This window comes from Varanus komodoensis, unplaced genomic scaffold, assembly GCF_004798865.1.
Source record: "Varanus komodoensis strain SLA01 unplaced genomic scaffold, ASM479886v1 scaffold8, whole genome shotgun sequence".
Classification (NCBI taxonomy): domain Eukaryota; kingdom Metazoa; phylum Chordata; class Lepidosauria; order Squamata; family Varanidae; genus Varanus; species Varanus komodoensis.
In genome coordinates this window covers 37,882,067-38,026,245 of record NW_025336481.1, presented here as the reverse complement: position 1 = coordinate 38,026,245, position 144,179 = coordinate 37,882,067, and the positions used below count along the sequence as shown (strand labels likewise).

At 41.4% G+C, this 144,179-nt stretch overlaps 3 protein-coding genes across 6 annotated transcripts; 1 reads left to right on the top strand and 2 right to left on the bottom strand.

The window, feature by feature from the left end:
* Positions 1-20,961: 20,961 nt before the first annotated feature.
* On the bottom strand, positions 20,962-39,285 carry SSR1 (signal sequence receptor subunit 1). Of its 2 annotated transcripts, XM_044454928.1 has the most exons (9): positions 39,085-39,285; positions 31,404-31,522; positions 29,741-29,828; positions 29,332-29,594; positions 28,405-28,481; positions 27,818-27,896; positions 26,364-26,457; positions 26,016-26,030; positions 20,962-22,776 (listed from the first exon to the last, which is right to left on the bottom strand). In XM_044454928.1, exons 1-9 carry the CDS (start codon positions 39,170-39,172, stop codon positions 22,709-22,711), a joined length of 891 nt encoding a protein of 296 aa, XP_044310863.1. In that variant the 5' UTR covers positions 39,173-39,285; the 3' UTR covers positions 20,962-22,708. The 2 variants fall into 2 exon arrangements, with proteins under 2 accessions (XP_044310863.1, XP_044310864.1); XM_044454929.1 differs by lacking the exon at positions 26,016-26,030 and having other exon boundaries at positions 39,085-39,284.
* A 2,709-nt stretch (positions 39,286-41,994) lies between these two features.
* On the bottom strand, positions 41,995-78,981 carry CAGE1 (cancer antigen 1). Of its 2 annotated transcripts, XM_044455741.1 has the most exons (14): positions 78,889-78,981; positions 73,384-73,532; positions 70,570-70,666; positions 67,965-68,452; positions 66,070-66,264; positions 64,195-65,430; positions 62,112-62,261; positions 53,858-53,968; positions 52,157-52,237; positions 51,056-51,163; positions 48,082-48,186; positions 46,360-46,430; positions 42,764-42,806; positions 41,995-42,120 (listed from the first exon to the last, which is right to left on the bottom strand). In XM_044455741.1, coding segments are annotated over exons 2-13 (2,745 nt in total). In that variant the 5' UTR covers positions 73,486-73,532; positions 78,889-78,981; the 3' UTR covers positions 41,995-42,120; positions 42,764-42,805. The 2 variants fall into 2 exon arrangements, with proteins under 2 accessions (XP_044311676.1, XP_044311677.1); XM_044455742.1 differs by lacking the exons at positions 41,995-42,120; positions 42,764-42,806; positions 46,360-46,430; ... (2 more) ...; positions 52,157-52,237; positions 53,858-53,968 and adding an exon at positions 60,165-61,901.
* Positions 78,982-79,687: 706 nt separating this feature from the next.
* On the top strand, positions 79,688-108,749 carry RIOK1 (RIO kinase 1). Of its 2 annotated transcripts, XM_044455297.1 has the most exons (18): positions 79,688-79,782; positions 82,011-82,135; positions 84,116-84,311; positions 85,942-86,032; positions 90,523-90,592; positions 92,340-92,382; positions 93,777-93,869; positions 94,270-94,382; positions 94,491-94,571; positions 98,995-99,081; positions 99,729-99,866; positions 101,482-101,585; positions 102,769-102,875; positions 104,139-104,204; positions 105,038-105,157; positions 106,047-106,100; positions 106,334-106,483; positions 107,670-108,749. In XM_044455297.1, the coding sequence occupies exons 2-18, from the start codon at positions 82,065-82,067 to the stop codon at positions 107,778-107,780; spliced, it is 1,695 nt and encodes a 564-aa protein (XP_044311232.1). In that variant the 5' UTR covers positions 79,688-79,782; positions 82,011-82,064; the 3' UTR covers positions 107,781-108,749. The 2 variants fall into 2 exon arrangements, with proteins under 2 accessions (XP_044311232.1, XP_044311233.1); XM_044455298.1 differs by lacking the exon at positions 79,688-79,782 and having other exon boundaries at positions 82,031-82,135; positions 84,129-84,311.
* The last annotated feature ends 35,430 nt before the right edge of the window (positions 108,750-144,179 follow it).

The following is a 144,179-nucleotide window of genomic DNA, read 5'->3' as shown; positions in this document are numbered from 1 at the left end:
GCACTGTGTACTTCCCCAATTTGCTCCTTATGTTGGCAGGCTCAAGGGACATTTGAGAGTATTGAACTGGTATCAGTAAACACTATAGGTTCAGCAGCAGCCACGGAAGAGAGCTTAGCTGTGAATGATGTGTCAGCAGATGGTACATGACCAATGTTAGCTAGCAAAGCTGCCATAGATGGTGTTTGGAGGGTAGGAACTAGTGCTGCAGAGAGCTTGGTTTTGCCATAGCAGTTTTGCACTCATGGTTTTTTCATTCCGATACAACTGATTTACTGAAATTATACCTTAGTTCGCAAATATAGCCAAGGCATTAACTGAACATATGGGTTAAAAGAAAGCCAAATTACCATTTTCCCCTTTGACTAAACAGATAGACTTTGTGCTTGTCCTAGCCAGAAACCCTTTCCAAAGGCAGAGTGGTTTAAGTGAAATCTGGGCAGCATTCTAGGAAAGCAACCTCTGCTCTAACAAACCACCTTGGAGTCATAGAATGGAATGTACATCATAAAATACAATTAAATGGTTCTAAGCCCAGATTCTCAGCTAGGAGAAATTATTTGAAAGCAGACAGAGTTGATTATTTATGATATATATTAATTCCACTCCCTCTTAGGATTCTATTCTATTTTAGAGAGGACAGACATTTTTTCTAAGGCCTGTCAGTGGACACGTTTCTATTTGAAGGTGTCCTCCATCCATTTCAAATTCAGTTTAAAGATAAGGAATATTCAGGAAAAAAAAGCTGAGAGGGCTTCGAAGTTGCCTGTCTGCACTTAGCACCTGGACAACAGAATGTGGTGAGATCAGATGTATTATATTTCTAATGAAAACACACTAAGTATTTATTTATATCTATACCTATAAATCTACATGTGCCAATTTTCCACAGAACTCTCCCCTCCTTTGCCCTCACTTTCTGATCATGCTTCCCCTCTTTATCAGCACTGTGGAAATGGCCACACTATCCACAACTTTGATCCTAAAACTAGACCCTGCAGCAGCTTAGCAGAGAACATTTAATACCAAAGACACTAATAAGAACAACAAACAACAATTCGACAGTTGTATATCAGGGAAGAATATAAAGCAGCACAGCCACTGAAAAATAAGAAACTACTGTGAGAGAAAAAGTAGGCCTCAACAGGACAGTTTCTGCTTCTTGCGTCAATATTCACATTGAAGGGGTCTCCACAGACATCTTGAAGCAGCAGCTTTCATAATCCCAACTACAGAGAGGGCCCAGTCCACCCCTGCACCTCCTAAAGTGGTTGGACATAAAGTAGGGCCTCCCCAGTGACCTTCAGGCTCCTTGTTCCCAAGCCAGAAAGTGTTTTAAAGGTGGTTACCACACCCTTGAATTGCAATGGAATCCCTCCTGCACTGAATCCTGGAGTAATTGAAAGCAATGCGTGAGTCTTTAAGAGATTTCATAAAATCATAGAATAGCACAGTTGGAAGGGGCCATAAGGCCATCAGGTTTAACCCCCTGCTTAATACAGGACTCCAAATTAAACCATCCCTCTCAGATGGCTGTCCAGTTGCATCATGAATGCCTCCAGTATAGGAGAGCCCAAAACCTCTCTAGGTGTCTGGTCCCATTGTTTTACTGCTCTCATAGTCAGGAAATTTTTCCTGTTATCTAGCCAGAATCAGGCTTTCTCTAACTTGAGCCCATTATTCCATGTCCTGCATCCTGCAACCATCAAGAAGAGATACTATCCTACCTCTCTGTGGAAGCCTTTCATGTACTTGTGGAGTGCTAGTATATCTCTCCTCAGTCTTCTCTTCTTGTGGCTAGAATATGCCTAGTTCTTTCTTAGATTTGTATCCCACCCCTTTAGCCAGAAAGGCTCTCTTTGTCTGGTGCCCCCTAGACGTCTTGACTAGAACTCCCATCATCCCTAGGCAGCATGGGAGTGCTGATTGGGATTAATAGGATTTCTTGTCCAAAACATGTGAAAGGCACCAAGTTGGAGAAAACTATTTTTCTCACTTTTGTATGCTGCCCTGAAACTCACTTTTGTAGATAAAGGCAGTACAACATTAACTTTCTTTTAAAAACACCAATCTGCTCAAGTGATGTAATTTATACCAGCCTCACAATCCAACTTTTCTTGGAACAGCATTTGGTTAGCCTGCTTGCAGAACCTGAAATTTTTGTCACACAGACATGGTCCAGGCTATGGGCCTGTATTGTCTTCATCTCTAGATGCAGAAAGCAGCTGCTTTTAAGATCAAGAATTCATTAGCGTTTCATCTTTAGGGGGGAAAAGGGTCTTAATGAAAACAGAGTAAGAAACAGAGGGCCCTTGGAGTTTGCACTGGCATACAATACAGTTATTGTCCTGCTTCCTTCTCATCTAGAGTCCTTTCTCCATAAAGCAAACATGAATTGGTACATTGCTTGCTTCCTTCCTGTAACAGATTTAAAAGCCATCACATGTCTTTGTGTGCAATGCAAAGAGTTTTCTGTCCATTCAGCAGTTTGCTCTTGAATAGTATCTTTATGATGCATCAGATTGCTTATTAGCTTTAAATACTGACTGCCTCATCACTCAAATATGAAGAGTAAGGCTTCGTAGGGAATTAGTTGTCAACTGGCAAGAAAAGCAACAGCATTGTCTGCTTATGTCACTTTAAGAGGTATTTTATATTTATTTATTTATTTCATTTTTTATGCAGCCCAATAGCTGAATGTGTGCAATAACAGTATTCAAAAAAAGGAAGAAAGCTACAGTGTAAAGAATATGGTCTTCAATGTCTATGTACTAATGCCCAGAGAATGGGAAACAAACAACATGAACTTGAACTCTTATTAAAGGAAAGTGAATACAACCTGATACAATCATAGAATAGAAGAGCTGGAAGGGGCCATGAAGGCCATTGAGTCCAACCCCCTGCTGTTGCAGGATACCATGTTACACCATACCACTCAGATAGCTGTCCACTTTCTTTTTTAATTTCTACAGTGTGGAAGAGCCCATCACCTCTCTAGGCAGCTGGTTCCACTGTTGTATTGCTCTGACCATGAGGAAGCTTTTCCTGATGTCCAGCCTGAATCTGGGTTGCCACAAGTTGAATCGATTATTCCATGCCCTGCATCCTGGAATTAGCAAGAAGAGATCTTGACCTTTCTCTTTGTCACAGCCTTTGAGGTACTTATACCCTCTATAAGTGGGTATAAATATACTTATACCCATCCCACTGAAACTTGGTGGGATGACTCCCATGACTGGAATTCAAAAACCGAAGGATATAACTTGTTCAAGAACAGAAAGGGAAGCAACGTTGCACTCTGTGTAAAAAAAATACAGTGGTACCTCAGTTCACAAACTTAATTTGTTCCACAATTATGGTCATGAACGGAATTGGTCACGAACCGAGTCAAATTTCCCCATAAGGTTCAATGTAGATAAAGTTAATCCATTCTGAACCATAACTTTGTTATACATAAAGGGTGGCATATAATAAATAAATAAATATGTGTTTTTTTAAACCACAAAAATATGAGCCACGTCCCCAGGCTGCAGGCCAAGCTCTGGCTGCCTCGCCGAGCCCAGGGGCGGATGGGCCGAGGTGGAGCAGGGGCGGGGCCACAGCTCCCATGCCTCCGCCGCAACCTTTTCAGGGCAAACCACCACCACTCTCGAGCGGTCACCATGCTTCTTCCCCCCTTGCCTCCCCTCACCTTGCGGAAAGCAGCCCGTACCTCCCTCCTCATGGCCCTCTCCTGTCCGGCCCATCCCGCACTTGCCTCTCCGGCCTCCCGCTCCCCTTCCTGGAGCTGGGTGAGGACCTGCGAGGGGACCTTCCTCTGGCTTGGAAGTAGGGTGGCGGCGAGGCGCTGGGAAGGCCTCAACTGAGGCAAGTGCACCCTCATGGCTCCTCCTCATGTTGTGCTCCCCTGTTTGGTGGGCAGCATGGTGTCATCTTGGGCTTCTGCTGCAGCCCAAGTGAGTGGAAGATGGCCATGATTGTGGTCATTACCTGATGTGGAGTTCGCAAACAGAGGCAGAATTTTGCCAAACTTTCTGTTAATGAACCGATTCGTGAACCGAGCCACTTACACAAAATGAGAGGAAGGCTTTCAGGATGTCAGTTTCCAAAACAGATATTTGCTTCTTTGGTGTGTTTAGATTACTCACTATTATACATGGAATTTGTGCAGTTTGGTGGTGATAACTTAGATGAATTAGTTTCCTTTTTTAGCATGCTAGAGTTGTGATGGCAATAACTACTATGGTGCTAAAAACTGATTGTGAGAAATAGTAATTGTTCTCCTTGCTTGAGGGTGGATCCAGAATTGTAATGGAAACTGTCATTGTTGGGGATGTTTGTGCTTTCAATATTATGACTTGGTCACTATATATATAGTGTTCCTAGTGCAATCATCTCTTTTGCTTCCTCTTTCCGACAGCACAAGAACTCATACTCAAGGGCTGAGTATGCATTGTCATTGAACTTTAAGTTGTTGTTAAAGGGGTATCATGTTGTTTGAACCCAACCAAGATAACAAACCCTGGCAAACAACATATAGTTCACATCCCAGCATGTGAACTCTCTTCATGGATTCTCTCCCTTGGTTCTTTTCATGCATTGTTCATGGTAAACAAGCTATGGCTTGTTAGCAGAGACAGGTTCAAACAACATGATAACCCATGTTTCAACAACAACCCATGAGTCATGGACAACCCACACTTAACTCATACTTGACCCATGAGTGTCACTTATTGTGTTGCCTGAACCCAGTTTCTCTCTCACACACACACTTTGGGGAGCTGTTTTTGTTACCTGCCATCAAGCTGCTCTGAGCTATGGTGACCCTAGGAATGAAAGCCCTCCAAAATGTCCTCTCCTTGACAGTCTTGCTCAGCTTTTATACACTCAAGGCTGTGAATTCCTTTGTGGAAACGTTTGGTCTGATATTTGATCTTTCTCTTCTTGTTGTGCCTTAACTTTCCCTAGCATGATTGTCTTCTCTGGTGAGTCTTAACTTCCCATGATGTGCCTGCAGTATGGAAGCTTTGGTTTTGCCATGCTTGCTCACAGGAAAATATCTGGATTGATAGGACCCACTTGCTCATCTTTTTGCTGATACAGGGTATTCACAAAGTTGTCTTCCACCTCCATGTTTTGAACACATCAATTTTCTTCCTGTCAGCTTTTCTTCACTCATATATCCTGATTAAGAATGTAATAGTATGGATGATCCTGGTTTAGGTCTCCAGTAAAAAAATCCTTATATTTTATTATCTTTTCTACTTCCGTCATTGCTACTCATTCCAAGTCTCAGTTCTCTACTAAATTTCTTGGCGTCTATTTCAATTTGAATGAATGATTGACCTAAAGTATGCATAATCTTTCACAACTTCAATTTCTTCACTGTTGATTTCAAAGCTGTGTAATTCTTCTGAGGGCATGATTTTTTGTTTTCTTAATGTTCAGCTGTAGTCCTGCTTTTGCATTTTCTTTCACATTCATCAGGAGTCATTTCAATTCATTGCTACTTTTTGCCAGTAGTATGCTATCATCTGCATAATTTAATTTACTGATTTATCTTCTACCAATTTCTGCATCCTCTTCTTCTGATCTTTCCTTATGATATGTTCTCAGTACAGACTGAACAGATAGGGAGATAAAATGAACCCTTGTCTGATCGCTTTGCCTGTAGGAAACCGTACTATTTCTCCATATTATGTCCTAACAATAGATTTTTGTCCATGATATAGGTTACACATCAAGATGATCAAATGCTGCATCACCCCATTTCTTTGAAGATCATCCATAGTATCGCATGATCCACACAGTCAAAAGTTTTGCTGTAGTCTACAAATCATAAACTGATCTTTTTTTCTTCAAAATTTAGTTTGCTACAGTAATCAATATATATTTTAATTATGATTCTGAATGCCTCCTCTTTTTCAGAATATAGGACGAACACTGGGCATTTCTTGTTCCATATAGAGTAAAATTATTCACTGAAACACCTTCAGCATCACATTGTTCGCATGGGAACTTAGTGAAATAGTCCTAAGGTTGCCAAAATCCTTAGCATCTCCTTTCTTTGGTTTTTGAACACATATTGAATGTTTCCAATCTGTGGGCATTCTTTTGTTTTCCATATTTGTTAACACATTCTTCTTAGGAGTAATTCAGTCACTGGATTTTGGAATAGTCCTACTTGTATCCTATCTACTCCAAATGCTTTATTCCTTTCAAATGCTTACAGGCAACTTTCACTTCCTTATCTAATATTGCAGGTTCTTTCTCATAGTACTCCTCTTCAAAGAATTATCATCCTTTCATCTCTTCGGTTTAGTTTTTCCATATATTGTTTCCACTTTTTTCTTATTTTATCCTGATCAGATAGTATGTTCCCCTCTTCGTCTTTCAGCATTTCTAACCAATGTCTGAATTTCCCTTTTATTTCTTGGATCTTCTGGAACAGATCTTTGTTTTTCCTCTTTCATTGTTCTCTTCTGTTTCTTTGCACTGGTCCACTGATAGTCATAAAAAAAGGATTCTAATCCTCTCTGTTACCTTTTACTTCTCACCTGTCTCTAGCAATTGTGAAAGTTTCTTGTGTTGTTGATCTAAGTTTTTCCTTTTTGCTACAGAAAATGTCTTCTTGCATTCTTCCCTATTAATGGTTTTGGTTTCAGTCCACAGTTATGGTTCATGGTCAATTAGGTTTAGTAATGCAGTTTTCAGTAATGTGAACTTTAAATTCTTCAAGAATGTTATTTCAGTTGTATTTTGGCATTATGATTCTATTAGTGATTTTTTTCAGCTTTACTCTGATTTTTATATTAATGGTTCATGGTCCCTGCTACAATTGGCTTCTGAGCTTGTTTTGGCAGCAAGAATATAGATTCTCTATCTTCTGATTCTAATTATGTAACCTCTTTGTTTTCTGTATTGGCCTTCTCGTGATGGCCTTATGTATTATTAACTACATTTCTATACCGCCTATAGCCAAAGCTCTCTGGGTGGTTCACAACACTAAGTCACCCAATCCAGATTTTCACCAGGCCCAACCCTGCTTAGGTTCCATGATTAGGCAGATCAGGCACTTCAGGCTATACAGAAGCTATGAATAGCCATCTGATTGGATTGCCTGAAGGATGTATTTGCAATAAGCAGATGGTTGGCTTCACAGAATTCTATGAGTCATTCTTCTACTTTGTCTCTGACTCCTGGGCCAAAGTGTCCCACAACACTGGATTTAGCTTTGTATCCTATTTTTGCATTCCAGTCACTTATGATTACCAACATCTCTAGCTTTAGTATGTTATCCATTTCCTCTGGGGTGCTTGCACAGAAGTTTTTGATTTCTTCTTTTTTAGCATCTGTTGTTGAAGCATAGACTGAAATGATAGTTGGATAATCTTTCAAAGAATTCTGATTGATATTATTCAGCCAGACCTTGCATTATAGCACTTTACTGCTTGTGCTACTTTATGCCTAAGTATTGGAGCCATCCTATTCCTTCCCAATCTGTCATTTCCAGAGCAAAATGCAGAGTTTGTCTGAAAATGTCCCATCCCAGTCCACTTCAGTTCACTCATACCAAGTACTGCAATGTTTAACCATTTGATTTCTTGCTTTACAACTTTTCAAAGCAGGGCAATGCATTATGATGTAGGACTGAGCCTATGACAGTAGGCAACTTGTAGCTTCCACTGTTCCTCACCGTTGGCTTTATTGGCTAGGGCTGGGGAAAGTTGCAATCCAGTCACATCTAGAGGACTACAGGTTGCCCACTCCCAAGAGAATGCTTTATTGTGCATTACCACCATTACATTACAGCACCTCTTCAATTTTATCCTGTGTCCCTGGGGCCAAATCCTTTCATAGGACTAGAGAAAATAATTCTGACTCTACCAGCTCTAGTGGCTTGATTTCCATTGTGTGGAAATTAATGTTGTCTTTAAAGCAAGCTTTGATTGGCTTAGTCCAGCTGTAGGAAGGGGTGACCTCCACTGAATACAGTAGAGTTTACTTTTGAGTAAACATGCATAAGATTGTAATCTAAACAACTGCATGCATTCTAACAGTTGAGATTCAGATAGCTCCACAGCTTTTAACTTACTCAGCTGAAGCTTGGTATTTCCATTTGATCTCAGCTGAATGTCACACATGTGAAATATCACTACAGGTGGAATTTACTTGGGTGTGGGAGAGGAAGGAACCCTTCAACCACTCTTCTCTTTCCTTTTGCTTGTGGTGGGTTCTGTCTGTTTCATACCAGTGCAAGTCTTAGGAGACAGGCTGTTGGATCTGATTGTGCTTATCAGCCCCATGCATGAAATTGCTGTTGAAAGGAATGAGAATGAGGTGTGATAACTACACTGACAGATCCCAGGCTGGAAGGGGGATTTTTCTGTTCTTTTTTTTACCTTTACATGTTTACCTTTGGCTGAAGGCTTCCTGCCCCACTTCCCAACCCATCTGCAGCTGCTTTCCCTCTGGGCGCACAGTGGATTCACAGCTAAGGAGTTAGTCACTTTGTTTAATGAGCTGATTTGCTTGAACATTTTAAGCAACCTGGAAAGACCTTGGAGAGCATTGTTCTTTGTTTATTCTAGTTGAACCGATCCCAGGCAGAAGCTCTTTGAACTTTACTCTCCCATCTTTCAGCTTTTAAAGATCCTGCACAGTGTCCTGGTCCAGCAAAGGGAATTCAGCACGGGAAACAGCCCTTATAAAAATACCCAGCTGGCTGGCTGCATCTTTTGATAAATTTACTGTGTTTCCAGGGAGAGCCACTAGTTGTATGTGCTTAGAATTAATTTATTGATTCGTGAATATTTACTGCAGGAGTAAATAGATTTCAGGTTTGCCAGATCAACTCTTTTTTATTAGAACCCTGAGATTCAGCAACCATAACCAGCTGCATGTGAATTCAGAATTCTCTTTCGAATGTAGAATTTAGGCACTTAGTGACTGGGTGATATAGTGGTTAGTGCATTAGACTGGAACACAGGAGAACCTGTTTGGCCATGAAGCTCACTATTTTATTATTTATTTATTTAAAACATTTCTATGCCGCCCCATCACAACAAAGCCTCGGGGCAGCTCACAACACATAAATAAATACAGAAGTAATAAATAAATACTAAATTATACGATAAATAACACTAGGTGGTTTTGGTCCAATCCCTGACTCTCAGCCTAGCCTACCTCATAGGGCTGTTGTGAGGATAAAAATGGAAAGGAATATTACCTACACTGCCTTGGGCTTTTTTGAGGAAAGGTGGAATTTAAAGGAAAGAAACAAAGAGGGTGCCTCTGAACACATTCTGAGCCCAGGAATCAGGTTTCCATACCAGAACTATAATGAGTTCATAATCCTTTGGCATAGAATTCACTTTTGATTCCCTGAAGCTTTTTCATTATTAGCAACCTAATTTAGGTGGAAAAACACTGCTTGTTACACTGTTGTTAAACACATGGGAGTCAGAAAACCTCACTGCTTTCCTCCAAATGGCTCAGAGGTCTATCCCAGATCCAAACCCCTTTGGTCCACCCTGGTTTGCTGGATACTGGTAGATTAATTGCCTTCCTTATCCAAAAAGAAACCACTGCACATATCCTAATTCCCAAGGCAATACTGTCATTGCTATTAGAGAAATTATTCTAAATCCTAGCTAGTGTAAAGAAGTATACCTGGTATAAATATTAACGACACAATGTGGAACTTAAGAGAAGAATTTTGTTAAAGTTTTGTTATCTTCAAGCAGCCCTAGGAGGTGTTCATTGAATAAAAGAAACTTCAGCCAATTTTTGTAAAATTGACACAGTAGATTCTTGTTGCTGTAATTCCAATAGGTTTCATTCTCACAGCCTCTCACTAATAAAGCCTGAGAGGAGTGGCAGGAGCAAACCTGTCATTCTCACTTGGCAGTGATGTATTTATTCAAGTAACAGGAGAAGGCTGTGTGATGTTATGTCAAAGCATTGCTACCTTGAAAATAAGTCATTTGAGGATGAGAATTTGCTGAGGGACAACAGATTTGTGAAAAAGTCAAAGCCACTTGCTATGAGTTGTGCGGTGACTGTTTCCTACTCTACACAGGACCGTCCTCTCCTTGAAAAGCTTTCAGTCCATGTTCACTTTGAGCATAAAAAACCATAAAAAGCCATAGGTGACCATCAACTAACACCCAGATAGGAAATACTCAGCTAAGGTCTTCCACACAATGGCAAGTGGATGGACATCCATCCCCTTGCCTGCTTTTTGTGTTAACATGTAATTAGCCTGTTTCATTTTTATGAACATGTACATCCCCTTTTGGAAACCTGCATTTCCTCTTTTTTGATATCTAAGTGGTCATCTTAATATCTTGGTGCGTCCTCAGTTTTTTTTATTCTAGCAAAGCTGCACATATTCTGGGAGGGAGTTATATCTTAAAACATGCCTGAAAAGTGCAGTAACTTCATCTGCTATGTAGACACAACAAGGTTCTCCTGGTACATGTTGATGCACATGGCTCTTTCATTCTTTTACCTGGCAAAAAATGGTGCACTCGGCCTGCTATGGATACCAGCTCATATACAGACACTTCATATTATGTACAATCACTGGTCTATCTAAATCAGTACTGACTGAAGCAACCTTTCCCAGGCTGCTGGCCATTAAAGAATGTGGACTACGACTCCCAGCATTCCCAAAATTGTCCATGCCAGCTGGCAGTCAAACTGCAGGGGTTCCAGCACAGGGCTTTTGTCCTATCTGGGCATGCTTGAAATTTGACCTAGGATTTTTTCCATGTAAAGCATGGGTATGTTATCACCAAGATATAGTTCTTTATCCAAATCAGAGAATGAATACGAGATGTGCTTCTATATTACAGGAGCTTAAATTGTAACTTGTTTTATTATCCAGTGTAAGCAAAGAAAAACAATGACTTACCAATCACATTTGGAAATTTCAGATGTGACAGCCCTTCTGCTGGCCAACAGACCTGGTTATCCCCATGCAATAAATTAACTCTTGCTCCTAAAAAGCCAATGAAAACTCTCCTCCCTGCCCTGCCTTGGCCAGATGTCTATAAACCAACCCCCTTTCACTTCTCTGTATTGGCTCTTCACTTTTTTCACAGTTCTGCAGCTGCACCTGAAATGGACTTTCCAAACAATGCAAGATGAAGCTTGTGAAATTAGTGTTTGAAACAGAGCCCTTGCTCTCAAGAGATAACATGCAAGGCATGATTATAGCAAAGAAGGTGGAGTCTTAGAATGGCATCCAGAAACAGTCTGTACCATGATAACGGAGGGAGTCTAGCCCTTGTTCTTCTGTGCCTAGAAGCCTAGTACGCTTAGCTGTCTGCTCACAGATGTTTCTTTGTTGGAAGTTGTACCCAAGCAGTAAGACTGCAGTTTAAGTCTCCAATCTTATACACAATTACCTTAGAGTAAATCCCATTAAATAAAATTGAGTGACTACCCAGAGGACTGTTGCCTCCATTTCACAAGATCTTTATTTCACATGATTTGCTGCAGAGCAGAACAGATCCCAAACTCTCTAACTGCAGCCCCTTTTAATATTATAGCATGATGAGAAACCTGTTGGTTCCTATTTCTGTCCAATCCTATGACCCACCTCATCCTATAATTGCAGATAAGTGCGAGCTGTTTCCAGTTGCCTAACCCTGTCACAAAGAAGCATGTATGGGAATTCCATCCGCCTCTCCCCCTCCCCCAGTCACTCTTTTGAAACACTGGCCGTAGTTATTGGGGATTAGATGGAACAGATGCATGTAAGATGCTTAGAGCTTTGGTCCAGACACAAGGCCACTTTCCAATCAGCTCAGAGGAAACAAGGTAATTAGATGGAATCTTGAGTGGAAAGCAAAAAAACATGGAACTAGCTTGTTACTGAAGATTTCAGCTCTGCCCCTCACTCCTGCTTGTCCCCCCTTCTCCTCAGTGCATTTTTTGCTCTTGTACATGGCAGCTGATGGCAGCTAAGAGCTGCTAAGAGGTTTGGGTCTTTGCAGCCTGAAACGTTGTCTCTTAAGCAGGGCAACACACCAACATGTGCTTTCAAAAAAGTAATGCCAGTTGGATTGATTATAATTGATGCTGTATCCCTTTAGCGATTTCTGAGATGCCCCTGCAACCCTCGTTAGATACAATTTAAGCTTTGTGCCCATCATATCACATTAAATACACACATATATCTGCTAGTTTAGATCAGTGCTAGAAAAGCAGCCAAAATAAGGGGAGATGAGCCAAAATGACTAGAGTTCAGCTTATTTAAAAAGAAAAAAATAGTTATTTGGATTGATCATTAGCAAGAACAAATACTTAGGGGAGTTCAATTTACAACAGCAAATGAGACATGATGCTCTTTTGCTATCACAACCTTCCCGTTTTAAAAGTACAATATTATCTATGTTTATTCAAGTAAACATATGCAAGTTTTTGTAAAGTTCAATTTATATGTTTACACAAAGCTCAGTAAGGCTTATTTTTTAAAAAGTGCACAGAATTACAGCTTTTAAATCAATTTATAGCTTCTAACTGGTACCCATTTTGAGAGAGTATTATCCAAATTTGTTTCTCAGTGTTAGAAATCTAATAGTTTGACCCTGAAATAGACTTTCTTTGCTGAGAAAAAAACCAAGGGAGAGCTCCCATTTCTTTTCCCTTCCCAAGATTCTTGTTGGGGAGAAGAAAATAGTAAATCTAGATGATATGAGAAGACATCTAAAAGGCTAGAAATTGACTGGCTTTGCTGGTGCCCCCCAAACTTCCCTTCTTAATCTTTACACTTCATTGCTGTGCCACCTGAGGCTCAGAGATCACAGAGGGCAAAAAAGTCAACGCCACATCAAGCACCAGCTGCTGTTTAGTGTGCTGTGTGTCCCTGGTCTTTCCATGCATTGTAGAAGGTACATGTCTGCTGCATTGTTTGACCACTGTGAAAATCACATCAGGCCACAAGAAGACACACTTTGCATAGATGGAGGCTGAACTGCTTAGTATGTTCCTGCTCCTGTAGTAGCATGCAATCACCAAATAAATGTTCTTTTGACAATCAAGGAGTGGGGGGCAGCTGTGCGGGATATTAGTTGCACCACCAATCTTTGCAGCAAGTGTTTTGCACTCCAGACTACCAGTGCGTCCAATTCTCTCCCTTGCCCCATTATCACCAGGCCAACTTTATCACACTGTTGTATGAAATAACTTGAATTGCACCTGTTGGAGTCCTTTTTCAACTGCCATCTCAGTCAGAACAGCATGCTTTTAAAGCATGTGGGAGCCTGCACCCAGCTCCTGCACAACTGGCTGGTACTGTTTTCTGTGCTGCTTCAATGCTTCAGGCCACTTCTTCATTTTTAATTTAATATGATAACTGAGGCTATTAAACTGAAGTGCAGGGTTCAAGATTCAGGATTCCAGCCAGCCATACCCTCTTCCTCTCTGGCAAACAGATTTAGCCTTCGCCAGTCACTGGGCATGCACATCCTCATGCTGGTTCTGTAAGCTTGGCCATAGAGGAAGCAAGCATTGTAAACAGCATTTATGAATTACTTTCAAGTGTTTGAAGCACTTCGACATGCATTTATCCTGCTACAATTCCTGTAATTATGTAAAAAGTAAACATTAACCCTAGTGCAGATATGGGAGAGAAGTGAGAGTGGCTTCAGTTAGATCCAGATTCAGGCACATAGAAGTGAGTTTCCCTGCTCCCCCGTTCTCCACCACAGCCTCTCCAGCATCCAGGAAATACTAGACCCTGCTGAAAAGGGTGATCTGCACCGCAGAAGACTTTTTGTGAGTGGAAGCCTTTTAGCAACAACAAGCAGATCCTGAATTGGACTAAACCAGTTCATGGCAAGTACATTCGAGCCACTCTGTGATATGCAGTCATTACTTTACTCCTCTGTAGTCAATCATACTAAGAACTATTCCAATGTATTCCAATCTCTACGGCAGAGCAGAAAGCAGCCTTGGAAAGAGTTTCTGGTATTACATCTGAATTGAGCAGCTGTTGAAGAACTAGTATGCATGAATCTGTGGACACTTTCATTGAGGCCTGTGCGTGTCTTTTTTCAGTACTCTTCAGTTCCTGCCAAAATTTGCAACCAGCTGCTGTCTGGTAAATGCTGCTACTTGTAGAAGAAAATAATGTCTTCTTTTGAACCAAGAGATTCTTAATTATCAGGACTCAGCCTGGCAGCATGTCCCAAGATGCCACTTAGATAGTCTATAACAGTGGCTCTGTGTAGCAGTGTTTTGATGAACAGTTGCAGCAGTTCATCAAAACTCTGTGATGTTCTTGTTAGCATGCTGTTTTAGTGCTGGCACCAAGGATCTCTCCTGCTACAGCAGAGGAGAAATCTGTAAAGCAGAAAACTGAAACAAGGCCATGGTTTTCCCACTGAACTATCTTCACAGGTATCAATTACAGAAGTTTAAGAAAGCAGGGTAAGTTGGTCCTTTGCTGAATGAAAGTCCAGCATAGATGAATAGCAGTTATGTGTCTACGTATATACGTGAGCAATACCCAGCGCTTCCATCTCAGTCCATGTCATACATTTAAATTCTTACCTGTAAAACTGCATGCCAAAATAGACTGATTCATCAACGACTGGTGTCCAGAATCCCCACCCCAACCTGTTTCTAAGATCTACTTCTGCGACACTAGGGAGGTGCATAACATCCATAGAGCAGCTTTAATAGAAAGATTTGACTTAAGCCTTTCAAGTTCATGTTTTCTGATCAAGGTTCAGCATACAAATGAGTCTGACAAAGACCTCACAGTACCTGGATCAAGCCTTCTCAGGATAAGCCTGCTTTGAAGCGCAGCCCAATGTTAGGTACATCCCACCTACTAAATAGGCCAGTTACTTTTCAGGGTGGCAAAGGACTTATTTGTGCTACTGCTGGCAAATGCAGCTGTTCTCTCTGAACTTGCCCCTTTTGTGAAGTGCGATTTGCTTCTAGATAGCGCCACTGTGTGGCAGATTCCGATAGTTTACTGTTTCTATTGGAATCTGTTTACTGTTTCTGCTTCTGCCAAAGATGGTTAGTAATCCTTTCCGCCTCCTTCCCCAGCCTCTTTCAACACCTATAGAACCATTTCTGTTCTGCTTGTACAGAGATCCAGACCAGAACTCTCTGGAAAATACACCACCACCATTCCCACTGCCTGGCATTAATACATGAAGTGGACAAAACCACATGAACTTCATGGACACAGCAAGTGCAATATAAACCTTGCACACAGATTAGTAGCCCTTTTCATTAAGGCACCTTTCCCCTCCAGTTGGGTAGCCGTTGCAGTGGTGAGTTAACTTCATCACAAATATATTTCTGAACATAATAAAGGTTTGGGGTGTAGTCAGTCACAGGTTTAGCAGCTCAAACACTGCATGCTGGATATGAAGCCTCACAGGAAGTATCCACTCAGGCAATGAGTCTCCTTTTTGGCTCTTTCCACACAGCATCATCAACAAATGTGAGCTCAAAGAATCCTTGTTTGTACATCTGGAAGACAGGCAAGAGTCTAGAGCTCACAAACCTGATTCCAGGACGTCACTTGTTTTGAGGGTTCTGATACACGATTAAGACCTATCCTAATCAAGAGCCATTTATTGAGCAGTGCAGCAAAGCAACCAATTACCAAAGGCAGCCATGGTCTCTTCCACATTGGAGGCATTCAAGAGGCAGCTGGACATCCATCTGTCAGGACTACTTTATCTTGGAGTCCTAACTGAGCAGGGGTTGGACTCAATGGCCTTATAGGCCCCTTTCAACTCTACTATTCTACGATTTAATAGAACTAGCCCTATACCATTTCTGTCATTTGCACTAACATGACATTTATGTTCATGGCGAGTCCTTTTTCTCTAGTAGTAGTACAATCTGAGTTCTATTAATTCTGTCTAAACCACATTTTTCCCCTCAAGATAATTTCAATGGAAAAGACTAAGTCTTCCTTTAAGTCCAGAGCTGCTCTGGCATGTGCCCTAGCATTATCTTATTAAAATATTACAGTTTTAATATCAGTCAAACTAAGTTTGCCAGGCTCATTTTTTAAGATGATTTCTTCTAAGAGTTCCAGACATTTTTAGTTGAAAAAGTTTTTGAATGGGACAAAGTAACTGTTAGGTCAAATTCTATAGCTTATTACAAACAAAATTAAATACTTACTGTTTTGAGATCTTAAACATTACTAAAGATGCTCCAACTGTAAAAGTGTTTTAATATTGACCTTAAAGCTGGTATAGGTATATTCTTGTTACATAACTGCTACAGCTGATGATAAAGCTGCCGGCCTTTCCCTACCTGGCACACCCCAGATGCCTTGGACTACAACTTGCATCATAATGGTTAATTTTCAAGGATACTGGGAGCTGTAGTCCCAAAATCCATCTGGATCCCACCAAGTTGGAGAACGGTAATTTATGATTTCAAGGGAGAGCTAGTTCTAATCAAGTACCATCAGTATACTACGTCATCCCCCCCATAACCCTACTTTTGGTTAGGGCAAGAATGTGGTATTTTTATAAAAGACAGGGAAGAGGTTATTGTAGCCGAAAAACTACACATGACTCTTCAGGTAACTTTTTCTTAAAGGAAAAAAGACCCATGATAAACAACCACATTCTACAGAGCAGTACTACAACTAATGTGTTAGGTCAAACGAGGGAACAGTGACCAAATTGTAGTACTGTATTGGGAATGTTTGATTTCTTCTCAGAGACAATAAAAACACTGGAATTTATACTGTGTACCATTTGTGCAATTAAGGAAAGGGGAAGAATAACCCAGAGATCTCTATAAGGCCATTAGATTCCAAGTGTCAGTAGAGCAAAAGATCTGGGTGGCCAGTAACTTATATTCAACACTAGCCAGAAAAAGACTATCCCCCCCCCCCCAACACACACACACACAAGCATTACAGAGAACATGGGAGGTTTGCATCATTACAAACAAGTACTTGTGCTTCAGACTTAAATATGCTTACAGTATGGTTATTTACTCCCAAATTATCACCCACAGATTTCAAATTAATTTTGTTCATAATATACAATTTCAATTTAGGACATGAAATAGGTATCAACACTACTCAAATAAAAGCACATTCTTCCTTACAGCATAAAGCTGTAAAGATGATAGAAACTGCAATCTAAATTCTAGAAGGCTGCACATTCAGGTTCTTGTCTTATTCAAATCTTCCTGTGTTACTCTGTTTCCATGAAGTTGATGAAACAAGTTAGTCATATTTAACTCAATTCCAACTGATGTTAATGAGACTAAACCATGACTAAATTAGGCAGAATCAAACTGTACCGAGTTCACACAACAGAACAAGCAACAGTGATCTTTTATGCAAGTTGGTCTGTCCAAACCCCACTGGGGTATTTCTGCAAGGTGTGTTTGCTTTTGAGAAACCACAAACAGAAGCAACAGTTTGGTCTCTTGGTACAATTGCCTGTTGTGTCATCAGAATTAGAAAACGCAACATGTCATGGCACTGAGGCCAGAAACAGAGACTCCATGGCAGCTCTTGCCAAATAGCTAATGAGATGGTGCCAATGAGTTGCCATCTGGGACAACCGTCAGATGTCCCCTCTCCTCTTGCCCTGGTGATCTTGTTTGGGACACTGCTCAGCTGATTCCTGTGCTGTCGCTGCTGTACTTACAACAAAAATGGCAGTGCTGTGGTTTATCAAGTCCTATTGTACCTTCAGCCCTTGTATTAAAAAATCTAGCAATTCTAGTCTACAAATGTATTACAGAAAAAGACTGCTTTGAATTATCAGCGCTGGATGTTAGAATTACAAGCATTCTATAACAGTATTCTGTGCAATACATCATGTCACAATTCAGCTCTCAATAACTAAGTTTTTCTTATAACTATTCGGCTGGCTTTTCTACTAGCCTGATTCAGTTTGTACTATTTGTTCATCCAATTTGCTAACTATCTGCTTAGGGGGTAAAGAACTCCTGCTACACTCTAGTAAATCTACTAATGATTAAATCATCAAAATCTACTTTCTTGTATCTTTAAAAAGGAGATACTGAATTGTCTTCTGCTGAATCGTGCCTTTCTTCCTCATGAGTCACTATGAATTTACAGAAATTATTAGCTAAGAGATAAAGGCTAACTTCATATATAATTATGAACCATATTTTCCATTATAATACCATGATAAAAAGTTTATAACATGAAATAATTAATGTAATTTAGAAATATAATGTACATAGTAGCAGAACAAATCCTACACTGATGCTTTATTGCAAAAGTTGGGCTACAGAAACTTAAGGCATGATTTTCACAGGAATACTGGTCATATATAAATATGCAGATAAATTGCAGTTGAAACAAAATTCAAGTTATCAGATATCCAGGCAATCAACCACAGCTCTTTTTTGCCACTGAAGTTCTGAAACAATTTTCCACTCTTGGCAAATCCCTTGACCCACCCTACGAATTAGAACATTAAAAATAAGAGCTATAAGGTAGTTAAGTTACAAGGAAGCTGGAAAAATTGCTCATTGTGCCAAATTAATATCATTGGCATCCAGACTATAGTAGATTAACTTATTCAGCTTTATTGTGGTACACAATAATCTGTGTCAACAGAAAGCAGTTCTAATGGACAGTACACCATATTAGGACATTTGAATGTGGCTTCTCTTTGCAGCATGCAAGCCAGCCTGACAACAAATACTAGGCATGTTCTTAAAGAGCATTAGTTTACTCCAGCAGTAAATCCACTTCCCAATGGTCAGTACAGCTGGGTCTCTCTTGCGGTGATGGCAGTGTTGTTAATTTAGAAATTAAACATCTCTCTGCAAAATGATGGTTGTTTCACTATTATTAGCTTTCAAGGGCTACTCTAGTCAACCTTCAATAACTCATTCCAGCAACTGCAGAGCAAGAGAACTATTGAGAGATCTGCCACTTGCCCCCCCTGCTCAAATGTCACTTAGTAGCAGAAGACATTTCATCAGGCTGCCCAAACTGTTTCCATGCCAGCTAGGAACTAGTGCATGCACTTGTTTCCTCCTCCTTCCCATTCTTTATCTTTCCTTGGAGACAGCAAGCCTGAGGGCACGGAGTGTCATACTAGTCTCTGTAAGCTGCAGTGGGAGTCCTTTTGGCTAAAATAAAGGGTAAAATGCTTAAAATGTCTGTTAGTTACTAACATGACTGCTAGTAACTGAACCTACCCTCAGTTTCAGAACCCAATTTTTAATAGGTGATACTGTCTAGGAATCTTTTGTATTCTTCCTTCCTCAACCTGGTAGTCTCTAGTTATTTCAGACTGAGTCAGCAGGCTTCGTTAGGAACTATGTTGTAATCCTAAAAATCTGGAGGATAACAGGTTGGTAAAAGCTGTGATATATCCTTATAGTACCCCTTGGAAGTTCTTGTGCCCTCCAAAAATTGTAGTATATTGCGTATTTCATGTTAAAATATATTTGTATCTTGCCTTTTTTCCCCTATGAGGAACCCAAAGCAGCCTACATTGTTTTAATCTTATCCTCACAAAAATGTGAAGGCTGTGAAGACATTAAGAGTCATTGACTGGCCCAGAGTCACCCAGTGAGTTCCATGGCCAAGTGGAGACTAAAAGTTGGGTCTCCCAAGTCCTAGTCCAGCACTCTAATCACTGAACCCCACAGGCTTAGTCTTGGAAAAAAATGACATTATGTACAAAACTCCATGCTTTAGTTTACTTGGGGCCACCGCTGCCATACAGGTTTAAGATTAAAACTGGCTTCATTTTATTGCTGGTTTATCATCCTTATTCAGCATCTGTTGTCAAAGTTGTGGACATAAAGTAGGTCAGACTTCATTTTCACTTGGACAAATGTGTGTGAACAATGTGATCTTGGCATTCCTCCAAGCTTCTCAGATGTTTGTACTTATTATACCTTACAGACAAGAAGAAAATTAATGAGTGCAACACAAAACTGCCTACAAAGCTTAAGCAGTGTGGAAAACACTGAAGATCTTAGTTCTCACTTTACATCAAATTCTAGTTGGGGAGGCAGAAACTATTGTGGCATATTGTGGCAAATGATAGATAGAACTTCAGTTATCAGAAAGTTAAGGCAATCCATTACTTGCCTAAATAATTTTTATGCAAAATCTGCCCCTGCCACAAGAGATCTGGTACAGTTAAACAACTTAAGATTCTGTGTTGCATGCTTTCAAAAAAGAAACAATTGTATATGAAAATCTTAGAACATAGAAATGTTCTACATTTAAAATGTAGACCATCCAAGATCAATACTCAGAGGAAGCCGAATAGGGATTCAAACTATAACACAATCTATTTGAAACCAAGTTTAATTGTACTTTAAGTCATCTCTCATACTATTTTATGCCTTGCCCCCTCTACAAGAGTGAAAATCCTGAGTTAAGGTGCTGTAGCACTAGTGACAAGCAACTGTGTTACCTACCCACCACACACCAGGCATTGGAGTATTACAGTTAAAGGAGTGAATCCATAGAAAATTTACTGGCATCTTGTGTGATAAGTTTGGCTCATTCATGGATACTTTTAAGAATGTAAGTAGAGCCAAAACAAACAAACAACCCCTACAGCAGCAGTCAAAGTTTAAGGAAGTTTCAAAGCTCTAACATCCTTAGCTGCAACAAGTGAAGGTACTAAATGAGAACAAAGGTTTGAATACTTCAGAAACCATACTGCATTAGTCTTTTGTAACAGGAAGGAAAGATTGATAAAATCAATTACTCTTTGTTCAGAACATCAAGTTCAGATGAAACCCCCGATTTCTAAACCACAAAATAATGTGCCACTCATAACCCCAGTCATAATGCTAAAGTGTTGCTTAAGCACATTATAACCAGTGTTCTCCACTCTCCAAGTCCACAGACTGAGCTCAACTTAAACTTTCAATTATCATCCCTTGTTGGAGATGGCCACCAGGAATCCTTATTAGCAGATTGCTTGTCTCAGCTGTTTTAAAGAGTAACATTTTATTAACAGAATATGTAATTCACAAACAAGATGCAGATTGAGAGTACCATCTGAATTACCATACAGTCATTAAAATATGTAGTCTTGATCATCCCTTCATTTAATAATCTGCAACTAAGAAAAATGTCAAGTGTATATGCCACACATACCAAGTTAGCCCTTCTATAAAGACCATCACCAAAAGGGAATCAAAGTAATGCCAGCACAGGATTTAGACTTCAAATTTAGTGGCAAAATGGTTTGCAGGTATTCTAATTACTGGAATACCAGTAATGGATCCCAGGAGAACATACATTAAATAGCTTCTGATGCAAATAACAGAAAATGATGGCTGAATTTCACATCTTGAATTGTTTTTCTACCAATTTATAGTGAGGTTTAAAGGAACATGTTTTTCTTCAAAAGTGTTGGATTATCATTGTTTCCAGTCTTCTCTACTTTCAGTTGTTGAATTTTAGAATACAATAGTATCTGCATTAAGACAACCCATGTTAAGCTGAGACAGTCAATATTAAATGGTTTAAATTATGTAATCAATGCTGAAATCTTAGTGGGTTTAAACAGCAAGGAAATACTAAAATGGAATTAAGTTTCCAGTTGGGATGGCCTTTACAGCAAAATGCAGAGTCAATTCCACTGCTAGGCATAACTCTAAGAAGGCAAATTTAACTCTATATAGAAACCACCAAAGTTCAAGAGGAAAGACACTACAAAACTCAAAAATAAAACTTAATTTATGTTTTTACTGTAATTTTGGAACTTATATTGTATACAATCAAACATGGGAACAGAAGAGCACAGTTCTGCTTTACAGTTGGTAAATTGTTGCCCAAAGACACCTTCATGAAAGTCAAACCTAATATTCAGCTTTACTGAAGAAATTAAATGTATTTTTCTAGCCATGATTGGGTTTCCAAATAGTGGGAGAGTTCCTACAATTATATTGATGAGGCCCAATTTATATTAATTTGAACTAGCATTCAAAAGTTACTCATCTGGCTATGATTACCAGATCTGTTGACTAAAGCCAAACTACTAACAATTTATTACAGATGTACAGTTTATATTGCAATCAAAAAGTGGCTGACAAATGAGTAAGCACACAATCCATATTTCTCAAGTGCTGCTGTTGTAGAAATCCCTTATTAGACACATATGCAAGAATATTTGGGATCTCAGACTTGTGTGCGTTTTATGTCAATCAGCAGCAGCAATGTAAAAAAAAATACTGCTCAAAGCAGTTACACCTGCTTGTGCCTTTAGAATACTAGCTACACAAAAATGCGACTCAGTGCTTCATGAGAGTTTCAACATGCGTACTAAGAAGTACCTGCATACATGTAGCAAAGAATGAGATCAATGACTCTGGGTAACAGGAAAATGCAAAGACCTTATATGACAGGATACCATCAGAATAGGGTAGGAAACAACTTGTATTTCTGACCAGGAGCCAGAAAAAAGGCTTGCAGATGACACATCAGCATTATGAAGAGACTCTAAAGGCACATTTCAGATAGCACAATGATTCTTAATTAAAAGTTTCTTTAAAAAGAACAAGACGTGCATTTTTAGCAATGTTCTCTGAACACAACTAAATGCTTAGTCCAAATGTTTCATAGTATTCTCCTCAGTCAATATGGCTTCTCAGCACAACTCCCAATTCAAGCAAAAACGAGAGGGAGGGGTTGGATGGCTGGGTTAGTAAAGGCTGATAGTATTAACACTATTTACTCGTCGGATCCCACTGATCTCTTCTGTGACCTCTTGCGGGGCAACCGTCTTGGTGAAGCTTTGTCTGAAGGAAAAAAGAACATGAGTTAGTTAAGATGAGTTAACTGAAATTCGTGAGGAGGAAGATTGCTCTGTTTCAAGGAACCATCATGCAAGAGGTGGATTTGAAAGCATCGTATGTACTTTCTTTCGTTATGAGCGTGCAAAAAGTGGGCTAGTTCATACACAGCCCTGGAACAGAAGATCAAAGTCTTCTACTTGAGTAGTCCTTTGGAAACTAGATGGCCTTGAGCAAGATGCTTTTGCTCAATTTCTTTCCTAAATGTAAAATACGAGTGGCACCACACCAGAGTACATAACTATTATCAGGATGAAGGAAACATGTCCCATATCTCCTGGGTAGCTAGATCTAAAAATACTCATGTCCACATACTTGAAGTTTACTACCCATAGAATTATAATTTGTACTGAATAGGAAGGATATCAGGTATTAAGTTAGTAATTCCAAAAGGGTAGCCACATTAGTCATTTGTAGCTAATACAAACACTGTGGTATCATAAACTATTACATATTTTTGCAAAAGCCAACTAAATCTGGTTTTAGTTAGTATAAGACCTAGAAATCTAAATACAGGTAAAAGCTGGTTATTTCAGTACAAAATAACCAAGTTGACCTGACATAGCACAGTTCATTAGAAGTGATTTAACTCACAACAAGCCACAAGTGCCCATGTTGCAAATGTACCCCCACTCAGTGGTTGACATATTACATGATTTTGACAAGTGTGCGTTATATGAGAGTTAAACAATGCCCACCATAACTTACAGAACACAATGATCCTCAAGCAGGGCATACTTATTTAAAATGGCAGCTTCATGCACCTTGCAGTCTCCCTGTGGGTTAAATAACCCACAGTGGACTATTATGTTACGCAAACAAATCCAGAGTGTTTATTGAATTCCCCAAAACTGTTTTTGATCCTGGTTGACCTCCTAGGTATGTCAATTCACAATAGTGTAGTATTAGCATTGGCAGAATTCCCCTGTGTGGTCAAGACTACAAGAACCCTAAACCTGGTCTCAAATACTTGGCCCAAAATACCCTAAACCTCCCTTGACTCTCAACCACCTCCCTCCTGATTTGCATAGTCCCTCCTATTTCTGTGCCCTGAGTTTTGTCTGAGCCTCCATTCTTTCTCTGGGCTCCTGCTTTTCAGGCCTGTGCCTGCATTATCCCATGTCCTTTAGCTACTTTTTCTCTTGACCAGTGTGCCTATACCTGTTTTATCCCCTTCTCACATCCACACAGCAGGAAGCCCTTTCTGACCTTAAGGTCTACTGAGTTTCTTCATAGTTCCTTCTGATAGATTTGTCCTTGCTACAAATTCCTCTATACTTTTAAGTCTCATTTATCAACATTTAATTCAGGTTTCTATTCTAGTTCCTAGTCTGGCCCTGTAAGAGTTTTTAATCTTTGTCAAACTTTCCCCTCACAGAAGCTGTTCAGCACCATGAATAACTGAATATTCTACAGTTCATCAACCAATTTAACCAATGTCAAGATGCTCCACCACTGCTATTTGTCCATGTACCAGCCATAAATAAGTGTGAGCACCAAATCCAAGAACTGATCTAAAAGCCTTTTAAAAAGTCCTCCAAGTACTCAATCATGATCACGAGTCACCAAACAGCTGTTCTGCATCAAGAGTATGATTTGTTTCAATATGAAACCAGTGATGCAAGACAATAATTTAAATGTTATAGCATACATTCTGAAAATTGCCAGATTTGCCTAGGTTTTAGTAACAAAGTTAAATTGTTCATATTTACTTCAGGAAATTAGGTCTGTAACAAGCTTAGAACCAGCCTCAGAAAAGTTATTTTGTGTTCTAAACTGTGCTAATCTAACATCTTGATGCTCTTAAGGATGTATGAAACAGATCACATCTCAGGTTTTTTGTCCCATAAACAGTAAGGGCAGATATCACTAGGTTAAGTGACCTTAGTCAATCAGGGGTTTATTTTTAATGTACATAAAGGAAAAATGGGCAAGTGTAGGAAGACTTGTATTTCTCTGGGGAAATTAACATCATTTGGCTTATATTTCTGAACTTAATGGATTAGAAGCGTAAGAGTGGAGGCTAAATTGGGTAGAAACTTATGCTTGTGAATGTAAAATACAGTTGTAGCCAAAATGCAGATCCTGTGAACTGAAGCATAGCTTCAAGTCAGAACTACAAGCCTATGCATTTTTATAGCTTTTAGATTATTAAGACACCTGCTAGTTTGGGATCCTTGTCCATCTCAGAGTGTACACATCCTTCTGCTTAAAATCAACAAAAGCTACAATCCTGAGTTCAGAGGGGAATCTTACACATATCTACTCATAAGCTCACTCAACTGAACTCAATAGGATTTATGAAGCATTCATATGACTCTTGCCAGCATTAAGCCACTTAAATCCAACTGACTTCAGTGAAATTTAAGCACTCTCACTGCTAAAAAAAACAAACGACTTACTTTTAACATGTTGAATTAAAGCTTTTGCTGGGTAATTAAAGCTTTTGCTGGGTTATTAAGGACTCTGGCTATTTAGCTATTCATGGTGTTTCTTCCTTTCTTACCACAATGCACAATCTTGGGCAAAAACAGTGTGATTAGAAAATGTCCTATTTTTTTCCTTTGTTCAAACATTTTAATATTGCCCAATAGAAATTTCCTAGTGGTCCTCAGGTATTACTGCTTTATTGATCAAACCTGAATTCATCAAAGAGCACTTTCACTTTCTATTCATACATTAATACCTTGGTATTTCCCTGCCCGATAGGTAGAATTCTGCCTTAGGTGTGATTTAGTTAAACCAGTTACACCTATCCAAAACTGGATGGATGGCAAGGTGGCAAAGTATGCCATTTCTTAAATAGTTATTCTGAATGGAGCAGAGCAGTCAATCCTATATAAATAGCATAATAAAATCACTAAAATGGACTGCTGAAGGTATATCTGAACATTTAATGTTTTTAAAGTGATTGAATAGTGTTAAATTTGTGCTTGAACATCAATCTCCTTGTAACAGTGAATCTAGCAAGCAGAATTAAAGTGGGATTTAATCTGTGGGATTTGATCTGGACTTTTCACTTGGAGGTATTGGTGAATTCTTCAAAATCTTGATGTTATTTTACCACCACATGCTGTTATTTGAAGTACACCAGCCACAAGACAGGAATGAGTTCAATGCAGAAGAACCTAGTTAGTGCACAGATCTCTATTTTAGAAGCCTCAGCCCAATAAAGTTTGTCTCACCTCTTCTACTTTGCACTGAAGCCACAGGAAAAACAAAACAGAAGAAACAGCAAAAATGTTAGAAAAGTCCACAAGCATTTAACAGATCTAATGACATATTTGGACTTATTTTTGATTCAGAAGCCAGAAAAAATTAGAACCTGCAACTCCCTCAATCCCCAGCAAACAAAGAAGGACACTGCATCACTAGCCTGAAAAATACAGTTCTACCTTAAGTGAATCCATCAACAACCCAATCCATTTAGAAAGAAAATATGGAAGACAGTTACTTATTACAACATTCACTTTTCTAAACAGGCACAATACCTACAAGAAATTCCCTGCTGGATGACTGATCTTGGTACTTACTAATTTGGTTTAAAGTTTCTTGAGGAATCCAACTCATGTCAACATCATTCTGATTGGATGTTCCCATCTCTACCTTTTGAACAGGTCTTTTTCTCTGAAGGCATTAGAGACAACATTTAGTAAGAAAAATGGCTCCCACTAAACTACTAAATGAGAATATAATTAAAATAATTATAGACCAGTCAGTCTGACATCAATCCCTGGGAAAATTCTGGAACAGATTATAAAGCAGTCAGTCTGCAAACATGCTGAAAGCAATGCAGTGATTACTGGAAGCCAGCTTGGATTTCTCAAGAACAAATCCTGTGAGGCTTATCTGATTTCATTTCTTTGATTGGTACCCTCTCTGATAGACTGTGGGAATGTTGTGGACATGATCTATCTTGACTTCAGCGAAGTGCTCCATGATTTCCTGATTAGCACAGGAGCAAAAAGTGGGCTAGATGGAACTCTGATCAAGTGCTCTTCAACATTTTTATTAATGATTTGGATGAGGAATTACAGGGAACACTTATCAGTTTTACAGATGACACAGAACTGTGTGGAATACCTAATACCCTGGAAGACAGCAACAAAATTAAAGGTGATCTTAATAGGTTGGAATGCTGGGCTGAAAACAACAGAATGAAATTCAATAGGGACAAATGTCAAGTTGTGCATCTAGGAAAAAGAAACCAAATGCACTGTTACACAAGATGGGGAACACTTGGCTCAACAATACTGTGAGTGAGAAGGATTTTGGAATTGTTGTATATCACAAGCTGAATATGACTCAACAAGGTGATGTGTCTGCAAAAAGGGCAAATGCTATTTTAGGTTGCATTGACAGAAGTATCACTTCCAAATTCTGTGAAGTACTGGCTCCCTTATACTTAGCACTGGCTAGTCCTCATCTGGAGGACTATGTTCAGTTCTGGGCACCAGAGTTTCAAAAAGATGAGGATAAGCTGGAAAGGGTTCAGAGGAGGGTAACAAGGATGATCCAGTATCTGGAAACAAAGCCCTTTTTTAAAAAAAATTAAAGTTACTACATTTCACAAAAATCACACAATTTGTAGTACATTTAAAAAAAACCCTAGCAATAGTTTTAGCTTTACACCAAAAACCTTGCAAAAAGCTTTCAGTAATTTCAATGCTTGGAGGCCTGGATACCATTACTTCTTTATATATTTCTATTTATATCCTATATTTTTTATTTTTACCTATCAATAACTTTAAGTATCTATATGTCATTGGCAAATTGTATTTCAACCATTTTTCACTGTTCATAAATTTAAGTAAGGTTTGGTTCAGTCATCTCATACCTCCTATTACAGTAACATTTAACTTTTGATCTCATTGTTTGGCTTTTCTAGGCACACACTACCAGTTAGCTTTTTAAGATAGTTCCTTGGTTCAAGAGTAAACATTAGCATTTTCTAATCAGAAAAAGATCTTCAGAAGCAATTACTTACCTTCCTAGATTCTAACAGCTGGTGTAGCCCAACAATGACAAGCAAGCCAAGTCCACCAAGGAACATATACATAAAAATCCTTATTTAGAAAGAAAGAAAAGTATGTCCTCATTTCATTTCAGAAGAAAAATTCAAACAATACTATCTTATCAAAAAGACTTTAAATATTAAGATAACAATTTTAAAAGAGAACTGTTAAGGTCCCATTCCTGGATTGAACAGAGCCCAACTATTCACGTTATCCAATTAAAGGTAAAGCAAGGGACTCCAGTTCTATCTAGATAACCATGGCAGAATAGCCAAATGCTCATCCAGATCAATATTCACAGAAATACTCAGACAGGTGAAAAATGGAGCAAAACTGTTATATAAGTATCCTCTTAAGGTTCTTCAGACCTGACAACAATCATTTTTTTCCATTTCTCCCAGCATTTTGTTAATCAAGAACACCAAGAAAAGTTCCAACTACCACAAAATCTGCAGTGTTGTTGATAAAAGGTGTAGTTAATGGAGTTGCGTAACAGGACACATCATCATGTTTCTCACAGCCATTGTCTTTCAGTATTCTAAAATTTAATTAAACTTACGTTTCACCATCTAATCCATCTTCTTTTTCAATAATTGTAACAGTTTGGTTGAAAACAGCATCCTGGAAGAAGTTCCCCTAAGATAAAACATACACTAAGTTTAAAACCTGACACAGGTAGAAAATTCACATGCTAATGTTACTGTAGGCCTCTACTATAGTCCCTGGCTTTGCTTCTGCCTTTTTTTATTCTTGTCTACAATTCTGACACTTTGCAGATAATGAATATCACCACTGTCTTACACAACTGGATAACTTCAAGGTTTCAGGCAGCCAACACCAATTTTAAACACCTATTTGGTATGAGTATCTGATCACACCAAATGCTCAATGCAAAGTACAGTCTGGCTTGTAGTCAGAACCCAAAACAATTATGAAAACTATGAAGACAGGCAGACAACTGGAGTTTTACGCAACCATCTTCCTAGTTTTTGTTAGGGGAAAATGTGAAGGGAAAAGGCAATCTTAGACAGGTTGAGTTTGCCAAAAATGTCAAATTCTGGCCCAGATAAAACAAGCATATCAAAACATATAAAAGCACTAAAGTGTATTCTACTGGAGTTTCAAGAGAAGAGGAATCAGTAGGCAAAAACAATTTTTTAAAACGTACTACTATTTTGAATACAATACACTTATTCAAACCAAGTAAAATGTAAATCTCATTCTATAGTGTCCTCACATGACAATAGCTGATAATTTAAACAGCCAAAGGGCTATTAGGATAAGTGGAAGGGAGCATACTTCTGGCTGGTAATAAATTTGTAAATTTATTTGTAAATTTATTACCAACAAATGCTTAAATGCTTAGTTTAATAATGAAAAAGGCTTTTTTCTAAGCTGTCCTGATGCTTGAGCAAAGGACAGGGTAAAAATGTCTTATATAAATAAATAAGCCCGCTTCTTTTGAGCTTGCTAGATTGCAACTCACATTTTGGTCTTTATAATTTAGATTGATAACCAGTCCAAAAGGACGACCACCCATAGGCTCTGCAGGAATGAAGGAATATTCAAAGGTGGCTTGTCTCTGTGGTGGAACAACAGTGTTCAGAGGAAGAGCAGTGAAATTCTGAATGAAAAACTGGTAATCTTGAGGGTATCGGAAAGACGCATCTAGAGACTCTACAATGAAGTCTTCAGTACCCTTATTGGTAAAGCCTACTAAAAATTTCACAATGTTGTTCGCTGGAAAATCTGGGGAAAGAAATTGGGAAAAAGATTAAAATGCAATTTTGTACACAAATTAAAATGTTCAAGATACTGCCCTTTTAAATCTGTATAATAAAAAAAGCAAAACTGGCAAAGTGTGTTGGCCTGATGCAAAATACAACCATATTTACCTTCTCCTTTCACAAATAAGATTGTTGTATCAGCATTAGGTGATGCTTTGGGTTCTCCTGATAAGTCTTCTTCCTCCTTCTCTTCTGTCTAATACAAGAGAGTTTTTGAAAAGCCTACGATGAACAATGGAGCAACAAATGTCCTGACATTGTAAAGTCATTATCACATCAAACTATTTCCATAAAAAATATACTCCCCAACAATCATTTGGGATTTCTTAACATTTAATAGCACTAAAAAAATGATAGGTTGGAAGCAGAGATGTACTGGAAGAAGGGATTGGTGGCATGTCCTATTTCTGAGCAGTACCCTGAAAGTTCCCTGGTCCTGAAGGGAGGAAAGTCGTGTTCCATCAGCATGATACTTGTGAAAAATCTTTATTTTGGAGCAAATAATTTTTAGGGAACAGGTTAAATTCTGGTTTCCAATGCTGCTTCTATGTTTTAACAACAACATGGCCTACAATCTACCCTGAATATATTAAAAATATTACCAGGTGTTCCTGAAACAGTTAGGTATATTTACTAGGGAAAATCTATCTTGCTTAATTCAGAAAAAACAACTGAGGGCTTCAGGTACTCTGAATAGAGAAAAATGTCAAAATTCTCCTAGCACAATTCTTATGCATTAACCAATGACCTTGAGATTTAGAGGCCCTCCCTCAAACTTAGCTATAACCTGCATCACTAAATAGCTCAGGTTCTGAAAATATGTTTGATGCCCTGGTTCTGCATATTTGCTAGTTTTAAAAAGTGTCATGCTAATTTAACATGCTGGATTAATACATTTAAAAAGCCAGCCAGTAGTAGTTGGATTGAAATACCTGATTAGGAAAAGGGGAAAAATCCAGGACACTAGGGTTGCAATCCTAAACACACTTGCCTGGAATGAATCCCATCAAATGTGACTTACTTCAAAGAAGAGATGCATAAGGCTGCACTCTTAATACAAGCTTTATGAAATTACGCTTTGAATGTTGGTTTTATTTGCGCTGCAGCTAATCAAGTGAATTCATAATTCCTGTATCTGATTGATATGTATTCTTCATTTTAATTTGCCCTACTGTTTCTTCCACTATCCCACACATGGAGAAATAAGTCTCATTTCATTGATTATATTTATCCTGCATGCACTTTCCAAGGACACGTCTAAACAAAGTTAATTACGACACTGAAACTGGTACTGTATTAACTTGTTGTGTTACTTATTACTTTTATGAAATAAAATATTCTTATAGATATATTTTCATGGAAAAAGATTGTAATGGAAGGACTGCCACCCTTATTTATTAATCCCAACCTTACCAGCCACATAAAAAGTATTACAAGAACAGTCTTGCTACCCTACAGAAATAAGCATTAAAAGTTAGAGTGTCAATCTGAACACCAAGTAGAGTATCTCAGAAACACACATGCAGATTTGGCTTTTCTTTTTTGGTGTCCCTGTAAGCATCTTCCTGCTCAGCATATCAAGGAGAAAAACCAGTACTTTTGCACAACTGGAGCAGGAAAACATTACAATTCATAAACAGGTATTCTCTTCTTGTAGTGCTGCATCCATCTCTAATCCCCAACCCCATTTTGATGACTGGCTTTATTTGTTTTAAAAATGGTGGTGATAAATATTAGCTTGTGAAACATAAAATCATCTTTGCCAATCTACCAATTCTGTAGGTTCATCCTCTTCAACTTCAGCTTCTTCATCTTCATCTTCAACTACTGTATCTTCTATTGCTTCCTCATCTTCTGTGGCATCTTGAGCAGCAACTAACAAACTAGAGCCTAGAAGGAAGAAGATTGTTTATAAATATTTTCCATAAACCACTTCCAGCTTTGTGTAACGGCAATTAAAGCTTTTGTGAGCAATCAGTTTAGATAGGCATGAATATACCATGTCTACTGGGAATCAATATAGTTTGTGTAACAGCAGTATAAAAGAGCCATGAGAATCTGATGCAAAAGGAATTATCTATTTTACAGAAAAATTTCATGCAGAGCAATCCATAATTTATTGTTTATATTATAAACAGTCGACAAAGTATTTTATGTAGCATAATGCACTAGGCACCATACAAACAATATTTAAAATACATGTACATCACCTTTTAGAGTAGATGCCTCCACAAGGCAGCTTCCATAAAATAGTTATAAATCAACATAATATTATAGAAGTCATAGAACACTTAAATGTACCAATCATAAAAGTAAACATAGCAGTAAATATATTGTATTAAATCAGAATACTATTTAAAATCAGCCAAACCTTAACACCATTTAATTGACAGTTAAAATTGACGGGACCACATTATCCTTTTAAGAAAAAGCAATCTGGAATAAATAAGCACGTAATGTACGCGTAAAATCTTGTAATGAAAGAGCTATGCACATCCCTTCCCCTACAAAAGAGAGTTCTATAACAATTAGAGTCACCACTGAAAATGTTCTTTCTTGTAACCAATAATCTAAGTGCTCTTGCCAGCAGAAATAAAAGGAAGGTTTCAAGGGGCTATCTCTGTACAGGCAAGCTGATACAAACCAAAGTGGTCTTTCACACAACCTGCTTCTACACCATTTGGAGCTTTAGGTTTCAGCAATGACAAACCCCTTTCCAATAGTTTATGATCCACCAAAAGACAAAAAAGCAATATGAATAATTTTAAAGCATTCGCTTTGGAAGACTTTTTTTCTATTTATTCATTTGAACACAACCACCTAAGACTGGAGAACACTGAACCAATATCCTTAGTAACCATGTTAATTTAGTTCAGAAAGCAAGCAACCTGATATCCTCCAAATGTTGTAGACTACAGCTTCCATCACTCTGTAGTCCTCAAGTATTTGGAAGACATCCAGTTGCTTATCTCTAATCTAGCTGGGAAATAGCAGGCATCCAGGTATCTACTAGAGTAAATGCCCATGGCAAGAAGGTTGCCAAGCAGCTTATATCCAAGTCCCAAGCTCTCACTTATATAAAACACTGGGAGTTTCTCATGCCATTTTTTATATTTTCTGTAATATAAGCACAAGACACGTAAGTGACATGATTATGAGGCAGATGATGCTGTGTTTGCTAGTAATCCAAGCTTGTCTAAATGTCCCACTGAAATCAGAGGGATTTACTCACAATTGTTAACAGGAATGTAGCTTTAATCTTACAACTGTAAAATTCTCAATAGTAATAAAATTGTGTTTTCAGAAAATTGGTAAAAATTGCTTCCACCACTCCGCATTTCTCTTAAACACAGGGACAGCAAAACACACGTTTCTCTGAAAGTATTTAAACATCAGGTACAAAGTCTGAATCTCAGACCTTCTCTTTATGTTCCACCTGCATCATAAATGCAGATGGTGGACATTCTTTTTGAACTCCTTCCTTAATTGCATTGTTAGTACTGGAGGTAGGAAACAAGTAATTACTGTAAGTTCTTTTATAATTTTAAAGGCAACACAGGCTAACGCTGTGGTCAATAGCAATGACTTATATTTCTGAAGTTAACTTTGCAACCCAATAACCATTAAATAAGAATGCAACCTATTAGAGTCTAGAGTGTCCTTCAAGAAACTAAAGGTAGGAGCAAGGATTATCCCAACAGCATGCAGTTAGAAGGGTCATAGTTCAGCTGCAGAGGACATACTCTGCATGCAAAAGGCCAAAGGGTCAATCCATGGCATTTCTATGACTGGAAAAGACTCCAGTCTGCTTTCTTGGGAAGGTGGTCAACCACTGCAAGACCTGTGGTACCAGTATGGCCCTCTAGTAGTTATTAAAAATAATAATTGGGAAACCTGCTACAATCTTGCCATTGCTTAAGTTTGACATCCATCCACCCACCTTCCAAGAATGCTTCTAAAGAGGAGCGTGGTAAATTTAAGGAGCTGGGGAAGGCGGGGGCAACCATGGTTGGGTCGAGAAGGGTCATCTAAAAAGGCCTGCAGGGCCACCACCGTTGCTGCCTCCCCAGGGCAGATGCCTAAGCAAAAGGATTGCAGGCCAGCCAGTTGGAATGGGGGAGGGAGTATGAGAAAATACCCATGAGGCTATCACTGTGCACTTTCAGAGGATAAGGTTCAGGAGGGGAAAGCAGACTGGCTATGGTGGAGGAAAATTCCTGTACCTGCCACTGTCACTTCTGTCTTGTTGAAAGGACATAGCAGGGAGGTTTGGGTAACTGTAAAAAAAACAACTATCTTCACTAAGGGCACATGCAGATCTACAGCTTTCATAACTCTTCACCATTTCTAGTCACCTGCATCCTCTAAATGACCTGACAGTCTTCCGCATATGATGACTGCCTGCATGCTCTATACACAGTGCCAATTTTTTCAGTCACTCTGTTTCGGTTTTAGATTGAAATGACTTTTAAAATGAAGGGGAGCCACTCACTGCATCTGAGTCTGGAGAAAAATGCTAAGCTTCTTGTTTTGGCAAGGATGATCAACTGCTGAATTCAGCTCCAGCTCCTTTCTCCTAGTTCAAAAGTTTGGCGCTCAAGGGGGAACAAAAAAACTATTGCCAAGGTCTGAGACTAAGACCTCATTGAATGTAACTAGAGTTTCTTTTCAAGTACCATGCTTAAAGGGAGGGAGAAGGGCCTAGTGACCACAAGTCTTGGTTTGGCTATCAGAATCAACCAAAATCTGTGGTCCCTGAATGGACGATTCATGCTGTCTAAGTGGTTTAGGGCTGATAAGCAGTATTGCATATATTTCAGTTTGGAAATACTGTGTCTGAACTGGTAAATGGGGCAGATGTGCCTCATTCATTTAAGGTGAATGGAAGGGAATACCATGCCACAGTGAAACTACACTATGGCAAATGAAGTCCTTCCACAGTGCAGTACTGATAGAATTCTGTCAAGAAATCTGGCAAGTGGAGCTATGCCTGTTGGTGTCAGCACACCTATAACAAGTTACATTGTCAAGGCAGACAGTACGGCAGATAGATCTATTTCTAAAGCTAGGCATGGCACATGAAAAAGCTGCAGCAAGGGAGTTTAGGATACTTTCTTCAAATAGAAGGTAAAATTAATCCATCTATTTGAGAGGATGGGAAACAACCCACCCTTTCCCTTAAGATATACATTTCCCATCTCCTTAAGACATTAAAAATGACTTAGTAGTCTATCAAGCAAATATTACTTAGAGGTTTCACTACGTCTCAGTTCAATTGATTGCAGGAATTAAGTACAATATATTACTTTATTTTAGCTGTCTATGGGCAAGAAAAAAATAGAACAGGTCCCTTGCATTAAAATAATATAAAATAAATGTAAAATTAAACAATGCAATGAGTATAAGCACAGAAATTCTTGGAAGAAAATTTGAAGAATCTTTATTTCTCACTTTGCTATTTTAAAGATATCTGGCCACATATGGGGTAGCAGATACCTTAATACTTTCCCTTTAAAGCAAATACAACTGAGGTATCTTAGTATAGCAGGCTACTCAAAAGTTTTCCAAACAAAAGCATCTTTTCTAACTTTCCTGATCTCTCTTATACATTTTAGAAAGAATGATGATGTGGCATCATACTGGAGGGGAAGGAGTGTATTTAGAATCCATCAAGGCAGCCCCAGGGATTTATAGTAGTACTTTCCTTCAGTTGTCTTGAACAAGTAATAATGAATAGCAGGTACTATACTGATTTGTTTGCCCATTAAAGACCACACTCAAGGTTGAGTATAGGATCAGTATGCTAAGAAACCATGGGTTCTTAACCCACATTTCACAACCCAACAACAACAACAAACTACAACCAACTCATACTGAAATTTCATTGCGAGTTGTCTTGCATTGGGACAAAAACTGCCAGTATTAAGTATGAACTTTCCAACATTAATTTCTAAACAATTATTTTGTGTGATTATAGATAAGGAAGTGCAGTGATATTTGTGGAACTTGTTCTACAATTTGCAGTCAGAATAACTTGCTGTGCAAAGTAATTGGAAAATAATGAACAAACACTCAAGCATGAACTGCTGTTTTACATGAATCAATGAAATGAATTCAATTTGTATAGAATACATGCACAAATGCTTCCCAACAAAGTAAGAGTTCCACATCAGCAGTATTTACGATAGAATTTGATCAGAAGGAATACTTCATTTCAACAAAAAGCAGTAACAGAAGGCACAAAATAAGAATATGAAACATCAAGTAAGAAATACCTAATTAAGTAGTAGGCAATCACAAAATATGACTCATTATATGACCACAAATAAGTACATAAAATCACCTACAACAACACCAGGACTCAAGTGGATAACCCTAAAGTTAACTAGCTATAAAAGTAACCTGAAAATACTGGTAAACTTAAGTGATATCCACGTACTTTCTATCAGAAAGAAAATCCATCAAACCAAATGATCTCTTCACATAGGATGAACAAATAGACAAGGCAAATACAGTGTAAGTGTAAAGTGTTCCTTCACCTGATTGGGATGTGAGTGACAGGGAAAGGAGCAGCTTGGCCAGGTCCCCTTCTCTATGCAAACAGATGCACTGAGTTGTTTGGTTTTTTTTTTTTTTAAATAAAGTAGACCGGAAAGTAAAGAGCAGACCAGATTTGTATATGAAGCTTGTACCTGCACATTATCTGGCCTGCTGGTTTTGTCCAGAGTGGTTTTCCTCTACTTCCATATTAAATATTTGGGTCTTGCAGTAAAACCGCCAGGAGATTCAGGACAAACAAAAGGAAATAAGTACATCTACATGCTTATGGAATTCATGCATAGAAATGTGGTAAAGGGCAATGTTCAGGTTGTTTTCAAAGTGGTTTAGATAAATGTAAGGAAAATAAAACTACTTAGCAATATACTATCAGATGTCAGTTTTTGGGAAGCAACAACAGGAGAAGGCTATTGCCCTCATGCAGCACTCATGGGCTTCCCATAGCAAAGTTCACTGTGGGAAACAGAATGTTGGATAAGAAGGCCTGATCAAACAGAGCCTTTGCTTATGTCATATGATATAATGGACAATTCATGGTATGAACATTCAAAGAATATTTCCTGGTATCAGATACGGTGTATTCGACGCCATCCTATCATAAACAAATGGATACAATCTTTTTCCCAGTCTTGATGTGCACCTTCTCATGCTATTAATGATGCAGATTTACCATGAGGTCATGAACAAGGTATTGGGTAGAAGAGCTTCTGATCTATCTCCATATAGAACACATAGGTTTTATGGGATTCATGGATGAAATGGCCAATTATTTTGACAAATGTTTGTTTTTTGTAATTCCTATATTGCACATAAGATGGAGTTGTGGATATATGTTTAACGCCATAGCTCTGTCAGAAGTAGGCTGCAGCAGTCTGTGAAGTCTGATGTAACATGAGTCTAAGTAAAAAACTTGTACTTTTCAAATGCATAATGCTGGCCAAGACCACCATCTGTATCATTGTACCTTGGCTAGCATGTGTAAAGCTTGCTTAGACAGTAAAGTGGACCAGTTGCTGAAACCATATACACTGTACGTAGTCATTAAAACTGTAACGTACAATTCCCTCACTTCTATTCTGTACTGGTTCATTCTGATCAGAGTCAACTGCTTTCTCCTCTGCTCATACACTAACGTAGATTAGAAACATTACTAGAAATTTGAAAGGTCAATAAGTCATGCTTTTACCAACTAAAAATCATTCAAGAAGGGTGAGAACTATATTAAACTCTTGTGTATGTACTTTCGCTTGAAGCAAAAATAACAGAACAAAAGCTGTTGTACTTTAGGCACATCACCAGAAAGCAAGACTCACAAGAAAATACTGCTAGAGAAATTTGAAGGCAAAAGAAGCAAGGGACCAACTATGATTCAGATGTATTCCATGAATGAAGCTGCACCCCTGAATTTACAAGAGCTTAACAGGGCTGTCGAGGACAGGACTTTCTGAGGGGCATTCATTCAAAAGGCTTGAATGAAGGTCAAAGACTACTTCACAGCACATAACAAACTTATCTCTTGGCAACTATGCAACACAAGATCAAATCTAGCAGGTTAAAAAATTGTCACAGTTACATAATCAGCCTCCCATCTCTAGGCAGGTGAGAGGGAGGGGGGATGTACTCCCTTGCTATGCTCTATTACTAAAGTAACAAATAAATTAAAAAATTGTGAGGAGCTATACAAGCCACTGTCAGCAAACATGCTTAAGAAAGCATAGTATTAATGAATTTTTTGGTTCATGTATTAAGAATTGAACATTGAGTGCAGAACCACAAATATGCTCTAAGTCATCAGAATGCTATGTAGTACATTGGACCTTACTTCAGCAATCTCTCATAATCTTACCTACCACTGAGCATACCTGGCACATCAGCTGCAAGCATATACAGCACTATTTTGATTTTTCAGATGAAACAGCTACAGTATTTCTACTAGATACTGAAAGCAGTTTTAAAGACCAATGGTGTTCAGGTTCCAGAATTTAAGATAAATCATTCCACAACAGATTTCACATATCTGGCAAAATTAGCTCCAGTTAAGCAGTTACTGCAGTATTTCAAGGAAATGTGATTGAAGCAAACCCTTCAACCCAGCAAGTTAGTTCTGACTTTCTTCTCTATCATGAATATGAAAGAAAATAAGCTAAGTTGTATTTTATAACAATCCAGCAAGTTGCACTCCATTATCATGACGACCATTTGAATCCTACGCTTCCGTTACGTCCTGCATTTTAACGGTGCAGTTCTCGCTCGTAAGAAAAAAAACCCCCTAGCTTTCCTTTGCAAAGCCAGTGCTGCAACTAGGTTGATCCGTAAGCCTTCAGGTGGGATCAGAGCACAAAACGGAGCCATTGCAGCAGGTTAGGAGGAACTGCACGCGATTTTGCAAAGGAAGAAAGAAGTAATCACAGCAGCATCGGGCTCTTGGGCAACAATTGCCACTTTGAGGCACTGACTGCAGCAAGGGTTTGATTTTTCCCCTTGGGTTCCACGGAAGGCAGCGTACCCGCCAGGAAACCCTTACACGTTATATACCCCCAATTCTCAGAAAAAGTTTTAACATGAATGAATGAACGAACGAACAAATGAAGTTACACGACACCGTATGGGGAAGCGCGTTAGGGCGGGAGGAGAGACCGGTATCGGCGAACTGAACTGACACGTCAGCCCCGAGGGGAGGAGGGAGCGAGGAGTAACAGCAGCAGCGCAGCCCCCGCTCTGGTAAAGCAACAGGGACAGGCAGGAACCGAAGCAGAGCCAGGACTCCTCCCGTCCCCGGCAACGCACCCACCGCGAGGACTCGCCTCACGCGCTCCAGTCCATTTCAAAATTGTAACGCCCCCCACCGGCAGCAACCGCCATCCATACACGCGACGAGTACGGCGAAGCCTCACCCGGGCCACTTCGGCCGCCGCTGAGAAGCAACGCGGCGGGGAAGGCCAGGAGCACGAGCAGCAGCAGCTGGGGTAGCGATTGTCTCATGGTAGCAGGCCAACTAGCGCCCTCGGCGGCAGTTACCACTTTTTCCTGCCGCTACGCAATGGCGAGAGGTTCCCATCCGGCCGACGGCCCGCCTCCGTAACCCCACGACGCCGTGACGTCACCACTCTACCACGCAGACCCAGTGACTCCCGCCCCCTGTATAAGAGACGTGGCTTCCCCTGGAAGGAGAAAGGAGGGTCATGTGATCTAGAGTCCTCCCAGACGTCCTCCCAGAACGTTGGCGGTCAACTTTTTGTGCGCATGCGTAAGTACTTCAGCCGACTTATCTCGGCTGTTTTTATAACAGGCCGCTCTTTCCTTCCCCGCCGCATGCCTGGGGCGCATGCGCACATCTTGATGCCACAACGTTCTCCAGGCACGCGTGTAAGCCTAAGTTAATGTGAGCTGAGGTAGAAACTGTTCCTCCGTTTCTTCAGCGATTCACGATAAATTCTTAAACATAAGAAGTTGTCTTTGCTCTTCACCTGATGAGTAGGTGAGGTTCACTGGTAGTGCAGCTCAGCAAAGGGTTGGAAACTTTTCTAACAACAGCGGGGTAAATAAGGCCTAAGGCGGGTACAAGTTTCTAGTTTTTTATTAATATTCACTAAAGTTTTTATTAATATTCACCAACAAGGCTGGCAGTTTCCACGGTGAGGAAATGCCCTGCATCTCAAAATAATATGACTGGAGTTTTCTCTTTTCCTCAGTTTCCTCAATTTCCTTTTACAAATGAATTTGCAGTCTAGTAAAAATGTAGGGTGGAACAACACGGATTGCTTCTATTGCTTCTCCTGCCCTAAAATTGGATGACTGAAAATGTCTTAAGTTTGAGTGTTCCAAACACTGAGGCGGGTATCAGTAGGCTTATGCCTGAACACGTCTGAAAGTGCAATATGAGATTTAAAAATCTGTGGGTGTGAGCACCACTTGTGTGGTGAGCAGTGTGCTTGACACTTCTTTGTGCTCAAAACACCGGGCTGGGCATGATTGTGGGAAGTCTTGTAGAAAAGAAGTGGGCAAAGGCAGATGCTTTGAACTTTAATATCAAGCATCCTCTTCCAGCATGGGCAAATGTCAGGAATGCTGGAAGCTGAAGGCCAAAACATCTGCAGAACTACTTTTTGCCCACCCTATTTTAGGTAACACACTGGAAGTTGTGTGTGTATGATCTGTCGTTAGTTAAAACACACCGTGGGGTGTGCACACCAGTTCTTGAGTGCAATATGTTATCCAATGCATGTAGTGCATGTAAACAATTACTGGGTTTTTTTAAAATAGAGTACAGAAAGGAAGAAGAATGTAAAAGGAATGCCAAGTGTTCTTACACAAATATATTCATTCATAACCTGCAGATTTCCAAAAACTCCCAATTTTTCTATTTTTCTGTCAATAAGTACTTTGTTGAAGCTCACAGAGAAAATAATTATCATTCTCTAAACACATTTTCTAATCACTTTAAATAATTATAAATCATTACCAGTAAATCATTTAATGACCTTTCTTCTCTATTAAACTCTGTATAATAGAATTTACATTTATCATTAATTTCCTCAGTTAGTTTTGCCATGGCTGCATACTCAGCCAACTTATTTTTCTTCAATTGTTAGGCATTCTGCTATTTTCCATTTAGAAACCATTGTAATTCTTGCCGCAGTTGTCATATATTTGAATAACTCTAACATGTTCTTTGAGAGAACCTCTGGCAGAAGCATATTCTTAAGACTCATAGGAAAGTTGATGTTAAGGGGGTTTTTTTAATTTCCAGAAAACAACAATTTTGATTGAGGATAATTCTTGTGGACCTAAAGAGGACAGTTACTCACTTAAGGAAATACAATGTGGGGTACACAGACATACATTTCAGTTCTTTATTGGAGCTCTGTTTTACACTTTGGAAGGAACTAGAAAAGAGGAACTGAGAATGAGAAACCACCTTCAGCCTTGTAATGGGCAACTTACAGAGTTACAATGTTGTGAGCTGTCCAGAGATGCAGAGTGATTGGTTGGCCTAGAAATATCCCAAATAACATATAAATAACTAAATAACTAAAGCTTCCTCTTAGTTCTTAGGTGATTAAGAAGTTAAGCTATATAGTAAAACCAGCAAAAACATCAAGTTGCATCTGATGCGCATGCACTCTTGCTTTTGAATATACTGATCCATGAATATCTTACTCAGAAGTACCACTGAATTCAGTGAGACAAATAACTATAGCTCCCAAACTATTTACATGGTCACTTGAGTGCATGTATAGAAAAATTAATGCAGTTGCTGCCTTAAGATGTCAACTTGTGTGTGCTTACTTGGAAGTATCCCAATTAAACAAGTCTTACTGAATAACTGTGACTATAATCAATTGCAGCACTGCAATTTTAAGTATGTTTATGAAGGAGCAGAATATGTTGAGTTCAGTGGGGCATTTTCAAAGTTAATATGCATAGTAACCTAACTGTTTCATAATAGTCGAGTTTGGCACAGGTCCTAAATTTTTTATCTTGCACTGGAATTTATGTGGCACCACAAACTATTCAGGTAACCAGACTGCAGTTTGGGAAGAAGTTCTTAGTGCGTGGAAAGAAAGAGACACAACACTTAAAATGTGCTTTGCTAGGCTAAGGATCAGCATTTTGGGGGTCACACAGGGTCGATTTTCTCATCCTGAATTTAAATAATGCGTGAAGGAGAAAACAGGAATAAATATAATGCAGGTAGCACTATTTAACTGTTTAATCATCACTATTCAGAATTCACTATTTAATAAGCAGAAAACTAATTTGCACATGCACACACACATACAGAAGAAAATGAACAGTATTTATACTTTTTATCAACTTTAATATGTCATTTGTAAACACACTTTGCTGCTATGGCACTGACAATCACATTCAGTATATTTAATTGTCTGTTCCTTAGTAACTAGATGGTTTCCACCTATTTGAAATTCCTGAAAACAGAAGAAAAAAGATTACATTTCCACAATTTCCATCAAAGTTTAAAGTTACCAATAGTGTATGTTTATGTGTTCAGTGGGGCTTACTTCTAGGATAATGTGCATAGGATTGCAGCCTTACTGTGATTTCATAAATAATTTTGATATGTAATGCTGAAAATCATAGACTGAGATGACAGTAACTTTAGGGAGCAATTCCATGAGTGTTTGACAGAAATCCGTCCTACAGCTCCTAGCATTCCCCAACCAGCAGACACATAACTCACAATAATGCTTACACATATCTGTTTACTGTATTTATGCATATTTGACAAACAGTACAAATGCATGTTATATGGTAGTTTCCCTTAAAATATAAGAATAAAAAAATTAATTATTTATTTAATATTGCAACAGTGCAGTGGATTAGGAATTAAAAACCCAGTCTGCAGCTAAATTATGTAAATGTAGTCAGACATGGAGGCCCAAAATACTCGTCCCTCATTGCCTGCTAGCAAAACCTATTGTTAAAGATGTCACTCATTTATTCACTTCTCTTGCCTCTGAGTTGGCAAAGTAAGAGGCTTTTTAGGGAGCAAGGTTTGACACCGGGCTTCTAGTTGTTAATCCCTATTTAAAGTAAAGTATTTTGGCTTACCCCCTGAATCAGCATTTGTGAACAAAATGAAGACCATCTTTTTCTGTGGAAATATAAATAAAGTACTCTGACAAAGAGGGCTTAATGCTATTTTATTTGAACAAATCCTAAAAAAGCTTAGGACTGGACACACAACAAGAGAATAAGAAATAGACAATACTTTTCCTGTCTACCATTTGCTCACTTCAATGAATCCAAATGGCACTTTTTCTCTATAAGTGTCACTTGAGAGCTTCCCCCATTAGGAACTGGAAAAGAGGGAGAAGTCCATAGTGTGCCTTGGAGCAGGAAAGAATAGGTGGAGAAGGGGTTAAACTCCTACATACTCCTCTTCCAACCCTGCTTTGATTTTACAAACATTTGTGTGCCATTTTGCATAATCTTCCCACAGAATGGATATAACCCTATGAGATACATATATACACTGCAACCTTTAACAAATGTAGACATTTATAATGCTTTACTCACATGACAATTGGAACCTGATTTGGATTGGCATGAGATTGATGCAACCAGCTACTTTACCATGCAATCATTTTGTTGTTGCAATAGGAGCATTAAGTTAATTGACCCACTTCACATGGAATGGTAATTTCTTGATTGTTCAGTCCAGGAATTGCAATGATTGAGCAGTAGCAAGCTCCTAAATAACAGTGTTTGTTTAACCCCCATACAACCCAGAGTTATTGGATTTGGGTATGAAAATAACGAAGAGGAAGTAATGAGCATGCTGGAAGCAGTGTTCTTGCTTCCATTTGGCCATGGCAATTCTAGAGTCACACATATTTTATTTAGGAATTCAGATTGTTAAGGCTTGTTGAACATTTTGTGGGTGGGACCCAACAGACAAATATGAGTGCGACTGGACTCTGTAATCTCACCACATGAAACAAAAGGGTCTTCCATCGTGAGTTGCCAGGAACAACAAAGAATTGCTAACGCATTTTCATAACTAAGAGCTGTTTAACTTCTCTCAGTACTGATCTTGATACTTATTTTGATGGCACATTTCAACATAATTTTAGAGTAGGTAGAGAGATCACAGTCTATTTTAGTACTGAAGACTGCGTGCTATGCGATTAACAGTGCCAAAAACTAACAAAAACACTGTTGTACATTCCATACAAATACATTGTAAGAGACATTTCTGCTTATTGGTTTTCTTGGTAATAGCCCAAAGAGGAATACTGGGATTTTCTCATAGGTACTGAGCGCTACATAGCACATTATGAAAAATGTGTGGCTAATGGCCAAAAACAGCCCTGTGTCTCCTCACCTTGTCTGCCTAGTAACTTCTCATTAGAGAAGAGACAGGATAGATGACACTGTTCTCAGATTTCTCTTACTACTGATCAGAAGTGGCATCCAATGAAGTAGAATGGGAAAACAAACTTCAGCCATGTTATAGCACACATCTTCTTTACTTAAATGCTACCAAAGAGGAGATATGAGGAGAAGGCCACATGCTTCTAATTAATGCATTAGTTGGGTCTCAAGGGTACTATTTTTAATACATCAACATATAGGAAGCACTTCCAAGTTACTTCTGCCTCTGAAAAGATGGGCCAATGGAAGATGTGTAGAAAAGTGAAAGATTAATATTAGATTTGACAACAACATAAACCCTGTGCAGCTGTTCTACATCTGACTATATAAAACATGTGAGAAGGGGAAATGGCTAGCTCTGCCCCCCTGCTGTTATTTTCATCACCTTCCATTCATGGACAGTGACTATATGAAAAGGAGAACCTGATGTATCTGTGGAGGCTCTTCATGTGATTGAGAACCATGATCTTCCTGTGTTCTGCACTGCATGGAAAGCCTCCATGGATACTGGAGGCTGTCCTTTTCAGAAAATCATCCTATATGAGTAGGGGCAAGAAGAGCAGTGATGGAAGAGGCAGGATTAGCATGCTCCCCTTCCTTGCATATTTAATATACCCAGGAAGAATGGCTGAACAGGGATATAAACTGCTTCAAAATCCTACTGCTCTTGAATCTGAAAGAGATATGAAATTTACCTCAGCTTTCTGGTTTTCATTTTGAACTTCTTAATTAAATCTTCTAAATCCTCGTTTCTTTTCTCTAAACTGTCAGTAAGAGACAATTTAACTGATTGGTACAGCGGTATATAATTTGTTATAGACTGTATAGACTGTTATAGACTGTGTATATAGACTATATATTGTGTATACCAGGTCACCATAGTGATGACTCAACACAATTAAGCCAATCTTTTAGACTGGATTTAGGTAGTCAGTCACAGATCTGAAATACAAGTACTTGGAAATAAGTTCAGTTGATGTACGAGATACTACCTTCTAAGTAAAATAAAATAGGTTGCATCTAATGTTCCACTTCAAGTAGACTCATTGAAATTAACGGAATTTAAGTTAGCAAGGACTAACACTGGATTCAAGCCAATGTGTTTAGCCTTGGAATATAAACACTCTTTAAAAAATCCAGGTATGGTCAAAGGTATTTTTTAGTTAATTGGATGACACATTAATTTTCAAACCAGAATAGATTCCCAGAATGTATCTGAAATTTGTATTAGAAATATAATGGTATTAGGATGATTTTTATTTCTTGCCCTATCTTTCCCAAGGGCCCACATAAAAATACTTCACGAAAATGTACAAAAAGTCCTTATGTGTGCCTTGAAATTTATCCTAAACTAAGATATGTTGCAACATTGCTTGGCAATCCTCAGGTTCTGACTTGAAGGAGTTCCTGAGTGAAATGAATTTGAAGCAGCAGTAAGTCCTCCTCTAAATGACCTTGTTCTTTGGATGTGGTGCACAAATGGTACCCTTGTTGCATGGCACAGAACGATAACTTGGTCTGAAGCCACTTCTTTACTAGTAACTTTCCATGAGACACTTTTTTCTGGGTCAGAAAAAGATCTTGAATATACCAACATTAAGGGAACAGTTTCAATTACGCTTGCCCCTAGTTGTTGCCCCCAGTGTCAATCTGGAACAAGCAAAGAAACCCAAATTATTGAAGAACCAAAATAAATGGGCCCAAATTAATGGACAACTGCCATAAATGTGGAGCTAAACACTTCCTCCTTAAAAAATTTAGCAGCTATTTGATTATAACAGTTGGAATGGTGACTCCACATTCCTCTGTACTAGTGACTGCCAAAGCTTTATCAAATGACTTACTGATATGTTCTTTAATATTAGGCCAAGAGTAGCTAATTTGACGTGGCTGCTCTATAGCAAGTTCTGTAAACATACTAATACCAAAAACTCCTGATTACATGCAGTCCAACCAAGCAACTGTATGAAATCAAGTACATGATTTCAAGGACATATGCTACATTTTTTAACTGCAGGAGTTGTCTCTTACTATGTGTTTCTGGAATGTACAAAACAGGCTTCAAAAAGAATCTAGCACCAGCAATATTACTTTCTTCTATCAAAATGAAAGTGCACATAATCTATTCATAAAACCCTTTGCCAATATCTTAGGTAATGAGGTAAATATGACTTTGAAGACATTGCTGTAAACCACTGAAACCCTACAAGACAGTGCAAAGTATTAGTATAGTCAAGTAACATGATAGGTTAATATTTCACTGTACATACTATGATATTTCTGAATTGGCAAGTTCAAGCCTTTGGTCAGCACGTTCAATAATTTCCTCATAAGATGTCACCTTTGGAAATAAAGTATTAAATGTTATTAAAGCATAACATTCACCTATTATTTATTTTATATATTATGTAGGAAGGCAGTGTTTATAAATATAGGAGTGGCCAGCTTGTGCCTCTCCAGATGTTTTGGCCTACACCTCCCATCATCCCTCACTATTGTCTGGTATGGCCAGGCTGAAACAAAATTTCTGGAGTACTGCAAATTGCCCACCCCTATTTGAATGCGCACGCACACACACACTATGTATCAATATTAACATTGATACCGTCCATGGAACATTACCCACATGAGCATTGTATATAGAAGGCTTTATAACAGTCTTAATGTTAATACAAATAATCCTACTGAACTGAGGATAATGGAGGGGCAATCCTACAGTCCCTAGGCAGTGCTTAAACCTTGGTGAGAATTAGCCTTCCAAACCACCCTCTACCTCACAGCCAGCAAAGAAAGAACCACAGTGGCTGCTCTCCAAGATTGGGAAAGCAGACATGGGGACAATAAAGGGAAAAGACAGGAGAAGTCACAGGAGAAGCTGACACCTTTCCAGTGTCCTCATTCCCCCTCTGAAATGTTCCACCTAGAAAAGTCCATCTAATTAAAATGCAATTCAAGGAGGCAAATATCCCTTCCACATTGGATGACTGTAGGTGTCCTCAGGTGCTTACAAGTCATCATTGTAGGACTGAGTTAAATGGATTGGAGTTGAACCTTGCAAGTATGCTTGAAGGATCATTTTGTTTTCTGGTGGAACTAATCAAAGAAATGTTCACTGTGGTGTTCACTTTATCACAGTTGTACTTTAGTTTTCAGTACAACAGTCACCACTGTAAATTTCTGCAGTAAAACAAAGATTCTCCTCTTTTAACAAGACAGCAGAGACATAATTGCCAAAAGATGTCTGAGACCAGGAAGGGCAGCAATGAAGGATCATCAAGTGTAAGGATGTTTCACTGGAGACCAAGACCAAGGTCATCAAGGAGAGCTCTGCAGATATCCCGGAAAAACAGAAAGACAAATAAGTGGGTCCTAGATCAAATGAAGCAAAAACGTTCCCTGGAAGTAAACTAAGGCTGTTTTACTTCGGGTATATCATGAGAAGGTAAGACACATTGGAGAAGATGATAATCTGAGGGAAAGTCAAAGGCAGAACAAGAAGGGAAAGACCAGCTATAAAATGGATTAATTCCAAATAGGAAGCCACAGCCTTGAGTTTACAATAACTGAGCAGGGCTGTCAAGGACAGGACCTTTTGGAAGGCATTCATTCATAGGGTCTGAGACTAATCTAAAGGCACATAACAACAAGCACTCTTACCAGTTAGAGGGAGCATGGGAAAAACAGTGCCTAAGGTGAAGTGCAAATAGAAATACTGTTGCAAATTTGAAGTAGAGTTCATGTAATGGTATGTCAGCACCAGTTGTTTTTCTTTGAACGGATAATAGCTGGGCACCATTTTCAAGTTTCATTTCAAGGAAGTGTTTCAGTAAGGAACTTCAAGATGCAATTAGTCACTGCTGGAGACAAACTTCAGGAACTTCCTCTGATCTAGCAAGGTTGTTCTAGCATTGTCAGCTCCAGATCATACTGATTCTCTTTGTTAAGTTACCAGTTTTACTAATCCTGTCAAAATAATATTCAAAAACTCATACCTTGCACATCAAGCTACCCAGGTCCTTCTGAAGCTTCTCATTTTCTCCAGTGACCTTTTTGCATGCTTCTTCCTTGGATGCTAAATTATCTTCCAATTCTTTAATCTCTTAGAAAATAATAATAGTTAGCTGAAAACTACTGTTGTGAATGAGGCAGTTAATTCCATTCCATTCCATTGCTGTTTCTGAGTCCACTTGGAAACTGAAATGCTCATCTAATAGCCATTTATATCTTATGTTCACTGTTCTCAGTTTGCCAAGTGTATAACTACTTCTGGTTTGACTTAGGTGTAAATCCTTGTGATGAACACCTGTGAAAACAATAAAACTGGCAAGCAGTATGAAGCCTAGAGATTTGCTAAACCTTAAACAAGTACCAGGAACCTGGTCAATAAAACAGTATATTCAACTTGCTGCTCTTCAAGCTCCAGGTTCCAACTGAAGGTGCAGATCTCAAGAACTCTTACCTTACCCCTTCAGGCCTCAGTTTAGATATTGCTGCCCATCATCCCAGCCTGGCTCTAGAGGCTTTCTATACCTGGAATGGACTTGATTTCTCTGATTATCAAACTGACTTCCTCTTTTCCTTGAACTGCTTCTGCTCTATTTTTAAGTATAATCTTTCAAAAGAGATTTTGTTATTCTACTGTCCTTCCATTATTATTTCTTACTCTCTATGCCCTCTCTTCTGTTCCCAGGCCTGCTTATCTATTTCAGGCTTTCTGGTGAAACATGATTCTTATCATCTCCAAAATGCCTAGTATTACCCATGCCAATTATTTTCTCTGGGGTATAACCTCAAGTAATGGACCAAACACCAATTTATGATGAAGCCAGTCTGCTTTAGTATTTTATCCCTGGCTCACATACAAGGCACATGATGTACTCCCTAACCCATCGTCTCTTCCTCTGTTATTCTCCCAAACTACTTTTATGATTGTGTGTGTGTGTGTGTGGGGGGGGGTAATTTGCAGTTTCAGTGTACTACCAAGTTACATGTGTTCTAATCTCACAGTATCCTAAATCTTACCAGTGGGACTAGCTTTAAAGCTGTAAAATCTGTGCTGTACTGTTTCCCTCTACCCTCATCTACACTTCCTCTTCAATTTTACATTCCCTGATTTAAATGAGAATTGTGCATAAACCCCCCATTTTTTCTCTTTCTTTGTTTTTGCAGCTATTTTCACTGTGCATCCACACAGCATAGAATCTCCCTAAAACTGGAATGATATGTAGTTTCTAGGTGATTGGTGCTTTGTTTCAGAGCACTCATCACCCAGAATTCTATAGGCATGAATGTATCCCTAAGAAATCCCTAAGGGATGATTTATGATACAGTGTAAGTTTCTCTTGGCTCTTTGCTCTTGAGGGCTAATTCTGTTGTTGCTCTTTGAGTTAAACATATACGAGGGGCATTCAATGTTTCTCTTGGCTCTTTGCTCTTGAGGGCTAATTCTGTTGTTGCTCTTTGAGTTAAACATATACGAGGGGCATTCAATGTATTCTCGGTATCAGCATGAAGAAAAAGGAATAATAAATTGAAATAATTTTTATTTTTCAATGTAATCCCCCATAACTTCAATACACTTATTACATCTAGAAATTAACTTTTCAATTCAATGTAAAAAATATCCTTCCTCATTGTCTAAAAAATGTGCGTTAATTGCCTCCTTGAGCTCTTCATCATCGGAAAATCGCTTTCCACGAATATCTTTTTTAAATTCAGGAATAGGTAGTAGTCACTGGGGGCCATGTCTGGGCGATAGGGTGGGTGGTTTATTTCTTCAAAACCACAGTCTCGCACAGCAGCCTTCGAAACACGCGCCGTGTGAATGGGTGCGTTGTCGTGAAGAAGCAACACACCTGTGGTCAGTTTTCCCCACCTTTTTTCTTTAATTGCCTCTCTTAAATTACGCAGAGTGGTTGTGTAAGATGCTGCGTTTATGGTTTCACCTTTTTTCATGTACTTGATCAATAAAATTTCCTTTGGGTCCCAAAACACTGTGGCCATGATTTTTCCGGCCGATGGAGTGACTTTGAATTTCTTTGGAGGGTAAGCACCGTTTTTATGCCACTGTATGGACTCCTGCTTACTTTCAGGGTCATAGTGATGAACCCAAGTTTCATCTCCAGTAACAATCCGGTCAAAAATACTCGATGGATCTTCACCACAGAGCTCTAAAAACTCCCTACAGCACTCGACTCACACTTGTTTCTGAGGCGCCATGAGCATTCGCGGCACCCATCTTGCACAGACCTTTGAAAGGTTAAGATGGTCGTGAAAAATAGTAAATATGGTACCAATGGATAAGTTTGTCATCTCTGCTAACATTTTGATTTTTATTTGGGCATCTTCCAATACACGTTTCTCAAATTTTCACATTTTCTTTCATAGTGGCAGTAACCAGCCCACCCGAGCAAGGGTAGTCTTCAGTGCTTTCTCTGCCCTTTTTAAATTCACTTGACCACTTTTGAACAGTAGATAATGAAGGTGCAGAGTCCTGGTAAACGGCCACCATCTCTTCGTGAATGATTTTTTGACTTTTTCCTTGTTTTGTAAGGAACTTAATCACAGCGTGGTGCTCGATTTTCTTCAGCGTTGTCACGTCAGTCATCATGGTCGTCTTTCACTGAGGGTTACTAGGAACTAATGATCATACTTATTTGAAATGTTGCATGTATACCCTCAGATAGTGTCATTAGCTAATGAAATAATTAAATTACCCACATTAATAGCAAATCAACCCGATACCGAGAATACATTGAATGCCCCTTGTATAATCTGAGACAAACCTCTGCGGGAAGATTTTCCTTTAGACACCCAACAAAATCAGGTATAGAATTTCCATTGATGCCTTCCAAATAGTTTCAAACAAGTCTTTCTAGAGACAACATTAACCTAATTTTTGAAAGTGCAAGCAATACCGGACAATTGTACCCAAGACCCCTTTTTCTCATCCCTGATTTTCCTCACCACACCATGGAGCTCATCACTTTCCTTGTGGTATTCATCCAGTTTTTTCCTCAGAAGATCAGGCAGGTCTGCACCATTCTCCAATTCCTCATCACCAGCACCTGCTGTCTGAATAAATTACATAAATTATTAAATAAATCCCCTAGACAATAGGGAGAGAGCATGCAAAAGAGGAGAAAACCAAAGACTTAGGGATTAACTCATACAAGGACATAAAGGGATCTTCTAGTTTGGGTTTTATAATGCCATTTCCCTGGTTCATTGATAGGAATTTTCCATTTATAATTTGCTATACTTTCCCACCTCTGCTTTTTCCTTAGTTTAGAAAACCCATTAATAGACAGAAGAGCTGTATAATAGCTTTTGTTTGCTAGTGCCAGGAGCCCTCCTTCCCCTACTTGGAAGTACCCAAAGCAAAAAGCCTGCTTGGGCCTTGCAACAGCACACTATATAATAATAATAATAATAATAATAATAATAATAATAATAATAATAATAATATATTAATAGAATTCTGCCAGTCAGGAAGTTCCTAAAAATAGTTCTGAAACTAAGGTAGTTTGAATCTATTTCATTCATTGCCTTGATGTAGTCTGAGCAGATTTCAGTTGAGTTAAACCACAAGCTATCGTACATGTTTCATGACATCACAAAAATGCACTGTAAGTTGGCATGTTGCTAATGTGCAGGTCAATTTAAATATAACTGATTAATCAACCAGATAAAAGGTAAATGATTGACCTTTTTTAGGGAGACAGCTTTAATTTATACTAATAATTCTTTTTATTATTCTAAGCATGTGCTTCCATAGAACTCAGAAACGACAGAGGACCAGAACTATGCAGTCATATCATATACATGTAAGAAATCAAAGAAGAAGTCTTCTGTCAGGGACCTAACAGTGCAGTTCTATACATGTCCTTACAGAAATACTGATTTCCATGGGGCTTATCTCCAGGTAAATGTGCATATAATTGCAGCCATTAATATACTTCATTGTTAGCAGAAGTACATGTTTAAAATTAATGCCCAGTGAAAATAACCCAGTCCTTCTTTTGCCTTTCTTTTAATTTCTATGTCTTTTTATGAAACCGAGCTCACCTCAATTTCTTGAGCTTCAGATGATTTCCCATTAATAATTAACATCCTTACGGCTGCAATGTTCTCCTTATGCTTCTGCAACTAAATATATATAATGATAAATCATACGTGAAAGACCAGGAAAATGCAACATAATTCATTTCAGTTGTTTTTTTTTTTCTTTCTATCCAGCCCTTCCCATAAGCTGTGTATCTCAAAGCAAATGTATATACCGCCAAAGCCAGATTGGCTTGATCCATAATAATTCATCACTATTCATCCTAACTAGGTACTTATATTGAACCCAGATGTCCTGTACTTAGGGCACTGTGTATGTCTCACTTTATCATTTATTTTGTATGATAGAGAGTAATTGAACTTTATGGTTAACATTTACTATCATTGTCTACATGGCTAGTATTCTGCCATGGATCTTTGTGAAGTCCATTTCATTTTGCATCCAGTTCTCAGGAATATGACTTGGATTAATACACCAAATTCATATTAAAGATACTTGAAAGTGGTAGCTAAGCTGGATTTAGTATAACTGAAACTTTATGTAGTGGTATCTTTAGTACCATATGTGGATTAGGGGCACACTCGCAGATTTGATTCTGGATTTGATACTGCCTTTTGTGAACCTTGCACTTTTTTGTATAGTATTGGTCAGGTATCATATAGTTCTCCCTGATACTGGTTGGATAGCACATTTCTTGTCATCACAAAATTCCTGACAGTCACAAAGAGAGCTATTTCATCTGATTCTGGAGGCTTTACTTTGCTAGTCCTCCCTTCTGCCTTTAAGACAAGTGCATATACTGCAAAACTGCTTCCAAATAGTCGTAATTACATTTTTGCATATGGGGGCCTTGGAAATGGCCTAAAGGTACATAATACAGGCCAGGTACTTGAAGCTGCCTGGATGAGAGAACCACTGATCCTGAGCTCTTCAGTGTGAGAACATGCATGATAATAATGAAAATAAATAAATGTGAACAAGAAGACAGATGGGGGTGCTATCATTTTTTTCCCATGGCAATTGATTACATCAACAGCAGATTGTTATGCATAGCATGTATCCTCTGCCACTGCAACCCCAGGCCTTTTAAAATTAAGTTTTCCATCTTAATGCAAATAGCAGCTGGGGATGGGGTTGTGAGGAAGGATCAAGCCAGTCTAATTTGGTACCCTGCAGATGTTCCGGACTATATATCATATCAAACCTGGCCAGCATGTCAATGGTTGGGAACACAGGGAGCTGTAGTTCTCCCATCCCACATGAACCCAACTGGAAGGTGCCAGATTGGGGAAGGCAGGGTTAAATATTTTCTTTCCTGCTTTGCAGTCTCAGTGTTTTTCAGCTTTCCCCACAGCTTCCATGCAACAACAGAAAAAATCTTTGCCTGCTAACTGTATTCATTCCATGTTGGACCTTCTTTGGCCTTGGCATTGTGGAGACAGAAGACAGAATCTGTAGGCAGATCGCTGCAGTCAAACTTCTCCCACTGCATAGGTGCAACCTTCACAGGACACAATTAAAAATGGCCTCTACGCTGTGACACAAAGTGTGGGTTGCTGCTGATCTACATGAGAATTAATCATTCTGACAAGTGGATTAAGAGTAACACAAGAGAGCTCCTGAGTCTTATAACAGCAACATGAAAAGTAGACTGTACCCACCTATGGCAAGCAGGAATTGACAAGAAACAAGAACAGCCCTACCTCTTTCTCTAAGGCTCTCTTTTTAGATGAGAGGTTCTTCATTTTTTCCTTAAATTCAATGTCAGTTTCATTTCTTTTGGAACATTCAACAATTGTCTGGATATCTGTGTCCTATGAAACAAGAGTTATATAAAATGAACATTATCTAATGCCTGTAAATACTTACTATTCTCCCAAGAATCAATGCTTTGTTTGCAAAAAAAAGCTGAGTTTCTAACCATGATGGTTATAGTTATAGCAGGAGCTTCCATGTTATATATTGGACCAAACCTTTCTTCCATGGGAAAACAGCTAGTTTGTTTCGAGGAGCAAATCAATCAAATAATAGAGCCCAACTGCAGAAGGTCTACATCTCTGCACAAGTCATTTTTGTGGCCTTGCTGTTTTCCTAGCGGAATATACATGCCCACATCAGTGCTAATACAGAAACAAAAGGACATGGGCTCCAAGAACAGGTAAGGTTTAGTCTTATTTACGCTTAAGTTGCATATGAAACCTATCCCATGTTCATAGGAGGAATGCATAAAGAAGTAGCAGGAATGCATTTGCTGATCATTCCCTCCCAGACTGTCTGTTAGCAACAAAGCAGCCTTATCTGTCAGTTTATGTGATCTCAGCATCTCCACCTGATCCAGAATCCTGGACAATCAGGGATCCCTCCTGGATAGAGGGGCCAACTATATGCACAGGGGTCAGTGGATTGGACTGAGACTTCTTCAGTCAGAATGTAGAGGATTGAGATTGCTAAAATTAGTCAAAACTAAATTTTTCTATTGATTTCAATATGTTAAGAATGTAAGAAGAGCCATGCCAGATCAGACCAAGGGCCCATCTAGTCCAGCATTCTCTTCACACAATGGCCAACCATCTGCTTGTGAGAAATGGACAAGTAGGACAAAAGTGCAAAAACATCATCCCAATCATGCTCCCTCGCAAATGATATACATAGCCATATTGTTTCTGTTACCAGAATATGAATTTGTTGTTGTTGTTAGTCGCGAAGTCGTGTCCGACCTATCGCAACCCCATGGACAACATTCCTCCAGGCATTCCTGTCCTCCACCATCCCCCAGAGTCCACTTAAGCTCATACCAACTGCTTCAGTGACTCCATCTAACCACCTCCTTCTCTGCCGTCCCCTTCTTTTGCCATCTATTGTTCCCAGCATTAGGCTCTTCTCCAGGGAGTCCTTCCTTCTCATTAGGTGGCCAAAGTATTTGAGTTTCATCTTCAGGATCTGGCCTTCTAAAGAGCAGTCAGGGTTGATCTCCTCTAGGACTGACCTGTTTGATCGCCTTGCGGTCCAAGGGACTCGTAGGAGTCTCCTCCAGCACCACAATTCAAAGGCCTCAATCCTTTGGCGCTCAGCCTTCCTTATGGTCCAGCTTTCACAGCCATACATTGTAACTGGGAAAACCATAGCCTTGACTATACACACTTTTGTTGGCAGGGTGATGTCTCTGCTTTTTAGTATGCTGTCTAGATTTGCCATAGCTTTCCTCCCCAGGAGCAAGCATCTTTTAATTTCTTGGCTGCAGTCCCCATCTACGGTGATCTTGGAGCCCAGGAAAATACAATCTGTCACTACCTCCATTTCTTCCCCATCTATTTGCCAGGAAGTGATAGGACCGGATGCCATGATCTTAGTTTTCTTAATGTTGAGTTTCAAGCCAACTTTTGCACTCTTCTCCTTCACCCGCATCAAGAGGCTCTTTAGTTCCTCTTCACATTCTGCCATTAGAGTGGTATCATCTGCATATCTGAGGTTGTTGATATTTCTCCCAGCAATCTTAATTCCAACTGGTGATTCATCTAGCCCCGCCTTTCTCATGATGTGCTCTGCATATAAGTTAAATAGACAGGGCGACAGTATATAGCCTTGCCGAACTCCCTTCTCAATTTTGAACCAATCTTTGGTTCCATGTCCAGTTCTCACTGTTGCTTCTTGACCCGCATATAGGTTTCTCAAGAGACAAATAAGATGGTCTGGGACTCCCATCCCTTTAAGAACTTGCCACAATTTGTTGTGATCCACACAATCAAAGGCTTTAGCATAGTCAATGAACCAGAAGTAGATGTTTTTCTGGAACTCCCTAGCTTTCTCCATGATCCAGCGTATGTTGGCAATTTGATCTCTAGTTCCTCTCCCTCTTCGAAATACTGCCTGTACTTCTGGTAGTTCTCGCTCCACATACTGCTGGAGCCTAGCTTGTAGGATTTTGAGCATAACTTTGCTAGCATGTGAAATGAGTGCAATGGTGCGGTAGTTTGAACATTCCTTGGCATTGCCCTTCTTTGGGATCGGAATGTAAACTGACCTTTTCCAATCCTGTGGCCACTGCTGAGTTTTCCAAATTTGCTGGCATATTGAGTGTAGCACTTTTACTGCATCGTCTTTTAAGATTTTGAATAGCTCAGCTGGAATACTGCCACCTCCACTAGCTTTGTTGTTGCTCAGACTTCCTAAGGCCCATTTGACTTCACATTCCAGGATGTCTGGCTTGAGGTCAGTGACCACCCCATCATGGTTGTCAGGGACGTTAAGCTCTTTCTTGTATAGTTCCTCTGTGTAATCTTGCCACCTCTTCTTAATCTCCTCTGGCTGTGTTAGGTCCCTGCCATTTTGGTCCTTTATCATGCCCATTTTTGCATGAAATGTTCCCTTCATATCTCCAATTTTTTGAAGAGAACTCTGCTCCTCCTTATTCTATTGTTCTATTTCTTAGCACTGTTCATTTAAGAAGGCATTCTTATCTCTTCTAGCTATTCTCTGGAATTCTGCATTCAATTGGGTGTATCTTTCCTTTTCTCCCTTGCCTTTCGCTTCCCTTCTTTCCTCAGCTATTTGTAAAGCTTCCTCAGACAGCCATTTTGCTTTCTTGCATTTCTTTTTCTTTGGGATGGCTTTAGTTGCCACCTCTTGTACAATGTTGCGAACCTCCATCCATAGTTCTTCAGGCACTCTGTCTATCAGATCTAATTCCTTAAATCTGTTTGTCACCTCTACTGTATATTCATCAGGGATATGATCTAGGTCATACCTGAGTGGCCCAGTGCTTTTCCCTACTTTCTTCAATTTAAGCCTAAATTTTGCAACAAGAAGCTCATGATCTGAGCCACAGTCAGCTCCTGGTCTAGTTTTTACTGACTGTATAGAGCTTCTCCATCTTTGGCTGCACAGCACATAGTCAGTCTGATTTCTGTGTTGACCGTCTGGTGATGTCCATGTGTAGAGTCGTCTCTTGGGTTGTTGGAAAAGAGTGTTTGCTATGACCATCGTATTCTCTTGACAAAATTCTACCAGCCTGTGCCCTGCTTCATTTTGTACTCCAAGGCCAAACTTGCCTGTTATTCCGGTTATCTTTTGGCTTCCTCCTTTAGCATTCCAATCCCCCATGATGATAAGGACATCATTTTTGGGTGTTAATTCTAGAAGGTGTTGCAGGTCTTCATAGAACCAGTCAACGTCAGCCTCTTCAGCACCAGTGGTTGGGGCATAGACTTGAACTATTGTGATGTTGAATGGTTTGCCTTGGATTTGAACTGAGATCATTCTGTCATTTTGGAGATTGTATCCCAGTACAGCTTTTCCTACTCTTTTATTGACTATGAAGGCTACTCCATTTCTTCTGAGGCATTCTTGCCCGCAGTAGTATACCTGATGGTCATCTGAATTAAATTCACCCATTCCTGTCCATTTTAGTTCACTGATTCCTAAGACGTCGATGTTCAGTCTTGTCATCTCTTGTTTGACCACATCCAGCTTGCCTTGATTCATGGATCTTACATTCCAGGTTCCTATGAAGTATAGATCTTTACAGCATCGGACTCTCCTTTCACCACCAGATACATCTGCAACTGAGTGTCCTTTCGGCTTTGACTCAGTGGCTTCATTCTTTCTGGCACTACTAATACTAGCCCTCTGCTCTTCCCCAGTAGCATATTGGACACCTTCCGACCTGAGGGGCTCATTTTCCGGTGTCATATCTTTTTGCCTTTTGGCACTGTCCATGGGGTTTTCACGGCAAAGATACTGGAGTGGGTTGTCATTTCCTTCTCCAGTGGATCACATTTTGTCAGAGCTCTCTGCTGTGACCTGTCCGTCTTGGGTGGCCCTGCACGGCATAGTTCACAGCTTCATTGAGCTACGCAAGCCCTTCACCACGACGAGGCAGTGATCCATGAAGGAGAGAATATGATTAAGTATGGCTAAATCTGTATCCAACTCCATGTGTGTAGGACTTCTTTCTTAATAATGCCAAACACAAGACTAACCAGGCCTGGTCAGTGGGGAAATTCCCATAATCTCTTCAAATGTTAGCTGAATGTGTGAGAGGATTTGAATGTAGAGCATGGATAAAGTGTGCCTCCAAGTTCGATTGAAAAAAGTGTACTTCAACTGGCTGACACTGTTACAGGAAAAAGCTTACACATCACTGAAAGCAGAAGGCAAATAAACATAAAGGATAAGATCCAGCCAAAATGATGTACTTTTAAGCTACTGATTTTAACAGAAGAGCTGTACTATCTTTTTATGATTTTCTTCATTCTCAATATTTGTAGGCTGCTCTACAACAAAAATTAGGGAGATTTACAGAATAAGAAACAAGTTTTTTTTTATTGTTAAGAAAGTGATACAATAACATGAGATGCATTTTCTTCCCTCTCTCCTGACTGAGACTGATGAGACATCAAAGAGTTTAACGTAGGCTGGAGCTTCAGCTTCACACCTGAAAAGGCAAAAACTAAAGAGGCACTTGTTCATAATATGTGATTACAACGTGCAATTTGGGACTCTCAGGTCCATTTTCAATTTTTAAACAATGTATTATGTATAGAAAAAGTATATTAAACTGGACCATCATGTATCTTATTGTTAATCAACTTCACACACATTTAGCTTCAGTGGTACTACAGAAACTAGTATTTTCACACACCTCACTAGAGCATCAATTTACACAAGGGGAACAGAACCTGTGGCCCAGCAATCATTGTTGGACTCCAGATCCTTTCACCTCCAACCAGCATGGCTAATGGTCAGGCATGATGGCAGCTGAGTCCAATCACATCTGGTCACTGCTGTCCCTCTCTTGTTATGTTTTTGGTCTAGCAAACAAGACAGTCTCTTGCCCATTCTGCCATGACAGACCTATAACCATGTACATTTGGTGCTCCTAATGCTGGCATTTAGCCTTAGATAAGGAAGTTCTCAAGAGATGAATGCATACTTGTCTCATTTACCCTTGTCTTTGCAGCCTGTCTCCAAGGTTAAGCCTAAGAAAGTTCTGGCAACCTGATTGCCAATGTATCATTGTGATATCCCAGCCCAACCCCCAAGCAGGCTATCCACTGCTTTGTAAATTAACCTAGCAGCTTCATTTTCCATCATATGTGGAAATAAATAACCAATAGGTGTTGATGAAAGGAGAAAAAGATACATCCAGATACCTTCTTTCACAAGGCAAATGTATGCTGATATACTATTATATCTGTATGAAAGAAATTCAAATGTAAATACACATTTAGAAATGAAGCAAAAAGGAATTTGCTGTTACATTCAGCAGGGGTGTTCAACATCAGGCTGTGGGCCAAACCATACTTCTAGAATTCCCCAGGTAGCCTCACCCCTTTCTTGAGAGCACCAACCATTCATGATTTTCCAGCTTGCCTTGTTTTTCTCCCATTCTAAATAGTTTAAATACCTTTCCTATTACTTACTTGGGATATAAATTAAAATAAGCTGATAGTATGTCAATGTCACTTTTGTTCTACTGTTTGTCATTTGCCCTGTTCACTACAGGAAAGTGACCTCTGAGAAGTTCTCCAAAATTGAATTCTATCCTTAGGCTGAAAGAGGTTCAACATCCTTGACTCCAGGAATTGTGGCCCAAATTTCAGATTTTACCATTTGTAAATGGGAACTACATTCCTTTGGCAGATAGGTTTCCTATACACATTTTCGCTAGGTAACAGTAATGGAGGGCAAAGGAGAACATCCTGAACATTTTCAAGAGACTCCTACCTGCAACTCATTCCCACCCTCACTCCCAGTCCAGGCTATTTTCTTTCCATCTACGTTTATTTCTACTGCCCCTCCTGTTCAGGAAAAATGAGAAAAGCTTAACAGATAGTTAAACGCCCCTCCCACCTGTCCATGTTTCTCTGCAAATTCTCTGCATGCTTCACAAATCCTGCATTAGTTTTATACAGCAAATACATAATTGAAAACAAGGTCTACCATGCAGTTCTGTTTTCACTTGTGTAAAACTTGTTCATTGTTTGTGAACACTGCTACATATTTCTGTTCTCTGCTGCAAAAACAAAATTAAGGTGAAATGGGGAGAAACTACAACCAAATTCTTCTTTAAAAGGAAGACAGTCATTTTTCTTCTTGCTTTTCCCAGTAACTCATCATTTGTTGCATTATTGTTGTTTTATTAGGATATCTATAGAAGAAGGAAATTCAAATGATAGGTCCAATTGTTGGATTACCAGCTAACACTGATAATCCATCTGGAGATTATGTTGACTTCCATTCTGATTACTTCCAATCCAAATGTACTAGCAAGATAAACATGTGTAGTACAGTAATCACTGTGCGTGTCCAGCAATGATAACTGTAACCCCACCATATCAGGTGGTTCCCTTCCTAGAAGTATTTCTTTTACTTCTCATTTAGTGCCACCAACAGTAGGGGATGTAGCTGTCTTGAAGCATCCTTAGGAATTACATAGATCCATGCAACCCCACAGTAAAATGTTTCATGTTTCAATAAGCAATCGATCAGTTTTCACAACAAAGCTAGATCATCTTGGGTTTTTAACCCACTATGAGACATGGAGCATATCATACATGTGCAACTGCCATTTTGATATGGAACCCTAATCCCTCTTTTGCCCCTTAAGCGACACTCACATAACCATCAATTAGTAGTAGGGTTATGTACACCTGGCAAATACTACAGCTTATCATGGGTTAAATAACCCTTGATGACCTCACTCTGTTATAAGAACCCTGTTAGTAACTTAAGATCTGTAGCCTTTCCATCAGGCTCTTTGAGTGATTAACAAGCATCTTTTTGTAGTAGCCTGCCTTTTTTTTTTTTTTTTGTCCCACAACACTGACCACATCTAGTGCAGGAGGTAGGAGGGTTTCCATGTTTGATCCAGCAGTTGTTCCTCTTTTTAAAATTCCCAGATATATGCAAACACAGCACATAATCATTGTATAATATCCAAGGCACAAACCGGGCATCTATTGCTTTGCTACTGTGTTGCCATAGGGCTTTGTTGCTGTTAGGGCTTGTGTACTACAGGCACCTCACAACTGCTGTGGAAATTTAGGGGGAAGAATGAACTGTGTCATTCCTTTGTGTTGCATATTCTGGGGGCTGCACAAGTCTAGCACAGATGTGCTCTTGGGCATGATGGGAAAGGAAGAAATGCAATCAGCCAAATGTGAAACCACAACAGAAAATATGCTGATTGGTTTGCTGCTTCTGTTCTAGAGTAGGGTTGCACGTTGCCCACTTCTGGTCAGGAGAGACAATGGAACCAATTACCCAGAGAAATTATAAGCTGTCCTTTACTGGAGGTCTTCAAGCAGAGGCTGGATTGCCATCTGTAGGACATGAGCTATGGAAGTCCTACATTGAGCAGGAGTTGGCCTAGATGCCTTACGTCCTACGAGATTCCATCCAAATCACACTATGTCCAAGGTTCAACAAATTCTGCTGTCAGAATGCACATGCATTTCAAGGCTGTCTACTGCTATAGCCCCGGCTGACTGTTCAGGAAAGAGATTCAAACACAAAGTGGCTGGTGATGTCTCTACCCAACAAAAATATGTTAGCAAACTCTCAAAGTGGCTTGAGTGGGTAGTCATTACATAGTACTTTTGAAATGTTTTGATCCTGCTGTCCTTTGTGGATTTTTTCCTCCAAAACAGGCACAGAATGTCATATTTGTGTCATGCCTGATTGTGATCAGCTCAGGAGCCAGGGATGTGCATATGTTTCATTAATCGTCTCCTGTGTGGGATCTGTCTGCAAAAGAATGTTGGAATGAAAGTTGGAAGGAAGGGACTACGATAAACAGTGATTTGTTTTACTGGCAGGGATGAAAGATCCTTTATTTCAATCTTGTTGGGAATATACAGTACATGTGTATTAGGTGATCAGCCATTCTGGATCAATAATAGATTGATGGCTTAAGCATTATAAAGACAGTTATTGAGAAGGGCTATTTTGCATTACCTGACAGGTAAGTAATCCTTCTGTAAGAGCAAGAAGACTGCGAATTTTTGACAAGAGGTGGGATGCTTTGTGGACATATGGAGAGCTGAAATGGTCTTCATCACTGTGGAGGCTTCTGATGGATAAATCAGAATGCATTGATTTCATGTCCTGTTTTGACAAAGCATATAGTGAAGTAGGTTAGACTACCAAGAAGACCAGGTGAATTAATAACTCAGGCACTGTGAACAAAATATATATGAAAGCAAATACATATTATGAGGTTTTGATCACCCTGGTTAGTGTCAGGAGAAAAAAATGGACTTTTAACATTTATGATTGCCCCAGTCCAATTTTATAATCTTTTGTAAGCTTCCCAGAAAGTTTTGGCTATTGGGTGGGATAGAAATGGAACCAACTAATAGGGACTCTAATTTAAACTAGCATTTCTCATGTGTGAAAAATAGATGTTAGCTTACCATACGGGGCTTTAGCAAAATGTGTTTCTTTTTCCATTTGGCAAAAGAAGGTGCATCCTGCAGGAACTGCTCTCCTTCATCATTCCCTGCTGCCACAGGGAGGCAATGGCCCAACTGAGACTTGCAGCTTTTACCAAGTTTCATGGATCCCAAAGACTGGGTTTTTACAGTTGCACAAATATTAGGGCTAATATTCACTTGTACAAATGCAATAATTCTTATTAATTAATACACACAAGTGTTTATACGCATGAATGTGGATTAGTGCATTTTCACAAGAATGTATTAGCACTAATGTGCACTTCTGAATTAGCACAAGAAGAATGAAATTTTAAATATAAAATTAAATTCCATCAATAAGTGGACAAACACATGTACGATACCTGACAATCCATCAAAAGCAGACCGAATGGATTTAATCATACATCTCCAGCTATAGCTAGAGCAGCTTTCTTTGGTCTGCTGTAGCCCAGCATGCAGTTAGGCAGAGTTAGATGCAATCCAATACTCTCCACTCTCAATTCACATAAGTCTCAAAAACTCACAGGCATATGTGCATCTAAGTCACAATGTGAGGCATGCTCTCTGCACTTTATATAGCTAACCTGTTTCAGCCACCTAGATGGAAGTGCCATGGAGGTGTGGGGAAGGAATCCAGGTTGCTTCCTTCCTCCTCACCCTCTGATATGCCTCTTTTTTCTCCTCTCTGAGAGCAATTTCCTGGTTTGGAGAGGCAGCCAACACAGTTCAAAGCCACAGAATGGTGCCCTTAAGACGTCACATCTAAATTCTGGGCTGGTTTGTGGGCCAATGCTGTGATTGTCCATGTCATGGCATCAGTAGACCAGAAAACTGACCATACCAAAAGAAACCTTCCTAGTACGTGCATCTTCCACTCTATTATTTCTTCTTTCTTTTTCAGCTCCTCCTGCTGTAATCCAACTTTATGTCTGAGGAGCTGGATCATTTGATACTGCATCTGCTCCTAATAATGAAGATGGTATAACAACATCACCTTAGGTCTGTGGCATGGCTCTTGCATATAAAAGCTGATTGCAAACAGTCTTCATATCCACAGCCTTCTCTAAAGAAATGTTTTTAATTATTAAATGATTCACTTTTTCTGAGCTACCTAGAACTCTACAGATACCATGTGATGTTTTAAAATGAAAATCCTCTCTCCATCCCACCTCCACGAAGTATAATTCAGTATGGCCATTCTTATGTAGCTGTACTTCCAATGTGGCTATGTGTACTACTTTTCAGAGGACAGTCCTCTATTGGAAAGGCTGTCAGAGAGCTGTCATCTACATGAAGGGCTCCCTGGCTCAAGTCCAACTGAAAGATAACCTCAAGATGGGGAAGCAGGAGCTGCCCATCAACAGCTAACAATAGCAAATCATCTGGCCACAATCTTCCCTTCCACAGTGAAATGTCTTATTTTTCAAGTTACAGAACCTTTTTTTTTTTTGCATCTATACATGTAATGCATGCAAATTTGTGTCCTCTTTCCCCATTCTTTTGTGTGACACATATTTTCTTTTTTGAGGATGGGTAAGCGGACATGCAATGTACTTCTAATATGATGATAACAAAGGCAATAATTTCAGAATTCTCTTTGATACCTTCACCGTTTGTGATTCTCTGATTCTGTCAATCCAGTCACATTCTTCTTTCCACCAGGTAGGTTCCAGCATCAGAAAATGGTTTTGTTCTTTGTCTTTCGCTATCTGCTGCTGAAGCTCACTATTTTTTGTTTGAAATGCACAGACCTGCTTCTGCATATTCTCCATCTCAACTCGCTCATTCTCAAACTCTGTCTGCAAGGTTTTAATCTGAGCAACCAGCTGATTGTACCGACAGCTCAGCTCCTCCTTTTCTGCCTGCCTCTCACTCTTCTGCTTCTGAAATTCTGCCTGCAAGGACATCAAATGCTTCTCGGCAATATCCTTCTCTTGCCTCAGTTTGTGCAGAGCAGAGGTGGTACAGCTGACCTCATGTTCTAGTTGTTGTTGGACACAAGAAAGTTCTTTCATCTCCTGCTCTTTTTTGTGGAGAGCACAATTCAGTTCTGTGCACTGGTTCATATATTGGTTCTTTTGCTCCACCTCTGCCTGGTATTTGGCTTGAAGACTGCTATAATCAGCATGAAGCTTTTCCAACTGCAACATCAGAGTTACCTTCTCAGACTCTGAGTCCTGCAGAGGATCCTCTTTGTTAGCCAGCATGTCTTTCTTGCCCTTCAGCTGCCTCTCAGCCTCATTGTTTTCCTCTATGACCTGGTTCTTTGCTTCAGTGAGATTCATTATGATCCCCTTCAGCTCCTTGATGGTGTTGAGAAAATTGCAATTCTTGAGAAAGTCCACTTCTAGCTCTTTAATCTTCCTCCTCAAAGAAACATTATCATAGTAAAGGTCCATGATTTGGGTTTGCTGCATCTTTTGGTCCTGCTGTAGTCCCTGCAGTGCTTTGTTTAAATCCATAACCCCTTCCTGAAGCAGGGCTTTCTCTATTTCTTTCATCTTTTTCTCAAAAAATATATTGCCATACTGAAGATTCACAATGCGGGAAAGCTGCTTCTGGTGGTCTTCTTCTAAATCCTTAATAACCCTGTTGAAATCCATGTCACCTTCTTGAAGTAGCAGTTGCTTTGAGGTAAATTCTGCAGAGTTCCCATGGCACAGTTTATGTGACACTTCATAAGGTGTCAGGCTGCAGCTTTTTGTAGTATATGGTAGAATGATGCCTTTGTCCCCTGTGTCCCCTTGCCAGCATTCGTCTGCTGTCCAGAGCAACTTTGTGGAATGGATAGGCAATGATTTCTCCTCGGCATTATGATCCCCTTTCGACACAAGGGCAGCCTATGTTAAAATAAAAACTTGGATCACATATTAGAGAAAGTAAGAGAAATTCTCATGGACAGAAACCTGCTTTGTATCACAATCCAAAGCCTTCTGATTCAGAAGCATGCAAGCTTCTGGAACTTGGAGGCTTACATGCATTGGATGTAGGTAGCAAGGCATGGCAGTGGCAGTCTTGGCTTTTGCCAAGCCTCATACAGTGTATTTTGTCCAGATAGCTGTTTTCAGGCATCTAGGTGAGTTGCCGGGGAGAAGTAGGGAAACAGTGACTGGAATCAGCATAAGCCATCAAACTCAGTCTCCTCCTTCACTAGCTCATGACACATCTCCTTTCCACCTCTCCAAGTCCCAGTTGCATTCTTGGAGAGGCAGCAGGCATGGTGGTTCCCATGCCAGCTGCAAGGCAGGCAGGGGCTCAGGCTTCAGAGTCCCAGGTCCAAAGTCAGAAGGACTCACATCTTGGCCTCTGGACAATTCTGTGCCCCTTAAGACAACACCAGGAGGCTATAGGATTTTGCTGTAAGTGAGATTTAACCTGGCACCTTGTACATGCAAATAATATGCACCATGTTACAGTATTACACTAACTCTGCTTCCACTTGTTCTCATTTAAGAAATTTCACATATAAGACACCTTACACTTGGTGATGCAGATGTACATTCAGTCACTTTCTCTTTGTTGATGCAGTGTGCTAATGTACTCTTGAGGTGTTCTTTCAAGCATCTGTTTGACTGTATCAGAGTGCGAATATAATCCAGGTTTTCGTCCAAAGCATCTGGAAAAACTGTGAGACCAGCTTCTTTTGCTGATTCATTATGTTGTTCAGAGATCATCTGTCAAGATTATAGATTCAGACTTGGTTCACTCAACAGGAATCAAATTTTATGGGTACAAAACAGATCCTTATTAGAATTTAAGTAAAACAATTTATGGGCATCCTATATTTATCACTATGAAAGATTGTGAACAGTGTTTGGGGCATGAACATCCTGAGAACAGAAGTGGTGGAAAGTCCTGTTTAGTCATATTCTATTTCTTTAATAGTTGGCCAGATACTCATGAGAACACCTGAGAGCCATAGCATCCTCTCACTCATTCAGACCTGCCATGCTGCCTTTGATACTAGAGGTAACCTACAGTGCCTTGCAGAAGTACTGAGCCCAGGTTTGGCCGGGAAGCATACCTAAACAAAAAGTCATGAAGACCAAGGAGCCAAAAGCGCAAATCAAGTTTGAGTTATAAAAAATATCACAGCAAAATGTAGAAAAGTCAAGGGGGTGAATACTCATGCAAGGCCCTGTACAGCCATCGCGACTAGCCACTTTTGATTGCATTTATTTAATAGTCCTTTAAATCCTCTTGTTGACGATTCAAGATACCTACTTCTTCCCTCCAATTCTATTTCCAGTAGAGCAGAGGAAGTATTGGGAGAACATTTGGCATTGCTGGATGACAGAATCTTGGTGCCAACACAGCCACCATTTCCCTTTTAAAAATCACTAGATCATGAATGGTACAGCCCTTTGGACTAGATAATAGACAGGTTGGAAAAACCCTAATAAATAATAACTAAAACTAACATCCATGAACTGTACCCCTGCTTCTCGGAAGCTTAGAAACATGGAGCATCTGAGATTCCTACACCCTGCTGGGCTGAAACAGGCAGGGCAGGTGGAGTAGTGGAAATCATCCTTGCATCCACTTTCTCTGTTCTTTGTTTTCCATCTCTTCAGCAAGTGCACTTTGGGAGAGAGCGAAGGATACCGGAGGAAACTCAATATAAATTGTATACTGGTCAACCATCCCCACTCCCCAGAATACCCTCTTCTTCCTCTCTTCAAGGCTGCATTTCCAATCTCCAAGAGGCAGTCAGCATGGTATGGCTGCCCTCCATGGCAGCTCTGAGCAGATAGGGCAGGGTCTCTGAGGTCAGTATGCTGCCTCCAACATCAGAGGGGGGAATCCAAAATATCCTATGGTCCCTGGGACCACAGGGTCACTCTCTAAACTTGTTTGCTTTGGGGACTACTCTGCTTTGTGGACAATATATTTTCACAGCCACCATTTAGGAAACTGTTTGAAAAGACTTTGAATTATTCTGTCTACATTCTAATACAGGTATCCCAAAACATGGGGAATTGTGCTGCTAAGTTACACACAGGCTTTTAAAGGTTTGCATATGCTCTGCATCACTGAGATGTTTGTCATCAAGTTTCTATTAACAGTGCTTCCCTTTTCTTTCCTCATACCCATTAAATACTGTTGCAGTGGAGCACAGAAGAAGATTAGTTTTAATACAGTGTTCGTTTGCTCTGGGCAATACCTTCAGCATTTCCTTCTCTCCTGGTTTGTTCTTGTTAACAGTGACCACACAAACCTGCACTGTGGGCATAGTTTGAGAATCTGATCATATGTATGCTGGCTCAACAAGAGAAAGCCAAGAAAGACACCACCCTGTATTCATTTCTCCCAGCAGGAATAGTCTTCAGCACCTAACTTTCCATTTTAACTACAAAGCTACAAGCAAACTTACCATTGTGCCTTCATGGCGCAATGTTTTTTCAACTGCACTGGAGCCATCCCACTGAATGAGTAGATCTTTGCCAGCAGAACACTCATTTGTCTGGAATAAAGAGCCTGTGGGCTGAGTAAGAAAACTAGATACTTCTTTGATGGGGGATTCTTTCACAATGCAGTCCAGTAAGGGCTCCCCCATGATCAGAAATGGATCTTCCTGAACAGGCGCATCTGACCTTTTGACCACAAATTCCTTGGGAGGAGTTTCAACCTCAGTCAAGAGTTCACATGAATCTTTTGTATTAGAATCTTCTCCCATTCTGGAGCTTTCCTGCGGCTGTCCCAGCACTCTGCCCTGTTGTGCCAATTTCGCTTGAGATAATAATTCCTCATTATATTCCTTCCACCCAGTGCTGTTAGTGCTGAAGGATGGCTCTTCATTCATAGAGCACATTCTTAAAGTGTTCAGAGATGACATTAATGTCTCTGAAGCATCTTCAAAATCTGTGCATGTTCAGAAAGAATAACTGTCAAATGAATTCATTAGAAGTGACAGCACTTTTCAGGTCTGTAGGATTACTAGGCAGCTTCCTTCCTCTGTACAACTCTACCAGGAAGACTCTGGGGACTAGTGAAGGAAGCCACAGCTTGAAATCCTCAGTCCATCCTTGGCCCAAACTGTTCCTCAGTCACTCACTATTGATGGAGAAACTAGAGAACTTAGTTGGCAGTCCAATTAATTCCACTTTTTTTTTTTGTCTTGTCCTGCCATCTTTTTTCAAACTTGCTTTGTAGTGATTTTCATATACAGTGGTACCTTGGCTCACGAACACCTCAGTTCATGACCAAATCAGGTCATGAACAGAAATTTCATAAAAATTTTGTCACAGGTCACAAACTCTGCATTGGGTGACAATCATGAGCACGCCCACCTTCCCTGCGTGGGCGCGATTGCAGTCGTGCTGGAGGGGGGATGGCTGTGATTGCACCCATGTTCCTTGCCTTAGTGCACCTGCGCCCGTCCCCCCCAGCACGCCCACGATTGCGCCCGTCTCCCCCCACCCCCCTGCATGATTGCTGTGGGTGGACATGGCCTCGATCTTTGTTGTTCTTTGTCACTTTGCTTCAAACTTTTGTGAGTAAAAAAATTAGTTGCAGAACAGATTAACCTTATTTACATTGACCCTTATGGGGAAATTTGACTTGGCTCATGACCAATTTGAGTCACAACCAGAGTCCTGGAATGGATTAAGTTTATGAGCCAAGGTACCACTGTAATTTCTAACCCACTAACACAAATGCTACTCAGGAGGGCTAACAACAGTAAAATACAAGATTGATTAAACAAAATATATAGTCTAAACTTGAAATAAATCATAAATACATAAATACCATTAAGAAATAAATAATACCTACTAGTTAAAATATTTCAAGGCAAAAGTCCTGCCTGAGTAAATATGTCTTTTTCTGCTGGCAGAAGGATATTTGATTTATTTATTACATTTATATACCTCCCAATAGCTAACAATGCCAGAAATGCAGCTATCCTGGCCTCCTTTGGCAAGGAATTTAAAACACAGTTCGGCACAACCCTATACAATATGGCTAGTGATGGACTCTTGAACGTTTTCAGGGAGTCCCTTAAATTGAAAGCTTCCTTCTTCAGGCTTCTGCCTCCTGCTTCCTGTGCAGGAGAGATGCAACACTGCTGAATTGCCCCTTAGCTGGCCCCTATTTGGTCCATTCCCAGTCACTATGGAAAGAAACAGTTAATTGATAGTACTCTCTTTGGAGATGCTAAACAGAGTAATTCATGAGAGTTAAGTGGACAGTTCAAAGATCACTGCAGGGGATCAATGCTGCAAGAACTTCGGAAAAACATTATGATAGGATCATGACCATGTGAAGGACAACTGTCAATAAAGGGCTATATGAATCACCATGGTAGACATGAGTCAGAAGAGACCTCTTCTGAGAAAAAGACTGGGCTTCCAGACTCCCAGATAATGTTGGGACAACCTGGGCTCCAAAGAACCGCTTTGGCCCAATCCCAATCCCAATCCCTGCCTTGTTTCCCTATTGCCCTCCCTCTTCCACAGCTTGCCAGTTCTCACTCCAAGGGAATGGCTTGCTCAGGAAAGAAAAAGGTTCCAGTCATAGATCCTATGCAAGCAAGCCCAGCTGCAATTGCTGAACCAGGAAAAGGGATAGCTGACATCATGTATGTAAGCCCTTAGACTCCTGCTGAACTTTTCCTGGATTAACCATGTTTGGGTTGCCAACAAAAAGCATTCATAGATCACGAAAGGGGTACATCTGGCACACGTTGAATGTAGCCCTTGGAGGATTCCCATCTGGTGTGCAGGGCCTGTCTCTTTGACAAAGGATGAGAGAGAAAAGGACAGTTTTGCATAGTTTCAAGAGTCTTTGCATGACCAAGCCTTGCTTTTTAATTGGCATGCTCATAAACACTGCCACACATAACAGAACACACCCAAAGCTGATCAGATACCTGTTGTGCAATGTGGAGAGACAATTCTGGTTAATCATTCCAACCTTTTGGAAGAAACAAGAGTTCAAGCTCCTATTATTCTATTTCATATAGTCAAAAACACAGATACCATATATGAAATCTTCAGACAATGGCTCAGAAAGGTGACCTTCCTTGCATAGTGTGCTGTCAAGTTCAGTTTTCCTCTTTGAATCCTGCACTTCATCCTAAAATCAACACATGCATCGAAGAAGACTCCTTAATAATCAAATCCAGAAGGTAGCCATGTTAATCTGTTGCAGAAAAAGCAACCATGCCAAACTAAATCTGTTAGGCTTCAAAGTGTCACAGGTCTCTGCTAGTGACATTGGTACCTTTTGACATGCAGGTGTTCACAAGATAGTCCTTATAGCCATGCACACAAGTGGAATCCAAACTGCAGGCTGATCCATATCAACCAGTTCTGGCAGCTTTATCTCCACCAGAACTGTTGTCTTTTGTAAAGCTTCATGGCCCATTCAAGACCATGTGTCCCCAACTTTTGTGAGGATTGCAGCTCACTTTTGTGACAACTTTTGTGAGGATTGCAGATCAGAGAAAACTGGATGATAGTATGTAGTAATATGACATGGATCACATCAATATCCTTGCTAGTACACAGATTGCTGTGAGTCCTGAGTATACCACATGAATATGATAATCATTGTAACTTACTTTACAGTCAAAGTTGGTCCCAAAAGATCTATACCAGTTCCGACTTGTTTTCAGGATATGGTTTAAGGGTCTGGTTTTGAACTTATCTGAAAGAGCATCTTGCATATATTCTTCACTCCATGCATGAAACCTGATTGCGAAAGCCCCCTGCAGCATGCCGTTCAACACAGAACATTCTAAGACCACCAGTCCTCTCTGCAGTGGTGGTGGTGGTTCTTATAGGTCTCCCTGCCTACCTTCCTTCTCTGTTGGCAGCCGAAAACAATTTTATTTCAGAGAGCATTCAGCTGAATTGCCACTGTTTCAAATAAAGCACAGCTGAGTTTCAATTCCAGTACTGTTAATTATGGTTTTCAGGCATAATTCTATGCATGTTTAGACAGGAAAAGTCATACAACTGCCAGCTTTTCCCAGCCAGCAGGGGACTTTTTCTGTCTAAAAATTCACAGGATTTCTCCCTACAACAGGGGCCCCTGGACACATTTGGTAAATTGAGGAACTCTCCTTGCCAACACCACAAACTGGCTGCTGTCAGAAGGATGGAAAGCAACAAGTAATTTGTCCAACATGCTGGGTACAAGACAGCAGCAGGGTCTCATCCCCAATACAGTAAACGATTCCATTCAGATTGCACTCTTCCTCACCAATAGAAACTTACTTCACAGCAGTCCCTGCTTCCAGTAAGGAAATGTGTTCATTACTCTCATTTCTGCACAGGGGCTGACAATTTTTGAACCCTAACCCAAACCTTAAACTGAACCCTAACCTGAAATTCACAATATGCTCTCATGCATTTGGAAACTTTCACCAAACTGCACTCTTGGGTTTTTTCCTAGCCAGCCAGCTTTTTATTTTTCAGGGCTTAGAAATGCATAGAATAAACGCTTTCTAATCCTAACTTGAAGATGAACCCCAACCCTATTTTGGCAATGGACTTTCATGCATTTGGAAACTTTAACCAAACTCAGCACTCCTGTCTTTTTTCTAGCCAGCTTTTCTTCTCCATCATGCAAATTCCAGGGCTCAGAAATGCATATGGAATGGCCACTTCCCAATCCTAACCCTCACCTGAAGCTGAACCCTAACCCACATTCCCAATATGTTCCCATGCATTTGAAACGTACAGTGGTACCTTGGCTCACAAACCTAATCTGTTCCATAACTCTGGGTCATGAACCAAGTGAAATTTCCCCATAAGGTTCAATGTAAATAAGGTTAATCCGTTCTGTACCTATTTTTCTTTTTGTCAGAAAAATTTGAAGCAAAGTGACAAAGAATAACAAAGATCACGGCCATCTCCCCTCTTCCCAGCATGACCGCAGTCATGCCTGTGTTCCCTGCATGAGTCCGACCGTGGCCATAGACAGGTGCGGTCGTGGTCATGCTCGGGCAGGGAAGACAGGTGCAATCACGGCCATCTCCCCCACCCCCGAGCATGACTGTGATCGCACCCATGCAGGGAAGACAGGTGCGATCGCGATCGTCATCCGATGTGGAGTTCGCGACCTGAGACAAACATTTTCTGAAATTTCTGTTTGTGACCCGATTTGGTTGTGAACTGAGGAGTTCATGATCTGAGGTACAACTGTATCATCAAACTCAACACTCCTGGGTTTCTTCCTAAGTGACTTCCAGGGTCTTAGAAGTACATAGGGAGTGGCTACTTCCTCTCCCTAATCCTAGCCTCTCTGAAACTATGAAACACTGAGCCGGAGTGAAGGGAAAGAGGGAGTGGGGGAGGAATCTACCATGTCAGGATTAGACACCAAATCAGGAGGGAGGAGCGGTGCAGAATAATGTGGTGTTCCAAACAATCCTCTGCCAAAGATACTCCAAAGATACTCTTGCCTTGAAGGCAGGGGTTTTTTTGTTACATGCCTGGCCTGACTGGGAAGGGTCTAACAATTTCCTAATTAGTTTGGTTTCTACATTCTAATCTGCCACATTAGTTTTAGATGCTGGCTTTATATGATGCAAAGGCAGTTTGACTCTTTTCCAGCAATTGTTTGTAATGCAACCTGCTGTGTAGCCTCATGCCAGACTGGCTTGCTAGTAACTTTTTACATAATCAAAGCTAGTTGACAAATCAGTGGCTTGTGTGGGGTGGATTAAGAGGCAGGACTGCCCTGGCATTGTGTTGCAGGCACAATAGTAAGGCTTCTGCTTCAAGATGTGAATTCATTAAATGTCAGAAGAGAGTACCAATACTGACCACAAACTATGTACTTACCCAAAAGATCTCTGGAGCTATATTGCAGCTTTCTGTTTTCAGCAGGTCTTGATATTCCTCCTCCAGAGAAACATGTCTGATGGAAAGAGGTTCTTTGCTCATGATAGTTCACTCCCAGGTATGCAGATCCTCCTTTGTTGTGGCGATTCCTAAAGAAAAATGAAAAGGGTTACTTCAATACGTTACATATGGGCCCAGGATGATATATAACATTAAAACATCTGTGTAAAACAAAATGCTTGAAATAAAACATGCCTTAACAATTTACTACAACTGTTCCATCCCGTGCCCCAAAAATGCAAATGAATTGTTTTTCTTAGGTTAAAACTCAAAACAGTCTTTAATGTTTTAAGAGAATTGTCAGCATGCTTTTCAACAGGGCAGTAGGCATTTACAACAAGAGATTGTTCTTTATGTATAATTTCTTGTAGTGGACTTTTAGGCTTTCATTCCAGTAATTGCATATCCTCCTTTTTAAAATTTGCTGCTGCTGTTGTTTTTAAATGTTTGACAATACATGCATATAACATGACAATCAAACTCTGAAGTTGCAATCCTAGACCAACCTACAAGGGAATAGGGCAAAACAGAGAACAATTGTATGGCCCATGGACAGCATTTAGAAGCCCAGGGGATCAATCATTTTCCCAGCTCTGAGATCAAAAATCAGATCTGTCAACCAGTGTGGAAAGAACCATACAAGCCGTTTCTTCGAGGCTGTATGAACGACCATGAAAAAGGCACTTAGTGGCTGAGGTGGGAAAGGACCAGGAGGAGACCAGTGCCACCAAGGTGCAACATATCCTGGTGGTACATCAACCTCCTTCCCTCCCTCTCCAAAGTATCACAATTAGATGGTTGAAATTAGCCATCTGACTGTATTGCAGGGCAGGAAGAACACAGAGGTGACTTTCACATTCTTCCTGTGCTGCATAAACTTCCATAATTTTTTGAGTTTGCTGGGTTACAGGCATCCTCACTGAATTATACACAGCATGACTTAAGGCACAACGATATGCATGTTTAAACAGAAAAAAAGTCCTACAAATTCCCGCATTCCTCAGCCAACGCTGCTGAAAGTTGTAGGATTTCATTTTGTCTAAACATGCATAGAATTGTCCCCATATGGTGTGGTGGTTAAAGTGTCAACTGCGGACCTAGGAGATCTGAATTCTAATCCTCACTCAGCCATGAAGCTCACTAGGGGAGTGTGAGCCAGTCACTCATTCTCAGCCTAACCTAACTCACAGGGTTGTTGTGAGGTTAAAATGCAGTTATATAAATCACCTTGGGTTCCTCATGGGTGGGGGGGGGTGGAGGAGGAAGTGATATGAACACAATCTAATAATAACATTAATAATATACTAATCTATATCAGGCCATTGTTTCCTGTTGGATAGCTGGGGTTTCTAGCAAAAAAAAAGTGTCCATACCACCCAAATCTCTGTTACCAGCAATCTAATTCTACTGGCATCCCACTTCCATGGTCCCCTTTCCACATCCTACTGGCAAAACCAACACTCATTTGAGTGCAGATTGCAGACATGGTGTGTCCCGGTCATTAGCATTCCAAATACTATTGTTCATTGTGATTTAATTAATTTTAGACTAAAATGTCCACTACAACAAAAATTCCACAATCTGTGTTGCTGTGTTACCTTTATCCAACTAACCAAAAGATCACCAAAAAATAAATGTGCAAACTTTTGAGATTCAGGTAACTCTACTTCCCGTAAGATGTTATATATGGCAGTGTGGAGGAAGGAGAAAAAGGTGACTCCTTGGTGGTGCAGCAAATCCTCGTATTTTGGATGGTGTTCTTCACGTGTCACTGTACTGCCCTCACTTGCCCAAGTGTGGATAACACCCCTGCACTCTCCTTTGAAGTCAAGCCACGGCCAGTGCTAAATGGCTTGCTGGGGTTCAGGGGCTCCTGCAGTGACCCATGGGATACTTCAGGGGCAGGGGAAGGGAATAGGAGTGGGGGGAGGAGGAGGAGGCATACAACCCTTGCCATGCCTGATCGGTTAGGCACCAAGTTAAAATTCCCAAAGGATTCAATGAGTTGTGTGAACCCTGACATTGGCTGCCAAGTCCAGACTACTTGGAGGTGTTTGTGAGAGGAGGACTCTGCAAGGTTTCTGCTGACCCTGATAATATTAAGGAGTGTGTGGAGAAGTCACAGCCTCCATTTTGTGGAATATAAAGCTACTTGTGTCTTCCATCACAGCTGAAGCACTCTGATTCCTTTCGCCCATAGATCACAGAAAGAAATTAGGCAGCCTTTATATTAAGAAAACAGGAGGTAGTTTAAGGTATTGTTCTAGGAAATAAAATTCAACTGAAGCGGATCTGGTTAGCATTACCTAGTGGATGGGATGAAGCCTCCTAAATACATTTATTTATTTATTTATTTATTTAGCTAGCTTTTATAGACTGTCCCATCACTAGTGTCTCAGGACTGTGTACAACATTAAGAAAGGTCAGGCCAGATCAGACCAAAGGTCCATCTGGTCGAGGATTCTGTTCACACAGTGGCCCACTGGGCCCCCAGGAAATCCACAAGCAGGATGTGAATGCAACAGCAGCCTCGCACTCATTTCTGCCAGCAACTGGTGCCCACTAGCATACTGCCTCTGATCCTGGATAGCAGTATCATAAGTAACCACTGATAACTTTCTCCTCCATGAATTTGTCCAGTTCCATTAAAGCTATCCAAATGACTGGTTGTGAATCTACAGTTTAACTATGTGCTATGAGAAAAAGTACTTCCGTTTAGCTAACCTCGATTTCCCACAAAATTGCTTTACGGCATAATCATGTCCTCTAGTATTATGAGCAAAAGAGAAAGAGGGAGAGATAGCAGGGATGTCTCTCTAGCCACTTTTTCCACAATATGCATAATCTGTATGGCTCTGTTATGTCTCCCTGTATTTGCCTTTTTTCTAAGCTAAATAAAATGTTGTAACATTTCCTCATAGAGGAGTAGCTCCAGCCCCTTGCTCATGTTAGTTGTTCTTTTCTGTCCCTTTCCCAATTCTACAATATCCCTTTTCAGTGCATTGAACAGAACTGTATCCATTCTACAGTATGGCTACACAACTGATTTGTATTAGAGGAGTACAATCTTGGCAATTTTCTTTTCTGATTCAAGTCTACATTGCAGTTTGGACTTCCAAAGGCTTTTGACAAAATTCCTCACCAAGGACTCCCAAGCAAATGCAGCAGTCATGGAATAAGAGGTTCTTTTATGGATTAATAACTGGTTAAAGAATAGAAACCAGAGAGCATAAAGAAAAAGCAAATTCTCCCAGTGGAGGGATGTAAACAGTTGTGATCCTTTTCAGTCCGGCTTCAGACCCGGGTACAGTACTGAATCTGCCTTGGTCGCCCTGTACGACGACCTGTGCAGGGAGAAGGACAGGGGGAGTACATCCCTGTTGGTTCTTCTGGACCTCTCGGCGGCTTTCGATACCATCGACCATGGTATCCTTCTGGATAGACTTGCGGGATTGGGGGTTGGAGGCACTGCTTTGCAGTGGTTCCGCTCCTATCTCGACGGTCGATTCCAGAAGGTAGTGCTGGGGGACCATGTCTCTACGTCATGGCAGCTATGCCATGGGGTACCACAGGGCTCCATTCTATCCCCTCTGCTATTTAACATCTATATGAAACCGCTGGGAGAGGTCATCAGGGGGTGTGGGCTGCGGAATCATCAATACGCTGATGATACCCAGCTTTACCTCTCATTCTCCACTAATCCAGGTGAGGCAGTGGCTGTGCTGAACCGGTGCTTGGCCGAGGTAAGGGAATGGATGAGGGCCAATAAACTGAAACTCAACCCAGACAAGACGGAGGTCCTGTTGGTTGGCGGATCGGGTTTCGGAGAGGGTGGATTTGACCTGGTCCTGAATGGTGCAACACTCCCTCTTAGGGATAAGGTCCGCAGCTTAGGAGTACTCCTCGACCCGGAGCTTTCTTTGGAAGCTCAGGTGACAGTGGTAGCGAGGAACGCCTTCCTTCAGCTTCGGCTGATTAATCAGCTGCGCCCCTACCTGGAGTACGACTGCCTGGCGACGGTGACACACGCGCTGGTGACTTCCCGCCTAGACTTCTGTAACGCGCTTTACGTGGGGCTTCCCCTGAAGACAGTCCGAACACTTCAATTGGTGCAAAATAGAGCTGCCAGGTTGCTGACGGGGACGGGGCGTTATGCTCACATGACTCCAGTCCTCCATCAGCTTCACTGGCTTCCCATTGAAGCCCGGGCCCAATTCAAGGTGTTGATTATGACCTACAAAGCCCTAAACGGCTTGGGTCCTGGCTACCTGAACGAGCGCTTACGTCCGTATATGCCCGACCACCCTTTGAGGTCTGCGGGAGAGTCCCTTCTCCGGGAACCCTCCATGAAAGAAATTAGGAGAGTAAGTACCCGGAGGAGGGCTTTCTCTGCGGTGGCGCCCAACCTATGGAATTCACTCCCCAAAGAGGTCTGCCTGGCACCGTCGTTACTGGTTTTTCGGCGCCAGGTAAAGACCTTTTTATTTAAACATCATTTCAATTGTTAAAACATATGATCTGGCCAGGGCAACTTCTTCTTCCTTCTCTTTCTCCTCCTATATTTTTATTTTATACTGATAATTTTAATTTTGTATTTGTAAATCAATGTATTTTTTGTATTGTTATATTTAATGGTAATTTATTATGTACTATTGTATTTCAATGTATTTTATCATGTTGTAAGCCGCCCCGAGGTTTCGGCAAGGGGCGGCATAGAAATGTTATAATAATAATAATAATAATAATAAGGATCTATATTAGGACTAATACTTTTCAACTTACTCATAAATAATCTGAAATTAGGAGTAAACAGTGAAGTGGCTCGTTTTGCTGATGACATCAAAGTATTTAGAGTATGGTTAAAACAAAAAGGGGTTGGGTGGTGCTGCAAAGTCTCTCTTCTGACTGAAAGAATGGGCATCAGAATGGCAAATGCAGTTCAAGGTAAACAAGTGTAAAATAATGTCAAGGCCAGGCTAACTGGAGGTGAGTTATTGGGGGTGAAGTGTTTTCAAAAATATGGCATCTAGCCATTTTACAGCAACTCCCTACAGTGGAGGATGAGGATTTCACAGTCCCATAATTTGAGACTTCATTCTCTGATGACGAAAATCAGCCTACCCATCTGGAGGGCAACAAATAGAGGAAAACTGCTTCCGGGGAAGATAAATTAGCCCGAGAACTGTGACTGCCCCAAGGCCACCCAATGAGCTTCTTGGCCGAGTGGGACCTAAAACCTGCTTCTCCCAAGTCCCAATCTCACCATAATGCCATACTAGCTCTCCCCTTATACAGATACGCTTTATACTTTGCTTCAAGCTTTCGCATACGTGTAAATTGTAATCGGCTACATAGCAGTGAGGTGGAAAAGGACGATTTAATCATGGGGATTTTTTTTTTCAAGCCTTCTTTCATTGGAGACGGTTTGAATACCACAATGCTCACAGTTTCCTCGGTCCATTGAGATTGCCCGAGGTTCCCCTGAGAAGAGCCTGCCACTTAACTACCGCGATGTCTTCGCAAAGAGTTGTTGACCGCTTCTTGCCCGTGTAACGGTTGCAGAGGCCAGATCCGCGGTGACGTCACAAAGAATCGGAGCCTGCACGGCCAATCCGCTTGCCGAAAAGTGGCCGAGACCGCCACGGCAGGGCTGCTTTGAGAATAAACATTCTGTTCTCTCGCCCAGCGGCTGCGCTCAAGGCCACCCCGGGTGCATTTTCCACGTTTCCATAAATAAATGAAAGCACGATTCGTCGTAATGGGCAACTGCGCGGGAGAAAGATTCAGGGCGTCTATCTTAGCCTTCCTCAAGGCGGCGCCCTCAAGATAGGGTGACTACAACTCTCATCACCCTCAGTTCTTCCCAGGGCACTGAGGATGCTGGGGATTGTAGCACAACGTACCTAGAGAATAATGCTCTCACTAACTTGAAAAGTGTATTTCAGCCTTCCCTAACCTGGTGCCCTTCAGATGTGTTCGGCTACGATTCCCACAATCCCCCAGAAAGCAGGGATATTTGCTCAAAATGCAGAAGTGAAGCGTGCATTTCAGCGTAACTGCACTATTTCCAGCAGCAGCTTGCAGGCGTGCCCCAACCCACGCGTATACGTTCGCCGCACATGAGGCCCTACAATTCATGTCAGACTACAATTCCCAGAATTCTGCCATACGCTATCGGAAGCCGCTGTTAGAGAAACATATTTCCGGCGCTCCTTCATGACCCTTCCGGGGAGCCGTAGAACGTAATTGGCGACGCTTGTGCAGGAAGGAGCTTGATTTGCACCTCGTGGGTCGGAAGCGGTTCCTGCTTGGAGTGGTGCCCGCAGCCGTCTACCGCGGGTGGGTAAGCTGTGCCTCCGGGGTCCACAGAGCACGGCTGGGGAACAGGGTGCTCGCTCGGCCTTGTTGGAAGCGCTCGGGGTTTCTCTGTCAGTTGTCCTGCTTTTAGCCCGAGGCTGGGCTGGAGTGCCGCTTGCACTGCTGCCCGCTGTTTCAGATTGTCCCAGGGCGTTTGCTCACCTGGATTGGAAGGTGTTCAAAACTGCAGTTTTATTCTCGTAATATTAGGGCCCTAAGTCTATGTATGTTGGAACAGAAAGGAAGTTTTCCCACTCCCAGTATGTCCCGGCCGCTGGTGCTCCAAGGCTATATTAATGGCGGCTAGTCCTGATGGCGATATGCGGCTTCCAGGTTCAGTGGTAGTCTGCCTTTGTTCACAGTTGCTGGGGAGCAGGAGGGTGCTGTTGCATGCACGCCCTCTTTGTGGGTTACCCAAAAGCAGCTGGTTGGCCTCTGTGTGACCAGAGTGCTGGACTAGATGGGCCCTTTATCTGGTTTGGTGTTGCTTCCTCATATAGCAAGTAATAAAACCTGAGTTCGTGGAGAGTTGCTCCTGCTGGACAGAGTATACAGTATTGGGTTTGGTGGACCAAAAAACAAACACGGTGGGGAAATTTGAACTGGGATTTTGTCTGCTGCTCTCTTGGCAACTTGCACTGTGCAAGGTTTTATTGTAATCATGAAACACTCCTGTGCGCTGTGCAGCACCTCACACATAAGGGTGCAGCAGACTTGTATGCTGTGTTAAGTAGCCAGCCTCAGTGTTAAGTAAAATAGCAGTATGGTGCAGTAGGCTAAGTGCAATAAAGGCAATCTGGTTTCTGGTTCCCATCTGCTGGTGAAGCTTACTGGGTGATTTTGGGTCAGACCCTGACTTCAGCCTGACTAGTTTATAGGGCGAATGTGAGGATTAAATGCAGAGGAGCATGTAAGTTGTCTTGGGTTCCTTGCAAGAAGGAAAAAGACAGGGTATTCATGTAAACAAAATTTAAGTAAATAATCTGGAGTGGCTGTTGTTCTGTGGTTTTCTATCCTAAAATCACAAAGTTTATGGTTGTCCTCCTAATAAATCTCAGTGTTAGCAACTAGGGACGGCAGCGAATGAGGTGGCTAGATGGAGTCACTGAAGCAATCAGCATGAGCTTAAGTGGACTCCAGGAGATGGTGGAGGACAGGAAGGCCTGGAGGAATGTTTTATTTATTTATATTTATTTATATTGCGATTTATATCTTGCCTTTTTCCTACAAAGGGCTCAAGGCAGCTTACATCGTTCTCCTCCTCCATCTTATCCCCACAACAACAACCCTGTGAGGTGGGTTGGGCTGAGAGTCTGTAACTGGCCCAAAGTCACCCAGTTGGCTCCATGGCCGAGCGGGGACTCGAACCCAGATTGTCCGAGTCCCAGTCCCACGCTCTTAACCACTACACACGATGGGCCGGACACGACTTCACAACTAACAACAACAACAAATGTTTTAATGTTTAAAAATTCTCAATAGTTATTTGACCAGAGAAATCTTTTTAAACAGTAAGTTTGGAGCCAAGACAAATGTATTACTGTGGAATAATGACACTAATTGCAAAGGACTAATGATTTATGGTAATTTAAGCATTCACACATATATAAACAATTTCTGAACATTTGGTTTTCATCTTGGAATACACTGGGATTAGCCTACAGTTACAAAGTTTAAAAAATGAAATGAATGTAGAAATAAAATAAAGCAACAGCATCATTTAACATTCAAAACCCAATGTTAAAACATAATTGTAAAGTTATGTGGCATTCTCTGACATTTGACTGCTACTGTTTGGAATATATTTTATTAGTTCAGTAGCTTGCCAAGTCTACCAAGCTAATAAAATGTCTTAGATGGGTGAGATAACACACACCATGTTACCAGTTTGAAGATTCCCAAATCATGTGGGTGAAAAGTAAAAACATCTATAGGGAGCGCGTTTTTTTTGTTCTGCAAGCTTTGCTGTTTTTCTTTCAGACAGAATGCACTACATATTCCAAGGTGTTCAAATTGTAACACAGAGATTTTCAGTCAATATGTAATGGTCAAAACTGCATGGCAAGTAATATTAAGTAGTTTATGTACATATATAGCAATGCATCTGCATGGAACTTACAGTTGGTATTATTTTAATAAGTGTATATAGCCAGAAACTGTATGCTCATAATGTACCATATACCATCTTATAACATGTATACCAATTATAGGAATCGGAAAAGACAGCACATCTTGCCAGTACTAAAGAGCATCTAATTGCAGCCATGGATTACAGGGAGGAAATTATGAGTCAAATAGTACCAGGACAATTTGACGATGCAGAAGCTTCAGACAGGTAATCCAGAAATAAATGGCCTGGATGATTTTCAGATCATATGAAAAACAAAACCTCTTCCCCATCTATGCCCTGCCCCAACTCTTTCAGTTTTTAATTTGGATAACAATAGTAATTTTTCTAGATATGTTGGGGGAACAGGTATGGAGAAAAAGGGGTCGAATTACTGATGTAAAAAGAAGCAATATTTTCAGTGGTTTCTTGCTTTTCATTCTTATCCTAAATTGTTATGTGCTGAGAGCAGCCACCATTAGCAAGTTCAGTAGCTTGATTTCATCAATTTGTAGGTGTTGTACTGGCTTCAGGTACAGCCAATTTAACACAACTGTATCTGTTTGCAGAACTGAATGTATGATAATCAAGCAGGTTTGTAGTCCTGTTCCCAGTTCATCCTATTGGATTTCTTGTACATCCTTAAGGAGGGAAAGAAAATATCCCTTCATAAATCAGAGGTGGGTGACATGTGGGTTCTGTGTGCACCCCACAACTGTTTTTGCAGCTGTTGTTGCCCCCTGCTGGCCGGAGAACTTGCCAGTGCTGCAGCAAAAACACCATGCTTTCTCTTAAAAGAAGGTGTGTGGGGAAGCAGAATCCCACTCCTGGGATCCCCAGGAGTCAGGTTTTGCTTATGTACAAGCCATGCATTCCCTCCATGTCTTCTTTTAAAGGAGTCTCCTTCTGGGGAAGTTATGCAGTGGAATTTTGGCAGCAAAATCAGCAGCAATAGGCAGCAGCCCTTAACACATTTGTGGGGGTGGGGGCAGATCCACAGATCATTCCCACCCCACCATAAATACATTAGTTAATATTTTTTAGAACCCTATTGATGAAGCAAGTGTCCAAATTTTGGCCAGTCTTGGAACCTAACCAGAATGGTTGCCACCAGTAGTATTCCACACCAAAGGCAGATGGGGCACACCTTAGCCTGTGGTATTCTGCATAAAGTCCTCGCCTACAGCCTACAGTCCTCGCACTTGCTGTGAGTTGGAGAGACCCCTGCCATCCTTCTCTGGAAAAGGGCAGGGGATTTTCCCAGATGCTGTTCTAAGCCTTAAAGAGGCTTAAGGAGGAGTTAGTTATCAGAGCTAGCAAAGAGTGAATCCATGTTCCCAGATGCTATCTCAGTGTAATATATTTGGTTTCTAGGGAACCTGTGGCCCTCCAGCTGTTGTTGGTCTCTACTATCAGCCCTAGGTAGTATGGCCAGGGATAGTAGGTGTTGTAGTCTGGGAACAACTGGAAGACCACGAGTTCTTCATCACTGTAAATGCTGTGTGTGTTCCCCTGTCCAGAAACAGTATTAAAAATTTTCCAGATAGGTTTTTAAAAGATTTTTTCTTTTGACAGTTACCAAAAGTAAGCGGTCACACAAAGGAGTGGGGATATAGATTTTTCATTTTTGAAGTGCCTAGAAGCTGAGGGACATGTGGAAAGGTGGAAGGGATTGACACATTAGTCAGGGTGTGCTAAAAAGTTAAAGAATCACCCCCAAAAAAGTTTTGCCACCCTTTGTGTAATTCTTTGCAATTGACAGCTCACTGACTGACAGCTGTCAAGTATGCACCAAGTAACCAATATGTAGCCTTGTTTGGTCAGTTGTTTGTAGATGTTGTTCCTTCTCTTTGATAGCAAGCACTCATCATGACATTGCCCAGGCAAGGGCCCACATTCAGGTATCTGTAAGTATGCCTTTGAAGGAATAAGAAAAAATACAATTTCCATTAGGACATTTCTGCTACCATGGTAGACTGGCTGGCTGTTAACTGGCAGCAGCAAGGAGCTTTAAACATGGGAAAAGCAGCTAAGGAAATGGGGGAGAAAACCCCATGGTGAGCCCAATTGTTTATTGTGTATACCATGGGCTGTTTCATCAATAGTCCACACTACTTGGCTTATTCACAGGTTGGGTTGTTGTGTTATGCAAACTCGCCTTCCGTGATGAGTGCATTAAGATTTTATTAAAATGTGCTTTAAAAAAAGTGAACGTGTCCAGGTGATGAAAGCCGCTCTGGAGGAGAAGGTGGTTGTGCAAATGCAGCAGTCGCGCTTGCGGGAGGAAGCCGACTGGGATGAATTTGATGAGAGCAATGAGGAAGGAGATGATGATTGGGACTGGGATGATACCACAGGAAAGTTGACAAACCGAAATCCTGTCTCTGGAGGAAGAAGCCTGCAGGTATTTATTTTTGTATTTACTGGGCAGGGTTTTTTAATCCCTCAGCAAGTAGGCTCCTGGAGCAGCATAAAATCATAAAAGAGGGCAGTCCCTGCCTGGAGGCTCATGATCTAAAAGACATGACATACAGGGAAAGGAATTGGAAGGGAAGCAGGTTTGATGTATTTATTTAGTAATTGCATTTGTATTCCACACCATAACCCCAGGGTGCAATCCTATGCAAGTTTAAATAGGGAAAAAAAGGCTAAGGGTGCAATCATAAATTAATCTCAAGTTAAGGGTGCAATCCTATGCAAGTTTAAATAGAAAAAAGTTATGTTGTCCAGAGCATGCTGAGTGTTGTAACACTATTTTTCTGTCTAAAGTTTGATAGGATTGTTCCTTAAATCAGTTATGCATTTTATTGAGGGAATGTGTGCTTTGAGAACCCAGCACTGTAATTCTCACTCTTAAATGAGTTTTGCTACTAGCTACCCTGGTGGGGGATTTAATCTAATCCTTTAGCAATAATGTTGCAGGGAGGCAACCATAATGCACTAGTGGAGCTCATCTTTGAACAAAAAAGAATCCCACTTTGTTTCCAGCAACGGAAAAGAGCCGTGGCAGCTTAGAGAGTAAATTGGTTTATTGCACTATGAGCTTTCCTCACAGGAACACAGAGGATTCCTGAAAATGCAACATGTCAGTGGTTGTATTGATCCATGATACACAACTGTAGTTGAGTGCTGTGTGTATGAATGGAAAGGCACCTGCACAAAGTGTTGGGCTCAAGCTTCTCTTGTGCTTCTGTGGCCAGCGAGAGGGTTTTGCATTCATCTATTCCTGGCTTCCCACTCCATATGAAAAAGAAACCATGGCTTAAAATAAACTCTTGCTCAGCCTCTCACAGTCTGGCATTTTCTAGGTGGATTAAACTACAACTCAGCCAGTATGACCATGTAGATATTACACTATGCTCAACCTTAGCCAAAGCCCACTAAACAATCCAAAGCGTTAGTTAACTTTTTAAAGCAATCAGCTAGACTTTTATTTTGAAATATTTTTATCTTTCTGGGTTGCCCATAATGACCTTCTAGGAATCAGGCAAAGCAAAACTGAAACCTGATTTATTCTTCCCCCTGCCCATTCCTAAGAAGAGTTGTGCGGGAACCATGTGGGCTTTGCTTCATCTGCTTTCTGCTCAGGTGCAAGGCGGTAAAGCATAGTTAGGTGTTGTGTGGGCAACCTTCCCACCCTTTGAGTACTCTAGAGATCAGTCAGGGTATGTGTCTCACTTAATACCTTTACTTCCATCAGCTGTCTTTGGGACTCTGCATTGGCTGAAGCAGGCTGCATTTGTCTTTGAGCTGGGACATGTGCCTCACTTGAATTGAATGATCAGGAGTGTGGTGCAGCATTGCACCATTCTTCCCCGGCCAGTTTAAGCAGGGTTGAAGCTTACATCAGCCTTAGACTCAAGGTTCTAAGCCAGGTTTGCAGGAAGTAGCATGATGTGGGGAATATGCATGGTAAAGGCCGTGGGCAGAAGCACTTAATCCAGATGGTTCGACTGGTTTTTGGGTTGGGAGTATGATGTGTGCATTTAAAGGCTATATGGAAGTTCAGTTATATTACAGATCCTTTGTTTCAGGCAAACAAGCAGACTCCAAGTTGCAACTCAGCTAAACTTTCCACTCCTACAGATAAAGCCATAAGAAAGTTTGAACATAAAATCAATCTAGGTGAGTGTGGTATTTCTCAACTTTTTCTCTAAAGAATTGTCTATGGACTATCTTTAAGGGGTTGGAGTAGATGGATTTATACATGTCTTCCCTGTGCATCAGCGTCAATCCTGGGAGTAATTTACAAAATAAACCTGTGGCCTGCTCAGCTGCATCATGCGGAGTGATGCATCAACCGTATAAGATTTTTTCCCTCTTTTTCAGTCTCTTGCTTTCTATTTCCAAAAATACTTTTACTAAGTAGAGATGTACCACTTAAAAAATAATTCGGGGTGCAATGAAGAATGGAGCATGCAAGTGCCTTGCAAACCAGGCCAATCAGGAACTCTTCTCCAACCTTGTCTGTTTTTCCCCATGCCCTTCTGTTCCCTTAAAACTGGGGTTTGGGGTTCCCACCATTTGTATGCTGTAGCTGGGAAGAAGTAATTCAGACTCTGCAGCCTTCACCAGGCAGTATAAACCTGTTTTTTTCCTTTTGACTTTTTTTTTTAAAGCGTGTAGCCTAAATGAACAATTTGAAATGTATAGAACTGATCTTTGGGCTTTTCTGAATAGGCAGGCAAACCCCAGCTTGCAGAATAGAAGAAAGTAAGGAAAATGGGGGATGGAGAAGTTAGCTAACAGCATACAAATGTTTTATTCTTTAAACCAGACCTCTCTAACTTCAGTCTCCAACTCCTATGAGTTTCAGCCAGCAAGCCTAATGGTCAGGAATTCAAGAGTTCTAGTCCAAAATATGTGGACGGCACTAGGATTGAGGAAGACTCATCTAAACTCTGTTATAGAGATTTGTTTATGTGCCAGCCACTTGGATTATACACGAATTTTAAGATGTTCTGGTGATGTCTGAATTCCACAAGGGAAGCGTCCTGTCTTTTCCCCATTGTTCAAGAGAGGGTGGTGGTGCCTGGCAGGAGGTAGAGCATGCACCATGAAGCGTGATGAGCTTTTTTTTTTCTTTTTTTAATAAGTTTTATTCTAAATAACCCTAATACAAAGAAAAACTAAAAACAACATCAGTCATCAGAAACACTGGACCTGCTGGGTCAGCCCCCACATTTTTTCTATTTATGATAACTTAAAAACATATTTGAATCTATACGAAGTCCTGTTTCTCTAGCCAATAATAAAAAGAGTTCCAAGTTTGATAGAAATCAGTATCTTCTTTCTCCTTCAATGACAAAGTCAATCTGTCCATTTCTGCACAGTCCAAGATGTTTTTTAGGATCAGTTCATCGGTGGGTGGTTCTTCACTTTTCCAGTGTTGGGCAAATGCAATCCTTGCTGCAGTAATTACATGTAAAATCAAGTACATTTCTTGTTTACTAATATCAACAGGTATAATGCCTAATAAGAAAACTTCAGGTTTAAAAGCTAAGGATTTTTGTAGCATTTTCTCAAGCCATTTATGTATTTTAATCCAATACTTTTTCGCTTTATCGCAAGTCCACCATATATGATAGAAGGTACCCAGTTTATGTTTACATTTCCAACATCCATTTGACATATTTGGAAACATCTTGGCTAGTCTATTTGGTGACAAATACCATCTATAAAACATTTTATACAAGTTTTCTTTATATGAAGTTGCTAATGTTACTTTAATATTTCTCTCCCACAGCTTTTGCCATTTTTCTGATTCAATATTATATCCAAAGTTTTGTGCCCATGTTATCATAGTTTCCTTAACCTGTTCATCTTCCATTCTCCTGTCTAGTAAGAAATAATATAGTCGTTTAATCATTTTTTCATCTGCTTTATGCATCACCTGATCAAATGCTGTTAAATTTTTATAAAAGCCCCACATTCTATAGTCTTCAGCATATCTCGATTGTATCTGCACCTTATGCCACCAAGAAATATTAGATCCTTGTTCTTGTATTTCTTGATTCAATTTCAGTCCTCCATCATTACCCAAAATTTCATCATATCTTACGATCGCTTCAGAGTTCAATGCATTTGGATATACAAGAGCTTCCATAGGTGAAAGCCATCTTGGTAATTTATTATACAATTTTGTCTTTAACTTTTCCCACACCAACATTAATGATTTCCTAATATAATGACTTAAAAAAGAACCATGTACCTTAGTCTTTTTGTACCACATATAAGTATGCCAACCCATTTGCAAGATCATGCCCTTTGAGATACAAGATTCTCTTATTTCTTAAGGTTATCCATTCTTTTAGCCACGTTAAAACAGAAGCTTAATAACACAGCATCCAATCAGGGAGACCAAAGCCCCCATTCTACTATTATTATTATTATTATTATTATTATTATTATTATTATTATTATAACATTTCTATGCCGCCCCTTGCCGAAACCTCGGGGTGGCTTACAACACGATAAAATACAATGAAATACAATAGCACATAATAAATAGCACATAATAGCACATAATCTTTAGCCTCCTGAAGTATTTTTAGTTTACTAATCCTTGGTTTCTTTCTCCATATACATCTCAAGATTTGAAAGTTTAAATCATCAAAAAAAATTCTATCAATTTTTACGGGAATCATTTGGAATAGAAAGAAAAGCTTTGGAAATATATTCATTTTAGCTAGTGCTATTCTTCCCAGCAAGGATAATTGCAAATTAGCCCATTTTTCCAAATCACTCTTAATATCCTTAAATAGTTTATCGTAATTGTCTTCTTTCACAGTGGTTCACTTAGCTGTAAGATAAATTCCCAAATATTTAACCTTTTTAACAATCTGAAAGTCTACTTGTTCCGCCAGAGTTTTTCTCTACTCCTGTGTGAGATTTTTTTACTAACAATTTTTGTCTTTTCTCTGTTTGTTTTCATCCCAGTAACCTCGCCATACTCTTCAATCTTTTGTAGGAGTTTAGACAATGTGATGAGCTTTTCTTGATGGAGATGCTCATGTTACCTTTGAGACATTTGTTCACACATAGGCCAGGGAATTGTGGAAATGAGTGAACTAATGCATTTGAGTAGTCCAGTTAAATAGAATGAAAGATGAGACCCGGGAAGAGACTTCCTACCTGTTACTGACAGACAAATGGAGTTCTTTCTCTTGTATCAGTGTGAGAAATGCATGGAAGGACAGAATATATCCCCTTGCAGGAAAGGTTCTAGTCATTGTGCCGAGAGAGGAGTATATTTTCAGAAGCAGATACCAACTTGTATATTTTTGTTACCTCAAATAAGCTGCATTGCTATGCGAACAGTTCATTTTTTAAAAAACTTGGTATTGTTTCTACTTCATTCTTTACTAGTGCTCTTTTCTCTCAGTATCTGATTCGTTTACACTCTATTGCATGCTTATTCTCTTCTTTCCCTGTACTGCTGCTAGTTTAGAGCAAGAAAGCAATCCTGTGGTCCATAGGAGAGCGTCTCGGGAAATTCTGCAAAGGTTGCAGACGGCCCTCCAGCTTCAGAAAGGGGAGTTAAAGATCTGACCCCAGACTCCTCAGCCTTGCAGTCAGCATGGAAATAAATTAACTGAGGAGGAGGAGGAGAAAAGAGGGTATTAATTATACTCACCCTCCTCCAGCAACTTCCTCCCCCTCTGAAGCAGCCTTGCTAGATGACTGAAAAGATTGTCTTGTGAAAGTACAGAAGATTGGGGAAAGAGAAAGGTGAAAATAGTCTCTGCCATTCCTCCTCTACAGGGATCCCAGAAGTCCCTGAAGTGAATCCAGACCATAGGATTGGGCCCTAAGCCGGAGAGGGGCAACTTTGCCCTCCAGATCTTTTGGGTTGCAGCAGTTGTAATCTCTCACCATTGGCTATGCTGATGGGAGCTGTAGGACAAAACATCTGGAGTGCCGTATGTTGTCTTCTCCTGGTCTAAACCAACCTTTCCCAGTGTGTGTTCCACCAAGTGTTTTCTATTGCATCTTTGAGTCTCCTACCTGGGACTGATGGAAGCTTAAGGCTAAAATATCTAGAGGGACCAACTCCTTTCAGCTCCAGCCAGGAAGGCCAATGGGCAGGTGTGGTGGGGGCTGTATCCACACTGAGGAAGAAAGTACTAAGCTCCCATTCTTTGTACTGTCTACACTCCATTGTGAATAAGCCTTGGACTCCCTTTGGGGAGGAAGGTCATTCAAATACCTAGTTTCTTCTCCTTGGAGAAGTAAACACCCCATGCCTCCTCTCAGGCATGAAAGCATGTAACAGCTGATTGCTTTTTCACATGCCATTTTATATACAAGCCCAGTGAGAGTTGGATTGAGTGTATTAGGCCATGGCCTCATTTTCCTTGATGTTGTTCTTCCATGGAAGAGGGTCCGAGCAGTGAGTAAATGGGTTCAGAACTGCTTCTAAAGGATTTGAATGCAATGCTTGTGTCAGAGGCAGACTTTTCAACTGTTGTAATATTCATCACTTTTTTCTTGTTTCATCTTGGAAAAGCTACACATTTTCTGCTGCAGGGCTGAAGCTAATTTCAAATTGGAGGATGCTGCTGTAATTGGTGTATGTATTCTTCTTAATGTGTGTGTGTGTATATGTTTTCCAGACAAACTGCTTTTGGCTGACTCAGTTATAAATAAAGTTACAGAGAAGTCCAGGCAAAGAGAAGCAGAAATGTAAGTAATGTGAATATAGTATGATAAATGTCTTACAGAAATGTTCCTTTGGTTGTTTGGATTGATACGGGGTTGTGTTCTATCAAAGCCAACTTTTGGGTAACATTATAAATAAAATAAAAGGAGAATTTTTTCTATTGTAATATGTGTGCAGCATTCACACCACTGTACGATGTTCACTAGGAAGTCAGCTGTAGTAAATTCAATGAGATTTGCTTCCATGTAGGTGTGTTTAGGATTGTAGCTACAGTTCTTTAAATGCTTGATTTTATCAGGTCACCCTATCACCAAGTAGCATTGCTGTTTAAATATATCCTTAGCACCTGGATGTTACAAAGAGCCTTCTTTTACTCCTGATAGCATGCAAATAAGAAGTTAGGTGCACTTACCCTCATTTAGCAGAAAGAAGGAGACCCCAGAAATATGCAAGTAGCCTTCCTCTGTGTCTGATTACTGATGTAATCAGGTACCTGTCACTGCCTGTGAATACATTGTCATACCTATGTGACCATTCGGATAGGGATTAGCACCCAGAACAGGGACACAGAAACCCTGTTCTTACACATTCAACACTCCTGGCCTTAGTTGGAAAGCTTTTATGTCAATGGCCATAGATACACATTTCCTCTTTGATTTAGGGAAGCTGCCTCAGATAGCCAAACAGAGACATCTTTTTCAGTCTTGGTCAGTTCAACATTGTATCCTATCCCCTCGATTGGGGTCCCAGTACATGTTTTGCTCCCCCCCTTTTTTTTGGCATTAAGAACCACTTTCCCCAGTCTTTTCCATGGCATTAACCAGAGAGCTATCCAAGCTTTATTTTCATATTTCTGTAATAAGCAAGCTATTTGATTATTCTAAGCTCTAGCACTTGACTCATTGCTAATTGCCAATTTTGTGAGGCAAGTTTCATGCCTGTTATTTTCCCCAAACTGGTACTTTCCAACTGGGTTAGACTGCAGTTCCCAAAATTTCATGCTAGCTGGAAATGATGGGAAATACAGTTCAGCTCATGTTGGGAAAGCCTGCTTTGGGATAAAGAGCCAAATCAGTGTTAGGATATACACATCTATAGATGCACAACTTATATATGAAGACAGGCAATGCAATCCATAATTAACTGAGCTGTTAAAAACATTTTTAATATAATTGTAGATAGTAGGTAGTATTGTAGATAGAATTTGTAGATAGTACACTATGTGAGATTCATTTTATCTTCTCTCATATACAAGAAAGTTACTCTTGTAAGGTAACATCTGCTGCAATACATAGTCAGCAACTAGGAATTATACTTTCTTCCCTTAAAATTATTATAAATATATAAACATAGGCTAGCGAAGATTTCTTTTTCAGATAACAGTCCTAATTTTTGTAGAATTGGAGATCTGAGTAGACATTTTCTCTTGATGAGCTGTTAAAGAATATTTTCATTCAAAATGCAACTGAACAGCCATCTAAGCAACTGGACAACCATCTAAGAGGAATGGTTTAACTGCACTGAGAAGGGTTGGACCCAATGGCCCTTTCTGACTATACTATTCTGTGATTCTGAAGAACGTTAATGTTTTGGTTGTCTTTTGTACATTAATTCTAAACTGGTGGTCCTAAACAAATATTTTAGTTGGAGGAATATTTTTGGAGTTTTTTGGTCTACTGATTGTATTCTCAACTTTTCTTTCATAAGTTTTAATATATTTGTATAATCTTGAAATTTAATAGAGTGTATCATTTTTTAATTTTAACTAAGGTACCGAGTAAAAGATAAATCAGACAGAGCAACTGTGGAACAAGTAAGTCACATAAATCATTGAAGTTAATTGCAGGGATCCTAATGCTTACGAGAATGGGAAGTCCTCAGTTTTTGTTTTGTTTTTAAGCTGACCCATACAATGATTCTCAACCAACTGCCTTCCAAGTATTTTGGGCTAAAACTTGCATCATCCTGACTATTGACAAGGTTGCCTAGGGATAATGCATGTCTCAGTCTAAAAGATCTGGAAGGCTCTAAATTGGGGGAAGCTGATTTACTCCCTACTATGAGATCCACTGATCCCGCCCACATAAAGATTCCCAGTGTGGTGCCCAATGGCATTTTTTCCAGTTTTGAACATGCATACGTGGATTTGTATGAATGGAATTTCAACTTTCTAGCCATGATGCGTAGACTTCAACAAAAGCAGACCTAATATCCATGTATCCATTTGAAGTTGGCATCTACAGTGGTACCTCGGCTCACGAATGCCTCAGTTCACGACCAAATCAGGTCACGAACAGAAATTTCAGAAAAAATTTTCCTCAGTTCGCAAACTCCACATTTGGTGGCAACCATGATCACGGCCATGTTGCTGCACAAACACGATCACACCCATCTTTCCTGCATGAGTGCGATCGTGATCACGTCCGTCCCCCCCCCCCCGAGCATGATTGTGCCCATCTCCCCCGCCCCAAGCATGATTGCTACTGCACGATTTTCGTTTGGACTCTCCCTCCAAACAATAACCTCCCCCCTCACCTAGTTTAGTATTCTCTACTGTACTTTGTTGTTCTTTGTTACTTTGTTCCAAATTTCTGTGATTAAAAATATTTACAGAATGAATTAACCTTATTTACATTGAACCTTATGGGGAAATTTGACTTGGCTCACGACCAATGCAGGTCGCAACCAGAGTCATGGAACAGATTAAGTTTGTGAGCCGAGGTACCACTGTATATGGCACCTGTGCATTTATCAAAAGCATTGTAAGGTCCTCAGTGCATGGTATCATCTATGAGTGCTTATGCTTCCAATTTTTAACATCAGTCTTTTAGCTGTCAGAAGGGTCCAGAGAATCCATTTTGTCTTTGATTGGTTAATTTCCATGAGGCAGTGAATATTAATAACTGTTCAAGTATAAGATTTATCTGAAACTCTCAGTGGTGGACTAGAAAGTAAAGCTTCAGATGTCAGACTTGAGGCTTAGACAGTTTTATAAGGATGCAACCCATCTTTTCCAAGCCAAAACCATTCACTAGAATGCAGGTCAAAGTTTTCCATAGAACTTAATGTGTGGAATGGAACAAACTCTGCAGAATAAATTAGTGGTTCAGCTTACAGAGCTTTACATTGAGTTTTAAGTTTGGCAATTCCTCTTACAGCATCTCTGAGTACTGAAATTTTGCTGTGGTCTTTTTTTGTCATCCTTAGGTTCTGGATCCAAGAACTCGAATGATCCTTTTCAAGATGCTAACAAGAGGTGTCATATCAGAGATCAATGGCTGCATCAGCACCGGAAAAGAGGTTGGCATCCCTGTCCAAAAAAAAGAAGGGGGGGGGGCAAAACCTTTGATCTGTCAGAACAGAGATTTCTGACAGCTAGCTGTCAAATCTCCTTTTCCACCAAAAAGAGAGTGGGTTACACTTTTTAACTTTCCTGAACAGCTAGATTCTTGGGGAAAATCATTGACTGCCCTTCTAGTGAGCTGCTTTGGCTACTTGGAACAGGATGCCAATGACTGTCAAAATGGAGTTGGTGAAAAGCTGGTATCAAGCCGGGGGTAGCAGCCTCTTCGGGAAAAATAACCAAGGGACAAAAAAGAGACTTTGAGGCAGCTGGTGGGGACATGGGAGACCTTGACAAATGCAGCAATTGATAGAATTCCTTAATATATTCTTGTTTTCATTGTTTATAATTTGATAGGCGAATGTATATCATGCCAGTACTGCAAATGGAGAGAACAGAGCAATAAAGATTTATAAAACTTCTATTCTGATGTTTAAAGATCGGGATAAATATGTGAGTGGGGAATTCAGGTGAGTTTGAAGTTTCACACTTGCTTGTACAATCTTGCTGGGGTGTCTTGTGCAAAATAATTTCCATTCTGGATTTTATAATTCATTGTCCCTGTTTGTGTTTTCAAGGTTTCGCCATGGATACTGCAAAGGGAACCCAAGAAAAATGGTCAAGACGTGGGCAGAAAAAGAAATGAGGAATTTAACAAGGTGACCATTTTCTTCTTCCTTAGTCTTTGTTTCCTTCCCATAGGCCATGTTGTTGTTGTTGTTGTTGTTGTTATTATAACATTTCTATGCTGCCCCTTGACGAAGCCTCGGGGTGGCTTACCACACAATAAAATACATTGAAATACAATAGAACATAATAAATTACCATTAAATACAAAAATACAAAAAATACACTGAGTTACAAACATAATAATATAAAATTAAAATTATCAGTATAAAATAAGTAAATAAATAATATAGGAGGAGAAAAGAGAAGGAAGAAGAAGTTGCCCTGGCCAGATCATATATTTTAACAATTAAAATGATGTTTAAATAAAAAGGTCTTTACCTGGCGCCGAAAAACCAGTAACGACGGTGCCAGGCGGACCTCTTTGGGGAGTGAATTCCATAGGTTGGGCGCCACCGCAGAGAAAGCCCTCCTCCGAGTACTTACTCTCCTAATTTCTTTCATGGAGGGTTCCCGGAGAAGGGACTCTCCTGCAGATCTCAAAGGGCAGTCGGGCATATACGGACGTAAGCGCTCGTTCAGGTAGCCAGGACCCAAGCCGTTTAGGGCTTTATAGGTCGTAATCAACACCTTGAATTGGGCCCGGGCTTCAATGGGAAGCCAGTGAAGCTGACAGAGGACTGGAGTCATGTGAGCATAACGCCCCGTCAGCAACCTGGCAGCTCTATTTTGCACCAATTGAAGTGTTCGGACTGTCTTCAGGGGAAGCCCCACATAAAGCGCGTTACAGAAGTCTAGGTGGGAAGTCACCAGCGCGTGTGTCACCGTCGCCAGGCAGTCGTACTCCAGGTAGGGGCGCAGCTGATTAATCAGCCAAAGCTGAAGGAAGGCAGTCCTCGCCACCGCTGTCACCTGAGCTTCCAAAGAAAGCTCCGGGTCGAGGAGTACTCCTAAGCTGCGGACCTTATCCCTAAGAGGGAGTGTTGCACCATTCAGGACCAGGTCAAATCCACCCTCTCTGAAGCCCGATCCGCCAACCAACAGGACCTCCATCTTGTCTGGGCTGAGTTTCAGTTTATTGGCCCTCATCCATTCCATTACCTCGGCCAAGCACCGGTTCAGCACAGCCACTGCCTCACCTGGATTAGTGGAAAACGAGAGGTAGAGCTGGGTATCATCAGCGTATTGATGATTCTGCAGCCCACACCTCCTGATGACCTCTCCCAGCAGTTTCATATAGATGTTAAATAGCAGAGGGGATAGAATGGAGCCCTGTGGTACTCCATGGCATAGCTGCCATGGCGCAGAGCCATAGTCCCCCAGCACTACCTTTTGGAATCGACCGTTGAGATAGGAGCGGAACCACTGCAAAGCAGTGCCTCCAACCCCCAATCCCGCTAGCCTATCCAGAAGGATACCATGGTCGATGGTATCGAAAGCCGCCGAGAGGTCCAGAAGAACCAACAGAGATGCACTCCCCCTGTCCTTCTCCCTGCACAGGTCATCGTACAGGGCGACCAAGGCAGATTCATTACTGTATCCGGGTCTGAAGCCGGACTGAAAAGGATCCAGATAATCAGTTTCATCCAAGAGTGCTTGGAGTTGTCCCGCCACCACTCGCTCCAACACCTTGCCCAGAAACGGGATGTTGGCCACAGGTCTATAGTTAGTGGCCATCTCTGGATCCAGTGACGCTTTCTTCAGGACCGGTCGGACTACCGCCTCCTTTAAAGGGGCAGGCACCTGACCCTCCCTCAGGGAAGCGTTAACCACTTCCAAGATCCAGGTCCCAATCCCATGCTTGGAGTTATTTATTAACCAAGATGGGCAAGGATCCAATAGGCAAGTGGTGGGACGTACTCGTCCAAGCACCTTGTCCACATCATCGGGCTGCAATAATTGAAATTCCTCCAATAATTTTGGACCAGATGGTAGCATTGGCGTCTCCCCAGAGACCTCTGATTCATTAGTGGAGTCCAGCTCGTGACGAATCTGAGCGATTTTCTCCCTGAAATGCCTGGCAAAATCGTCACAGCGGGCCTTTGAGGGTGGCATCGGATCTTCCTTAGGACCCGGGTGAACCAGGCCTTGTACCACTCGAAAAAGCTCCGCCAGACGGCATAGTGAGGAGGCAATGGAAGCGGAAAAAAACTTCTTTTTCGCCGCCTTCACCGCCACAGCATAGGCCTGATAGTGGGCTCTCAAGTGTGTTCGGTCAGATTCATCCCATGATTTCCTCCACCTACGCTCTAGTTGTCTCCCAACCCGCTTCATCGCCCGCAATTCAGGTGTATGCCAAGGGGAAGAGCGGACTCTGCCCGGTGGGAGAGGACGCTTGGGAGCGATCGTGTCCACAGCCCTGGTCATCTCCCCATTCCATACTTCGACCAGAGCCTGGACAGGAGCACCAGTCTTGTCAGCCGGAAACTCCCCCAGGGCCTTCAGGAATCCATCCGGATCCATCTGGCTCCGAGGGCGGGCCCATACAATCAGGTCCGCACTCTTATAGAGGGAGAGGCCACTCTCGAGCACAAACCTCACCAGGAGGTGATCTGACCATGACAGGGGAGTCAAACATAAGTTCCTCACCCTCAGGTCATCCTCTTCCTGCCCCGTCGAGAAAACCAGGTCCAGAGTGTGTCCACGTTCATGGGTCGGGCCGATGACGTGTTGAGACAGGCCCATGGCCATCATAGAGGCCATGAAGTCCTGAGCCGCCCCGGTCAGTCCAGACTCGGCATGGAGATTGAAGTCCCCCAGGACCAACATCCTGGTGGTCCTCAGCACCAGGTCCGAGATGGTCTCTGTCAGCTCAGATAGGGAGACTGCTGGGCAGAAGGGTGCACGGTACACCAATAGAATCCCCAATCTGTCTCGTTCGCCCAACACCAAGTAGAGGCACTCTAGCCCTGGTCTCGAAGGGACCGGAAAACCCGTGAGAGAGATGGAGGCTTGGTAAACCAATGCGACTCCCCCTCCCCTCCCTTCTGGGCGTGAACAGTGTTGAACCAGATACCCGGGCGGGCACAATTGGGAGAGGGCAACATCCCCTCCCTCCCGCCCAGGTCTCCGTTATGCAAGCCAGGTTGGCCCCCTCATCCACAATCAAGTCATGGATGAGGGAAGATTTATTATTGACCGACCTGGCATTGAGCAGCAGCACCGTAAGGCCCGAGGGGTGGTTGACAAGGCTACCTGGCGCCCTCTGGTTGGGGGCAGAACCAGAAGGAGGGATAGGTGTCAGCCATCTGTCCATCCTTCTTCTACGTGGACACGTTAGGTCCCTATTGCTGTAACGACCATTGCCCGTGACCACGCCGATAGCAGCGCCCGTGTGTTCCCCAGGATATATAAACGTCGACATGGCCAGGGATGACTCAAAGCACTGATTAAAGCAGGGTAAAATTATAAAGCAGTTCGATAGAGGAGAAAAAAGAACGATAAAGAAAAAATAAAAGGAGAAAAAAAATTCCTTCCCCTTCCCTAAGATTCAGTGGTAGGCAAGCCTATTTCAACAAGAGTCCTTGGCCAGCCCAGCCCCCCTCTCGTCCCCCGAACGGCTCCCAAACGGCGGCGACCCCTTTGGCCGCCAGCCCAAGGCCGCCAGCCCTGGCCGCTGCTTTGTGGCCACAGGGCGCCTCCGAGTCCCGCCCCGTCACACACCACGCACGCCCGATCACCTGGGCCGGCGGGCAGCGTGCTCCGGTGCCGCGTGCGTCTGCGCTGGCCGCTGGAGCTGGCTTCTGTCGTAATGAGCCTGAGGGAATCCTTTGATTGCAGGATTGGAACAGGCCAGAAATCCACCAATTCTTTTCCCATACCACACATCCAGCCCAGGATTCTCCATATGTGGGTTCCTGTTCTTTGGCTCATTTTTGAGGCTCGCTGGTAGTATACCTGCTTGACGAGTGGAAGGTTACAGGTTCAATTTCCAGCATCTTCGAGGAGGTCTGGGAAAAATCATGCCTGAAACTCTGGAGAGCCACTCTCAGTATCAATAATGCTGGGGTTGATGGGCCAAGTGTCCAGCTCAGTACGAGGCAGCTGCCTATGTGCCTTTTCACAACAACTCAGTGTCCCTTTTCTAACAGATAAAAGGTACCTTTCTGCCATATGAAGGCTTGTTTTTCTTTTGTACACTTTTATTATCACTTACAAAAATGCAAATGTAAATTAAAATTAGATCATTTGAGAATCAGAATTCCTTTTTTTCTGTCTTTTTGAAATATTTTTGCCTTTTTTAAAACATCTGGAGTGCACCAGGTTGGGAAAGGATGGTGCGAAACAAGGCTTTGTGAGATTTAATTATCCTTGTTCTGAAATATATATTACAACTCTTTAAAAATCTTTAAGGAAAAGGAATGGCTTCTCCAGAAGTTCTTAAACTCTGTTCTTGATGTGTAATGTTTAAAAACTATAACACTGGATAATGGCAATGTTTTGTCTTTTTTATAGGCTACACACAGCGCAAATTCCATGCCCAGAACCTATTATGCTAAGAAGTCATGTTCTTGTTATGGGCTTCATTGGCAAAAATGATGTGTAAGTACTCAAACACTGTGTATTGCAAAGTAACCTTGTTTCAGTTTATTAGCTTCGCAGTCTTCTCAAAAGTACATCCCTTCGAATTCAGTGGAGGATGCAAGATTGCAGAGTAGATCCATGATTAAGTTTTTCGGAGCTTATCATTTCTTGGCTGATTTCACTAACGTTCACTAATGTTTAAAAAAAAAGCGTGCTCTCAGTTTTTAAACTCTAGTGATCTAATAGCACCTGGGTCATTGGAGTCATGTTTGTTGTGAGTCCTACTTAAAGCAGACCCATTGAAAATAATGGGGCAAGTTACATTCATTTTGGATGCAACCCTCTGCAGCTCACTTAAAAACCAGGGGTTACTTCCTGTATGACAGCTCAGGTCATCTGAATGGGACCCCATGGGGTCTTTCTTGAGTAGCAACCCACCGAATAAGTGGAGCATTCCTTGCAAGCCAAAGCACATCAGTTCCCATTGCATAGTTTGAGCACCTGACCTGAAGCAGACTGGCAAGGGAGGTAAATACCTTGCCACTGTAGCCAGATTCTGGCCGTTTTCTTACTCGCTATACTGAACCAGAGTTGGTAGATTAGTGAAGGATGAGTGTAACTGATGACAAAGACCTTTTATTCTGTGTTTCTTCTTTTCATCCAAGGCCTGCTCCTCTGTTGAAAAATGCACAGTTATCGGAGTCAAAAGCCCGGGAGTCATATCTCCAAGTCATACAATATATGAGAAGAATGTACCAGGATGCAAAGCTTGTCCATGCAGATCTCAGTGAATTTAATATGCTGTATGTTTTCTGAACTTGAATATCATTGCTATTTTTTTTTTTCATCATGTTGGAAAAAGCTGGGGAGTGCAGCTCTGCCCTTGAGGTAGGGTGTGGGTGTCCTGGCTTCACAGCTTGTGAATTGCAAGACTGTTCATGCCACACTTATCTAAGATCTCTTCCAGAATTAGCAGAGCTTCCAAAAACAACAAAGAGCATCATTTATCCTATAAAATGAGTAAATTCCAAATTTCTGTATTTTTTCCGAAAAGTGTTTTTGGGGTTCAATGACAGTTGGCTTAGACGTCTTACAACTAAAACTGTGTGCAGAATATCCAAATTGATCAAACATTGTTGCCATCCTGAAATGATGATAACGTTTAGCACATTTCAGGTGTCCCAAGTGCTCCATAGACATATACCTGGTTTGAGCATAATGGCAATACACCTGGTATGCACCCATGATTATTGACTCATGGGCTGTTGTTATATGCAGATTGATACCTATGGGTTGGCTATGAGCCTGTTCACTTGTCATGACAAGTTACCGTGGGTTAATTTGTCTGAGGGGTTGTCCCATTGTGCCTGAGGTTGTGAGGTTATGATTTCACATTTTTGCTTGTTATGGCAAAAATGGCAAAGTACCCAGTACAATATAAATTAATGGGTGGGCTACCATGTCATGTAAACAGATCTATGGGTTATTTCCATGGGTTGTTAACTGTGAGCAGCCCACAGAGAAAACCTATGCTTTGCTTCTGGATCGTGACTGTGTTTGACCATGGGTGAGGAATTGTGGGTTGTTCATGAGTTGTGAAACAGGAGAGGGAAGGCAAATGAGGAGAGCAACAAACAACCCAAAGACTGAGAAAACAAACTGCATTTTGCTTGATTGTCTGTCAGACAAACCTTGGATAGGGCAACAAACTATGGTTTAAAGAAGCCATGGGTTAGCATTATGTGCAAACCAGGCCTTTTTATCAGTCAACCTTAAAGCAACCCTGGTACCTTTTGGGTGTTTTGAATGACAGCTTTCACAACGGGTCATGCTAGTTGGGACTGCTTGGAGTTGTGGTTCAAAACACTAGGAAGATGGGGAAGGCCATTGATTCTGGTTTCAGATGAGTTTTTTTCAGCTTAACTGTTAGCTGCTGTACTGAAACAGCTTTCACATGAAAAGGTTAAAATAGTTGCTGTGTACAGCAGGAAGAGAGAATCTTTAGCTGATCTGTTCAAATTCTTAGAGGAATTACTGGACCTGCAGACTGTTTCAAAATTTTCCTAAAATTTAAATCCTTGTTCTGGGATCTTTCTAAGTCAGGTCAACATCCAGTTCACAGATTTCCCAATGAAATCAGCTTAAGAGCTCAAGGGACGACCTAACCCATTTGCTCCCCTTTGTTTGCAAATGGATCAAGGACTCATGTCATAGCAACATCATTTCGCAGAAATTACTTATAAAGCACTGAGGCCCTCTCTTCCTCCAGGAAACCCATAAGCACTTGTCCCTCTCAGTTTTCCCCTAATAGGAGAATACTCTTTTTAAAAGCTGCTTAATGCAGCCAGAGCATTTTAGAAATAGTAATAACTTGCAACACGAACAAAAAGCATGATTCTGCCTTTCGCTGTTCTCCAGGTACCACAGTGGGGAGGTGTACATCATCGATGTGTCCCAGTCTGTGGAACACGACCACCCACATGCTTTAGAATTCCTGAGGAAAGACTGCGCCAATATCAATGGTGAGTAGGAAGGAGATCCTTGTGACTGGCACAACACCGCATGCTGCCCCAGGCCAGGAGCATCTCTGATGGCTCCCCACCTCCCATTTGTTCAACACTTGAATCTTTTTTTATGTACAGTCTGCTCACAGAATTTATTTATCCCTGACAAATAAGATAGGAGACATTCATATACAGATCTGGTCATGGTAGCTCACCGGTATGCTATTTCAGTGGCCCTTGATGCTGGGAGTATTCCAGCAAACTGCGGGGGGAAACAATGCTGGCCACGTAACTGAAAATCATGTGTTTGTCCTGTTCGTTAGGTGGGTAATCATGTCCTGCCCCCAAACCTGACCCCCAAGGCAGTCAGTCACATGAATATCTTTTCCTTAAGTGCTGAAGGTAGTTCATTGTAACGTCTTATTTAAAAAGCAACGGATCCCTGCTAGGTTCTGTTGCAACCAGTAATAGGGTGCATACTAGTGATTGGTTTTGGCTTGGAAAAGATGGCCTGCATCCTTATAAAACTGTCTAAGCCTTAAATTTGGCATCTTAAGCTCTCCTTTTCAGGCCACCATTGAGAGCTTCAGGTTGGCAAGTACTCCCCATATGGTCCTTTCTTTGTTAGAATTTAGGAGAAACTTAAATATATTTTTACTCTGACATGCATTTAAATGATTTACAGAGCAATATTTAAGCAGCTAATCGTCTGCTGCTCTAGTTTTTATATAAATGTTTATGTTCTATGATATTTTGTGTTCTAAAGAATTGTTGCATGTACAATCTGAAAGGTGAGGGCATTTATCACCTTTATTTAAAGGTGAGGATGTGGTAAAAATAAGAAGAAAGCATGGCTTGAAGGAAAAACATGGACCAGTTAAGTTGCAGGCCAATTCTGCCCTATTTTGATATGTTACTTGCCTTCACATCTACCTGCTTTCTGCTGGCGGCATAGCGTGCAAGAAGTGCTGGCCAGATTTTACAGTGATTTTTTAAATGTGCTTGGAAGATGAGTTTTTCAGGAGAACTCTTTTAACTCTGTTCTTTTCTGTCATTGAATAATTGAGTTTGCAAGCCTTTAGCAGTTTGTGCAGGAGCCTAGAAGCACACAATGTTTGATGTCAGCAGTTTATTCATGCAGGCAACCTATGACAGTAATGGTTCTAGTGACTTAATGTCCTTCATTGATCCTTTCTGGCAGGTTTTTTCCAAAAATATAATGTTGCCGTAATGACAGTGAGAGAGCTTTTTGAGTTTGTCACCGATCCATCGATTACAAGTGAGAATATGGATGCTTACCTTGAAAAGGTAAGGTTTAGTAATTTGGTGGGGTGGGGACACTATTCATGAAGATAAACATTTTATTCAATTTTAGTTCTCTATTTAAAAAACCTTTTTAATTTGGCTTTTTAACATTACAGTTTTATATTATTTTGCTGTATTTTTATCCCAACAGTGTTCATGTTTTGAATCTTTTGTAAGCCACTTGGACTGATCTAGAAGGGCAGTGTGGAAATACTCTACACAGTATAAACACTAATGCATTCCTTTCAAGACTGCCTGCATCTTCCTATATGTATTATTTACATGTAGGCTGGTTCTGTGCTCAGCCAGCAGCAGGGCTGTGCTGCAGGCCTTACCCCATATGTAAGTCATACATCTGCCTCCCGGTATCCATGCCTCGGGCACAGTGGCTGAGTGCCTGTGTCTGAGCATGTGTACTGGTTCTTTGCAGACAGCTGCACTCAGCGAGCAGCTGTCAGGGCTGGTTTGGGAATGAGACATCAGGTGCAGGGGCCAGGAGGGATGCATCCCTCCTTCCTTACTTCAGTGCACAACTTCCTACATGTAAGTAATGTACAAATAGGCATATGGTACGTGCACTAAGAACTGGGTGCATTTTTGGTCTAGCGTGCTGCAAATCCCCCTTGCCTGCTTCGCTTTAATGCTGGATTCAGTCAGTCAGTGTGCTATTTGGAGCCTGATCGTGGGACACTTCAAGGGGCTTCATACAACATAAAGCACCATGTCCATCATGCAGTTGCTGCTTGTTGAGTTCCTGGCTCACCTTTCTCACAGCCACGTGGACCCTGAATGCTCCGAGATTAGGGTATTCAGGAGGAATGAAAGGAGCTGGAGTGAAAAGTTTTTTTGTTAAGAGACCTTGGCAGGTTTCCCAAATCACCTGTGGAAGAGGAAGTGCAATCCTTCTGAATTCCTCAGATGGAATGCCCTTTCCCCCAACTCCCAGCTCTTTGGTGGCTTCCTAGCTTTTGCAGATTTTTCTCCCATTCTGAAATGTTGAAATGCCTCTCCTAAAGCTGAGCTACTGAGAGTGAGACCTTTAAGCTAAAATATACCAGTATATTTGGCCTGGTCCTTTTGCTTTGGGTCCACGTGTCACTAGAATGTGCCCCTTGAGAGTTGCTCCAAAATGGAATTGAAAAGAGGTTCAGCACCCTGATGGATGCATCACTGAAAAAGACTCACGTAAGACACATACAGGAAAGTACAATCTGCTTGATTATTTTCTGATCCAAGGGCTGATATTCCTTGCATTATGCTCTGCAGGCCATGAAAATATCATCTGAGAGAACGGAGGAAGAAAGGTCCAATCAAGATAATGTGGATGAAGAGGTAGGACAAAAGATGGATGATTTTTTCCCCCTTCTGTACACATCATGTCTCCTCTGAAATAACCTAAAATGTTGCTCAGTGCTTCAAGAACACTCTTTAATGTCTTTATAATCAACTGTACACTGTCTAACATTGATGGTATGGCGGTTTTTGCAGTCTTTGGACAGTTAGCATAATTCATTTAATCTATCAGTCTTGCACCATTTAATCCTTCTGTCTTTTGTTTCAATATTAAAAGAACTGGAGGATACACTAGGACACCTTACAGGGAAATAAATATCGCTCCCAGAAAGCTCAGCCTCTAAGATGGCCTTGTGCCTAATATGCTTTTTTTAGTTCCAGCAAACATAATTTCCATTTGTGTTTGTAGAACTAGATTTTTTTAAAGGCAAGGATATGGACATTTCCTTTTATGTCCAAGTAGCTCCAGTTGTCCCAAATATGTACTCATGTGGGCAACATAATGTAGAGCAGAATAGAGACAGATAAAGCCAGTGGAGAAAATTGTGTCAGTGCGATCATATTAGTGACTACTGACTGAATCTAGGACTTCTGATTGATTCATAAGTTATGTTTCCCCATCAAAGTGCATACTTGATGATCATATGGATCTTATGTCTGAGATTTGTCCTGTTCTGTGGTAATACTACTACTTGTTGTAAGCTGCCCCGAGGCTTTGTTGCGATGGGGGTGGCATAAAAATGTTTCAAACAAACAAACAAACAAACAAACAAATAAATAAATGGTAACTAGTGTTAAAAAAGTAGGAGAAGACAGAACTGAAACCATATTGAGGAATTGACTGGATGCTTATGATTATTTTGCCTTCCTAGGTGTTCAAAAAAGCATATATCCCTAGAACTCTGACTGAAGTTAAGAACTATGAGAGAGATGTGGACATAATGATGAAACTGAAGGAAGATGATACAGCCTTAAACATGCAGCAGGATAATGTAAGGGTTTCTGAACTGAATATCCAGATTGGCATTTCCATGAATGGAACAGCTCTTTCCACTCACTGGGGGCACTAGGATCCAGCAGGAGAGTGGGGAAACCATTTCTGTCATTCTCCCAGCAGTGCCCTTAGTGTGGTTGTAGAAAGTTCCCCAGGTGCCCAGAGCAGCTTCCCAGGAGACACAGGAAGAAAGGAGGATTACAAGATATCTCCTCCCTACTCCTTTCATGTAGTGCAAGCAAAGCTCTGGGTCCAGCCCCACTCAGGATGAAGGCATCAGGCTAGTACTGAGGCTGTCTTCAAAAGGAAAGCTCTTGTCTTATATGCCACTGTTAAAGTACTGTAGTAATAGCCTGAATAGCCTTGGGAAAAATCAGAACTTGGGGGAACCTTGCTCTAAAAGTGATTCTCAACTTTCCCCAACTTTTTGGGTCAAAGGGCGCAGCTTGAGTTTGGCAGGTGGTGTGGGCACTCTCACAAAATGGCTGCCATAGGGAGAGGCCTGCCCATTCATAAAATGGCTATCATGGGGAACAACATTTTCTGGAAGGCAAACTGATGGGACTGGAAGAAAATTAGCTTGCCTGAGAAACCAAATACAAGACAAAGGTGCTGGGGTTTGAGCCCCAAAAGAAAACAAGCCCACTATTTTAAACTCAAGTAGAGATGACACTGAAGGGTAGCACCTCACTTTGCATCATGCCAGCCTCCCAGTTATTAAAGCAAGAACAAAAACCCACCTTCGATAAAATAAAAATCAGGAGGGGCAGCAAAAGACCAAAAGGAGGCATCCACAGGCACTATTTTGGAAATCCAGCTTGAAATATTTAAAATGTGCTATATAAATGTAACTATGTTTTATTGAGACTATTGGCTTTTTTTAACAGATTCTGTACCAGACTGTGACTGGGTTAAAGAAGGATTTGTCTGGTGTTCAGAAGGTGAGGCTGTTTTATGTGTTGAAGCTTTATTAAGCATTGCAGACTCCCCAGGATTAATATCATCTGGCATCCTGTGCTTTTGATATGTTGGAGGCATGTCTTCAGAGGGAAAGCTCTGCCTGGGAGCTCCTGGAGCCACCTAGTTGTACCTAGCAGCTTTGCTCCCTGTGCCACCACCAGCACATGTGCTCCTATCCAGATGTGGAATAACAAGCTTCTGTTGTCTGTCCCAGGTGCCTGCTCTCCTTGAAGGCAAAGAGGAGGCAGAAACAGATTCTGAAGATGATGGTGGGGATTCTGACAACACTGAACCAGGTTGCAAAGAACAGGAAGAATCTGTACATCCTAAAGATCAGCCTGCTGAAATGGATGTGAATAAAAAGGTTAGTCACTAAGCATACCATCCTATACAGGTTTAGGCAGGGAAAAGGCCTACAACTCCCAGTATACAGCAGCCAGCCATGGTTGTCTGGGTCCTCCTGGGATTTGTAGGCCTTTTTTCCTGTCCAAACATGCATTAGATTGTTTGGTAGAGCACATACTTTGCCTGTAGAAGGTCCCAGGTTTGATTTTGAGGTATAGCTGTGAAAGACTTCACCCTAAAACCTGAAAAATGGCTGCCAGTAAGTGTGGTGACAGCAGCAATCTGGTTTGATAGAAGGCAGCTTCTCCTGCCACCATTTAAAGCTACCTTTCCCCCTGTCTGTCTTTATTGGGGGTATTTCTAACTTGTCAATTACATCTCTGGACAGCTTACAATATAAAACAACCTAATAAATACATCATAGTAACATACGACTGAGGATAAAAATATAATTAAAATATTTAAACTTTAAAATATCGGGTAAATAAAAAGGTCTTGACCTGGCGCTGAAAAGCATATAACGACGGTGCCAGGCGAATCTCTCTGGGGAGTGCATTCCATAGCCGGGGTGCCACCCTAGTGTATAGCGCAGATCCTAAGGATGTAAAATGCTTTGTTTCCATATGTTATCTCAGTAGTGCTTACAGTAATAAAAGAGGCCAGCTTTTAAACGGAGGAGCTGAAAGACTGGGTTGCTGAGGTAAGTTTTTGGCTCAGCCAAGCTTATAACTTGCCATTGCTGAACCTAGCCCGCCGACCCACTTTATACAAATTTACTTTTATATGGCATATGCTGCTGTCTGCAAGGAGTGTGCTTGTCCTAAGTGGAAGAACTAGGAGTCTCAATGCTGTGTTCCTTAAATAGTGGGGTAAACATCATATTAATGTATGCTTTATTTTTATTTATTGTATTGTGATATTTTGTTTATTGTATTTTAATTGTATTATTTTATTAATGTTATTTGCTGATTTTATATTGTAATGGCTGCCCAGAGAGCATGTTGCTAATGGACAGCTTTTAAGCAAATTTAATACATAAATAACATAGCCTATCTATCCTTGAGGCAAGGCCTGACATTTTTATGGCTCTAAAACACTACATAAATCGATGGCACTGTGGAAATAAAAGTGTAATATGTAATGGCTTTTGCTGCTATTTCATAACATATGGAAGCATAACATCAGTTTTTCCTTCCCGTTTCCAGGAAAGGAAGAAGATGACCAAAGAGGCTCAGAGGGAGAAGAGAAAACACAAGATCCCAAAGCATGTGAAGAAACGAAGAGAGAAGACTGCAAAGATGAAAAAGGGCAAATAAGTCATGGTTGCCATTCTGGGGGGCACCGTTAGACATTCATGACTTAAGGGTCACTGTTTTGGTACCAAATAACTCCCCACACCCTTCATCTTGGCAAATATCAGAAGACTGTTGGGTCAGGATTCATTGTCACCAGTGGCAGAAACTGGCTTCTTTACTCTTCCCTACCCATACATACAGGCACTGGCTCTTCTTGGTGAGAAATGACACTTGGGGAACTTTGTAGGGCACTTGGCCTGTCCAGAGAAAGTTACGCAACTTACAGTTCTACATTTTAGTAGTGTGAGCATATGTAGCAATGCTGTATTGTGCACACCAAGTTCTTCATTGTTTATGTTCAAAAATTACATGTGCAGATGGACGTACATATGTAAATAATCCTATGTATGGGGCAGGATATACATATTCCCATTTATATCTGCTGTCTTGAAGTGCTGCAGGTTGTCTGATTGCACATCTTTTCAAGGGCCAATACTTTTTGTGGAAAGGGAAGCAACTAAGGACATTCTACAGGACCTTCATGTCCTACGCATCGTGAAGGACCTTCATGTTCTGCGTATCTATCACAGCCTGCAGCTTGATGGTGAGCTGGAGCTGGTGGGGAATGCCTGTGTCCAGAAGCCAACCTTGCCAGGTTGATGACCTTCCTCACACTAGGAATGCTCAGCTTTGTGCTGGTCTAGAAGATGGGCTCGGATGTGGAAAAGCAGAACAGCAATCCTCATGTTACCCCATTGCTGTTGTTTATCAGCCGGTGAAGGGCTCTATGGGGTCTAGTCTTCCAGTGTCGGAGTCCACCTCTTGCCACCTGATGGAAGAGTAGCAACAGAACTCTGCCACCTGGGTAGCTGTTTCACCATTCACCCCCATCGGTGGCTTTGATTTCTCCATTGGTATATGTGTATATAGCGATTCTTGTTTCTGTGAGCAAGAAGACACTCTGGTGACAATTACAACATCTTTTTGTTCCTTCTGTTTCATTTTGTTCCTTTTTGCTACTTGTTTTACCTGGTAGAACTTGAACCATGGCTATTTCTATTTTGAAGGAGAAGGGACACTTAAAAAACCTGAGGATGTGACTTGTCAGAGCAGTAACTCCCATTAAGTCGGGTATGTCTCTGCAAGTGTTACCTTTAAAAAAAAACAAAAAAAGGTAAGATCAACTTCTGAGTAAACATTACTGTCTTGATTTGGAACATGCTTCTACCAATGTTACTCTAAATCTAGTGAGCTGTTTTTGGTCTAAGCAAAAAGTAGCTACGTGGTGCCTTTATTAGGCTCAGTCTTTTAAGGAGAAGCAATCTTCTGACAGCTGTGCCAGATAATGTATGTACATTACCAGTGGTGCTCTTCCGTTTTTAGAGAAAACTGAACACATTCTGCATTATACTGTGTAGATTTAAAAAACAAACCAAATTTGCCAGTCACTAGAACACAACATCATCACATTAGATTGTGGATTCCAATCACTTATACAGAATTGCAGGAGTCAACTCCAGTCCTGTATCTATTTCCTTGGATATAAGCTCTACCAATCTTTTTATTGAACTCATTTAGGTTTGCACTGTGTTGATTTTTCTTTAAAAATGAATTTCTAGCCCTCTGGGTTTTACTGGAATAATAGCATAGCTGTAATGTCAGTCTAATGTCAGTAGTTTAAAAAAATGGCATTGCAAAAGGTCTGAGTCTGACAATAATTAGACCTAGAATACCTTTAAATAATAGCTTCAAAACAAATGCAATAAAATAAAATAATGCCAGCATAGTCCAGCTAGTCCTTTTGGACTAGACTGCCAGTTACACCAAAACAGTTGTAGTATGTTTAATAAGAATATTCTGAACTAAAAATTGTATTACAACTTGCCCTTTCAAGCATATTTGGTGTGGTTTTTGGAAGAGGTACCAGATTTGTAGATGTGTAAATTCGCATCACTCAATAAAAGATCCCTACTGAAGTTAATTTTGCATTCTAATATAAAACATTACATTAGAAAAGGATCACTAGCCTTCATGGGCAAAGCTTATTTTACTGGCTAAAATCTTCCAAACAAGAAATCTAGCATTCTTGTTAGACTAATTTGCAAGCATAGCTGTTCATAATGCTCAAGTCTGTAGTTGCCAAACTGTGAACCTGGGATTAATTGAGCATTACTGGTTGGACCCAGTAACTGCTTCCATGAGAGGAGGGCTTCATTTCTATATGATTCTTCTGTCTGATTCTTGAGGAACCCCATCTTCCCAAATACCTGAATGTATTCCATTCCGCAGGGTCTCCGGAATCTCCGTGGCGGTTTCTATGGGCTGGAGGAGAGTGTTTTGGGAAGAAGGGTGTAGGAACTCCCTTTTGGATTCAGTAGGTCTAGCCTAATTTTCTCACCCTAAGGAACTGGAAAATAAAGGGCGGCAAGAGCTCACTAGGGCTGTAAATAGGGGGAAACATGGACTAGGCATCACAGAGAGTAGCAGGTAATTTTGCCAAATGAAGGAAGCTGACCTTAAAGGTACTTGGGTACCATTGCAGAACTTCCAAGGACTGAATGCCCAGTTACAATATTTATGTCCTCTAGAGGGAGCTACAGCTTCATCCTTGTAGCTCCTATGCCTCAAAAGTTCTTAATAGGACAGTTTCAGATTGTGCTTTGAAGTTAAGAGATACATGGGGGAGAGATTGTAACTACTTTAATGCAAACAACTCAAGGAATTGATCATTCTAGTGTAGTTACTCTAACGCAGGCCTGCAACTTTTTGGATGGTGAGTGCATTTGGAAATTTGCAAAGTTGTGGGCACCATCACAAAATGGCTGCCATGGAGGATGTGATTAATCACGTAAGGCATGGGTCTTCAAACTATGAAGCCACAGAGGTTTTGGACTCTCCGTGCCTGCCTCCTCCGTGGGGAAGTGGCAGCTTGCTCACACGGAGATTGTTCTGGAATCGCTCGGAGAAATCGATCTCCAAGCGAGCAAGCCGCTACCTCGTGTGCCCCCCGCACCTCGCCTCCTCTCGCTCCTCGCCCCGCCCTCGCCCCACCCATGAGCCCTGCCCTTGCCTCACCGGCCCGCGCACCACCCCTGCCCCTTCACCGGCCCACCTGTGTCGCTGGCACCACCTTTCCAACTGCACCCCCCACTGGCACCTTTCAACTGGCCCCCTGTTGAAAAAGTTTGAGGAGCCCTGATGTAAGGTAATGGTTGCTGTGGGGACCTGGCTAGTCAGGCATGTGGGGAGATAAATATGGCATCCATAGTTTGGGAGGGAGAGGGAACTATCAAGATAAAAGGGGTGCATTGGAGAGAAATAGAGCTAGGAATGGACGGAAAGAAGGCAAGGGACAGGAAAGAATGTGGAAGAGGTTGGGAAGACAGAAACAGCAAGGCTATTGATCCAGCTAACCTTGGAAAAATAGACCACCATTAGCAAGCTGAAGTAAACTTTAGAATTGGATCAAATATCTCGATACAGAAAACCAAAATAGCATTTAATTCTTAAAGTTTCAGCTACAATTCATTCCACATATACAATAGCTGCCTTCTTTTCTGTCCTTGGTGGACCCAGGAATTGCTTCCCAAAGCTACAAGCTCTGCAGAGATACTGTGGTTCCTCTTAAGCAAGTGTGTGTACAAATGTTAAGTGGGAAAGCAACCAGCTAGAGGCTCTGGCTGCAATGCTTCCAATGGAACCTTCAGCTGTTTTGTCTTCCACACCTCACATGTGCAAGTTTGTATTTATTTGTGTATTTATTAACTTCCCCCAGCACCCTGTCATTTTTGTTTGGCAAAACAAAGCCTCAACCATTGAAAGACTCTCAGAAGTGCCATGATCTGGCAGCTAACTTGAGAGATTGCGAAAATGAGGCAGAAGAAGGCTGGGCAAAAAATTAGTTATTTGTTGGCATGAGAACCTGTTATTGCTCCAGGGCTGCCATAGCTTGGGCTTTGTACTTGTTGGTGCAGCTTGCTTCTTCCATGCATCTTTGTATATATGATGAACATCTGCTTACTCTGCTTTGTTTTCTCCCTCCTTGTGTTTTCTCCCCTGCTTCCCTGGCTTTGTGAAAAGGGATGGTTTTAGGATGTGCTGAAGTTTGCAGTTTACCTAAGTATGAGGAAGAATGCAGATAGATGCATAACAACATGGGTCCGTCTTTCCTGACAATGCCTTTCCTTGTTCTCAGAAGGAATTCAGAATTAATGGAGATGATCAACTTTTTTCTGTCACAGACGGCCTGTCCTCAGGGGAATCTGTTAAGGATTGCATCCTCTGAGTTGAGAGTCTCTCTCCCCAAAATACTGATATAGGGAGATGGGTTGTCAGTCATTTTCTGGTCTTTAATAGTTGTGTGGCAGGTGGACTTTTCCCCTCGCTTCATTTCTATGGCTTTCCTGCCCACAATGAATGTTGTACAGTATTTTCTGCCAGGTTGTGATTTCGATCTGCTACTGTGCACAGGAGCCCTGCCTCACCTTTATGACCTTTTTCTTAACATCAGTCTTGCTAAGCATAATATAAAATCTTTGTTTTGTGGTGATATATGTGTGTCATTTAGTAGCTGTCTTTTGTATGACTGTTGCACTTTTCATAGTAGTCTGCTTCATAGAAACAAGCACTTTTTGTTAGACTGCTGTGGAACCTGAAGGAGTAGACCAAGTACAAAGGAGGAAAAGGCAGGATTTTGGCTGCAATTGTAGATGCAATTTTCTGGGAGTAACTCTCACTGAACTCAATGGGACATGCAAAGTGTTGGGCCATTCTTTTGTTTTGCTTTAAGAAAGTGTAGCTTGCTTTTATTTCTGATTGAAATCCTTTCCAGAGAATACTCTGGGAAAACTTGTGAGTGTCTAAACCAGGGGTCAGCAACCCGCGGCTCCGGAGCGCAAATGGCTCTTGAACCCCTGCTGCAGCTCCTTCGCTCAAAACATGTGCCGGCCCAGCTGCTGATCCACAGCAGTAGCTAGTTAGGCAAATCAGCTGGTTAAGTAAATCGCTACATTCCTCTGCTAAACAAGCTTCCTGCGGGGTCTCATGTTACTCAAACCCTGCTGAAAAGATTCTCTTTGTCCAGATGTAATCTCCTTCATCTGAATGTTAACAGCTGCACTTGGGACCTGTCACAATTCACAGCACTTGACTGTTTATCTGCTAATCAGTCACTAAACACACCTATATCTCTGGCACAGCCAATCTGGGACCCTGGGACCTGAGCCCATTTACTGAGCTCCCCCCCCCCCCGTACCCCCCCTAGGCCAACCATGGATAAATTGAAAAGTTTCTGAAGAAAACCCAGCGTTTAGAGCATTTAATGGTGCATGGGTAGATTCATTTGCTTTTACTGCTGACAAACTTACGGGGTTTGCTGTTTAATACATGCAGCCCTTTAGCACTGACTTTGACTCTGCAGAAAGCTGTTCTATTCAAAATGTAGGAAAGGAGTCCTACTAGTTTATAATGTAAGATTAAAAATAACAGTTTTTAGTGACTGAACAAGAGCTGCAGCTAAATCATAATGAAGATATACATAGCATTAAGGTAAAAAACGATATATGCAGTGTTATCTTCATTTTAGATGTCAAAGGGGTTTTGCGGCTCCGGGTGTTTTCTTTTGTGTGGGAAATGGGTCCAAATCGCTCTTTGAGTGTTAAAGGTTGCCGACCCCTGATCTAAACTGTTCCTTCCATGTGAGAAACTGAAGAATCATCACATTCCTCAGGTGAGAGAGGAAGCTGGCCCTGAATCAGAGGATTTAGATCTCATTACAGTCTTGTCTGGACTAGCAGACATAGCTGCAGAGATAGTAAGATATGTTCCTCCTTCGTTTTGTTTCACGGGATCTGCAAAAAGAAGGCACCCAGTTGAGAACTTGTGAAGAGGGATATTTGTCAGCTTTTTTTATTAAAAATACATAGTTTTAAAATTGATTTTCCATTTATGGCTATCCTAATGTGGGAATGACAGAAAGGTATGTAGGAAGAAAAAAGAGAAAGAGGCTTTGAGTTTTAGGGAGAAGAGAATATTAATTACATTGCTGTTGTCACCCTCATTTATGATACTGGTGAGGGCCTTTGTGACCCCAAGATTTAAAAACAAACATCTAGCCACAGTTCTTTGTTTAAAGGGTGCGTGTGAAATGTCATTGGGTTGTCACCTCCATTTTGACAATGAGGCATGGCGGTTGTACTGCTTCGTCTGTTTAATCGACAAAACCAGCCAGGGCTAGCCCAAGACTTTTTGCTGCTTGAGGAGAAAGACAGAATTGTGGGCTATCGTGGTCTGTGAACGGAAACCAGCTGGACAGGCAATTGACTCTTGTGATGGGACAGCATCCTCTACTACACCTGAGACTGTTGCGCTAGTTTAACTGTCAGAAGGCAGCTCAGATGGCAGGAGACCGTAGCTCATTGGCAGAGCATGTGGAAGGACACAGTTTTAATCCCTGGAATTTCCCTGTACGGCTAGAAGAAAATACTGCATGAAGCCTAGAGAACCTCTGCCGGTCAGTGTTGGCAATACCAAGCTAGATGGACCAAGGGTCTGGCTCAGTACAGGGCTAGCTTCTTATATTCCTACTTGGCACCACTCCTTGCTTCCTACCTGAGGCTGCCACTTCATTCTGCCCCATGGCAGGGCCAGCTCTGAGTACATCCAGGATTTCTGAATTGTTAAAGCATACTTAGCTGGTGCTACATGAACTCCTAAGTACTCTTATTTAAGGATGTTTTTAAGTGCCCTGTTAGATCAGCTCAAGGTCCAGCACTGTTTGCAACTGGTCTATTAGTGTTGGCAAGTGGCCAATGCTGTTTGTAGGCACCATACTCTTGATGCTGCTCTGACTACTTGAGATGTCTTGGAACTTACGCCCTGGGAAGGCTTGCTTTCCAGATCCTCTGGAAACTTGATTTCATCAGTTGTTGGTTTCTACAGACAGGCACAGACAAGTTTGACAGAGGAATGAATGAATAGTATATTAAGTTAAACAATTTTCTACCAATCCTTTGCTGAAGTTTCATGCAAAGACCATATTAAGAGAGCTCTGTTTCTCAATTAGCAAAGATGGGTTTCCGTGAAATAGTCCTCCCAAAATATATACTTACAACTGGAAATATAGCAATTTTTCTATAAACATCTCAAAGCCAAAAATGTTCCAAGTTTTGCATAAAATGGCTTTTTTAGGATATTTGTTTTTTGCCAAACAAAAGGCACTAAAAGGACGAAAGAAAAATAAAGTACAGGATATTGCCCCTTTTAAAAGCCAAGAGTCTGAGTTCAAACTTCCACTAAACAGAAATAAAATCCATGCGAGGAAAGCTCTTTCATGTTGGATCATAGTTTGCAGGCCAAACAGTTGTTATGCACAGTGAAGGTCACTAGGCCATGTACTCTTATGCAGATTTTATTCTTATGTATAGCTTCAGGAAAGATTAAATCTTAAATTACCAGTACTAGCCCAGACCTAAAGGCATTCTCAGACTGATTGAAATGTCCTGGGGGGGAAATCAAGCCATAATAAAAGCCTTTCATACACAGCATTTGCCTTGCCTGAGGCACTTCTGTTGGGGTAAAAAATTACCCCCTTTGTAGTCAACATTAGGAAGCTTTTGTTTTTATTTCTTTGCAGAGGAGGACCAAAGACCTCTGCAGGAAGTATGTATGCCACTGTTAAAGAGGATGCTTTTCTAACATTTAGGAACTTTTTCTATCATTTATTTGAAATCTTCCTCACAATTTCCACCCATTTATTCTCATCCTGCCCCTGGACTGACAGAGAACAACTCTGATCCAACATCCTTGGGACAGCTCTAGAGGTATCTCAACTCCCCTTACACTTCTCTTCTGCAGGTTAAACATTTCCATTTCTTTCAATGATTCTTCAGAGGACTTGATTTCCAGAGCTCCTTGCCATCCTGGCCACTCTCCTCTGGATTGTTACACCAGGCAATCTTGTAACATTGAGGAGGGCAATCTCAAAAGGAGTTGCTTGCCCTCCAGATTGTCTCAAACGGTGTGGAATCTTCTGCTGAGCTTTATGCACAGCCAGAGAGAAGCAGCCCTGGTTTTGCATTCAAACAAACATACACAACACTTAGAAATGAAAGTTTATTCATCATAAAATAGAGAGCAGGCACAAGCTTTTAACCCAGTATTGCCCAGACAGCAAATACTCTCGTTGCATCCCAATCTTACTCTATATTTCTAAAGAACTTTCTGCCTAACAGAGAGAGACTGGGTGGGGGGCGGGGGCGGGTTGCTTCTCCTGTCTTTTCAAAGTCCTGGATTCTTATTTCTCTCTGAACATATTATCTATGGGAAAGATGGTTTTCTCAGACCTATGCTAATTGTAGGAAAGGTGCTTGATTGCGCCTTAGCTATTGTTTCTCTGAGTAAGAAGTGAGTTCTTTGTCTGTGTGTGTTAGGTGCTATGGATGAAGTAATTTCAAGGTGTCTCAAGACAATTGGTCATTCCCCTTGCAAGGCTGTTTTGCCTAATCTCTTTAAGAGGGAAAAGCCTAACCCTTTCTCTGCAAGAATTCCAGCTTTCATCCTTCTCTCACACTGGCTAGCCCAGGATACTTGATCCTTCTTCCTGAATTCAAGCCTACCAGACATGGTCCATGGCCAAAAAGCCTCTTCTGGCCCAGGAGCTTATGCTTATGGTGCTGATATTGATATATTCACACGTTACAGGATATGCTTTAGTTCACCAGTGTCATCTTCAAACTGTGGTACCCAGAACTAGATACAGGACTCCAGATGCATTGAGTAGCTAGATATGACTGGAAATACATAGCAATGTGTCATGTACAAAATGTTCAGGTTGGATGAAGCAAACCCCTGAGTACGTTTGTGAGCTTAAGCAGCTGCATTTCTCACAGTCCACCCTTGTGCTTCCATTATTTTCTGGAACAGCAGGGCTGGCCCAGGATGTTTTGCTGCCTCAGGCAAAGGACAAGATGCCACCCTGCCCATTCCACATGCAAAGGCAGACTGAATTGGCAGGTGGCTCTTCCTTCAACACTGGCAACAGGGCTCCATCCTTCCGACACCCAGGGAAGCAGGGTAGCCTGTGGAGCCCAGAGCAAGTTGTGTGGCTCACACAGCTCAGTCCCCAGCATCTTCCCACTGCTATGAGCCTTCTGTGCCTGCCCACCCACCTGCAGCATGAGGTGCTGCCTGCCTCTGCCTAACGGTAGGGCTGAGAAGGTTACGAGAAGGTTACTAGAAGGCTTTATACCACAGAGGGCCTGTGGACTGCTGCCCTGTGGACCATGGCCTGCTCTAATTCCCACAGCAAGTTCAGCTCCAGTACCCTCCCCATTTTGCTAACACTCCTTACAAAGAGGAGTAGCAATGTGCCCCCACATTTAGGATTCCCATATTAGCAAACAGAACTAATATCAATGTGCTGACAGCCAAGACAGGGGAGAAGGCATGGCAGGAAAACATCTCCATTAATGGCAGAAGACCCCACTTTTGCAAAGTAACACTGGGAAATTAAAACAGCCCTTGACCTCCCCCAAATCCCTCAAACCAACAAGACCACTAACTGTACATAGTATTGAGCATCTTATTTCCTTTATGCCTAAGGATGGATTGGCAGGGGGAGTAATTGACCTTAAAAGACATGTACATGGTAATCCATCCAATCCAAAAAGTGAGGAAATTAAAAGGAAGGGCTAAATATTTTCTCACACTTTCATGACCAACTGCACTTGGCTACAGCCCTTATACATAACCATTAAAGGCATCCAATTTGTCTCTGGCCATCCTACGGCCTGGGGACATTTTGTAGTTTTACATATTTGAGATCTAATTTATGATAAGGAATAGTAAATGCCAATTCTGTGGACTCAGCATGTTTCAATGAAGGAAAAAAAAACCTCTCTTCCTCAAGGGAAAAGCAAAGAGTGTAGTAGTCACTATGACTATTGGGCCTGAGCCATCCTTAGGGCCTTTACAATTTACCAAAACAGGCAGGCCACTTACGACCCTCCAGTTGTCTGCCTGCACCAGACTTAGCCATTAGACCTGGAGATGAGGAATCATGGGAATTAATGGCCAAAACATCTGGAGGGACACAAGTTGCTCATCTCTCCACTAACTTCCTTTTAGAAGGAAGGCATTTTATTTACTTATATATTCATTATTTAAGACACAGCTGGGGAGTGATGGCCCTCCAGAATTTTGAGGACTCTGACTCCCATTATTCTTGACCATTGGCCCTCCTGATTGGGACTGAGAGGAGTTGGAGTACACCATCACTTGGAAGACTGGAGGACCACGTTATATATGACCTTACATCTGCCTTCGCTCTTATGCTATGTGGGAAACGCTCTTCTTACTGGGAATGCCATCTTGTTCCCCTGACAGCTGCCATTCCCGCCTTGAGAAGCTGCTTCAAACAGCTCGGTTGCAAAAGTCACAAGCTGCATATGGCTCATTTTAGTAATAGGTATTCCTCTCTGCTATAATCATTTCATATTCTCATCAAAGCTCCAGGCACGGGCGTGCCCAATGCTATGTTCACTGCTGAAATTCAAGTTGCCACCTATGTACTTTTGGGCAGCACTGGATGAGCTGGTACAGCAACTCAGGGCGAGCCTGAGCACCAATGCAAGGCATACCTTGTACTGTATGTACTTCTCGTATGGCCTGTGAAGATTTATGAGCAGCTCTTGGATGCACTGGGGCTGAACAGCGAACCTGGGCAGAAATAGAAGCAGACTGCCTTCCCCTCTCATTAAATTTCCACGTGCCAAAAAGGCCCAGTATGGAAGAACTTGTCAATAGCAATTAACAAAAGCGTTATTTACATTCTTTTCTTTATTTTGCATCATGAAATGAGAGAAATATAGGGGCTTCTCTTTGGCGTGGTGCCATGTACTCAGTTGTGGAGATCTGCCTAGCAGCTTTGTTTAGTTTGGGGCTAATTTTGCAGCTTTGTTTATTTTGGGACAAAAAGACAAATCATTCTTTCCAAAAGTAAAATTAGAACAGTCCATATGATGTACCCATGGAATCCATCCAGAAGATCAGCCTTGAAGTTGGAAAGGGGTTAAGGCTGCGGTTTGGCATGGAAACAGCTTCGGTCACCCTGTATGACAACCTCTGTCAGGAGAGATGTCCTGGATCTCTTGCCAGCTTCCACTATTATCATGCTATCCCTTTGGACAGTTGGCTGTGTCCAGAGTGGGGGGCACTGCATTGCAGTGGTTCTGCTCCTACTTGGAGGACCAGGTCCAGAAGGCAGTGCTTGGGGAATATTGCTCAGAACCCTTGGACTCTCCAATATGGGGTTCCTTAGGTCTTGTCCCCATGCTATTTAAGGTCTATATGGAACTGCTGAGTGGAGTCATCTGGAGCATTAGAATGTATCGTATCCATATGCTGATGACCCATGGCTCTGTTTCCTTTTTTCCTCTGCAGATGAGGCTGCAGATGTGCTAAATCAGTGCTTGGCTGTGATAGTGGCCTGGAGGATTGCTAAGAATCTGAAAACAAGACCAAGATACTGTTTGTCGGTGGATCTTCTACTTGGACGGAAGGGCTGCATATTCCATGAAGCAGTAGGTAAAGAGCTGGAGGTTCTCCTGGAGCCATGTTTGTCCCTGCTCAGATGGCATCTGTGCCATGATGTGCCTTCTAAGAGCTTGGGCTGGTGGTCCAGCTACACCCCTACCTTAATGGGGATGGCTTGGCATCCACAATCTGATCCCCATATATGACTACCCGCCCACTTAGATCCTCCTCTGAACTCCTCCAAATATCCCCCTAAGAGGGTGAGGGCTGAACATTCTCTGCTGTGGTGCCCAGATGTTGGAATTTGCTCCCCGGCAACACTTGGCTGGTGCCGACCATGTTTTCTTTTCTGTGCCAGGTAAAAACTTTCTGTTCCAACAAGCTTTGGGTTAATTTATTTGCATTCTCTTGTTGCTTTTATATACTTTTTTAGTTGTTTTAATTGTTGGTTGGTTAATTGTTTGGCTATGGCTGTTCATAGCTTTGTATGATGGATTTATTTTAACATTGTTAATTTTATTGTGTTTATTTATTTTACCTGTTGCATTTTATGTGCTGTTCAGAAACTGTAAGCCTCTCAGAGAACCCTCAGGTTATAGGGTGGCACAGAAGTAAAATGAAATAATAAATTAACAAAACAAATAATCTGTGCTGCCATGCAGCCTATGTGGGGCCACTCCCAAAGACTGTTCAGAAGCTGCAGCTTGTGCAGTATGTGGCAACCACACTAATCATTGGAATGTTACAGCAATTTTTTATATGCTTTTATTATCTGTATACTTTGCTGCATCTTGATTTGTATTTTATGTGCTGTTGTAAATGGCTTCTGGCTGGTACAAAGATAAAATAAATTAATTTATTAAAAGGTTCTGCAGAAACAAGCTGCAGGAATATTTGGATTCTGGAATTCTCCTATTGCATTGTTGCAGCACAGACCTGAAAAGCAGTGTGAATAACACTGCAGCATCCAGCTGCATGGACTGCTGCATTGTGCCACACTTGGCACTAGGGGGCAGCAAGGTGTGGAGAGGGCAGGGCCCTGACACCATCCAAGGGCCCACTATGGACGACAGGAGCCTTGAACCTCTTTCAGCACAAGGGCAGGATTCTGTTTCAAAGGAGCTCCCAAGTGGAGGGTTAGAGCGCAGTGAGAGATGGCGCTGAAGGCAAAAAGGGACATGACCCAAATACCCCAAATGTCAATGTAAAACAGTTACAGCTGCTCACTGAGCCTTCAGAGGGACATTTAAACTTCTAAGAATTGAGAAAAAGTGTGGCAAAAGCCAGGAAGCTACAAAACTAGTGGGGGTCAGGGCAAAGGTGGTGGAACTGGCAGAAAGGGGCAGGACTGTGCCAGTGCACTGAATTTGGCCTGCAAGCCTGAGGTTCAAGAGCCACTCACTGAACAAGAAGGGCATCACCTGTTTACTTTCAGCCATCTTGGTGTGATCAGTGTGGGTGCCCAGAGGATCGATTTGGGCTTGCTTGCTTTTTGGAATGCGCGTTCATTGAGTCCATGGTCAGTGAAGTGGACCTTCTAATCTGCATCTGTGAGCATCATGGATTTGTATCTTGTTCTTGGCACATGCTGGGTACCATGTAAGAGACTGTGCCAGCAATCACTGAGACCATGAAAAGGAATGCGTCAACTTCATGGCCCATTGTTTCCCCTGCCATTGCCATCACCATGTTCAGCTGAATCCAAAAGAAAAGATGAGCCTGTGGGCACAGAAAAGCTACACAGGACTGTAAACTTTATCTCAAATATGAAGGGCTGATGGGCCCTTTGTTGTGGGAGTCTGATGCAGACAAAGGTTACTTCCTTGAGTCTGCAGTGCCAGCTCACTTTTGTGTCCTTGTTTGCACAAGGGCTGAGGCTGAAAGAGTAAAATTTTAATCAAGCGTTGGGGAAACCAGCAGACTGATGTCAATATTAGCATTCGTAAACCACTCCCCTTCAGCACAAAGCCCAGCAAACGATTCTCAATGGCAACAGTAGCAGAGCACAAAGTTCTTTTTGGAAACCAACTGCCTGAGTGCAAAATTTATCCTTTTGCTAATCACATAGGGCTCTGCAGGATTTCATTCCCTGCTTAGGACTGCTCAACACAAACGCTTGCTTCCAGATTCCTTGCAGCATTAAGTCAGGCTCCTTTACAGGTGTTATTTTTCCAGGTGGGTTTTCTTTCTCTGCCTTTCTGTACGCTCCATCACACAACCAAAGTCAGTACTGCAATATAGTGGAATTGCAAATATACACCAGCTTCTCATTCTAGTTGATTCCACCACATTCAAGTAGGTCTGTGCTTTCCTTGTTCAAATAAAAGGTGTAGAAAAGCTTGCAATGCACAGAAAAGGCTCAGGAGGAGAAAGGTCAAAGATCTTGAGACAAAGTAGGAATTGAGCACTTCCGCCTTTTCTTTGTCATCTGTTATCATTTTGCCATCTACCTTGAATAGTTGAAACCTATTTCTTTCATCTGCCTTTTACTTTGGACATATCTGAAGAAGGCTTTTTGTTTCTTTTAGCATCCCTCAGTAGCCTCAGTTCATTCCTGGTTTTAGCCTTCCTGATGCCTTCCCTTCAAGTTTATGTTACCTGCCTGTATTCTTGCTTTGTAGCTTGGCCCACCTTCCACTTCCTATACATATCCTTTTTTGTTTGCAGATCATCTCTGAGCCTGTTGTGAATCCACGCAGGCTTCTTCTGTTGTCTTCTACCCTTTTTCCTTGTTGGAATTGTTTGTAGTTGTGTCTTTATAATTTCATTTTTTTAAAAATTTCCACCCATCTTGGGCTCCTTTTCGCACTAGAGTCACTTGCCATGGCACTTGACTTATCATTGTTCTGAGCTTCTTAATACTGGCTTTCCTGAAATCCAGGCACATGGTTGGCTGCATTTGGCTTTTGCTTCCTTTAGGATCAAAAATTCAAGTATGGCATGGTCATTTCCTCCCAGAGCTCCCAGAGCTGCCCCTTTGTCCAGTAGGTCTTCCCTGTGGTTAGTATCAAGTGCAAGCAAGTGTAAAGTGAAGCATGTGGGGGGAAAGGATCCCAACTTCAAGTACAGGCTGATGGGATCAGAGCTAGCAATGGCTGATCAAAATGGGGATCTTGGGGTCGTGGTGGACAGCTTTATGAAATGTAGGCCCAGCAGCAGTGCTCAGCTGCTGTTGTTATAATCACTCTTTCCTGTCCGTCAGAAGAGAAAAATATTCCAGGCTTGCAGAGAGTTCTTTTTAAAACTTTATTGCAATGAAGGGAACAGAAAAGAATGGTTTCCTTCCCATTTTTCTGTTCACCTGAGCACATGTTCACCCCCCCCCCCTTTGAACCCTGCTCCTGGCTGCTTGTTCCCTCCTCCTTTCCCCTAATTGGCTAATAGGGTAATGAGAGTTTACACTCTTTCTGCCTGTCTACTCCGCACTGCCCCAACACAGGCCCTTCTTCCCAATCCAGCCCTGCCCCCGGTGGGCTACAATAGGCTCATTTTGTTCTGCCCAGCTTGTCAATAAACAATCAGGAAGGATTTGGCCCTCCTGCCTCCATGCCTGTTTCCCCATACCTTGTGCTATCTGATTTTAGCCCCTCCATCCTTTGGGCTAAGTAATTTTCTTTGTTACCCTTTTAAATCTCCTTACTCCCTTGTTTCAAATCATCCTTTCACACCTATCACTGTGAAAGGCAAAATCCAAATGAGGCATCATTAGATCCTACTCCCCTTAGACTTTGGTGCACCACACTGGCTGCCTCCGCTGAAAAGGGACATTACTGAGTTGGAAAATGTGTGGAAAAGAGCAACTAAAATGGTGAAGGGGTTCAAGCAAATCCCTTTTGAGGAAAGGTTACAACAAATGGGATTGTTTAGCTTAGAAAAAAGCTGAGCAGGGGGAGTCATGATAGAGGAGTTTACAATTAGGAATGGTGTGCAGAAAGCGGAAAGGGAGACTTTTTCCCCCGTTGCCACAAGGCTAGAACCCGTCTTCAAGGTACCCCATGGCTCTTGATGGGTGTTGTATTTTTAATAGAGGGATACTGTTTGAATTACAAATAGACTACAGGTTAACTATTTTAAAATCCAGTTGCATGTATAGTGTTGTCCTGCAGTTGAACAAGGAGATGCCACTGGACTTGGTTGTGTGTGTGCAGGCTCAAGAGTCTCCAGGTGTCATTTCATCCTTGTTAACAGTTCTTGGCATGCTATGCTTCCCCACCCAGCTTAAATTTTGAGGAGATAAATGGTTTTTGTTCTGTGAAATTGTAGGTTACTGCTAATGCAAACTTATGATTTCCTGTTTTTGACTCTGCATGGTGCTGTTTTGATTGGGTTTAACTAGAATCCACTGCTCTTTTTCATTTCATTTTTGACTTCATTTGTTTATGTGGAAAACAGCACAGAGAGCACACTGTAGAGGCAAAAAAGATAAAGTCCAGTATTCATGGATGAATTGAAGGAATCTCCTGTATATGATTTTATATACACTCAGACATGTAGATGACTCATTCTTTTATGGGTGCCTTTTATTTCCATTTTCAAACAATGAAACTAACGATAAATAGCTGTGTGTGTCAATGGACATATTGTCTGGAGAAGTTTTGTTATTAAAAGTGCCATAAATAAAAACAAGTGCCCAAGGGATTTGCTTGCTTTTATTTCATTCAAAACTCTTCTATTATAAAAACAACCCCCCCCACACCTTCCTAGGGTGTCTCCCAGGGGATGATATAAGAGAAATTAATGCAGTAGAGCTTAGCAGTTAAAAACCACTGAAGCCAGCTGTGCATAGGAGGGTGAGGTCCTCAGAACCAATAAAATCCATTGATTAAAATTAGCTGGTACACCTGGGCAAATAAGCACAGCCTTGCCGGATGTCAGCAAGCGAGTGGATCCACAGAAGGGAGCACCACTGCTGCAGAGATGCTCACTCTGCTCACCACCTGTCTAACCTCACAGGATGTGGGGACCCCCTGAAAGGGAGGGGGGCTGCCATGCTACCTGTGAGGTACGGACAGGCTCCTGAAAGAGGAGGCCCTCAGGAACAAGCAAGGATGGCTGCAGCTGACTCACACAGCCCAGACAGACACTGCTTTCTGCATTGCACATTTTTATTATGGTCACAGACAAAGATGATTAAAAAAGCAAATAAAATAGCAGCAGAAAAACCAAAAACACAATAAAAACAAGTACAATTGATACAATAATTTCACTTAAACTGTTGGCCGCCTTTTTCCTAGTCTGCATTGCAGGCATAAAAAATTTGGCAACATTTCCAGTAACATAAGAGGAATCGTCCCTTAAACACATAGATACCAGAGTGGAAAAATAATTCCCATAAAGATCTTTTATTAATGGTTTAATCGAGTTTTCTTCACATTCCCTATAAAAGCTCGATGTAAAAGAACATGCTTCAATGTTTCTACTGCTTAGCATCACATGAGCATATGTATTCATTGACTGGGATTTTATCAATCTTCCTTTTAAATGTGCTGATGGAAGCACATTCAATATAAATTCATATTGCAGAGGAGATGTGATGTCCACCTTGGGTAGAAAAGAATCTTAAAATTTGCAGCTGGCTAAAGTTTGCTGTCGGCAGACATAACTTTACACCTGTGTCTAGTAGCTACATTAACCCATCCCACCTCTCACTTTTTAGTCTACAGTCTGAGCAGGCCTCCTGTTTGGGTCAAGACTTTAGTGTGGAGGCTGCAGCAGAGACTCCACCTTTTCCTACGGCCAGCAGACAGTCTCCACTGGCCATAGGACTGTGCCTTCAGAAGGCAGAATCTAGACACAAAGGCAGAATCCTGTGCATGTTCAGACAGAACGAGAGTCTGACAACTCTCCACTACTGCCAACCAGCCTTTCTGGGAATTGCAGGATCTATTTTTCATTCAAAAGCTGCATAGGGAAAGTAATCTCTGCTCTGACCCAAAGATGCTGCTGACACTCATTGCAGGCCACAGTGCAGGGATGTCCTTGACCTCTGTTCAGGTGAAAGCACTGGCAAAGGGGGAAGAGGAGGACAAGGGCCTGCTGTTTGGATGTCCCATGAAGCAGTTTTTAAAGCAACCATCTAGGCAGGCCTTGTAAAGTCAACAGCATTCTCTGCAATATTTGGCAGTTGTTTAGATCCAGCTGCCTGTGAGAGAATATGAGCAGGCACACCAAGAGAAGCAAAACACTGCAACGGGTGCAAGGGAAGGTGGGCCATTGATGTCACAAGATGGATGTGTGGAATTCTTTCTTTCTGCAGCTGGGCTGTGGGAAAGGCAAAGCCGAGCACTGACTGAAAGCTGTGCAGCACCGGAGCCAAAGAAGAGGGCTGCCAATTCCTGCATCTCCAGGGCAGGTGTGGCCCTGAAAGGACTTAGCTTCCCAGAGCATTGTAGGAGAGGAAACATGTGATTGCTTGCCCATGGGGAATGCCAGGTCTGCCTTGAATATGCCTTACCAAGAACCTGACTTTTATCCTGTGAGTGCAAGGTGGAGAGGGCTTCAAGCTGAAATATGCTGGTACTTTTGGTATTTTGGACCTACCTAACCCTGAAATGTGGCCTCTAGGAGTGTCTCCAAAATGTAATTCAGCCTTAGAATAAAAGAGGTTTGCTTTATCCACTCTGACCATGTGTAGAAAACCTGGGCATGGTAAGAATTTGTGATCTTTTGGCATGCTGTTAGGGTTGCCACCACAATGCTTTTAAAAGTGCTCTTTTGTGTGTTAATTAGCAGCATGACGGTGGAGCTATTAGGTGGGGTCAGCTTTTCTGTTATTGTTGCAATGTGAAAGGTGAACTGGTACCTTGACAATCACCAGCCCAGCCTCAACTGTATTCCAATCACCACACGTATTGTAACTTTAATTGCCATGCAATATCATACCTGCAAAGACTCAAAAACCTGCAAGATGAGTTTGACCGATCATTCAAACACCTACTGGTAACAGGGAGGAGACAAATGCATGCTGATTTTAGTGCAGGGAAAATGATTAATGTAATGTTTACATATCCCATACTTTTCTGAGTGTCTCCTTTCTTGAGTAATTAGAGGGCAGAATGAAAAAAGAGAGGAATTCGTCACATTTTACAAGGTGCTTTATTAAATACTTCAGTAATTGTGCCCTGCACTGTAAGTATCACACTAGAATGTATGAATGTTCCCTGTCAACTTTATCCCCCTGATTAATGTGTATGTGTGCCATTGCTCACATTCTTTTTTGACCAGCATCTTTGCTGCATCATGGCATTTGCATGCAGAGAAGTGATTTCTCTGTGGGATTTCTGTTTTTAGACAGCTTTAATGCCCAGAAATTGCACTAGCAAACAAGTTGGCAACCCCTTTAGAATGTAGGTTTCATGATGGAAAGTGTCATTGGATAGCCAGTAGATCTAGATTTTCAGTTATAAGTGCCACATTGATCTCAGTGTTTGGTGGAAGGCATGTGCTGCTGAAAACCCTATTCTCTCTCTCCAGTTTCCTGAAGGCCAAATTGCAGGTGAGATGGACACTCCAGGATTAGAGGGTGCTTCTAGGCAAAGTTTTTTTAATTAAGCAATTATCCTGCTTCATTCAGGAAATGTTATGTGGATCCCCAACATAATAATCTAATGTTTATAATCTCCATTTGTTATTTGCAGTCAAGCCATCTCTAATTTATGCTGACCCTATGAATGAGCACCCTTGGAAATGTCCTGTCCCCCATGGCCCTGCTCAGTCCTTGTAAACTCAAGGCTGTGGCTTCCTCTATGGAATGGATCCATCTTCATAACTGGTCTTTCTCTTTTGCTTCTGTCATTGCCTTTCCCCATTGAGTTTCTCCAGTGCATCTTGCCGTCTCATGATGTGACCGAATTACAACAGCCTCAGTTTCATTGTTTTTGCTCCCAGGGAAAGTTTTGGCTTGATTTGATCTATGACCTGCTTGTTCATCCTTATGTCAGTACAGGGTATTTGCACAGCTCTTTTCCAGAACCATGCTTCAAATGCACTGATTTTCTTTCTGTAGACTTTCTTCACTGTCCAGCTTTCATACAAAGCAGTCGGGAATGCAGTAATGTGTATGATCCTGGCCTTGGCCTCCAGTGAAATGTCCTTACACTCAGTGATCTTTCTAGTTCCTTCATTCCTGCCCTTCCAAGTCTCAGTCTTCTTCCGAATTCTTGGCTTCAGTCTCCCTTTGAATAGATGAATGAACTAAGTTATGCAAAAACTTTCAGTTTCAATTTCTTCATTGCTGACCTTGAAGCTGTATAATTCTTCTGTAGTCATGACTTCTGTTTTCTTCATATTCAGCAGCAGCTGAGCTTTTGCTCAATTCTTTGCTGTAGCATCTGCATATGTTAAATTATTGATGTGTCTTCTGTCAGTTTCCATGCCTTCTTTTTCTGATCCTAATCCACCTTCCTTATGATATGTTCTCAGTACAGATTGAACTGATAGGGAAATAAAATACAGCCTTGTCTGATGCCTTTGCCTATAGGAAACCATTCTGTTTTTCCTTATTCTGGTCTAACAGTTGCCTCTTGCCTATAATACAGGTTACACATCAGGACAATCAGGTGATAGGCACACCCGTTAATTTTAAAGCCATCCATAGCTTCTTATGATCCACACAATCAAAGGATTTGCTGTAGTCCATAAAACATAGACTGAACTTCTCTTGAACTTTGTTGATGAGTTTCAGTGGCCAACATATATTCTGCAATATAATTTCAAGTGTCTCTTTCTTTTAGAATCCAGCTTGAATGTTAGGCATTTCTTGCTCCATTTTGGGTAAAATTCTTTGTTGCAACACCTTGAGCATCACTTTGCTTGCATGGGAAATGAGTGCAATGGTCCTGCAGTTGTTGTACCCCTTATTATCTCCTTTCTTGGGGACTGGAATGTATATTAAACATTTTCACTCTGTTTTGTTGTCTGTATTTGTTGGCATATGATTGTTAGGATTTGGACCATTTTTTTCTTATCGAAATATTTAACATGTCCCTAAAATTAGCCTGTGTACCAGAGGATGGAAGAATGGCCAATGTAACACCAATTTTTATAAAGGGATCTGGGGGGGGATCCACAAAATTACAGGCCAGTTAGCTTAACATCTGTTCTGGGTAAACTGTTTGGAAGCATGATTAAATATAGAATCAGTAAGCACAGAGAGGGACAAGCCCTGCTGAAAAAAAACCCAGCATGGCTTCTGCAAGGGGAAGTCATATCTCACTAACCTGTTGATAGTGTCAATAAGCATGTAGACAGGGGTGATCCAGCAGACACTGTTTACCTGGACTTCCAAAAGTCTTTGTTCAGGTTCCTCACCAAAGGCTCCTGAGCAAACTAAGCAGTCATGGAATAAAGTGTGTGTGGGGGTCTTCTTATGGATCACTAACTGGTTAGAGAACAGAAGACAAAGGATGGAAGTAAAGGCAATTCTTCCTTGGGAGGGCCACCTGTGGAGGTCCACAAGGTTCTTATGAGGACCAGTGCTTTTCAACCTCTTTATAAATGATATGGAATTAGGAATAAGTGGTGAGGTAGCCAAGTTTGCTGATGTCACTAACCTTTTTAGGGTGGTTATAAAGGTTTGTGTGGAGCTCCAGAGGGATCTTTCCAAGCTGAGAAAATAGGTATGAAAATGTAAAATGCAGTTCAGTATAAGCAAGTATGGAGCACTGCATGTTCTTCTTCTACATCCAATACCGCATGCCTTGTTTTTGTGTCTTACCCATTTCTTTTAGGACACTTGCATAAAAGTTTTCAACTTCTTCAGCATCTGATGTCAAAGTGTAGATCTGAATGATGAATATGTTGATAGAGCTTTGAAGAATATTATTCTGTCTGATTTTTCATTATAACCCCATAATCCACTTCCGCCCTACAAATCCTCCCCACTTCATCCCTCTTTTCTCTTTCCATAGGAAAACATTTAAGATAAAGGGAAAAGGAAGGGTGTGGGGGCTGACCCAGCAGGGATGTTTTTGTTGATTGATGTTGTTTTGAGTTTTTTTTTGTTTTTTAGGATTATAATTTCAAATAAAACTTATTTAAAAAAAAGAAAAAAATAAGGATGGAAAGACAAAAGTTGCACAGTGTCAAAAGCACTGCACAGTTTCAGTTTTCTTGCTATAGTTTACCATGGAGCAGGTTCAAAGACTTCCATTTTGTTTGGCAAAGTGTCACCCCATGTTTCTGATCTCAGCTGCCTCCTGAAATTGTGATTATCTCTGAAGAAGGAAAAAAAGACAGCTATCTATATCATTTTCACATTTTTCCGCCACAACAGCTTGTGAGAAGAGAGGGGAATTTCAGTCCAGAAAATGGCATGGTACCACAGGGAAGCAAAGTAAACACTCTCTTCTTCTGCGGCTTTGATTAAAACCCCAAGAGCTGCATCAGTGTTTAAATTAGGGAAGCAACTCAGTGCCTTCTAGATCTTTGGGACTGCAACATCCTCAGCCTCAGTCAACAGTCAAGGATTATGGGAGCTGTAGCCCAGAGCATCAAGAGGGCATCAAGAGGGCACTGAATTGCCTGCTCCTGGTTTAAAAGAAGGACTAGAAGTCCTGATCATCATGTGTGGTTGGACCAGAAGGCTTACTGGCATAGACACAGCACAGCGATCGCCAGAGGGGGTGAGAATGAGCAGAACAGCTGTTATCAGGAGCAACTGCTGCACCAGTGCAGAAATCAGGGAGGTCTGCTGCATATTTTCCAAAGCCAGGAGAGCTGCAGGTGCTCATGGCTTCTGTGAACAAATGTCCATTACTAGGATAGCTATTCTACCCAGATTGGACGCCTGGCTATCTGAGGGATCACCCATCCCTGTAACCTATTTGGTTACAAAGATCAGGAGATACTCTCACCTGCAGAAACCTGTCTTGTCAGGCACTCCAGAAGTAGCACTCTGTAACACGCTCCCTTGGGAGTAACAGCTGGTCCCTAGTCTCTCTGTGTTCAGGAAGGGGGTGAAGATGCATCTTTTTGATTTGGTCCACCCATGTCACACAGTAATCCTGAGCATGTTGTTTACTTATTAGTAAGACCTGCTACGTTTAATAGTATGTTTTCCCAGGTATGTACCATTGGCTGAGTGCTGTTTTTCTTGGTCCACAGGTGGGGTGCACATCAGATCAATCAATAGGATTGCACCTAATCTGAGATGGAGTCTTTTCTTATGATCATCTGACAAGTTGCCTGTAGCTTCTCTCTTAATGCTCTCAGTCAGAGACATTTAAGGTCAGTTATATCCTGGCCCTGATCACATTCAGAGTAGGAGTAATTGTGCAGATTAATTGTGAGAATCAATAGCTAATTTGATTCTCACAATAGCTAATTACTTTTATGTGTCCTAACTCCTCTGCAACACAGCAAGTGAGGAAGAGGGGCAAGAGGAAAGGATGAGTGACAGAGGCAGCAGCAGTTGATACTCTTATTTAAAGTGCAAGTCAACAAGATGTGAAAGATCCATCTGCATGATTTTCTGCAACTTATTTTCAACATCAAAAAGGTGGGGAGTGGGCAAGAGGCAAACTGGATCAGGGCTATGCTGATGAGAGAAGGTGTGCTTTTAAAAGACCTCTCCCCTTCTAGTTTCCCAGTCTAATTTGCTCATGTTTTGCTGCACCTGCCAAGAGACTCTGTAGCCTTTCTGCTTGACCATGGTTTAGTGTGTGGGCTTTTTTCTTTACTAAACTGAAGAACAAGCCGTTGTTTCTTGGGATGGTTTACCAGCCATCCCAGGGTGGCTGGCAAGCCAACACCCCACCCCCAGGAAGCAGAGGGGAGGGATTCAGACAACATGCCTAGCATCAGGGAGGTGTTTTACACAAGGAAGTGTAAGCTCCATGGTGCCTTAGGTTGTCATGCAATCTCAGTCGGTGTATTGAGCCCGGATCACATGGCCTGTCATTCACCTCCTCCCATCCTTCAGGTAGACTGTTTGCAAATTTGTTTTGAAACATGCTTGCAAGGTTATCCTATTTAAAGTGTTGTGTCCCTTGTCCTCATCCTCTTCATAGTTATTTTATTAAATGACCATACAGATTCACCTATTCAGTGAACAAGAAATAAATATGAAAATTTAGAAAAATAAGAGCAACATAACATCCTAGCCAATCGACAGAGTAGTTTCTGGCCCAAAGAAGCAAAACTGTTTTTTTTTTCCAAGTTCTGTTGTTAAAGAGCAAATAGTACAACTAAACACAAAGCAGAGTGTGTGCACATGGTAGTTCCACTCTCAAAGTTGTGTCTGCGAGCACCCTGACTCAAGGCTTTGGGGAAAAGTCCTATTTCATATCTGGAATCTATTTTGTCTCATGGAATTCTCCAATTAACCTGCCCTTCATATTTTTGCTTTAATAGTACAGCTCTAAATAATGCCTCTCTTGTTCTGTGAGCCCCTTTAATAGATTTTTCTCATCTTGGACTTAAATTATAGAGCCTCATCTTACAAAATCTTTGGGTGTCCACATGCCTTTGATGTTGTTGTTCTTACTCCACCCTGTTTAATTCCTTGGCGTTGTCTAATGCCTTCCTTTTCATTCCTTTGTGTTTTCAAGGTTGATTTTTCTTTGGAAGGGGATGGGGGGATTTCTCTCTCTCTCTCTTTACCATGTGTATGCTTTAACAATTTAACCTTTATATATTTTTCCCAAGCTTGGTGTTTTTCTTCTTCATTCTGGTGGACCAGCCATTCCTTCAAATTCACCCATTCATTCATTCATTCATTCATTCATTCATTTAAAGCTTTTCTATCCTGTTCCCTACAGAATGTCTTGGGACAACAGATATGATCTGAAGGCACATAAGGCACCCACCATTTTGAAGCCCAGCAGATCTGGGGCTGGCCAGAGCTTGGAGGGGAGACCCCCGGGAACCACATGAAACCACCTTGAGCTCCACAATGGGAGAAAGGTAGAATAAGAAATATAATAAAGAAAGAAAGAGTGTTAAGCATTTCGTATCTGACTTCAAAACTATGTATTTCAGCGTATTTCTAGGTAGTCCCTCCATCTGCCTATTTTATCTGTCTTCTAGCAATTTACAAGTCATGCTTATTTTTTCAAAATATATTGTTATTTTTCCATGAAACTTTCTTCCAAACAGTACAAGGAAGCACCCCTTGCTCCCTTCCCCATTTTAACTTCACAGCAAGCTTGTAAGGTAGATGAGGCTGCAAGAGAGTTACTGGTCAAAGGTCGCCCAATGAGCTTTAGGGCTGAAGGGGCATTTGACGTGAGGGCTGCCCACTCCTAGGCCTACATTCTGACCACTCCACCATACCAGCTTGCACTGAAAAAGGCATTATGTTCTGAGCTCTGTATGATTTACTTATCACTTTCTACCTGCCCTTTTCTTTTTCCTCATTTACAGCCTTCCCTGTCCACATCAAACGTCACTGTCTAACAGCCTCTTTATGTCTCTTTCCGATGTGTGCATAGCTTCATGGACTCCCCTCAGATGCTCTTCAACATGCTTTTCACTCTGGAAGTAACAGCTGGATAAGTACTAAAGAAAGATGAAACCACTGATGGTCCTCCAGCTTATGGTTATGGGAATGATGGCTGGATATTTTCACCTACAAATTGCCCACTCCCGAATTACAGATTGACTTTCTGTGTTAGTTGATCCAGACTTCGAACTCCATGCCGTTTATTGATACAGACACACCTGATGTCTAAAGGTGGAGTGAATCCATAAATCAAGGAGCCCAAGGTTGGGGTGTTTCCAGGCTCTCTGAGCTCAGAGCGCATCTCTTTGATCTTGAAATGCAATCCACTGCAACCCATTTAGAGAATATTAATGCTTGCAGCTAGAACAGCAGCAGGGATGGCACCAGCTAGGACACATGGCGAAGTATTAGTGCCTGTGAGGATGATTTTGGAACTAGAGAGATTTAGAGCCTGTTTGAGAGGCAAGAAGGGGAGGAAAAACTAGTACCATGGCACACCTTAGGGTAGGACCCACAGCTTGAGTTTTAAAATGGGTATGACTCATTCAGTGTCTTTTGTTCCAAAAGAAGTCACACCTCTTTAAAAAGTTCTGAGTGCCAGACAGAAAATTGCTGGTGTGAAAGATATTCCATTCATGTTAATACAAGTAGCTCCATGGATTTCTGCCAGTAAAGTGCATGCAAACACATGCGCACACACACACACACTCAGGAAGGTAAATTTACTGTCTGATTATTATGAATGGGTCAATCACTTTGCCTTTTCTCTGGAAGTTATACCTGATAGGAGGCAGAACTTTGGACAAGAGAATGCTGATGATTCCTGAGAACTGTGGATGTTTCTTGCACAGGCAACACAGCTGCAGGGTGGGGCAGATTCTTTCCTAAAGACCAATCCATATAAAGTCCTAGAACAGAGCCCCAGGAGAAGCAGGCTTTGCAGTTTGGATGAGTGCAGAGGGACAGATGGAGAAGCATCGCCGCCTTGGCCTCTCTCCTTGAGGATCTGGTACCCGCCCCGCCTGTATGTTTCCACCTGTGCTGGTTGGGCTGTCAGGGAAGTACTTTGGAGCTGAAGTTCAGCACATGATCAAGTGGGGTGGGGAAAACACACACAGCAAGGCTTGGAATATGCTTGATTACCATCCAGTGGATGACCATACCCTCCCCCTTGCAAAAGGAAAAAAAGAAAAAGAAAAGAAAGCCCACTTTAAGGCTGCAGTCTAAAACTTACCAAGCTGGTCTGTACTGGTAAATAAAGTCCATATTGCAATATGCCATACATCATTAGTGTGTTTTCTGATATCCATATCTGCAAACAACGGATGTCCAGAAAGGGGGAAGCCAATACAAACCATATCTGAGAGACAATGAATGGCATTGCCACAAACTGGTTACACACATAGCAAAACATACACGGAATCAGGCTGATGGCTTTGATGCCTGGCTTTAGAGCCTTCTGAAACCGTGTGCCTCCCCAAGTTTGGCATCTTTGGCTCAATCTAACAGGTCTCTTATGTTCCTATGGGACTATTCAACAGCAAAGTATCTTACTCAGCTCCTCAGAGGAAGATCGTGAGCTGTGATCATACCAAGCAATATCTAAAAGTCAGCTGAGCTGTGAACCTGACTTTGTTTTGTTTTTTTTTTAAATCATTTCTTTTGGAAGTGGTATCGATACCTTGGGAGCACACAACTTCTTTCAGTACCTTCCTTACATACAGTGCTTTAATTAAAAATGGTACAAAGAAAATGAGTGCAGGAGCATGCCTGAAGGTAGGACTCTCCCCATCCTGAATGTTTTTAGGGAAAGCTTTCCCTCTGCCTCCAGCACCAGCAAGGCCTCTCAGACAGAATTGATTGACAGGTCTTATTCACAAGAGGAACACTCATTTACCGCTTGGCCTGAATCCTTGTAAAATACCTGCTCGTACTGTTAAATTTACCAAGAACGTGCTGCTGTTGCTTTGCTCCTCTTACAGCCCTGTCAATTAGCATCGGGCATAAGAACCCTGGAAAAGCCCTGCTGGATCAAACCCAAGGTCCATCTGGTGCAGCACATCGAAGAGCCAGCTGCCCACAGGTTCCCTCAAGCAGGAGGGGCGCAAGACCTCCGCCTGCCCAACATCCTCAGCAACTGGTGCATGCAGGCACTCACCACATGGGCAGCCAAGGAGGCTTCTTCCAACCACACACAAAGGAAAGGAGTTTGGTGACCACTAAATACTTACTGGCCATTTGGAGGACAGTGTGGTAAAGGACACAGGAAGTTTCCGTGTGCTGAGTCATACCAGTGGTCCATCTAGCCCAGGCCTGTGGGCACAGAGTGGTACTGGCTCTGCCACACAATCTGTCCTGGTCCCACTCAGCTAGCCTGCTGCCTCCAGTGGAGAGCTACGCCATGATGAGTGCTGAAGGAAGCCTCTGGGAGCAGTTGCCGTCCTTTGCCTCAGGCAGTGAAATAGCCAGGGCCAGCCCTGTTCTTTTCCTTCAGACTTCCAGACAGAAACTCTTGCAAGATCATGGTTGCTTGACCTTGCCCCAGGCTGGAGGAAGCGTCAGCTTCGGAACTGACCCAGAGGCAGAGATTGGAGAACATCAGACCTAGCTGTAGGTGCCAGAGGCCCAGTGTTCAGTTTGGCTAGGTCTCCTTCTGCTTAGCAAGCAGGGAGCAGGTGAGGCACCAGAAGCTGATATGGCCACTCTACAGCTGGGAGATTCGACCTTGGTGGAGCGCCTTTGCTCAGCGGACAGGGGCATCATCTCTGGCAACAGGACAAAGGCTCTCTAGAGAAGGGTGTTTTAGGAGAGCTTCCTTTAATCCACTGTCAGCAGAAGATGGTGAACTAAAAGAGTTCAGAAACACCGGGTCTGATGTAGACACCACATTTGGGGCATGTTTCCCTTTGCAGCCAATGTCCTATAGTGGTTGCTGAAATCCACTCCTAAACCCGTGTGGTTTCCAGTATTCCTTGCAGGTGACAGCACATTGCAAACTTGGTAAGCTTCCTGTCTTCTATGAAGTTAGTGGTATTGTCGCAATGACTTGGAGACCAGGCCTATGGTCTTCATGGTGTTCTTCACAGGAACGTTGGGTATGAGACTTTGTTTTTGTGGATCTTTATTGCTTCCCTGTGTGTTTATTACCAAAATACTGCAATACAAGGTTTTATTGGGAGTCTTCCGAGTTTACGAGTCTACGTAAGGACAATTGTGTCATAAACAAGAGCCAGTATGGTGTAGTAATTAAGATTGCTGGACTGGGAATCAGAAGATCTGGGTTGTAGTTCTCACTCAGCCATGAAGCCTACTGGGTGACTATGGGCTAGGCATGCCTCTCAGCCTCACCTACCTCACAGGGTTGTTGTGAAGATAACATGGAGAAGAGGAGAAGCTTGTGAGCTGCACAGGGTTCCTTGCAAGTGGAAGAAAGGTGGAATATAAATGCAATGCAATAATAATAGTAATAAACTGGCAAGATCTCCCTGGATTTGCTCCTCCTTGTTGCCAGTACAATGCACATACTCACTGGCATCTTGCAATGGTCCAGGCAGTGGAAGTGGTGACAAGGAACAATAGAAAGCCTGCTTGCTTTCCACCTGTCACAAAAGCGGGAACAATCATGGGGAAGAGAAGGGGAAATAGCAGCTAGAGAAGGTAGAAATGAGGAGGATCCACTGAAATCTCTTGCCAGGGATTCCCCCAAAACTTGGAACTGGCACCAGATGGAAACCTGAAAGGGCTTCACAGAGGGAATCTAGAACCATTTCTCTAAAAACAGCATCGGAGATGTGCAGAAAGATTTACTGAAATAGTTATTGTAGTGGCCTTGCCCAAACTGTGACAATGGTATTCAAATTAGTTTGCAGTGGTACAAGTGGTTCGACAGAACATGCCACTTCGGCAGGTACTTCCAATCTTTGCCATTATGAGCCAAAGCAGATACTGCTTTAAACCTGTGTCTAGCGCTTGCTGCCTCATGCCTCATTTTACTCTAGAGGAGGTGCAGGTGATCTAGATGATGGCCCTAGTGTGTGGAATGGTGGGGCTTTGGATTGCAGGCCCCACACCTTCTCCAGAGTATAAATGCAAAAAACAAATCAAAAAACGAAAATGTACCCGCCCCCGCCCCCCACACACAATGTAGCTTCCATGCACAGATTTAAAATAATGTCTGTTTTGGCCCTAATAGGGGAGATTTGGGGCACAAAGAGATGCAGAACTTTTTCTGTCTAAACGTGCACAGGCTTGTGGCTGTAATGGTTGAGCTGAAGAGCAGCATCAGCAGAGTTATCTGGCATCCATGCAATCCCATGCTGGTCGCATGGCACCACGAGGGGAGGGCACCACAAATAAGTCTGCTGCCCCTATTGCCTGATCAATGAATTTTGGGAGATAGCAAAAAGAACCTCATGTCGACTTTGTTCTTTGTTGAAAGTCAGCCCCACTGAAGGCTTTTTATACTTTCCTGTTCTCAAACTATCTCAATAAATGTTCTTCACACTAGGAGTTCCATCTTGGGCAGTATGCACAAGCCAAGACAAAACAATATAAATTGTCTTGTAGTATACAGCTTGACCACAAATGTTTTTACTCACTGATCCCTTCTCTAATCTAATCAATGTACTCCATCCTCCTGATCTTCCAGATTGGATGATACTGCTGACTGGAAACACATACTGTGCACACACCCTTTCACCCACTGAGTTGGCACTGCCTTGGGTTTTTCAGGTCCAGGTAAGTTTTGCAAGAGGTGGCATATAGATGGGAAAATCCAACCCCCTAGACAAGCACTCCCAGGAATATAGAGCAGCATTTCAGGAGTGGGAAGGAGGAAAAAGGAAAAGCAAAATGCTATCCACTCAGAGGTGCTGTAAAGGATAGTAGCACGGAAAAGTAGCAGGCAGCTAAAGGCTAGCCAGGTGCAATAGATCTGTGATAGGATTCCCTAACGTTTTAACTTAGTTTTTAAAAGTAGTTGCACAGCCAGCTAATCTGGATCAGGACCACACGGCTGGGTGGAAAGAGGAGTGAACATTCCATCAGGCTGTTTTCACATCATTCCCACATCATGATGAGATTTTTCCCCAGGTCCAGCTCTTACCTGTTTGGCCCCAGATGCAACCCGATATATAAAAAAGGCTGGTGCTAAATAACTGGAGGGAATTGTGACGGTGTATAGAGAATGTGCATTGCTGATGGAGAAGCAAGTTTCCAAAATTATCAGGATGTTGCCATGTAATACTTTGATGGTGAGTATTCTTGGTAGCAGTGCTTACCCTGCGGGGGGAAAAACTCCCTCATGTAGTTCAGGAGGCAGAAAAATGTGTATCTTTCAAATGCCTCCTGAAAACACACCTGTTCACTGAAACTTTCCCTGGCCAATAATTAAATGAACCATGCTGCTCCATTTTACTGCTCCTGCACAGCTTTGCATTATTATGTATTATCGTTATTGTTTTAAGAACTGCATTTTAAATGTAATTTTAATGTTTACATGCAAGCTGTTTGTGGGTTTTCATACCATTTAGTGATATAGGAATAGTATCAACAAACAAACATAAATCGTGAAAGGCACGCAGAACAGGTAGGTGCCCCTGCAAGCAACAGCTGTAATGTAGCTTCAGTGCTACACAAAGCAAATTACACACCCCCTCAACAACAATCACATCACCAGAATTGTCCCCGGGGGACCCATGTAGGACTGTCCCCAAAGAGGTAGTTTATGTTTCGGCTCTGAAAAGGCTGCTGGTTTTTCCTCTTCTCACAATAGAAGCCACCAGACAGGTTAGCTCTCAACAGAGTAGGCAATTCAGTATAATACATATAACCAGAAGCAGCTCATCCAAGGAAATATGACTGGGAACTCAACATAGAATAAACAGTCCACGTGGAGAAAGTGGATTTACTCCATGAAACATCCCAAGCTGACTTAATCAGTAGGCTGTTCGTGCATACACAACAGCCTAGGTGCAATTAAAATGCCAGTCAAAAGATGTAATGGTAGTGCTAAGATTAATACTGCTAGTAATAGTATAAACAATTTTGATCATGTATAAGTAGCTTATTTACTGTTAGGGCTGGATCATCAGAAATCAATTGGATCAATGAACACTCCATGCACAGACAATATAATTTAAAGTTTAGCGGAGAAGATTGGCCATTGCTGCCGCCACTGCTACTTAGCATTTAGATGAGAGGAGGTGAAACCATTTGGGATCTGGGGACTCGATGCCACTCTCTGGGGGCTCAGAGAGCACTGCAGGGATTATTGTGCCCCCTGATGTCACCTGCCCTGGCTTCATCCGGGCTTTCCCGTCAGGTGAATTGTCCTGACTGAGGTGTGGGTCGGAGGACCATTCCTCCAACTAGCACCTTGGACGGGGCACTTATGCTTTCTCTCACCAGGAAGGGAGGCCAACCCTCCCTGGGCCACAGGGGGGATCTTTGCAAGCTGAGTTAGGCCCCTGGGCTGGAACCTTCCCAGGCTGTTTCAAATTAGAGAAGGGTAAGAGAAGGGTCCTGGTTAGGATTGCCCTGGAAGGACTGTGGTTCACCAGCTACTTCTGGAAGAGTTGCTAATATATATTCTTGTCCAAATTTCCCTGCCCACCTGAGTCATCCATCCTGTGAGGGAAAAAAGTGGATACAGAGCATAGCTTTGGTGAAAGGGTGCAGGCTATTTCATTCACATCAGAGCCTGTAGCTACAAGCTGCACCTCAAGTCCTCCTTCCGTCTACCCAGAAATTCTCCTTCTGACCACCCAGTGCCATGAGCACTCTTTATGATGTTGTCTCTGCATTCTCAGCTCCCAGCCACAACAAAGGTGAAGAGAAAGTTCGGACTCCCCTTGTTCCTAATTTCCTTCCTTTTGTACATCTCTGCAAAGCTGACCAATGCACTGTGTCCTGTCCCTGCTCTAGTACATATCTAAAAATGGCTACAATCACATTGTTCCTAAATGTCTTTTATGGAACATAACATATAATGTCACCAGCATTCATAAGACAGAGAATTCATTGTCCAAGGGAATTTCAAGGACAGCAGGTACTTGAAGAGCAAATAATTAAGCTTGTCGTTTCACTGTTCTGAGGCAAGTAACACAAGACACATTCTTGTCTATTGTCTGTGTTGGAGAAAGAGCACCAGCTGTGTTGCTTTGCTCCACCTGAAGCAAAACTGTGAGGCATTTCAAGTTTTTCAGCTGAGCAGTGGATCAGGTCTGACTGGGATATTATCTACCACACCCTCCATGAGAAGTGTTTTGCATGCTTCATTGCTGCATCCATGCAGTCCCATGAAGACATTGCAAAATGCTCTTTGCAAGATTCTACCCATAACTTTTTTTTCTCATGATTGAGGTTATTCTGTGCACAATGTTCATAATATCTTGTGAGCATTTCTAGTGCTGCAAGGCTCTGATGGAAATGCTGGATATGGGGTTTCCTTTTCCCAACTCAAGCAACCTTGAATGCCAAAACAGCTTTGTACCACTTCAGAATTTTGTTCATGATATGAGCAAACTATATTCCTTCCAGTACCCAACCCCAGTGAGGTCCGACATGTACACGCAACATGTCTCTCTCCCTCTCTCCCTCTCCCTCTCCCTCTCTCTCTCTCTCACACACACACACACACACAAACACACTGCACCCCAGTAAATAAGAATGTAGCAGGAATGAATACAGCCCTGCTTGCTTTTTTATTAATATACTTGATTTATACACTAACACCCACAAAGGGCTCAGAAAGACATTGCTTATAGTGAGGGCTGACAGGAGCTGTAAGGCAAAATATGTGGAAGGCCAAAAGTTCTCCACTCCTGCATAAAGGAAAACCATCAGGTGCAAAACTTCATCTTATTGAACGCTATTTTCTCACTGAATTCCCCACCATTTTCAAAAAACAAACATGGGTTAATGGAGCATCCATACATGGCTATTTTGTCACATAATCTCAATATTCATGTTATGTCTCCAACATTCACTCCAACTTATCATCTAACTTGGCTAACTTGTTTCCCTGCTGATTTTCTTTTTCTGCACATTGAAACAGTCTGTCAAGAGGTAATTAGTCCAATGCAAGTGATGCTAGATGGCGTCTGCAGTGTGCAATTAACAAACTAATTAAAAGATTACATTATTTATTAATTAAATTTCTATCCTGTCCATTAGTCAAGATGACTTTCTGGGCAGATAACAAAATATATAATAACAACAACATGCACAGTAACAACAACAATATATTGTGCATTTATACAACAGTAACAGCACAGAAAAAAGAAAAACCTTACAAACCTTTTCCATTATCTTTTCACTTATGTGTACAATCTCTGTATGGCCATTTGACATGCAGAGAGGCAAAAGTGGCATTTGAAGTTTGATCTCTAAATTGAAACTTGCTAGTCTTCAATATTATTTTGCAAGGCATCATTCTGCCTGATGTGAAAGTCATTTCACCTATGCAGAGAGGCTTGAAGTCTTTGATGTGGGGAGCAGTTTGCACATGCTCTCAGCGCTTTTTGTTATGTTTCCATGGACTCTGAGCCTAAATCTTGGCAAGTCCAGAATCACACTCCTGATGCTGTATGCGAACCATCCCTCACCCTTTGGAGCAGGGGTTCTCAAACTTTTTCAACAGGGGGCCAGTTGAAAGGAGGCTGTGGTGGGCGCGGGCCAGCAAGGTGTCCCCCACCGCTGAGGATGGCTTGCGGATGGTTCGCTCGGAGATCATTTTCTCCGAGCGAGTCCAAAACTTCTGAGATGGGCTGGATAAATGGGCATGGTGGGCCGTAGTTTGAGGACCCATGCTTTAGAGCTAAATACTGGGTAACAAGCACAGGAAGGCAGGAGTAAGTGCCCTTTTTCAAAGCACTGCTTCCCCAATTTTCAAGGAAGTTCCATGGGGTTGCTAATTCATAAAGGAAGAACTGCAACAGAGCTAGGCATGAAGTTTGGCCTTTAGTGCCAGGGTAAACTGGTTTAACTCATCTCACTAGCATTTTTGTTTGTGCATTTGCTTTAGCACATCTTTCCTGAATGTTTTATTGTATGAATGAACCTGCTGTACACATTTAGGAAATGATTCTATGCTTTGGGTTCAAAAACTAGTTTGACTTGTCCCCAAGGGGTATTGCTGGAAGAAAATGCAAAATATATTGGCAACAGAGGTATCAGGATGAAATTGGATGTACAGCTTCAACACATACATCAGTTTTTTAAGTTCCAACCCCAGCTTGATCCTTGCACTTCTTGCAGGCCTATGTTTGGCTTATTAGTGTGGATGGAGCATTCAAAAAGAGCTAAACTGACTGGCATGTGGAAGCCAATTACAATTGTGTATGTAGCTTATAGGGGAAGAATAGGGACTGAGGAATACTGCAAGCCCACAGTTCAGAACTAACTTTGCTTGTAAAAACATTTATTTGATCCTAACAATCATTTTATTGTGCAACAAAACCTTTTGAAAACTGTGCTTTACACTGCATGTAGTTTAAATTCTGATCCAGTTGTTTCCATGCAGTCAGGGCAATTAACACCAGTTAAAAATAAAACCAATGGCACCCAACAAAATAAAATATTGCCCATTTAACATCATTCAGAATACTAACAAGAAATGAGTCACCATGAAAATACCCCTTCCATGGTGAAATGTACAATTTTAAAACAAATCACATAAACACAAGACAAAAACCTGGTACTTTCCATTCACTTTTCATTGGAAATAACTACTAATTATTACATGTTGGTCCAGTACTCACAAATGCAACCTACAGAATCATTATTTCTATAACTGTATTACTTCAGGTCTTCCAGAAATTGCTCTCTTAGCTGTTGAAAAAGAAGCTAATCTTGATCTTTGCATATGCTATTATCTTATATACAATATAGTGGTGATGTCCTTTGTTAGCTGTTTTGCAAAGTCCTTGCATACCAAAACTTAATAAAAATATAAGAACATTACATGCTTGAATGTTCCACCAGTGAGCACTCCATGCTAGTATACCACAGAGAGGTCTTCAGTTCTGTTTTGACCTCTCCCTGACACCAGGTTGGGAAAACAGAACATAAAGACAGCAAGAAGTCAAAATAAAACATCTTACCTTTCTTAAGTTCTGTACTGCTTTATCACCTATGACGATGTCAGTACTCAGCATATGAGTACTACTGAGTATGCATATAATGTTTTTAAAAGGCAGGCTTGGTTGATTATATGGCATCATAATAATCTTCCAAGCAATAGCAAAGATAGTAGATTTTTTGTGAGCCGCCCCGAGGCTTTGTTGCGATGGGGGCAGCATAGAAATGTTTTAAATAAATAAATAATAAATATGAAGTGAATGAACTTTTCATCTATCATTGTTTAAGTCACTGCATGTTTGAAGGCTTGCCCTTTACTGTTATTATTATCTACTGAGTTTCTTTAGTTAGAAATCAGTTTAAGTTGTGTTCTTTGCCCTCCCAACTAATGCTTTGAAATCCATCAAATCCATTTTGGCCTATCCCTCCAGGACTTTATGTAGATAGGCTCCTCTTCACAGCAGAAGAAAATACTGTATGGAGTAATTTAGGCCTCAAAAGAATCATCCAAATCCACCCATGCACTGAGTGTAGAGGGAAGCAGACATTCTGGGAAACAAACTGACCTTGGGTCAGGCCTGGTGTTCTCAACGTGCTCCCCATCCACACATCATAGAAGTTCCAAAAAGGCTGAAGGCAGGCAAGGTGGAACTAGGACTATCAACTGAAAGACACTGGGCCATCTTTTCCTCCTTAATTGATAGTTAGTGGAAAGAAAGGAAGAGGAAAACGTGGGAGGGCTACAAAGGGAAGGCAATGCTCTCTGGAACTGTGGCTTCCCTTCCCATTACAGAGGAGGAGGCCATCAGTGGCTACTAGCCTTGCTGGCTGTGTGCTTCCTCCTTGGCCAGAGATGGCAGGTCCCATACATACCAGTTGCTCAGGAGCTTGGGCATGAGGATGTCTTGCACCCCTTCGGCTGAAAGGCTCCTGTGGGCAGCTGGTTTGCCACTGTGTGTATGGAGTGCTGGACTAGCTGGACTTTTTGTCTGATCCAGCAGGGCTTTTCTTATGTTCTTATCACATGGATGAAACAGGACAATTGCATGCTAAAGCCCTCACCTTCAACAGAGCTTGTATTTCTCCACCTCATAAGCCATTCCTGCCTGCTTCGTACCATGAATCTCTGCTTCAGTCTCCACGAATGACCGTTTAGGATTTTCTTTCGTTTTTAATATTTGGCGTGCAGAAATAGTGCAAATAATACTTAATAACTTGGAAACCCACGCGCGAGCCATCCTCCCATGGAATTGTGCAAGGGATATTCATTGGCATTGAGATGTGCACCGTCCAGACCTTAAACCACCTTGAATATTTACCCTGCAGTGTAAAATGTGTGCGAAGGGGAGAAGGGCCAGCGTTGGCTC

What these genes read in the sequence shown, in the direction of transcription:
- RIOK1 (XM_044455297.1), top strand. Translation starts at nt 82,065, where the DNA reads ATGGATTACAGGGAGGAAATTATGAGTCAAATAGTACCAGGACAATTT. An exon ending in AGGCAAAGAGAAGCAGAAAT is followed by an intron (nt 90,593 to 92,339) that starts GTAAGTAATGTG and finishes ATTTTAACTAAG; the next exon opens with GTACCGAGTAAAAGATAAAT. An exon ending in AGACTGCGCCAATATCAATG is followed by an intron (nt 101,586 to 102,768) that starts GTGAGTAGGAAG and finishes CCTTTCTGGCAG; the next exon opens with GTTTTTTCCAAAAATATAAT.
- SSR1 (XM_044454928.1), bottom strand. Translation starts at nt 39,172, where the DNA reads ATGAGACAATCGCTACCCCAGCTGCTGCTGCTCGTGCTCCTGGCCTTC. An exon ending in CTTATTTGTGAAAGGAGAAG is followed by an intron (nt 29,595 to 29,740) that starts GTAAATATGGTT and finishes TTCTTTCCCCAG; the next exon opens with ATTTTCCAGCGAACAACATT. An exon ending in TAAATTATAAAGACCAAAAT is followed by an intron (nt 28,482 to 29,331) that starts GTGAGTTGCAAT and finishes GTTTTATCTTAG; the next exon opens with GGGAACTTCTTCCAGGATGC.
- CAGE1 (XM_044455741.1), bottom strand. Translation starts at nt 73,485, where the DNA reads ATGAGCAAAGAACCTCTTTCCATCAGACATGTTTCTCTGGAGGAGGAA. An exon ending in TAGCTCCAGAGATCTTTTGG is followed by an intron (nt 70,667 to 73,383) that starts GTAAGTACATAG and finishes TGTTGATTTTAG; the next exon opens with GATGAAGTGCAGGATTCAAA. An exon ending in GAGAATCACAAACGGTGAAG is followed by an intron (nt 62,262 to 64,194) that starts GTATCAAAGAGA and finishes TTGTCAAAACAG; the next exon opens with GACATGAAATCAATGCATTC.